The sequence below is a fragment of the Lepisosteus platostomus genome, chromosome 14 (assembly GCF_059453375.1).
Source record: "Lepisosteus platostomus isolate fLepPlt1 chromosome 14, fLepPlt1.hap1, whole genome shotgun sequence".
Lineage (NCBI taxonomy): Eukaryota > Metazoa > Chordata > Actinopteri > Semionotiformes > Lepisosteidae > Lepisosteus > Lepisosteus platostomus.
The window spans coordinates 7273968-7389475 of NC_142624.1; the positions used below are offsets into that span (position 1 = coordinate 7273968).

Here is a 115508-nt window from a genome sequence, read left to right on the forward strand (position 1 = left end):
GGTACGCCCCGGATGGGACACCAGTCCACGGCAAGGGTAGACAGACACGAACACCGAGAAGCACACACTCACACTCACCATTTTCCCAGAAGCCAATTAACCTTACCAGTATGTCTAATCCACTTATACCATACAGGGTTGCAGGGGGAGCAAGCAACAGGCACAAAGCAAGATGCCACCATGAACAGGACACCAGTCCAACACAGGGCTCTCACAGACACAGACAGGCACACACACAATTTCCCCTGCAGCCAATTAACCTACCAGTACGTCTTTGGACTGTGCGTTGGTGGTATAGTGGTGAGCATAGCTGCCTTCCAAGCAGCTGACCCGGGTTGGATTCCAGGCCAACGCATCGGCAAATGTTTTCAAATGCTGTCATGAACCTAGGAATGCGACTAGCAAAGCTTTGGACTGTAGTAGGAATCAAGAGCAACGAGAAGAAACCCATACCAAAAAGTGGAGAACAAACTCCACACAGATAGAGCCCAGGGCCCCAGAACTGTGAGGGAGAAATTATAACTACTGCACCATCACACTGCCCTAGCGCAACATATTAGCATGAACACTCAACCCAAGAAATGATGACACGAAAGGAACAGAAGGGGTCGTACCTGTTCCAGACTGTTGTACAGAACTTGACAGCAGCTACAGAAACCCTGTCTAGCCTGCGCTAGACAGGCCTGTGCTGTTGATGGTCCAGGGACTGCAAGATCCAAAGAAGCACTATGACTGTGAGGGGAACAAAAAAAAACCTGCTGAAGATTGACAATGTCATTTTTCCATTTAATTGAACATTTTTAATGTTATATAACCAAAAATGTATCCAAAAATATAGGGACTAGCAAACACCAAGCAGCAGCAAAATAAATTCTTAATTTGGACAGAATTTAAGACTGGAACTGTACATATAAGCAGTGAAAAATAAGTTATAAAAATGGAAGCAATATATGAAAAGACTACTCACATACATATTTGAGACAATAAGAAGAAGTAACAAAAAGGGAAACAGTATATATGGTGGGATATATAGTCCTGAGAAGTGCAGAAATTTAACAAAGGGATGTTGTTTTTCAAGGAAAGTAAGACTAGTAAGACCTCATTTTGCACATTATGTGATTGGCTACCACTTTACAAAAAAAATCCAGTGCTGCTCTGTTCTCAATCCAGAAAATAGCAACCAGATATAAGAACTAAACCTTTTTAGTCATTAAAAAAAAGAGAAAAAAACTAAGACGGTACCAGATGCAGATATTTTTAAGTACCAAGTTTTACATTGAGGAATTTCAAAGACACTGACAAACCCAATCCAATGGATTTCCAACAAGTGAACAGAGTTCAAAAGTGGACGCAAAGCTGAAGTGAATTTAAAACTGACAACAAGAAGCTGGATGCGATCTGGATGATCCAGAGAGTAAAAGGGACAATTGGCCCCTCTTGTTTTTAACCTTACTTAAGTCCGTACATTCGCAACCATTTCAATAGTTTTTCTCCAATTTCTTCATTTTTTTAAATTACTTAATTAAACTTAAATACATAGTGATATTAGCACCTATTCTACTCTGAAATGCACATAGTGCAGGTGAGTAGGATCCAGAACAAGCAAATCTAACTAAACAATGAGTGTGATTCTTGATAAAATGAGACATTTCCACCCATTCAAACAGTAGCTTATATTTGAAAACTTTTCAAATGTGATTCAAAACTTAAAGTGACATATAACACCCACTTTGCTAACTTCAGATTTGTAAGGCTTTTAGGTTTTGGATCGTCTATAGAACTGAGAAGTGAAACTGTTGAAAAAACAAGAAAAAAAGTTCTTGTGTCAAGAAATTTTATCAAGAAGTTTTGACACATCCAGTTCTTGATGTTAGTGACGGTCTACAAAACAGGTACGTAATACTGTCTGGTTTTAAGGAGACGTGCAATTGGGTATAATTAGTAGAGCAGTCAATTGTTATACAATGCTTTTGAATAATTTTACATAAAGGTAACAAAAAGAAAATAAAATTGGATGAAGATCTATATGGGACAACAGAAATTATTTACTGTATAAAAGCTATTTGATAAGCATGATCTAAACAACTTGGGTATATTTTTAGAATGACAGATGATCCAAATGTCACAATTCACTGTATCAAATGTAGGACTGAGGTTCAATACTCAACATCATCACCAAATCATTAGTTACTTTGAAAAGAGCTATAATATATAATATATATATATACAGTGCCTTGCGAAAGTATTCGGCCCCCTTGAACTTTTCAACCTTTTGCCACATTTCAGGCTTCAAACATAAAGATATAAATTTTTTATTTTATGTGAAGAATCACCAACAAGTGGGACACAATTGTGAAGTGGAACGAAATCTATTGGATTTTTGAAACTTTTTTAACTAATAAAAAAATGAAAAGTGGGGCGTGCAAAATTATTCGGCCCCCTTGCGTTAATACTTTGTAGAGCCACCTTTTGCTGCGATTACAGCTGCAAGTCGCTTGGGGTATGTCTCTATCAGTTTTGCACATCGAGAGACTGAAATTCTTGCCCATTCTTCCTTGCAAAACAGCTCGAGCTCAGTGAGGTTGGATGGAGAGCGTTTGTGAACAGCAGTTTTCAGCTCTTTCCACAGATTCTCGATTGGATTCAGGTCTGGACTTTGACTTGGCCATTCAAACACCTGGATACGTTTATTTGTGAACCATTCCTTTGTAGATTTTGCTGTATGTTTGGGATCATTGTCTTGTTGGAAGATAAATCTCCGTCCCAGTTTCAGGTCTTTTGCAGACTCCAACAGGTTTTCATCCAGAATGGTCCTGTATTTGGCTGCATCCATCTTCCCCTCAATTTTAACCATCTTCCCTGTCCCTGCTGAAGAAAAGCAGGCCCAAACCATGATGCTGCCACCACCATGTTTGACAGTGGGGATGGTGTGTTGAGGGTGATGAGCTGTGTTGCTTTTACGCCAAACATATCGTTTTGCATTGTGGCCAAAAAGTTCGATTTTGGTTTCATCTGACCAGAGCACCTTCTTCCACATGTTTGGGGTGTCTCCCAGGTGGCTTGTGGCAAACTTTAGACGAGACTTTTTATGGATATCTTTGAGAAATGGCTTTCTTCTTGCCACTCTTCCATAAAGGCCAGATTTGTGCAGTGTAAGACTGATTGTTGTCCTATGGACAGACTCTCCCACCTCAGCTGTAGTTCTCTGCAGTTCATCCAGAGTGATCATGGGCCTCTTGGCTGCATCTCTGATCAGTCTTCTCCTTGTCTGAGCTGAAAGTTTAGAGGGACGGCCAGGTCTTGGTAGATTTGCAGTGGTCTGATACTCATTCCATTTCAAGATGATCGCTTGCACAGTGCTCCTTGGGATGTTTGAAGCTTGGGAAATCTTTTTGTATCCAAATCCTGCTTTAAACTTCTCCACAACAGTATTACGGACCTGCCTGGTGTGTTCCTTGGTCTTCATGATGCTCTCTGCGCTTTCAACAGAACCTTGAGACTATCACAGAGCAGGTGCATTTATACAGAGACTTGATTACACACAGGTCGATTCTATTTATCACCATCAGTCATTTAGGACAACATTGGATCATTCAGAGATCCTCGCTGAACTTCTGGAGTGAGTTTGCTGTACTGAAAGTAAAGGGGCCAAATAATTTTGCACGCCCCACTTTTCATTTTTTTATTAGTTAAAAAAGTTTCAAAAATCCAATAGATTTTGTTCCACTTCACAATTGTGTCCCACTTGTTGGTGATTCTTCACATAAAATAAAAAATTTATATCTTTATGTTTGAAGCCTGAAATGTGGCAAAAGGTTGAAAAGTTCAAGGGGGCCGAATACTTTCGCAAGGCACTGTATATATTGCTTATAATTGCAATGGATCTATATTGAAATTTTTCAAGGCAATTACTAGCAGTCAGGAACTCGTTTACCTTTGTTTTAACAAAACCTGTGAGAGGACCTTGCTATAAAGGAAGATTTGAATTAGTAATAACATAAAAATGAAGGAAATAGTAAATTAGTGTGGTTTAAAAAGAATATAGAAACACTCCTGTTTTCAGAAAATCGTATCAATGCGAGAATGTCACCTCTATGTTGAAAAACACCATCCGTCAAAAGACTTCATGAAATGGGATCACAAATGATAGTTATAGATGATTCATCTATGGCAGTTGCTGACATTTTTCAATTAACATTTGGATGTTATATTTGACTCACTGATGTTTTGAGTCACAAATTGCAGAAAATATTAAAATGTCCTTTCATCATCACAGAAATGCTATAGGTTATTCTTATCACTCTGATTCTGAGAGAGTAGCCCCAGTTTTCTACAGTTTTCATTTAGATCAGCGGTCTCCAGTCCTGATTCTGTCTTATGGGTCATTTGTTTTATAAGATTGGAAATAAATATAAGCTATTGATGAATCAAGTATTTGCTCAATTAAGAAAACTCTTTTCTTTGAAAGCAGGAGGACAGAAGATATTAGTCCTAAATGATTTCTAAATTCTTTAATTTAACAAAACTGTCATGTATTTGACCACAACGGAATTGGTTTCCTATCTTTAACAACTAGTGGTTTAATGGGGTGACCTATAAAACCTTCTGCGTTATTATCGGGCAGGTTTGGAGATCCCCGATTTAAATAATATACATACAAATACAGCATTATAAAACCTGCTTATCTAGAGCAAACAAACAAAAAAGAAAAAATTATTAAGAAAAATAATTAATAATCTTGGCTGGCATCAATGCCATAAATCACAAACTGCAAAGTTCCTTGGTAACAATGATAAATACATTTGGTATTAAGAAGAATCATGTTTATGAGGTAGCAATCATTATTGTCATGTAGCAGTTTTATGCTTCATTTCAGGACACACTGAAGAAAGGAGACATCTTCACATACAGTATGAGAGACAGTCCATATTAAAAGGTTAACACAGTAACACTTTACATTATGCATTGCAAATTCCAATTTCCAATTCTTCATATACTGTAATAGAACACACATATTATTATTAGTTCCAATAACTAAGTTATAACTGATCCCTACTTATAACGAATAACAGATTTAGTAGTCTTCAGAATTCTCCTATGGTGTCCGATTTTGTGAAATGACAAAATGAAGCTTACACATTTTTTAAACCTTTTATTCAAAACAGGGATGCTTAAACTGAAGGCTTCCAAGGTTAAGACAAGTTACAGTAAATGTCAGCCAAAACTAAAGAGTGAAAAAATATGTTGAAATATGTTGATTGCACAAGTATTCAGTCCTGTTAAGTCAATATTTGGTGGAACCACCTTTGGCAGCAATTTGTTTTTGAGGAAGTCACTACCAACTACACCAAATTCACTGTGGTTTAAAATTTTAGTTTATTTGGTTTAGTTATAAAATTGATTACGTCTTATACCTTTCAGAGAGTGTACAATATTTCACTGAATTATGGATTATGGGGACAGTTTATTTTTAGAGATCAGTTCATACAGAATTTTTCTCCACAGATTCAGAAGGAAAATTAAAATACTATACTCACCCACTGATTCGATCTGCTTTTGCTAACGGTTCAACTTGTGTCCGATCTACTTCTAACAAGAGATCAAAAAGTTTATTAAATATAGTCATGAACGCACTGGTAAACTAAAGATATTTAAAACACCAACTAACAATATTGTAAATACACTTCTGATTCTGGGATTTTATTAAATTGCTTTATTGTGCTTGCCCTGTTCTAAACTAGAAATTAAAAGTTCCAGATACCTGAGCTTCACAATGTGTTTCTATATTTTAATTGGGATCTTCCATTTTAAATAATTATTTATTAAACAAAGACAATGGCAGTAGAAACCTGTGCTATGTTGAATACTTGAGACAGAAAAGATAGAAAAAGATTGATGCCAGATGAGGATTTACTCAAGCATGCAAGCTGTTGTGACATGAAAACCAAACCTATTTTGAAAATAGCAGTCTTCTCCTGAAAACTACTTCATCGAGTGTAACATCACATACTTCCTGAACATGGTCTTTTTGGCTTCCTGAACATTTTTGCCTTCTGCCACAAACCTATTTAAGGGCATTTCAACAACTGCCTGAACTTTTCCACAGTTCACGCATACAAGGTGCAGCTGTATTTTTCTAAGCCCATGTCTCTCCTTCGAAAGATTTCCAAATGATAATTTATTTTTATAAAGCTCAAGTCTCTCTAAAGATTCCTCAAGACAAGGAAAAGTAAATTCAGCACTTAAAACATCAAGCGGATTTATCTACCATACGTACAGCATTAACCTTTCACAATATCGGAGATAGCCCAGGACATTTCGCTTTCGGCATTATTGTAATTAAAACAGGGAGAAAGATGGAGACAAATTGCAGATGTCAGCCTGGGATATTCCACTGGTAGAACCTAAAGTGTCAAGAGAACTAAATACCCTCAAGAGATGCACAGACCGTGTAATTATCTGGAGTGTGAAGGACAGATATGCCAAATGTCTGCGGTATTTGTAAGTAATGGGACAACTAAAAGGAAACTCCACAAAAAAAAAGTTTTCAGTGCAACGGTTCATTATTCACCCCTCAAATCACTCCAAAAGCTTTTTGTTGCTTTTACAGCCAACAGCCTGAAAGCAATGCTTGCCTCATTATGGAACACATTTGATCACATACTGTATGAACGCGCTGCTGTTTGCTTGCTTGGCCTAATATTGAACAGCCTGCGCTGAGCAGATGGGCATGCGATTTTTGTGGGACATCTCACAATGCACCAAAGTACATAGGAACAGAATAAACAGCAGCACCCCAGCACTGGTTGGGAAATACACCAGGAACATTATCTGCAGTTTACTTCAAGTGATAAATATATCAAGTGTGTTAATAATCCTCTTCTTCCTCCTCACACATGACTCAGAAATTAAAGTAGTGACAAGAATAATTAATCACTGTAAATTACAATGCCTAACAATATTGGGTATATAAACAGAAAAGTGTTTATTTAAAGCAAATTAAGCACTAAAAATTAATATTATTTTTCTAATTCATGTAAAAATTGAATGCTTTCCCAAACTTTTATTTTGTACAAATATATGCTACAATGTCATTGGTTGTCAGGAAGGACAACACCTCTTCAAGGCACACTACTGTAGAGATTTAAATATGCTATGAAAACTGAGGCTGCTGGGAAGCAATTCCTATGTGTCAGGTGTACAGAAATCAAACTATTAGTTAACAAACAGAAAGCAGCTCAGCCTTGGATTCCACTTGGCATTGGTAGTGAGGGAGGTTTATGAGGCCCAACTATTCAAATCACACATCGGGTTCCTCAGAATAAATCTTCCGACGGAACAGGTGACAACGCAACACAGACCTTAGAGATACCCCCTAATGCAGGTACAGACGTTAACGTTTCTTAGAACAGGGAGTTGCGCATCGGCACAAACCAGTCTCTGTGGCCGTGCATCTGCTCAGAAACCTTAACTGAGAAGGAGAGAGGAAAACAAAGCCAAAAGAATGAAGCAAAGATTTCCCTGGTCGGGGTGCTATTGTGTTCACCACATATTTAAAATTCTACAGCATTGTCACTGCCGATCCGGACACAGGCCTAGGGGGTTATGTGGCACTTTCTGACATGCTGCCAGACAACCAAGCATGCTAACGTAACACCGTCTTAGGTAACATAGCATTCATCCGTCATCAGAAAGCAGCTCATTCCTGGAAAAGGCTGCGGCACGACAGCCTGGATGGGACTCCGATTGAGAGCAACCGGAAAATTCCTTTAGCTGAGTGTTGCATGAAACAGGAAGAGCTCTTACCTTGCGCAGATGGAGCTGACTGCTCTTCGGCCGGCATGGTCTTATCGCACATCTAAAAATATACATATCCGATCACGTTCATTTTCAGGAATACTAAGCTGGGCAAACACACCATGTCGAGCTTTAGCAATCAGCAGGAGGAGCTACAGGTGGTGAACGTTCTTTGTCCTGTGAAACATGAACAAGAAAAAGAGCAGTCACAGATGGAGACCTTTTCAAATATCGCAGATTTATAACCTAGAAATATTCTTTGCGTTTAGAAAGGGGGACGCTAACAAGTCAAGAGACAATTTACAGGGGTAAATAAAAAAACTTTAATATTTTAAGTCAATAATTCTCCCACTTAGGCAGTTTGGAGTGTTTAGGTTTTATGATGGCAGGTACTTACATATAACTTAAGTCTAAACCTTTTTACCATTGGCCCTTACCAATCATGGCCTCCTAATAATCCCCATTTATGAACTGTCTTCATTACTCTTCTCTCCTCCCCACTAATAGCTAATGTGTGGTGAGTGTACTGACACACCATGGCTGCTGTCACATCATCCAGGTGGATGCTGCACATTGGTGGTGGTGGAGGGGAGTCCCTATTACCTGTAAAGCACTTTGAGTGGAGTGTCCAGAAAGGCACTTTATAAGTGTAAGAAATTATTAATTTTTATTATTATTATAAACCTAGTTCTTTGTATTTCATATTTCAATTCAGTACTCACTGTTCCTCAACTCTTTTCACTTACTTTAGTCAACCACACATTAACACATTCAGCACCAGTACTAACAGCTTGGATAGGCTTAGTAAGTTGTATTATCCTGTGGACCTCAGCTCTGCCTTGTTAAAAATAATCTATTTTCCTCACTTTCCACGGCTTTCCCAGAAATTTTAACTTTCCTTCTTTTTTAGTTATTTTTCCATTTTAGCTACTGAGATTTTCTTTGCAGGTTCTGGACATGCAATTAACCCCTTACAGGATGACAAACCTCATTTTTTACAATATAATAATAATAATTGCTTACACTTATATAGCGCTTTTTCTGGACACTCCACTCAAAGCGCTTTACAGGTAATGGGGACTCCCCTCCACCACCACCAATGTGCAGCATCCACCTGGATGAGCGCCAGAACGCTCACCACACATCAGCTATCAGTGGGGAGGAGAGCAGAGTAATGTAGCCAATTCATAGATGGGGATTATTACCAGGCCATGATTGGTAAAGGCCAATGGGGAAATTTGGCCAGGATGCCGGGGTTACACCCCTACTCTTTTCAAGAAACGCCCTGGGATTTTTAATGACAACAGAGTCAGGACCTCGGTTTTACGTCTCATCCGAAGGACGGCGCCTGTTTACAGTATAGTATCCCCGTCACTATACTGGGGCATTAGGACTCACATGGACCGCAGGGTGAGCGCCCCCTGCTGGCCCCACTAACACCTCTTCCAGCAGCAACCTTAGTTTTTCCTAGGAGGTCTCCCATCCAGGTACTGACCAGGCTCACACCTGCTTAGCTTCAGTGGGTTACCAGTTGTGAGTTGCAGGGTGATATGGCTGCTGGCTAACAATATGAAGCAGCTTCAAAAGCACACAGTTGCTAGCATCTCTCTGCGCAAGTCAAATGATTCAATTTGAAATATCCACAAATCCTGTTTTTTCCCCCCAATGTGCTTGGAGGTTATCATTGGCAGAACAAAGCTCTTTGAAGCGCCTGTACAACTGTGTAATTATGATGCAGCAAATCTGTGCGGTTAAAACATAAACTGGTATTTGTCTCTTTGATTACCAAAAATTCTTGTCCTGTGAACCAAGACAAGTATGAAAAACAACAAATAAACAACACACAATGTGGAGAATGAGGATGAACTCAAAAACCACAATGCTGCACCAACCTTATCTACTGGTATAGCACGAGGCAAAGCACCAGTTTTGGAGAAAAACAAGTCAACTCTGCTTCTTGGTTTACATGTCACTCAAACATCCATGTTTTATGGCATTTTGAGAGTCTTCGAAGTTGGAACTACCATCTGAAAATAAGAACAGACACCTGAATGGAAGCAAACTTACTGTAGGTTATAGCATACCCAGCTAGAACCTGATGCACTGTATAAGTATTTTATCACCCCCAGAGTAGACTTACACATACAGTGAGATTTTTTTTATTAGTGTTGACATTAATTTAAGTCCAATTTCCCCAGCTCCAAGTAGTAACTTGAATTACTTGTACTGTAGATGGTTTCACACATGATCAATGCTTGCACCCTGTCCCTTGCCCATTATAAGATAGAATTTATAACGTTAACCACAGGTCCTGACAATAACTAAATGCCTACACAGGTTTTGCATACTGCTGATTGAGGGCAGAATTACCTATGCTATTCATCAAACTTAAGTTAATTGCAAGCAAGAGAAAATGTGGAATTGTGGATGGGCTAAGAGTTAAACACATGTAGTTTACATAAGGTGAGCATGCAGCCTGATATTACAATATCAGCAGTCAGCTTGGTTATTCTAGCTATACTGTAATATCTCAACTTAGATGCAAACTCTTTTTAACTCTAGACACTTTTAAAAAAAATAGTGGGTCATTTTAGGACCAAAAACCCTACTTCATGAAGCCTTTAATAACTACCACTAGCCTAGTACCATAACAATAGACTATTTTCATAAATGAACAAGTAATAGGTTTATTCCGTGCTGAAAAAAAGAAGAAAGAGAACACAACGTTTCGGCCGTGGAGCCTTCTTCAGGTGACACCTGAAGAAGGCTCCACGGCCGAAACGTTGTGTTCTCTTTCTTCTTTTTTTCAGCATGGAATAAACCTATTACTTGTTCCTTTGCAGCCTACGCATGCTGACGCAGCTACCCACCTGAACTATTTTCATAAATAGCTATTATAAGTATACTAGCACTGAAAAAGTGCATTTTTACGTGGAACATTTCAAAATTTCACAAAAATTGGAAACCATCTCAGGTAAAGCTAGATATCGTGAATATATTCTAGCTAACAATGATACGCACATTGCAGATTGTATAAATACAAGACAAAAATCATGAAGATGAAATTCACACCGATTACAAACCTCAAGCAGGGTTAGAGCAGTAAACTAACATGTTTAGAGAAAGATGTATATTAAATCTAAAGCTATATTGTGCGTTGGAAATGCTTTGAGAACCACTTTGCTGATGCATTCAGACCGTGATTTCCTGTCCCTCCGTGCGAGTCATCACCGCCAGGCCGCCCGGCTCGCAGGTTGATGAAGGGAGAGACGTGTGTCCCCCTGCACTCACTTGTGCTCAACACCCGGCCTCTGAAACCAGGGGGATGCTAACCTCCTTTTACACTTCAGTGTAAAACCATTTCCCGCCAGATGTTTTATAACTGCGACGGCTGCTAACTATCCGGAACCCCCGAATAATTTCTTGTCTGTTTGGAGACCCACAAGTACCTGGGGACACCGCCAATTTTACCATGACTTTCTCATCGCTTGGTCGTCTGGTGTTTTTCGTGTACCGTCAAACTCTTTCACAGAAATGAAACTTGCATTAAAAAAAATGATCCCCGGAATGTTTTCTAGCATTTATTAGAATATCTCAGCTACCACTATATACATTAACAGCTAAATAACCTTGTTTCAAAAACCTGCCATACGAATACTCTCCCTCCAAGCTAGTTGCAGAAAATGTCTTTCCTATATTTACCTTTCACTAGTACAATTAAAGGCACTACAACTCATAGTTTACTCTGCTGTTAGGGATGCACCAGTAAAGTTTAATTTTAAATGCGATACGCTTTACCGCTCAGACGTGTAATACCGCAATCTAAGTGCACCGGAATTCCCAAAAAGGTATATGGAAACAAATGGTTTTATGACTGAACTTCGCTTATTTTTTTATTTCTAGCAGCTACCTTATCAAGCAGAAACTCTACATACGGCATGAACCTCTGACACATTTTACGAAAACTCAAACAAAATATAGCAACAGTCCACGAACGCTTTTCCTCCTGTATAAATGAACTGCTCATGTTTCAATCGAGTGTATACCGTAGATACCCGTTCATCGATATATATATATGTAAAACTCCTGAGGTAATGGGTTGAGATACTCATATTTAAAAAGAGTTTAATGGGTAATAGATAACACGAACCATCGTGTTATAGCACCGAAGAAAACAGGACAAGAAGCAGAAACAGGGAAGTTTAGACTAGACTGGTGTGTATCAACGAAAACAAACGTCAAAAAGCTTTCAAGCTTTCCCCCTAGACGTGGTTATTCTGTGTATGAATTCTCAGAAATACCCCCCGAAGCAGATAGCTAAATAGTCTGCGTTCATCGCTAAACCGTAACATAGGCGTGAATTAAAGCCTTTCCAGTAAAAATATTTAAAGAGCCTGAATGACTTGGACGTGTTTACAGTCAAACTGTTTGTAACCTGATTGGTCGCGATACTGACAGCCGACTTCCTGTCTGCGGCCCAGGCCCGCTGGAGTAGAGAAGCATAAATCCAAAGCACTTTTCTGCAGTTCACAAAGCACGCCTTCAGCTGCGGCCCCTGCACAAAGCAGCCCCAATCCTCTCTGAAAAGGTCGGCCTTTCTTATTTCTTGCCCAGCCCGCGGGCCAGTAAACAACAGGCAGGCCCGTGTCCCTTAAAACTAATTCATCGTGAAAACATGAACTGCATGCAGAACAACAGAGACACTTCAATCGTGTTATCGAGCCGTGAAAATGTAGCAGCCATCTAAGCCAAACGCTGATGGTAGGAAAATGGCACAATGACTTGACGAAAAAAAAAAGGGATTTTATATTCTTGCACTGATTTTCACCTTATTTTGGTTGTGATTCCACTACAGATCCTAGCACCATCCGAATTCAAGTTTCCCCATTTTCTCTTCCCGCAGTGATACAGTGACGCCGTACAACCCAGGAACACGCCCACTTTCAAGAGTCAAACAATTAAAGGGGAAACAGTTTTTATTTTGCTTTAAGCGCGTCTGCTTTTGCCAGTTCACAAGAGCTTGAGAGCATTGTGATTGTAAGGATGACCGAATTCATACTCATAGGTACAATGAGCCGATTACAGCCCAATAAGGTTGCATACAGCTAAAATCACAGGGAGAAACAATCACAGGGATATTAGAACATTTCAAGACAAGGATCCGTCCGTTCAGTCTGTGCGATGGCCACATCTATGGCACGCTAGAGTTTTTGCTTCTTCAGTCGACCTTCAACCATAAACTCTACAAAGTACATAATATAGATTTTAAGGAACAAGTAATAGGTTTATTCCATGCTGAAAAAAAAGAAGAAAGAAAACACAACGTTTCGGCCGTGGAGCCAAGAAGGCCGAAACGTTGTTTTCTTTCTTCTTTTTTTCAGCATGGAATAAACCTATTACCTGTTCCTTTGCAGCCTACGCATGCTGACGTAGCTACCCACCTGAACTATATAGATTTTTAGACCACTTATAAATGTACTATAGACATTCGTTGTAGGGCCGGATTTTAGTGTTTGTAGGCCCTAGGTACTTTCACTTCGAAATGTGCAAAAAGAGGGGTAAACGCCAGTTGAATTACGTCGATTGACATGATGCACTTGAAACTGTTCTAATGCTAAACCACGTGATTGATGGAGCGATATCACTTCGGTACTTCAAGTTTCTAGAACAGCCGCTAGATAGCGTATGATTATTGATTTGGAGTCGATCGCAGGCATGTTGTTTCAGCTCGTTTTTCATTAGTCACTAGTGTTTCCCTCCTTCATAGGCCCTAGGCACCGTGCCTACAGTGTCTAATGGGAAATCCGACACTGATCCGTTGTTATAGCATTATTTGTATAGACAATCGCATATTATAAAATGATCGGTTCTAAACTTTGTTTAACGTTTTTTTCTTCAGTTGTCGAAATGAGCATTTTTTCAGGATTAGGCCCTCCTGTCGAGCGTTGGCCCGATACAGGAGATCCATAAAATGATGGTGGTATAAAATGAACAAAATTGTTGCTACTTTGACCATCACAGCTGTGTCCTCTAATCTGAAGCACCTGCTATGGTAAGGTGTAGCAAGTGAGGCTCTTGACATTGCAGTGAAGCCACAAATCCATAAATGACTCCCATCCTTGTTTGCTCTGGCAGAAACTACTGCTTTCGAGTCAAACATCCTGAACTAATTCTAAAACACTTTGGCAGTGTCAAATATTTCTGTGGGCCTAAAATCTCCAAGAATTCCATGTATTCTATTCATTTTAAAGTCTTTCATGTAACCGTGATGGAAGAGGCACCGCTGGTGTTATGAGATCCGTCAAAATCTATCCCGATGCTTCACTTGAATTAAATGCGCTAAAAAAACTGACTGGTCCGCCTGCCATGTTTTTAACTGAAATGCTGATTCTGCTGGACTGCAAATGTCTGTTCCAGAGAATTACTTTTGAGTTTTGAAACTCCCCAGAAACACCCATCTCTGGAGAGTCAATAAAGCACAGTTTAATTCATTGTATTTCCAAAAATGGCTTTGTTGTACAGAACCAATCAATGCAGTACATCCCTTTTAACCACAAGCATAGTAAGCTACCTAATGGGTCTACAAGATCTTGAAGGAAAGGCAGGACATAGCAGTTCTATTATCAGGTGCATTGCAATACATTTGAAAATAAGGTTAAAGGTTTTTAGTCAATTTGCTTGTGTTCATTACCATGAATAGGATTTAAAACTATAAACAGGAGTCATATCCTTATACAAAAGGAAGGATTGTGGGGGTCTGAAACAAGCTGCCCAGCTATGTAGTCTAAGCCAATAACTTGACTTTTTTTCAAGACATGGGTGAACGTGGTTTTCTTGGTTCGATTCACTATTCGTAGCTAAAAGCACTACATGGGCACAACTCATATCATTTTGTAGCCGGTTTCTGTCTTATGCTCGTCATCAGTCTTTGACATTTGAACTCCACTTCTTTGAGAAACAGGCTTGGCTTTCCTTTATGCTTTTCATGTTGCAAACAAGGTTGGAGATCGTAATTGCATGACAAGTGTCTTCAGCTAAACTAGCGGTCACGAATGAGCTCAGCAGTACCTAATAGATCCAGCAGCACCTAAAAGATGATTCTTTACTGAGGTTTTCATTTGTAATTAAATCACAAGTTTCATTCAATTGTAAAAGCTGCAGGATTTCGGTCCTTAGGAACTAGAGCTGGTGGGATGGTTGTCACAGGACATGATGATATTGAATAAAATACCATAGTTAAGAAGCCACAATAAATAATGTGAATTAGGAAAGTGAATTTACAGAGGACAGTCAGTTTACATCAATATACTGTATGAGGACAACCAGCATTCTCCTGAACCTGGGTGAGCACAAAACAATGTTTTGAGAAGATGATTATAGGAAAACCGCCAATATTTTGTATGCTGGAATACTTCTTAAGAAATCCTGTGATTTATATTGTTTGAATAAATGGGCGCAGCTGAGGTTCAGATGTGACAAGTTTGTTTGTAATTCCCATCTTGACTATTCTGACGGTTTGGCTAAATATTTGTGCACTTTTAAACAGCAGTGAAATGACCCTTGAGAAAAGTGAGCAGGGCAGATGGTTCCTAAAGAGAATTCCCAATGGATGCCTCATAATTTATTCAGGTTAATTCGCTTGGCTGTTAGATCATTGAATCTAACGTTTTTTTCCCAGAAGCCAATTAACCTACCAGTATGTCTTTGGACTGTGGGAGGAAAGCTGAACATCTGGCAGAAACCCACACAAATGTGGGGAGAACTTATCAACTCCACACAGATAGCACCCCAGGAATCCGCTGTCAGTCAACAATGCTAGCCACCACACCACCGTGCCACTATGAGAAAAACAATGTAAAAAAAAAACGTTTTTATAAAAACACAAACTCTATTATCAAACACATTATCACAGCCACGTCTCTGAAGAGTCGATATCTATTTTTAGCATATCCCTAACGATATACCTAACGGCACCTGCCGGAATTTATCTTTTATTAAGTTTATAGATTTTCAGTTACTTAAGAAACGCAGCAGAAAAAAGAGCAAATGTTGAAATGGCTAGGAACTAAAAACAAAAACTTTCGAAGTCTATTAAGTCTATTAAGGGTTCAGTAATTTAAATTCAGTGCTCGGATGGCCCCAAACCCAACAGGTCTGTTGTTCCAGGACCTGGAACCACAGATCGAACTTTTTACAGTTTTCATTGGTCACTTGCCACGATAATTTATCTGCATTCTTTAAGAAACCGCCAAGCTGGGCTGAGCGACACTATCACGGCAGAGACGTGGAAATACTCGCACACGCCGGAAACCACACGGAAACAATCCAGAGAAACTCATGCCAAAGCCCACACACGACGCCTATGGCGCACCGACAACTCATTTTAACAAAATTACCAATAACTGCTCTTACGTCACTTTATTACATAATCGGGAGAAGAAGATGATGTAATATCACGATTGACTGGTTCGTCTTGGAATACACCAATCTACCAATAAACTATTAACTACACCTCCGGTCAACCAATGCTACTTATATTTCATGATCTTGACTCGTTGTCACGTACTGTATGTAAAATGTAAAAATGTAAAAAAGAGTGTCAACATTTGAGGGAATCGGTTGTGTTGTTGAGGTGTGTTATTATAACCTTTCTTTCCTTTTGTTAGTTGCTTTCGAGTATAGTAAACGCATAGACTTTTTCTATTTAACCCACGATAGAAAGTAGAACGTAGAACAGAGTCAACATTTGAAGACTAAAACGTGCGAGGAAAACCCATGGAAAATCGGACTACATCTGGTTTGGAAGCCAGTACATCGCATGAGAAACAGACATACACCACAAGGGAAAGGACAACTATTATTCAAATTATTCAGACACCAGAGCCGATGGTCTCAGAAGCCAAATAGCCTACCAGTGTGTCTTTGGACTATGGGACGAAACCGGAGCACCTGCAGGAAACCCACGCGAACCCGGGGAGAACATGCAAACTCCACACAGACAGTCACCCCAGGTCCGGAACTGAACCCCGGGCTCCAGCGCTACCTTGACCTAAATTATTGTCTCATTGATGGCGTCCGGTATGGCTGCATCTCAAACCACTTCGGCTGCTGATTAACAGTGAACAGAACTCAACGCCCTTTCAAGTGCACACCAGCACACACAAAATCAGCTTCAGAGGTGCTTTCAAAAGGGAGACGACGGTATTTGCTAGCTTCTTTCAAATCGTTTGACAGTCGTTAAGATGGGTCATTTCATTAAAACGCTCGTGCGAAGACGAGCAGGTGTTATTTATTCTTTAATCTACCAATGCCTGTGAGTTACTAGCTATTAATTTACTTAATGCTGTTTTATCCAAAGCTACTTGACTTTGTACTTATTTATACAGCTGGTATTTTACTGAAGAAATCTCAAGTACTATGTGTTGCTCACACAGTACTTGAGAACACCTGTTCAACCTAACCTAAAAATTCAACTTCAAGTCCAGAGTCTGAACTCCTCACCGTTTTGCCTCAGTTGGAAATCTGGTTTACACTAATAAACCCCGAATAATTTCCAACCTGCACGGAGATGTTGATAGTACCTGTTTGGCCTCTCTCTGAAAATTGTAGGAGCGTAATACAAAAGAAAAAAAATCACAAATATATAATTCGCATGTAAATTGAGGTGTGCTGTTAGTTTGATGTCAGATGTTCTTTTTTCCCTCTAGTTTATTTATTACACCCTCATGCATAAATTATGAACAGGATTCACAGGAAAAGGTGGGCTGTATTGAAAGGTGCCCGCCCTGTCACACTACAATATGGACACAGTCTGAAAGCGCCACTCGCAAAGATCCACCTAAAAAGTCTATCATAGAGGGAACTTGAGTGGGAATTTATTTTTTTACAGTTGGTATATTATTTCAAAAGACGTACAGACCCAGGACTCACTTTTGTTTTGCAACTGTAAAAAGTTAACTCTTCAGACTAAAAACGTCGGCTCCCGGGTAAGTTCACGTGTATAAATTAAACAGTTTAGAACGATTTTTTTTTTTTGCAGAAAACGTTTCATCCAGATTGGAGATGTTTTTTTTTTGACAAGTTGCCAAATATTTTCAGACGGTTGTTAAGTACACCCAGGGTTGTGTAACCTACTCGTTTATCATGTGCGGTCAGCGAAGACGATCGTGATTTTATTATTTCACCTTGTATAATTAAAAACTAGTTCTGATTTTTTTTTAAAGCACAGAGTGACAGATTTCCTATGCTTGCCGTAACCAAGAAAAGTATACAGACTTTTGTATACAACATGTGGCGAACCAGTGTTATGATAAATTCACATCTGTGACAAATAGCAAAACACGCGAAGGGCACAGATTTCTGAAATCCAAGATCAGGAATCGGAACAGGCTCGGATACTCAGACACCAGATGCAGCAGGCAAAAATAGGACTAGGGGCTCTTACAAAGTAGATTCACATTTTGAACACGTGGAGAAAGAAATTTTTAGTTTGACAAAAACGTGAAAGTGGAACACAATGGGGAATGGGACGGCTGAAAAAAATCACCAAGCAACAGCTAACTAAAAATATTGATTTCCAAATAAGCTCCGATATTCACGCTTGTCCTGTCAAATGTCAAATACAAATAGTCCCTAGGCATCTTTCTCCCTGAAGCATGAATGATCTTTCTGTGCTTTTAATCAGGCCATAGGGTCTTTAGCCTATACTCGAGCGGTACAGTCTTAACCACCCTCGCAAGAAAACATCTCGCTTGCTGATCATAGACGTCTCTGCTAGGACACGTTGTAAGAAAGGTAATTGTAATTGGCTGTAATTACAAATTGCGGTTGTTGATGATGATGCAGATGTCAACGTTCGCGTGAGGTTGGAGGACTTTACCGACAGCTGATTACTATCCTTTTCCCATCGCTAAGTCACGTAAGAAACGTTGATTGAGCACCAACTTCAACAGTTCCAGCGAATTCACAAATGCCCTGCATTTAGAGCGCATCCGAGTCTTAACAAACCGTGTTCCCCGCTGTGTTAAATGTGCTCCTGATTGCTAGAATGCGTGGTTGAGTATTAATTTTTGGACTCCTTCCAGATGCAGGGGGAAGGTTCGCATTGGTGAAATGCAGAGGCTGAGAACTTCGGCAGAAGTTGAAATTTAATTGAAAACTTTAAAGCTAGAGAATTTAATTGATATAATTAAATCAGGAAATAGGCTACAAATCAGCTAACTCCCCAGCCCCCTCCATTTTATCATTACGTTATCAGAATAAACTTATTAGCTTTTGCATGTATGTTTCAAGAAAGAAATACAGAGTTTAGATATTGTAACGCATACGGCCGACGTTGCAGGTTGTGCGAGCCGGCTTACCAGCGCGGTGACGCCACCTTCCCTGTGAATAGTAGACACTTCCGCCGCCGGGCTGGGGAAAGTTCTCCCTTTAGCTCAGCTGGCTGGGTGCTGGGTGGGGGGCCGACCTGAGGCGACAGCGGCGAGGGCGCATACCTACGTGAACCCGATAGCGCTACAATATTTAGTTAAATGTCTCTGGCATCTTTCCAGTTGATTCCTGACTGATTTTATTATACTCAAGTGACAATAAATGTTGCCTAAGCAAGCGATGAGCTCATTATTTGTGATGAAGTCATTTAACCAGTGGTCAGCAGTGACGCCTCTCAGTGCTGGGGCTCGGGGTTCAGTTCTGAAAATGCGGTGCTCTCTGCGTGGAGTTTGTATGTTCTCCCTGTGTTTGCTTGGGTGTCCTCCCACGTCGTCTGGGACAATTGGCCCTGGAGTCAGAGTGTGCTTGTCTGCGTTTGTGTCTGCGTTTGCCCAGCGACGGAGTGGCGTCCCATCCAGGATGTACCCTGTCTCGTGCTCGTTGCTTGCCGGGACAGGGTCCGTCTCCCCAGTGACCCTGAATTGGATGAAGCGGTCCACTTTCTAACCACAGACACAAACACAGACATGCACACACGCACACCAGGGCCAGTTTTCCCAGAAGCCAATTAACCTACCAGTATGTCTTTAGACTGTGGGAGGAAACCAGGCCATCTGGTAGAAACCCACTTGAACGTGGGAAGAACATAAACTCCATGCAGAAAACAATAGGAATTCCCACTACTGCGAGTCAGCAATGCTAACCACTGTGCCAACCATGAGCTATACAACGTAAGGCAAACTTTACTTGCTGCTTTGTAAACACCCTGGGCACATCAGATTGAGAATATAATGGGGATCACATTAAGACGTTTATTATCAATAGGACGTATCAGAGGGTGCTTGTGCGTGAAAACCATTTTAACAAAACAATGAAGGTGGGTGTTGGTCTGATGAACAGACATTCTCAGAGCGACGTCAGGTGAAATGTACTCAGTCACACATTGGCTTTTAAATCTTGAGAAATCTACCAGTAGGTTATGAGAGTCTATGTGCTGTTCTGGAACATGCTGTGAAAAAAAAACCGTGACCACAGCTGTATCATTTCTCAAGTTTCTGAGTGTCTAGCAAAAACGCTTAAGCAGAAACCATGCCGGTATGTCCTGAATTAATTGTCTGAAGTACCGCAGGTCAGAACCACTGATGTTAAAACAGCACAGATGTGCTTTAAACGAGGGGAAGTGGCTTCAACAAAACAGTTTGGTTCTCAACAAGTCCCTGAAGCAGTATCTTATATATAAAGGAACAAGGAATAGGTTTATTCCATGCTGAAAAAAAGAAGAAAGAGAATACAATGTTTCAGCCGTGGAGCCTTCTTCAGGTGTCTGAAGAAGGCTCCATGGCCGAAACGTTGTGTTCTCTTTCTTCTTTTTTTCAGCATGGAATAAACCTATTACTTGTTCCTTTGCAGCCTATGCATGCTGACGCAGCTACCCACCTGTACTCTTATATATTAATATAACTTTAGCAATCAAGTTAACAGAACACTGCACCATACGTCTCAATTGTTATCCTGTGCTTTATAAATAGTTATCTTTATGAAATAAGATGATAGTATTTATTTACTGTATTGGCCACATCTCTGAAAATGCCACTTGAAATAAAAATTGTTCATCATAATACTTTTGAAGTAAAAAAAAAACAACAACACTGAATTCAAACCACAAAATCTCCCCAAAAGTCTTATGGACTTATTTTTCTAAGTGAAATAAGACTTCGAAGGACTATTCCATGTCGAAATGTTCTGAGTCCTAATCTGTGTATCAGACTGTAGATTGATGGTTGTACCCTTTGGAAAACCACACATAGCCTGTACAAAGCATATAATCTCTAGTACAAGGTATCCATTTGTAGATGCTATTCCAGGAATGTAATAAATACTCATTTTCCAGTCTGTCAATTTAAAACAGCTTTTACGCCATTATTGAACTTTATAGTATTTCTTGTATACTTTATTGAAAATCATAGTGGACACAGATAAAGCAAATGCACTTTGTACAGTTACAAAGTCCATTTTTACTGCAGTAACTCATCCTGGATAAGCAAACTATTACTGTTAGACATGCCTTGGAAACATGTGAATAATATTGTTCTAATTGCATTCCAAACAATTCTCCCACATCTATTTTTCAGTAAGAAAAAGCATAGCAACGAAAGTGAGAGGTTTTTATTACATAACAACATTATGTTTTGCCTAACTTATGTCTTGCCGACGCCCAAGAGTGAGTCAGGTTCTCCAAGATAGACTTCTCTTTAAAACAAGAAGGAACATTTCACCGAGTTTATTATTGGACTTCGCCTCTGGGAGAATAGTGGAGAAAGCCCTTGTCTGTAAGTACAGAGACATAGAACCCGGGTTAAAATATTGAGAAAACTGTGTTTATCATAATGTGATTTCAGAAAGTGTAGCAGAGACTACATGCTTGCTAGCTAGCTAGGTGTCACAGTGTAGGACCAGAAACATGGAAAAACAATGAAAGCTCTTGTGGAAAACACAGTGAGAAAACTGTATTATCTGTTGTGCACACGCTACTGTGCTGTCAATCTCATTCAGCCTCAATGGAATTTATTTTTGCAATGGCTATTTGAGATTGCATTGAGAAATTGTATGCAAAGAGCAGCCATTGTGGTTGTCAAAGTCTTTGAATTGCTGCTATTGTTATTAATTTGGCCTCGTGAGGGGCTGTTTGAGCCAGGATGTCACTCTCTGCAGACGTCCACTGGCTGGAAGGAGAGTTATAGTAGGACTAAGTGGAGTTTTCACTGGGGGGACTGGTGATATTATAGGTGGGCACAGCAGCCCACCCCCAGAAGAATTGGGAGGCCAGGTGATGTGAGCACAGTTTTCCCAACAATTCAGAACCGAATTGCATTAAAGAGCATTCCATGACCCAGGAGTGCCATGGGTCTGTGGAGATGGGGCTGGAGATTGGGTCCATGTTTGAGCCCTTGCACCAGGACGAGAGGATTCTTCACTTGCAGGTGGAGGGTGTGCATACACTGTGGAAGGTGTGGACCAACAATTCATGCTCTTAGAGTCTTTGATGTTCAGGGGCCAGACATAGGAGTTTGTGCAGTTCAAAGTCTGACTATCTGAGATGTTCAGGGCACAGATGCAGGCGTTTTTACAATTTAAACTCTGAGAGTCTGTGATGTTCAGGGGCCAGACACAGGACTTTCTACAGTTTAAGCTCTGACTATCTGTGATGTTCAGGGCCCAGATGCAGGCGTTTCTGCAATTTAAACTCTGAGAGTCTGTGATGTTCAGGGGCCAGACATGGGGCTTTTTACAGTTTAAGCTCTGACTATCTGTGATGTTCAGAGGCCAAACATAGGAGTTTCCGTAGTTCAAGCTCTGAGTATCTGTGATGTTCAGGGTATTCAAACGCAGTAGTTTCTACAGCGCCAGCTGACGATGAAGCTAGAGAGTGCCCAAGCCCAAATAGTCTTTGATGTTCAGGGTCCAGAGCCAGGAGTGTCCATAGTTTAATCTCTAAGAGTCTGAGATGTTTAGAGATGTTTTACAGCTCCAGCTGAGGTAGAAGTCAGAGTCTTGGTTAGCCGATCCTGGTGAGGGGGAATCAGCAACAATTGCCTCATGAGCATCTATGTGAAAAGGAAAACCACCTTCACTGGAGAGCCACCAGCAGGATAAGGGCCTCCTCATCCCATATTCTCATGAGGCACTGCAGAGGGATCTTGAAGGAAAGACAAAAAGTAGGGTTATGAGCTTCTGGTGTGCTTGCACCAGACATGGAGACAGACAAAGCACAGGAAGCAGACGATTCCTCACAGGCCAGGAGATTTAGCTCTCCTTTCCTGGACAGAGATCACTTTATTAGCCATAAACAATTTCTTGCATTAGGAATTTGTCTTTTCACATACCCCAGCTTACTCTCCATGAGACACACAGGCACACAGGCAAGAAGAGAGAAGCTTGGGGTTAGAGCGCAGGGTCAACCATTTATACGGCACCCCTGGAGCATCTGGGGTTAAAGGCCTTGCTCAGGGGCCCAACGGAGTAGGATTCCTCTGCCGGCTGTGGGATTTGAACCTCCCAGCCACAGGCGCAGAACCTTAGCCACAGAGCCACCGCTCTGCCCAGATGTGGTTTCCAGATGTGCTGTGTTGGTGCAGGTGAATAGCCCAGATGGACAAGATTGTGCTCAGAGGAGTGGTTCTTGAGCTTGGGCAAGAATGGGCCAGAGTAGACACCTCCCTGCTGATTGAAGTAGCACACCACCTTGTGCTTTTGTCACTCCGGATGAGGATGTGCTCCTTGAGCAGCATGGGGTGGAGGTGGTGTGGTCACAGTGTTTCTGTGGAGTCACCACCATGGCAGTCCATCTGACTGCCCTCCCATTCCATACATTGTCCATTGGCAGGACTACTCTCTGAAGGACTCTGTTGCAAAGCAACATCTGAGGTGAGGTTGCCCGGGTATAAGACCACCTCAGGACGTGCAGATCATGATATTTTGAGGTGCTGTGAGCCTCCAGAGAATGAGAGGAACGAGAGTGTGAGAGTCTAGTGGGAGGTCTTGGGACACTGCTTTCATGAGCCCCAGTTGTCGCTGTGAAGGTCAGACAAGGAAGAAGGAGCCCATAGAGAGATACTGTCCCGCCTATGGTGTCGACCTATAGGCTAAAGACAGTGGTAGATTTGTTGTTACAGCCTTTTATAAGTTGAATCTTTTTCCATTAATTCAGACAGGTGTTGCAGCAAGCAGAAGTGAAATCAGTTATTTATACTGTAATGCCTTTAAGACAGCATTGAAACATTTGCATGAAGCAATGACAGGAAACATCAGCTGAAGACCAAACCAATAAAAGACAAAATTGTCAAGAGAGTCTGAAAAAAGTCCTACCACTACTGTACTACATAGCAGAGCTAAAAATGGTCATCTTAAATTACTGTGCATTGTATTCTCATACTGCATGAATACATTTCCTAAGAACTATTTGCTTTTATTTTGTCCACTGTTACTGTATTTAAAGAAAACCATAAATGTACAAAATACTTCTTATATGAGTGTGTAGACTGTTTCTGAGTCCTATAACCTAGTCCCTATCTTTTATGTCAATCCTTATGGGGAAAATCGGTTCATTGTACTTTTGATTGGAGAAAGACATAAAAAATACAAATTCAAGAATGCATCCCCAATAGATAATCAGAGTATGACTGCATTGATACAGTATATTCCATGAATGCCATACAAAAGCCAGCACAACAGCATCAAGAGGGATAATCTTATAGAGTGTGATCAATGCCGCAGGCAGAAATGTGCAGTTCCAGACCGAGGACTGTTCTTCCCTCCACAACAGAGCCTAGAGCACAAAGGAAGGACCTGTCAAGCTCTCGCCTGCTTCATGTGCCACACAGCAGCTCCTCCTCACACTGGAATGGCTGGAATTTCTGACAGGCACCACAGAGAAAGAATACGCCGTAGTCTGTCTGCCCCCCAGGCAGAACAATGCACCCACGGCACATGCCTTATTGAGTGTTGTGAAGTGTGACTTGGCACATAAAATATGTGTTAAAAGCACCGCAGCAGTGCCCTGTCCCAGAAGATAATCCTAGCCGGGATTCACTCACTATCTGCAAAGTCAAGCTTGAGGGAGCAGTCGGGGATCCATGGGTAACGTGCTCCAGATATCGGAGAGCAGGTGCCAAAAGGAACCAACTCTGAAGATGTTAAGGATGTTAAGTCTCTCACTCCCAGAAAGGGGGAAAAAGAAGGCAGTGCGGAGTGACTCTCTGTGCCACAAAACCCGACCTGTGATAGGCCGAAGCACTCCGACCAGACGAGAGTGGAATCGATGGCCCAGTGGTCAGACCGAGGCCACGCCACTCTGTGCTGTATCTCCCTTCTGGACTTGTACAGTACCAATGAGGGGGGCGTGTTCAGACTTTTGTGTTAGGAGAGCCGGCTCCTCTTTCTTGCCTGGGGTTTGTCACAAACTGGGAGGGTGCCATGGTGGTGCAGGAGTTAGTACATTTGCCTCCCAGTGCTGGGGCCCTGGGTTCAAATGTGGACTTGGGGTTCTATATGCGTGGAGATTGTACAGTATGTTTTCCCTGTGTTCCCCTGGGTTTCCTCTGGGTGCGCTGGTTTCCTCCCACGGTCCAAAGACCTACTGGTAGGCTCATTGGCTTCTGGGAAAACTGGACCAGCCAGGCTGTACCCCACCTTGCACCTGTTGCTGTCTGGGATAGGCTCCGGCTGCCCCTTGACCCTGAATTGGAAGAAGCATTTACAAAATGGATGGAGGTTTTGTTTATATTAATAATTAAGTACTAACACAATCAAGAGCCAGTGAAGCGTGCGTGGAAATGAGGACAGTGCGCTTCACTTTAAAAAAAAATGTTCTGTGGGATTTAAAAGGTTAAGAAACAGTGAGCTAAAAACTTGTATTTATACTTTGAAACGTCTGCGATAGGAAGTGGTCGGGGTCCCTCTCCTGAGCCTGTTATGAACGAAAGTGTAGAATGGTTGAAAAATTCGCTTTTTTCTGGGTCAGTGTGGTTCGCTATTTTTGGAAGCGTATTTAATTACGGGATGAATAGTAGAGGCTATTTTTGTTATTCAACCGAGGCATGTGTAGAAAAAGAAAACCATTTTTCATCCTAGTCCCGTGTGTATTTGCAAATATAGAATCCCGTATACTGTTGGCCACTAAAGTCTGTATTTAATGATCTGAAAACTCCAAATAACTCTAAATAACTCCAAACGTGTAAATTACATTGCTGATTTATTAGAGAAACATTCCTGTAGTTCATACAGTATCTATTCCCTCTCCCTCTGCACTGCCATTTCTTAGAAAAATAAAACTTAGAATCACCAATTACATATCAAGTACATATCTAACACCACTCTCATTCAAGGCCCCTCAGGACAATTCCGGATCACTCCGAACTTGTACCTCCAGCAACCTTATTTACTTTATCTCTTGCAGTAAATGCCCAGCCATCTACATTGGAGAAACAGGAAGGAGACTCAGGGACCGCTTCAGAGAACATGTTAGGGCTGTGAAGATTAAAGATCTCTCCAAGCCCATTGTTTCTCATTTCACCATGATCACACTAATCTCTCCATGTGTGTTTTCAAAGATGGTTTTCCGAACTCCTACATCAGAAAGACTACAGAAACCAAAATTATCCTGCAGCTAGGATCACACCTTCCCCTTTCTCTGAACGACAGACCAATTTTCTTCTAAATTCTCTCTATTCAGTGTAGGTTTCATTTCACACCTCTCTTCACCTATCCTGACTTCACACCTCCTGATTGGCCTCTCTTTCTGTCCCCTGCTCCTGCCTCTCGCTCCTCCTCTCTCCCAGCTTTTGTTCTCCTGCTAAATTACCTTTGCTTACTGCCTTGTCTTTCTCTCGCAGCTCCCCACCTACTACAGAATCACCAATTATTCTTGTTGTACATTCCACACATTATCTAACTGCTTTATCCAATGCAGGATTGGCGTGGGGATCAGAGCTTGTCCCAACAAGCTCTTGTTATTGCCGATTTGGAAAATGAAGACAGATATCACAGACCTTGTGACCGCACACAGGGGAGAATGAGGTGCCTTTTGACTCCTTAAACCCACCCACTCGACTTTTAACTGTGGCTGACTTACCGCATCCTGTCCTGGGCACTCAGATGATGGTGCACCCCCATTTAAGAAGGGTTGATCATAGTCAGACAGTGACATGACTTGGGCTTGAACCCACGCCCACATGCCCAAGAGGAGGCCCCTTATCCAGCATCTTTTGTCTGCTTGTGTTTTTGCCCCAGTAGTGGGCATGCCAGTTGCTGTGTGCTGGTATGGTGTTGCCGTACAGTAGTTGGCATTCCTGCCTCACAGCCCTGGGTTCACTTCCAGACCTGCGGTGCTGTCTGTGTGGAGTTTGCATGTTCTCCCTGGGTTTGTATGGGTTTCCTCCGGGTGCTCTGGTTCTCCCCCACAGTCCAAAGATATACTGCTAGGTTATTTGGCTTCTGTGGAAATTGGCCCAGGTGTGAATGTGTGCATGTTTGTGTCCGTGTGTAGCCTGTGGTGGACTAGCGTCCCATCCAGGGTGTACTCAGCCTTGGGCTAGCTGCTTGCTCCCCTGTGACCCTGAAATCGAAGAAGATGTAAGAAAATGGATGGATGGATTGTGTGCTGGTAGGTGACATTGAAGCACTTTGTGATCCACATCATGTGACTCTCGATTGCTCTTGTCAAAATAAATAATGGAATAACGACACAGCCAACATGTATAGAGTAAGCTTGACTGTATCCCATGCAGTCTTCACCTTGAATGTGCGACTGCTTTTCCAAAGTATTTCAGTATATTTTCCTTTGTTCTGTCCACATTGTCTGCTGTTGGACATAAAAAGTCCGAAACCCCTTGAATCCATCTGTTTGGAGAAGACTGTCATTACTGGCTTCGACATTGGTCTGTCATTATATAATAGTAAGTTCCATCTACATGAGTCATCGGAAACTGTTCAGCTCAGCTCCTTTTGCAATCATGCTTCTAGGAAATCCAAACTGTTTGTGATGCACATTGCCACTTTGCAAGGCAGCAAACAAAAGTAAGATTACATAATAGTATATTTTAAGGAATACGATATTGTATTGAGTTTATTTTATGAAGCCACCCAAACCAGTATTTTGGCATCCCTTGTTGTTAGCTGGCTTGCAAAATTGGCTGCTGTAACAGTTGTCTGTAATAGTGCAGAAACTTTTTTTTTTTGCTCTGGGTAGGTGACATTAAGTTATCCAGTTAACGTTTTTTTTACCCAGTACACCTTGGATACTCTAGTAACTGTTCAACCAACAACCCATTGCCTGATCTGCCCTTATGTGATGTACTGTTCCCCAATAATAAGATCTGGCAATAAATAAGCAAATATGAAAAGATTGTACTGCATTGAGCAGTATACTGTGCTCCTTCCTGATAACAGTCTATGGCAGTATGTCTCTTACAAAAATAATTTTATTAAGGTACTCTGCTGCTCCCCGGAGGCCACAGTAAAAACTGATCATCACTGTTATCTTGTATTCAGTTAACTCACAAGTATTACCACTTAGCTTGAAGTGTTGGGAATATATGGTTCTATTCTTCAAATCTTGAAGATTCAAGCACAACTGTTTATGAATGAAAGATTGATATAGATTCTGGGCTTCTGTGGACTTTTTCCTTATTATTTAAATATTTGTGTTGCAATTAGCACAAATTCAGCTTGGGTGACAGCTGTTGTACCTGCAGAGCTGTGGTGTGCTGAGGTGTTTACAAAGTAAATGGTTTTTCTAGAAGGGGAAAAAGGGTGGGGTGAGGCTCATCACTAAAGGATTGATGGTTTTGTCAAAAAAGGGAGTCATTTCTCCAGGGTGTGCCCCATTACTTGATTTACAAAGCACTCAGACTTATTTTTTGCATCCTTCTCCTTTCCAGGCGCCCTGAAGAAGAAGGAGTCATTTCTCTCAATATTTTTGTTTGGGGGATATTTCGTTTAACTGACCACACTTCTGGATTTGCTGACCAAAATATATATTAGGTCCGGGTTGTATTGTGACTGTTCAAGACATAACACAAATTTGCTGTGCATATTAGTAGATTTCACAACTTGCTATTGCATAAAAAATATTAGTACAGAGGCTGTTTTCAGGCCAGTTTTGGACAACAGCCCTCTTATTTTCAGAGTTATGACCGTTCAAGAATTTCAAGAATTCCTGTGACCTTGGCTCAGTGTTGCCTGTATGAAACCTTTTCCTCAATTTTGAAATGCAGACATTTTCTCAGAATCCTTTATTTGAAAGCGGAGACTTTATCTTTTTTTGGTCTTATTTGGACACAGTAACTTGCTTTAATTTGAAAGTTGAAGCACAACATCTAATCTGACATCAACCCACCTAACCTAGCTGGCGCGTTTTTAAAGAGGGGGAAACCAGAGCGCTCACAGAAAATCCCCACTGGTCTGGCAACATGAAATTCCCCATACAAAACACATCCCAGGCCGAAACCAAACCCAGAACCCCGGACCAGTGAACTATGCTATGTTCTATGTTCTGTCCTCTTCTGTCCCAGGTCTCTCAAATTCACTACATTTAATACAGACCTATAAAACACAAAGCGTTTCATATTCGCCAGGGAAAAGGAGCACAAAACCTTTTACACTATTTTAGTGCAGGATCAAAGACCTACTGACAAAGGTGTTGGCCAACAACCATGAAATCTAGGATTTGACAGGACAGAAGTTAGCAATAGGATCTTTGGTAGTACAGATGAAAATGTTTGACGTGTGTGCTTTCTGATTCTCAACCTCCTTTGCTTTTTTTTCAGGGCCAGGAAACGCCAGTGCAGTCATGGAAAACTACGATTACGATAATTACTCCTACGAATACTATGAAGAGGAGCCCCCACATGGCAGCCAAAAAGAGGTTTCGCACATATTTTCTGTTGTCATCTACAGCATCTCTTTTGTGCTTGGCGTCATTGGGAACGGAGCCGTCATCTGGGTGACCGGTTTCAAGACGAAGAAGACGGTCAACACCATCTGGCTGCTGAACCTCGCCGTGGCCGATTTCGTGTTTGTGCTTTTCCTCCCCTTCTCCATTGACTATGTGGTCAACGACTTCCACTGGAATTTCGGCAAAGCCTTGTGCAAGGTTAATTCTTTCATCTCCATCATGAACCTGTTTGCCAGTGTGCTCTTCCTCACTGTGATCAGCCTGGATCGCTACGTGGCCCTTGTTCACCTTAGCTGGTCACAGAGAAACCGGACCCTGCGGAACAGTGTCATCGTATGTATCAGCGTGTGGATCACAGCGGCGGCGTTGAGCACCCCCAGTCTGATTTTCCGCGACACCCTTACCATTCAGGAAAGAGTGGTCTGCTACAACAACTTCCACGACACGGACCCGCACACAGCTGTTGTCCGGCACACCGTCATAGTGAGCATCCGAACTGTCGTGGGGTTCCTGATACCTTTCTCCACGATCTCGGTCAGCGGCGTCATGCTGGTGGTGAAGATGCGAAGGTCCGCCACCGTTAAATTGACCAACTTCTCCAAAACTGTAGCAGCCATCATCGTTGCCTTCTTCTTCTGCTGGGCCCCTTACCACGTCTTCAGCCTGATGGAAATCACCGTCCACCACAACAGCCGACTCCACGATGTTCTCAGGACCGGTTTCCCCTTGGCCACCAGCCTGGCTTTCTTCAACAGCTGTCTTAACCCCATCCTCTACGTCTTTACGGGCAAGAAGGTGAAGGCCATCCTCCACAGGTCCTGTATGGAGGTCACCAAGCACGTGCTGAGAGACCTCAGCCAGGCAGGGTCGGAGTCCGTCACCCTGTCTGACCAGAATGCCAGGAGCAGGGAAGAAAATGATGGCTAATCCACATTACAAGGAGACTGTTTTCCCTGGAGAATTTCCATGTTCTCCTTTTGGGATATATAGTGCCACTCCAGTATTTGAATCCGCCATGCACAGACAGGCTTAGAGAGAAAGTTATACACTTTCTTTGGCTGTAAGCCTTAGAATCTCTGTTTGCTCTGTTGCACGACAGTGATGCTTAAGTGCAATGGTAGCCTAAATTGTCCTCATTTCAGTACGGACGTTCTCCATGTGGGGGGTATTACACTTTCTTAAAGCTTTAAGGGTGTTTAAGGGTGTTTAAAGGGAAACTGCAGTCCCAATTTCTTAGACAGGCTATTACTGTCTAAGCCGCCATGTCGTTTCAAACTATCAGTCGAGTTCCCATGAATTGCGACCAGATGCAGCGTTTCCTGGTCACTAGTCACTGTAATGACTAAGGTAATGCAATATACGAGCGAATACGAACAGGTTGTGCAGCAGACATTTCACTGCAGAAATGTTTCAACATGATCTGCAGGCAGAGTTAACAAGTCAAGCAAAATGAAGTCGAGAGCAATATTTCTATTGGATTTAAAAGAGATGCATTCACAAGCCTGCTTGTTTACGATGTGAAAAGAACTCTTCACCTCACCAGAAGTTCTGTTGCCTTGTCCTGATTTGCAGAATATGGCGCTACCTGGAAATTTCGCTGTGATGATTTTGTGATGTACTGGAGGTGGTACAAATTACCATGAACTCTTTAATTTTATTGTTGTACGAAATGCATTCATCAATGCTGATTTTTTCTAACCCTGAAATACAAAAATAGCATTGCAGTTCCCCTTTATGGTGCAATCTTTCCTAAAATTGTGTTCACGATTGAAACCTACCCACCTGAACTAATATGTTGTACACACCACACCAAGCTCACTGTCCCCATCTGCAGAGCTTTTCTAGAACAAGAAAGGTTATCTGGCTGCCTCCACACTTCATCAAGATCTGCAGCACAAGATCTGTATTTGGTGTAAAAGGCCTTAATAACTTACCACAAACACACACACTTCCCCAGTTGAATTTCCTGGGAATAGGAGGACAGATTGGGCTGGCATCACATCTGCTCATCATTTAGCGTATGAAGATATATTTATCTGTTTCTATATGTAGTTTCTATTCAGAATTCACTCATTTAGCATGTTTGTTACTGCAATATGAAACCTTCAAACTATTAAACTGTGTTAGTTATTATCAGAAAAAACAGTACCTACTTTATATTGTATTTATTGTGTAGACAGCAACATATTTAAGTTAGATTGTTCCAGCAATGTCTTCAAACCCAATAAATAAGCATATTACAGTATCTCAGCATTACTGTCTGTTCTTACTACTCAATGGTACTGTATTTCTCAATTAAAAATAATGGACGTTTTTAGAAAGCACAAGTCTAGTAATATAGATGGTCATAAACTTTATTATTATGGAATGATTTTAATGGGAGAGGGCTTTGAAACTAAAATTGGTCAGAATCAAACACTTTAGGAAGTTAGATATTTCTAATATATACAATTATGTACTGTGTGAGATATTACACTTTGACAGAGACACATACAATAACACGGAGTATACTAGCTTACATTTGCTTTTACCTCATTGCCTTCTGAACCTGAAGAAACACAACATGGCTGTACGTGTGGTTGGAAATGTGTGCTTCCAATGTTGCACATGTGAAGAAGCCTTGATCAGTTCCCCGTTACACCCTGGTACAACTGCACAGGACACACTCACACCACAGCCACTGTTCCCAAAGCCCAGTTAGCTAACCAGTACGTCTTTGGACTCTGGGAAGAAACCAGGCCACCTGGTGAAAATGGGGAGAACATACAAACTCCACACAGACAGCACTTTGGGGTTTGGACCTAGGGCCCCAGTGCTGCAAGATGGCAACAGGACCACCCTTGAAACCATATTCAATTTAAATGAACTCCACCACAGCTGTTCCCCATCTTTCTTGAAATGTTACCAGCTAAATCAATTGGGAACACCTTCTTTTCCAATATGACAACCTCCTTAATGCACAAGAGTCTCTTCCTAGAAGATCACCTTATTGGCCATATACAATTTCTTGCATTAGGAACTGGTCTTTTCGCATAGCCCAGCTTGCTCTCCGTGAGACACACAGGCAGGGACCGATGCTTGGGGTCAGCCATTTCTACAGCATCCCTGAAGCAGTTGGGGTTAAGGGCCTTGCTCTGGGGCCCAATGGAGTACGATTCCTCTGCCGGCCGCGGGATTTGAACCGGCAACGTCCCAGCCACAGAACCACTACACCCCCGTGAGTGAAGCACCTTGCACAAAAGTATAATAGTAGCATCGCATCTGGGCTTTGAACCTACAGCCCTTTGGTTTCCTAACCCCTCCTTGGCGTTACATCGGTTCACTACACTCACTGGTATTAGTGCAAGTTCCACCAAATTATGGAAAAAAAGCACACAAGTTTCACTCTTTGTAAAACTCCAGTCTTAATTTTACCACAATCCCATTAAGTTTCTAGTACACCTTACTTCCCTTAACTTCCAAACTCTTAGTTGGGTTTAATAGTTTATAAATCATTTGTTCAATTAGATCCTAATTGAAATACCACCATTCTAGGTTCATAATTAAATTGTTAGTGACCCAGCTGTAACAAGTAATTCACTATATTTTCCAAAATCAGTTGTACAAAGATTTGTGAACTTGAAGATCATAATGGGGGTCTGTAAAACATACTGGACTGCGGCTCTCCAGGATCAGAACTCATAGCAATGATAAATTTCCATAGTGACTGTAGCCATGCATTACTTAACCTTCATCACAGGCCCACCCATTAAAAGGTGCTCATCTATCAAGATCCATAGTGTTAACGTCGCCCTTTTGAACCCAGACCTCAATTTCTGAGTGATGAGCAACAGCCACAAAACCGTGGCACAAATTTGGCCGAGTTGCACACGAGCAGAAATGGCTCGAGTTGGGACCCAGCAGGTGTGTACAGGATTGAAATGATAGCACTGGGAAAAATCTACCCTCCTGCCTGTGCCAATTTCCATGTAAGACATAAAAAGAAACTGGCCAGAACTTTGCACTTTACATAGCAAATGTCCAGAGATAAATGAGAAGACCCTCCAATTCCCCACCCATGAGCATTTCAAATCCTATGTTCCAGCTTTTAACCAGAACTAATTAGGGAGTTTAATTGTCTCCTGGTACACAAAAAACTCAGTCTTTTTTTTTTTTTAAGTGCTTTTATTGTCTGAGCCTTCCTGTTTAGATCTTATTGAAAGCAGCCACATCCATGGACTGTACATATTCTTCGAAGGCTGTGATATGTTCTTCTAGCTGGTCTGTTCCCACCTTGTCATCCTCGACTACACACTGGATCTGAAGCTTCTTGATACCATAACCCACTGGAACCAATTTGGCTGGAACAAAAAAAAGTAAACAGCAAAATTAAAAACCAAATCCTAGTCTACTACTGTTGTCTCCACAGTCAATACCAATTTCTCCAAATACCTACATTTTATTTGCTTTAATATATATGAACCCACTATTTCATTGACGACAAAGCAACATATCTTAAAATCATGCCAATTAAAACTTGTCAGAACCTTGTCAAAATGACACTTAAACAAGAGAGAACACCTGAAGTAAACAAAATCAATCCCTTCACTGGACAAAAAACCTGAACATGCAGTAAAATACCAAATATTACTCCAAAGTGTAAAGTATCCTAGAACAAAAAATGTTTCTTGGCTAATCGACATGGAATTAGAAGATGTTCCAGGAATATACTTCAGGAACAGGACGTGGCTGGCTTTAGTCCAGCAGAGAACAGCATTACAAGAATTCTCTTTTTGCTATGAACTAAAATAGAAACCCAAAATCTGAAGGACAGGGGAAGTCGTGTGCTACATTATACAGAATATCTATACAGCACATGGGAAAGACTTGGGATTTATTCACTAGCGGCCCCTGCTGGGGAAAATTACTGATTCAAGCACACTTACAGGATCCCCAGACAAGACCGTCCATCTGGATGCTTCTGACACACTCCTCCAGTTTGGCCATGTCTGTCTCGTCATCCCACGGCTTCACGTCCAGCAGGATGGAGGACTTGGCGATGAGCGCTGGCTCTGGAGGAAAAAAAAAAGACGAGGGTCACCCGCCACACTAAAGCACATTGCACCGCTGCATCAACTCTACTGTAAATATGAACGCTGGCAACCATCAGATCAATAACAGTCCATCAGGGATTCAGTCGAAAGATGGTGAGTTAGATCATCACTGTTCCAGCGAACAAATCACCGCTCTGAAAAATCCCCCCTTCAAAATAATTTGCGATCCCCTCCAAAGAATCGAGCCCCACGAACAAAACACTTTCATCTGCAGCATCTGAAATAAAACCCAGATCACCTATAAATTCACTACTGACATCACTGCAAATCCATGAGCAATACAAATGAGCAGATCCACCATGACCAGTTTTCGTAATCTACAGGTACTCAAGAACTCCCAAGCCTTTCCAGCTGTTTGAAAGCACACCGGAATCAAGCCCGGAAACGCAATCAAAAGGTGTGTTTGGTGCAATACAGGTCAGGGAGGGATATTAGAGGGTTGCTAGATATAGCCTGCTCCCTGCCACGGGGACAGAATATAGGCGGTAAGCTTACTTTTGGCTTTCTTTGCTTCGTAGGCCGCAAGACGCTCCTCCCTCACCCTCTTGGCCTCTTCACTCTCCTAAGGGGGGGGGAGAAATCAAGAAAGTTACCTCCCAAAAAAAAAGAAAATCGGACAGACCAGGAACAAAGCATCAGTTACACGCACAGACAAGCAGGAGACTGCTGGCGGCCATCAGACATCAGAATATGTCCATCACGTCTTCAGCCGAAAGATGGTGAAGAAAAATCACTCTGGCCAGCCACTGGGCGCCACAAAGGGGGAAACACGATCTGGACGAGGAGCTGGCAGAAACCATTTCAGGAGAGCCGCCGAACTTCAGTTAACACTTCAGTTCACGCGCGGCTTGAAATTTGCTTGTAATATGATTATCTATGAACCGGTGCCATTGTGGCATCTCTATATCGAACGATATGCAGCTGCGAAACAAGATTGCGTGAATCGGTTACAAGGGCTCCACGTGGAACTCGGACGTGTTGCAAGGCAGCTCAGTGCTTCACATTACAATCAACAGCAGTGCCTGGCTGCACAAGACCGATAACTCATTGTTAAAAGATGAATTGGGGATTGTCCAACCCCTGGACACCTCACTTTCCACATCCACGTATAATCTGTAACAAATCTACAAAATGATTCTTCCCCCCCGTTGCAAAAGCGACTCTCTCAGCTGGCTTTGTGCAGAATCCACACGCGCTCACCTCTTCCTCATCGGACCCAAACAGGTCGATATCGTCGTCGTCCTCCTCCTTCGACTCGGTACTGGTGACGTCTTCCACTCCAGCTGGGCCATACTTCCCCAGAGGCTTCTTCACTCCAGGAAGGCTGTGGAGATAAGGGACGGGAGTATGAGATGGGAGACAATAGCGTACACCACCCCCTGCAGCCGAAATGAACTGGTTGGGGTCAGAGTCGATAAGCTGTGCATCACAGGCTCAGTCGAAAGATGGTGAAAACGATCATCACTCCACCAGTTAACACGGGCTTCATTTTACAACACAAAGCAGGCTTTTAAATTTCCTCTCTTGCTTTGCCAGCCAGTACCTTGCTTTCTCCTTCTCGTAGGACCTGATGTGATTGTACCAGCGCAGGGCATGGAACAGGTCTGCGGAAGGCGGGCTGGAAAGGGCCTCGAACACAGCGACATCTGCCTGAGACGGAACGTACCTGTTCAGAAAAAAAAGCCCACATTACACGTACGGTACAGACAACGGATTCTTCCTGAAAGGGGCACTTAACATCACTGTTGGACACGGTTATCAACTATATTAATCGATAGACGTACGAGTCAAAACATTCTCCGAGATTCAGTCTTTCACAACTCTTCAATCTTGCGACACATCTTCCAAAATAGTACGCATGAGGCGAATTTCACATTTGAGGAGAATAAATTCATTTCAGCTGGGTGAATGAGTGATGCGTCCGTCTTCCTTTTTAGCACCCCCGCAAAACTAATCGACCCGAGCAACGAAAGGGTAAAAAAAAAAAAATTGTGCCATTTCAAATGAATCCAAATACATCCCGTCCTGTTATTTTTTTTTTTACTGAAGTTGTGCTAAAAGGAGTTTGCACGGCGCAGACAGATGTCGGGGACACTTTCAATGGGCTCCTAACAAGAATATACTGATAACGCAATGCAGTTAAGCCCGGTAAAAATGCCTATGGCCTACAATGTCAGGATATGATTAACATATGAGAATCGAGTACAAAAATCGTTTTACTTTCATTAATGTTTCGTTTTTTTAATATTAAACGTTTAAGATGTATTTTACATATTATCAGCCCATTTTCTCCACAACCGCACTCCCAAGTCCTTAATCACTGAGCAGGCCACAGGCCTTGCCGGGTAAGAGGTACGTGTCAATTTTAACATTTACGTAACAGAATCGCGAACTACACCCGTTTTTAAATAGTAAAAAACTAACATCGGTGATTTTATTAATCCGGTTTTGTAGTTTTTAAACGATAAAATCCCCTTTCGTTTAATCTGGCGCCAACGTGTCACGGCTAACATGACTCGTGAGGCGTGCTCAAAAAAACTTCCAACGTGCAAATTAAAAAAAAACGTATATCGTGTACAGACCCCTCGATATAACTTTTATCAGCCAAAAAGTCGTTGAGGACCTTCAAGCCGGCCGGGGTTTTAAGATCTCCAAAGCCCATTGTATTAGATTTGTTGTGCAGACCTCGTTTCAAAGACCCGGGGGTACGATTTCTTCACACCAGCGGTCCAGCAGGAAGAGAGAAGGAACGAGTTTTTTCTTACGATGACATTTATACCTCTGACGACAACACTGGCTCCACCCTCACCTCCTCGGACAACTAATTTATAAAGAACTACCTATTATATAATATAATGAACGAATCTTATTCGAAGTTTTCAATATGTTCGGGGAAAATTACAAATTATCCAACTTTGAATTTGCATGACGAGAAAGATCCATCCGTCGTGTCTCAAACACACAGCCTTAAGAAATGCACGTCCGAAGCACTTCGGAGAGACTTTAATTGATGTGTGAAAGTTCTCGCAGAATCCCAGTAAAAGTTTAAACTAGAAGCAATGATTTGACAGAGCTTATCGTGTGGAAACGAAGAGAAATTAAACGCGTCAGGCGGGTCTCAAAGAAGAATTCTACATTTTAATCAATATTCAAAAAAATAAAAAGCAATATTTCTTTATCTTCTCACTTTATACTATTTTGATGGGGGTTTTCTGACTTAACATGAAAAAGAAATTAATGCAATACCTAGGTAAATACGTTCATTCATGTAGGAAGTGACGAAACGAAGGTTAAAGGTGAAAGGTTCTTTAATATCAAAATAAAAATAATAATGACATATGCTAGGCAAAATGGATGTATTTGGTATAGAATAAAATAAAATTAGTCTCTTTGGAAAAAAATAAATCTTTTGCGGTATACGTTATTTGATCATTTTCGTTATTTTCTCCGGAGATTGCCGAAGTCGCCATACTGGTAGAGCGCCGCTGTTCTGGTCTAGAAGGCCAAATAGCGACAAGGTAAGATGACCAAAACAGACCTCTAAAGTTGAAGTGATTAGTGTGTGGGCATGCAGATGCTTACTTTTTAAACTGTCGTCAAGCTACAATTAAAAGACGTTGAAGTTTGCTGTTTTTTAGAGTGAAAAGAAGGGGTTTGTTATCTCTTTCTGTGCCCTTGACTCTTCAGTTATGTAGCTTGCAGTGCCCTGCAACAACCTGAGCTCTGTGGTGTAATGGGAGAATTGAAAATTAATTACCTTGTGAGAGATAAAATGTATTTCTTTGTGAGCTGTTGGTCTGCCTCCTGTTTACCAAGTGTCACTTTGAATGTCGGAGGTTCTTATCATTGTACACGCCAACATTTTGTGTTTTAGTCCTAATGCTGTTCTTTTGCACATAAAGTGAGGGGATGCATTAGGTAGCTTTGGGATTTCATTTTCTAAAGAGTCTTAAATATGTAGAGCCGGACCGTGTTGTGTTAAGACATGGGATTTAGAGTCGTGTGACCTTTTTGCCGTTTCTGGGTCGTCTGTGTGTTCATGAAACCCATTCTTCTAGTGTCAATGTCTGATGTGTGTTTTTCTTCCAGCGACATGTTGCGTTTACCTGCGGTGAGACGTGCACTTTCAGGGGCTGCCCGTTCCCCAGCTTGCATAAGTGGGAAGAACAATGGTAAGCCCAAAAAATATCTATCAGTGATCTCTAAAGCTGAGCACACAAATGTAAACAGGGGGAATGTCCATTAGACAAGTGTTGCCTGGGGTCTTTCTGGCTGTTCATCTCTCTTGGTGGATGTTGCCACTTTGTGGTGCTTTAGCAAGACAGTTCTGCCTGGGCTGTTGCTCTGAGTGGTGTTTAGGAGCACCTGTATATACAGCAGGAGCATTGATGTCTTTGGGTATCCCAACCCTGTGTGGCAGCTGTAGTGCTGCTTTGATTTTGCTGTACAAATCCGCATTGGTAGAATAAACTACGCCGCTGAGGATCCGTACTTGTGCTTCTCAAACTCTTCCCCCAGAAAGATCGGCGGTGTGTGGTGGAATCGGAAGAGATCGCGTGTCAGCTCTTTCCAGCACTTCAAGCAAATCAACCGTAGCCTTCGTTGAAACAAGCTCATAGGCTGGTTACGAGCTCACGTTCACAAACAAATTGTAATTGGGGGGAAAAAATTAGTGCTGAATCTTTTCCTGTACCACAAGTCTTGTGAGATCTTAAAATCATGATGCGGGCTGAATACAGTGCTGAGAAGTGTTATTTGAAACGCTTTGCAAAATAAGATAGCAGTGGAACTTGTTTTCAGTCCAGACCCTTAAATTCTTTTGCATTTGTTTCCCATTATGTTTACAACCCCCATCCAATAACATGATCCTCTGTGAGGGGCATGAACAGTTTTTACAGGGCATAGCTTGTAATCCCACTCAGCTGGGGGAATATTCACAGCCCATCCCATCCTTCTTGTTAGCTTGGTTTTGCACACCACTGCCTTCATCACTACCTCGACTGGAGATAATCTTGTTTGTTTAGCTCATTTCACCGGTTTCAATAGAGATTGTTCTTTTAATGGGGCACAGTGGTGCAGCGGCTGGCATTATTGCCTCACAGCGTGGGGGCCCTGGGTTCAATTCTGGACCCGGGGTACTGTCTGTGTGGAGTTCGCATGTTCTCTCATGGTTCTAGTGGGTTTTCTGCAGGTGCTCAGGTTTCCTCCCACAGTCCAAAAACATATTGGCAGGTTAATTGGCTTCTGGGAAACCTGGCCCTGGTGTGAGGGTGTGCGTCTGCGTCTGTGTGTGCCCTGTGATGGACTGGGGTGTCGTCCTGGGTGGATCCTGCTTAGTGTCTTTTGGTCGCCTGGCTCTGGCTCCCCCTCAACCGAATTGGATGAAGTGGTTAGAAAATGGATGGATGGAAATGTGTACTTCTGGTTACTTAACAAAAAGTAACAAGGGAGTAACAAGTAACAAGGGTGGAGCAGTGACACTGTGGCTAAGGATCTGTGCCCGTGGCCGGCAGAGGAATCCTACTCCGTTGGGCCCCTGAGCAAGGCCCTTAACCCCATCTGCTCCAGGGACACCGTATAAATGGCTGACCCTGCGCTCTGACCCCAAGCTTCTCTCCCTGTCTGTGTGTCTCATGGAGAGCAAGCTGGGCAATGTGAAAAGACAAATTCCTAACCCAAGAAATTGTATATGGCCAATTAAATGATCTTATCTTAGTAGGAGGAACTTGCCAAAGCTCTTAGTAAAACCTGAATTGGAAGAGGCAGCTGGAAAATGGTGATCCTCAAGCCAGCCTTGCATTTGCATACTGCTGAAAGACAGGTTACAAAAACGAATGAGGAAGAGTTCATTGCGCTGGGTTTCTCGTTTGTGTCTGCAGTCCGCACCACAGCTACAGCAGCCAGTAACCTTGTTGAGATCTTTGTGGATGGAAAGCCCCTCATGGTTGAACCAGGAACTACAGTGCTTCAGGTGAGTTCGTATTCCGAAATGGTTACCATCTTGAAAATCAGTGTAAACTTTGTGAAACTGCAGGGGTATTGTGGTCCATGTTTGTATGGACAGTTCAGTCCACTTTTGGAGATGTGGGTGATGAGATTTACACGTTTTATTTATCCTTTAAATGGTGAAGTACATTTTGGGGGAAAACAAATAGAAAGTATTAATAGTTACCTGTCATTTAATTCGGACCCAACTGATGTTTTTTTTTCTCTAGGCCTGTGAGAAAGTCGGAGTTCAGATTCCACGCTTCTGTTATCACGACCGACTCTCAATTGCTGGAAACTGTAGAATGTGTCTGGTGGAGATTGAGAAAGCACCCAAGGTACGGGTCTTCCAAATTACATGCTTTCGAACTCAAATGATAAGTGCAAAGGATTTTGAATTTTGATACATGGAGAAAATCACATGGGGTTTTGGTGGTTAAATGTCTGTTGAAAGACCTTTTCATGTGGTTTTGTAAAAGTAGCTGCATATCAAAAGGATTAAAACATTTGTTTTCATTCAGCTGTGATCACGTATGTTGGATGTATGAGCATCAGGTGTTGCAAATACCATTCTTTTCAAAATTGCAAGGTTGCGCGTTTTGATTTGAAATTCTCCAAAATGTTTTCATCACGGCTGTTTAGATGGCTGTGATTCAGAAATGTTTTGTGCTAAATTTCTTATTTTAAGTGTTTGAAATGCTTTCTACATCTTTGTTATTAATGGCATAATTATGCAGGTAAGCATTGTGATAGTATCTGGCAATTAATACTGTTAAGGGAAATGTTGTCAGCTGGAAGATAATTGGTAAATTTGAGGAAACTGAAGAGCTGACTAATTTAATGCACATTCAGAAACGATCACTTAAACTCTTCGTCTTTGTTTCAGTGGAATCTAGGTGGCAGAAATCTAGAAACATGTCTTTCATGGCAGTGTCAGCACGAGTCGTAAAATGAAACCGTTTCTAACGCTTTCTTGCCTTTTCAGCCCGTGGCAGCTTGTGCAATGCCAGTCATGAAAGGTTGGAATATCCTCACAAACTCTGAGAAAACCAAGAAAGCCAGGTGAGGTGGAGAGCAGGTAGTTCTTTCCTGCCCTGCGTTTGTGTTTTCCTGTCATCCCGTTGCGTGTTTTCAGAGAACAGCTGCTTCTTATGGGTGTTATGCCCTGTGGGGCCCAGTGGCCGCTCGCGGTTGGCGGTTTCCCGGGAGACCGGAACATTTCCACGAGGAATTGCGGTCGGGGTCACCTTTTGGGTGGCTCCTTCCTTTGCCATTCGGGCACTCAGCCACTCAGTCATCCTTCGGCTGTTTTGTCCTGAGGCCCCCCCCCCCCCCCACCCCTGTGCTGGAGCTCCGTTTAATGATTACAGATCCCAGAGCCGGTCTGCGATTTGGACATCCGGTGCTTTTCCAGTGTCATCTGCACCAGCCTTCTCTGCGGCTGCATCAGCATCTACCCCCACTGGCAGTCTGCTTTGGCGGTCTCTCTCCGGTTTGCCTTGATCTGACAGCCAGTTCCCGGAACCGACCTGCTGTGGTCTGTCCAGCTTTGCCGCTGCCGTTCCTTTTATTCTCACAGCTCCTACAGCAACAGCGGTTAACGAGCAGCCGGAAGGCCGGTCTACCTGCCTGCCTGCCGCCGTCTCCTCGGTGTGGCCCACTCGGGCAGCCAGTCCCCGCGCTAATAAAAAAATAAAAATAATGTTGCTTTATTAGCCATATACAATTTCTTGCATTAGGAATTTGTCTTTTCACATACCCCAGCTTGCTCTCCATGAGACACACAGACAGGGAGAGAGAAGCTTGGGGTCAGAGCGCAGGGTCAGCCATTGTACGGCGCCCCTGGAGCAGCTGGGGTGAAGGGCCTCGGAGTAGGATTCCTCTGCCGGCTGCGGGATTTGAACCGGCAACCTTCCAGTCACAGCCACAGAGCCACTGCTCCGCCCAGAACATACTGCCCGAACGGAGACTTGAACCCTGGACCCTCAGATTAAAAGTCTGATGCTCTACCGACTGAGCTACCCTGCTGCGGTCTTCGCAGCATCACAGGCTCCGAGCGAGCGGCTCGTCCCAGCATCCCCCTGGTCTACAGCTCCGTTACTCGGCACTACGCCAGCATCCATCCGGTCTCCAGAGCCTGTCTCAGCAAGCAGTGGCCACAGGGCAGGCCCTCACACTGGGGACAGTTTTTCAAGAAGCCGATCAACCTACCGCCATTTCTTTGGATTGCGGGAGGAAACCGGCGCACCTGTCGGAAACCCATGCAAGCATGGAGAGATCATACAAACTCCACACAGACAGCACCCCAGGTCCAGAATTGATCACGGGGCCCCAGTGCTGCGAGGCAGTAATGCTGACCACTGTGTCACCATGACGGCAATTTTCTAACCTGCTTTGTTTAAACTGAAATGATATGTTATGCAGGCAAGCCTGTGGAGAGTTGCAGGAAATTATTGCAATTAAACATGGTAGTATATATTTGTAACAAAGAGCAACGGAGAAGAAGATCACTTTATTAGCTATATACAGTTTCTTGCATTAGGAATTTGTCTTTTTCACATACCCCAGCTTGCTCTCCATGAGACACAGACAGGGAGAGAAGCTTGGGGTCAGAGCGCAGGGTCAGCCATTTATACAGCGCCCCTGGAGCAGTTGGGGTTAAGGGCCTTGCTCAGGGGCCCAACGGAGTAGGATTCCTCTGCCGGTTGCGGGATTTGAACCGGCAACCTTCCAGCCACAGGCGCAGATCCTGTTTTAATTACACTGATTTCATATCGACAGTTAAAATCTGAAGAAATGCGCTATGGAGAGAAAATAATCTTGTTTCATAACTGTATGTGGATTTAGAAGACTTAAATAAAAACATGCAAATATGGCAAATTAGAAAAGGCCGTTGGACCATTGGTTTTAACAACACGGCTGGGTAGCTTGTTCCGGAGATCCACAACTTTTTATGTTCTCGGTTTGAAGTGCACATACCCATGGACTCCACTTGTATCCTCAGTACTGTTCTTTGCTGTGGATTTGGAAGAAATAAGTTGTTGATTTTAGTAATTTAGTAATATTCTGAATGATTTTTTTTTAGGCAACGTATATCATGTACCCTCACAGTCTTTTCTGTTGAAGACTGAAAAAGTTTAATTATTTTATCCTGTCAGTGCAGAGCATTCCTTTAAACCTGGAAATGTATATGATTGCATCTATTCTGGATTTATTCTAGAGCCAACAGTATCTTTATTTGTTAATGTGTTGGCCAATATTGTGCTGTCACTTCAAGTGAGGTATTACTAGTGCTCTGTACAAGTGTAATAAAATTAAATTCTTTAAATTCTGCCCTTTACAACTATATAGCCTAACATCATAACATTCTGTTTGCCTATTGTAATGCTTAGCCGCAGAAAAGGGAATTCTATAAAATGTAGTTGATGTTATTAATTCTTAATAGCTGTTTTACCCTTAGTATTCTTCAACTAAAATTTGTGTTTTTGATGCTTGAGTATAACACCTTGAAGTTTATGTTAAATGTAATCTACCAAGTTTTTGCTTAAGTTCTGTGTCTTTTTGAGTGTTCTTTGCTACTTTGCAGTGTTTGCTTACTCTCCTATTTTGGTATCCTCCATGAACACGTCTAGATAACTTCAGGTACCAGTAAACTCTTCCGTATAAATTAGGAGGAGCAGTGGTCCCTAGTATTGATCCCTTTTAATTTATTTTTTCAGTCTCGTCTGCATTAGCAAATCCTTTGCACAAGGCAACAGTTTCCAAGGTTTTGAAGGAGTCTCGGTTTTTCAGTGGGTTGTGTTGAGGAATAACTTCCAATAACCTTGCTGCCATTCCTGCAGAGTCAACTCAAAGAGTACATGTCAAACTTGATGTGTTGAAGTGTAACACGAATGCCGATTCGTCAGGAGTGCCAAAGAGTTCTCATTGATGGTTGTTGTGGTCTTTCCTCCTCATGCATGTACATGAAATATTGAACAAGGCATGCGAGGTGGCATTACCTGCCAATGTGGGCAGAAGAGCAGTTTGTCCTTTTGTGTTTCAAGCTGCAATATTATTATTTTCTTCTCCTCACAGCTGCGGTTACAATAAGCACCTTGTTTTGCTGTCTCCTCAGAGAGGGAGTTATGGAGTTCCTGTTGGCCAATCATCCCCTTGACTGCCCAATTTGTGATCAGGGTGGAGAATGTGACCTGCAGGTAAAAAAAAAAGGAATACTCTGGATTTTCTGTTCAAACAGTTTAGTCCCATTCTCTCGGTTAACACTATTGCTGAGCTAGATTCAATTCTAGAGTAAACTGTTTTGTTACATCAGTTTTGTTGTTATAATGTAATGTCTGTCAGTTTTTGGGGTTCAGCTGTGATTTCTCCCCTGTTACCAATCACCCACAGCCTCTTTTTAATGTATCGCAGCAAGAGGACTTTCCCAGTCAAATTGTGGTTAAGAATGTCGTTTTCAAGTACCACTGGTTCGTTTCTAACCAAAGTGAAAAGTTAAAATGCAAGGCACTGTGGTCTGTGCTCATTTTTGTGAGCAGTTCCAAAAACAAACAAGAAACATTAATGCGAGTTTGCTTAAAGGACAAAACCTTTCCCTCTACCTAAAGGACATAAGGAAGGTTGGTTTAGGGTTAGAGAGGACACAGTTTGGCACATCTGTCTCATTTGGGTACTAATAGCTACTTGATCTCAAAGTCACTTCTAGCAGTTACTTGTAGGAAGGACAAATGGCACAACTGATATTCTTATTGAAGACAATTGACAGATTTGAAGTTTTTTATTAGAAAGCTTTTATTAGCAGCGCCTGGTATTGTACAAATACGTGATAATTACTATTTCACCCACATATTCAGCCCCCTAACTCCAAACTGTTGTATTGTTGTAAGCTGATCTTTTTTTTTAAGAACTGAGTCAATGAAACTACAAATCAAAGTTTGTCGTTTTGTTGCACTGGAGTAAAGGAAGGCTTGTAGGTTTTTGTTTTCAGAACCTGCAGAGACTGATTGAGTTTTCCTGTGGTGTTAGAATTATTTCAATAAGGAAGTCTCTAAAAGTTTTGTAAAGGAACAAATACAAAGTAAATTATAAAAGAAATGAAAATTTTTATATTTTTAGACTGTGCCACCAGTACTGTTACCTTTTCCATGAATCTTGAAACCCATTTCGATTTACTTAGCTGTACAAGCCAACAAAGACTATATTTATGTAAGGTCTTAACCAAAGGCACTGTAACTGGGTGGATACAGATATATATTTTAGATTTGAATATTCAAATAAACATGTGCATATTCAAGTAAACATTTGCATACCCGATGTCAAATATTTGCATACTCGATGTCAAATATTTGCATATGCAAATATGTATTTGCATGCTTGAATGTTTAATATTCAAATACATTAACTGTCCCATTCCAAAAATACCAGTAGATGGAACATTGTAAAACTGGTTTCTCAGTTTTTAAGTATTGTCTGAACAAATTCAATTCAAATTCCTTTCTTTTGTAACTTTCTGGGTAACTGTAATGATGAAGGCTTAGAGATTAAACCGTTAAACGCACACCTAAATATTTGCCATGCAAATCGGCAACTTTCAGTTATTTAACATTTTTATTTAGAAATAACTTGGGAGGGTGGCTCAAAAAACACAAGTAACATTGCTCACAAATTTAAAATAAAAAAATGAGACTTCATGAGGCTGACGCTGAAAATAGGATGTGTTTCTTTAAGTAGCACTGTGCATTTTCCTTGGCTTTGAAAAGGGAGTCTGTTCAGGTAAGCAAATTGAACTCATCTGCTTTTCTGAGCGCAGATGAGGAGTTGAACTGGTCAGTCGTTGCCGTCTGGGTATGAACTTGTTAGCGTTCAAGGTCATTTTAGAATTGTAAGGCTTAAGGCCAGCTGGTGGTTCTGTTTTACTGTGGTTTTTAAGTAGTATTGTGTTTTTCTCTTCAGGACCAGTCTATGATGTTTGGAAGTGACAGGAGCAGATTCACAGAGGGGAAGAGAGCAGTTGAAGACAAGAACATTGGTCCTCTCATTAAAACCATCATGACTCGTTGCATCCAGTGTACAAGATGTATTCGGTGAGCCATCTGGAGGGTTCAGACCTCTGTAAAGTGTTTGTGAGCACATCATCAGTGTGGTGAAGCATTTGAGTGAAATTCACCGTTGAGTGAAAGAATACACTTTACTTATTTAGGAAACATGCCAGGATGCAGGTCTAAAAAGTACACCTTTGGATGTCCTACACACTAGGCTGCAGTCTGACTAAAACTACCTTTTTTTTTTACCGACAAAAATACATGATGCAAAAGATACTTAAGGTAATATTAAAGAACACACAAATTGTCAGTGCAGTGTCTTATCTGAAAATAATTTCTGAAAAAGAAAACTACAGGCTTTCCCATGTCCCTCCCAAATCTTCCTGGACAGAAAAGGAGTAAAACTATAGGAAAGAGAGACAGAAGACACAGAAAAGAGCAGCGTAAAATACGAACTTCACTTAAACAGTCTCTAGGAAACAAAGAAAAGGTGGAAAGCCAGTCCTATCAATCTGAAAGCTTTTGTATACATTTTAAAAATAAGAACAAGAGAATTTGTGTCGGAGAATGAATACTGTGTCATTTTAATAGATTCCTAGCCAATATTTTAACACTGGAAGGTGAAAGAAGATGCTTTCAGTGCTAAAAGGGACATGCAGGTACTTTTGTAATTATTGCAAGACACTTTAAACATGGCTGGAGAATAATAGAAAAATGTAAATTGAGCATCTGAGCAATTTGAAGCAAACACAGTATGGAGGGGCAAATGTTTTTTTTTTGGTTTTGTTTTTTCACATAGTTTTGCCAGTGAAATAGCAGGAGTGGACGACCTGGGCACCACAGGGAGAGGGAACGAGATGCAGGTGGGCACGTACGTGGAGAAGATGTTCATGTCCGAGTTGTCTGGGAACGTCATTGACATCTGCCCCGTGGGAGCGCTGACGTCGAAGCCCTACGCCTTCACTGCCCGCCCCTGGGAGACCAGGTGAGGCATCGCCCCAGCTGCAGTTAAGAGCCGTGGAAGCTTTCTTAGCCAAATCTGTGCCACATCATGAAGCTTATTCTGGGATGGTGCTTGCAAGGGCAAGAATGAAAGAAATAATAATAATACTAACATCACTTTATTAATCCTTTACAATTTGCATTAGGAATTATCTTTTCGCATACCCCAGCTTGCTCTCCATGAGACACACAGACACACAGATAGGGAGAGAGCCTGGGGTCAGAGCGCAGGGTCAGCCATTGTACGGCGCCCCTGGAGCAGTTGGGGTTAAGGGCCTTGCTCAGGGGCCCAACGGAGTAGGAAATGACTGAGGAAATGAATGAGAAATGACTGTCGCACATCATTGTGTCCACTTAAAAACCTTTAAGCTGGTGCAGTGATCGTATACTGGCATCTTCGATAAGTCCATCCATTTTCTAACCACTTCACACTGTCGCGGGGGCAGGGTGTGTGTGTGTCGGAGACCGTGCTGGCAAGCAGCGGGCGCAGAGGTGGGGTACACCCTGGATGGGACGCCAGTCCATTGCACAACACAGACACGCACCAGAGCCAGTGTTCCCGGAAGCCAATGAACTTACCAGTGTTTCTTTGGACTGTGGGAGGAAACCAGAGCACCCAAAAGAAAACCCACAAGAACACAGGGAGAACATGCAAACTCCACACAGATGGCAACCCAGGAATTAAATCCAGGGTCCCAGTGCTGTGAGGCAGCAATGCTCACCATTGCGTGCCCCCCCACTTCATAAATTTTTAATTAGTAGCCAGTGTGAAAGAGGGATTTGCACTACTGCATCTCAAGACAAAGTTTTACTGATTGTTTTAGAAGAGGGTCAAATTCTGCAAGGAATCTGCGGCTTGTTTTGCTGTTAAACCTGTAGCAGGCACGTGAAGAGCTCGTTAATGGTGAGCTGTCCACATCGACAGGAAAACGGAGTCCATAGACGTGTCGGATGCAGTGGGCAGTAACATCGTCGTCAGCACACGGGGAGGAGAGGTGATGAGGGTCCTGCCGAGACTAAACGAAGATATTAACGAGGAGTGGATCTCCGATAAAACCCGGTAAGGCAGAGCTCTCGTACGTTCCATGTGCGTCTGATCAGCCGGATGTGATGTGCACGTTTCTTTAATAGATTTTAAAAGTGCGCAAGAAGTGAACCTTTCACAATTCCTAAATAACACGCAGGTAACATCTTAGCTGTGATAGTTTAGAAAGTACACTGTTTTTCTCCAAGGCGAAATGTAAATCGCGGCCTTTCAAGAATGCTTTAAGTTAAATCGGTCTTCCCTGGAATTTTAAATGTCACTCCGCTGCCTCCAGAAACACAATAAGTGAATTAGTGCGCACGTGTTAAATGCACTGATGGGAACTGATGCCTGAAATGTGGGTTCCTCTTGCATTGACCTCCGTGCTTCAGGAAGCTGCTGAAGTGAGGGTCCCATGTCTCCGTTCATGCTACAGATTTGCCTATGATGGCCTGAAGCGTCAGCGGCTGACCCAGCCCATGGTGAAGGATTCCTCCGGGCAGCTGGTCCCCACTTCCTGGGAGGACACCCTCGTCCGTGTTGCTGGAGCGGTACGGAACCCACCAGAACCCCTCAAGCCGCTCGGGCTTGGCGTTCCCACCTCAGCTGCCCAGACTTGGAAGAAAGTGGAACTGCACGTTCTGTATTTCAAATTGCCTTCCCTTTCGGAAACAATTTAGTTATAGTTTTTGGCTTAAAACCTCACGCAGTAGGTAAACCAAATAAATCGGAGGACAACCAAGTGAAAAGTTTATTTTAAAAAAACTTCTTCTGTGAACATTTTTTCATTTGACGGTTTTTAAGAGCCGCAAACATTTTTTTTCTTTTTTTTAAACTTATTTTAAGCTTTCTGCTTCAGTCTGTCCTTTCAGAGGTATTTTAAATTCAAAGGTGCCATTTCGATGCCTTTATTTAATTGGTGTTCAGTGTTGGCTGCACACTGAGCAAGAAACACGCGTGTAAATCTTTTTTTTCCCACTTTGCAGCACTAGAGCAGAGACAGTGGAGTTTGTGAGTTTAGACTAGAGGACTGACACTTTTTCTCCATTTGCCTGCAAGGGCCAAGTCAGGAACAGGGGGTTTTTGTTGGCTGGAAAATGCTTAATAAGGAGTTCATATCCTTCAGTGATTCTCCACCTGTCAGTAGTTTCACACTTGTAAGGTCTCCAGAGCGTAGTCAGCCAGGTGAGCAGGCTTGATTTTTACCAGGGATCTGCAGTTGCTCTCTGCTTCCGTGTAAATCATTTCTCAACTAGTCAACCAGCCAGCAGCCCGTGACGAAAATAAATAAATAATTTCACGCCCTTTAAATGTCCTAACCGCTGAAAATCTGTTTAAATGCAGTGGCTATGGAACTTCTCCGTTTTCACTGCTGGATTAGCTTAAAGCACCGCAGAGCAGCTCTGCGAGCTACATTGGTTTTAGGAAAGAGACCAAGGATTTAATGGGCATGCAGACTTTCTCATGCTTACTTTCTCATGCTCATACTTTCTTGAACTCAGCGTTAATGTTGAGGCGTATTGCCAAAGGGGAGAGCTGTATCTCGAACGTTCACTTGGGATTTTCGTGCTCAGTCGGTGTTAGGACGGCTACTGACAGAATATGTTCATTTCCTGTGGGCTATAAAACAGACTCTGTGAGAGGATTTGGTTTCTGCCTTATAGCTGCAGGGAGCCCAGGGGAAGGATGTAGCAGCCATCGCAGGGGGGCTGGTAGATGCAGAGGCCCTGGTCGCCCTGAAGGATTTGCTGAACAGGCTGAACAGTGAGACTCTGTGCACAGAAGAGGTGTTCCCCATGGCTGGCGCCGGGTAAGACGCACTGCTTAACCGCGAGAAAACGGATGAACGGAAAAGTCCGGGAACGTCCCGTTTTCCCACCCAGCTTTTCCTGCAGTTTGTGAAAGCAAGCTTGCGGTATTTTGTTGTTTTTTTCCCCGTTCAGTTAGCCGTTGTGCGCCGTGCGCGTTGACATCTCTCCTGGCCGTTGTTTCTCCTGCTGGTTCGCTCTGGTGTTCAGTTAAAAAAAACAAAAACAAACGAAAGACCTCCCCCCTTTTTATTTTTGTTACTGTTGGTTTGTTTCAGCACCGACCTGCGATCCACCTACCTGCTGAACACCCGTATCGCGGGGGTGGAGGAGGCCGACCTCTTGCTGCTGGTGGGCACCAACCCGCGCTTTGAGGCCCCACTCTTCAACGCCCGAGTGAGGAAGAGGTTGGTAGTGTTCAGAGTCGAGGGAGATGCCGTGCTCGGCAGAATGCGTCTGTTGATACGAGGCGACATAGCTCTGGGAGGCCTTCGCCGAGAGATTTTTAAAAATGTGATATCGTGGAGTGTTTTTTATATCATTTGAGCGCTTTTCAGGTTGCCAGAGCATAGTCCGCAAGATGAGCAGGCTTGAGTTTTTTACTAATAAAGCAAAACGAGGGGCTTGAGAACCCAAATTTTGAAGCCGAGGCCACCATTATTTTCTCCACGTGAAACGCACTTAATTCAACCCAGGTTGTGTCAGATTTCAGTTGAATTCAAGATTTAGATTTAATCGGTGGTCACGCCTAAACATTTTAACGTTTTAAGTGCGTGGTACACATTTATGTAACTTAACAGAATGTATTTCTTTTTGAACAAATTTCTGTTGAGAAATGAGCACACTTGGGAATGTGTAATCTTGAAAGGGCACTTGTCTGGAGCACAGGTGGAGCCAGACCTTGCTGTGTCTGGCATCTGTGAACCTGCAGAGTTGTTTTTGAGGCCAGCTTCTGCTTTTCCTCTGGTGTGGGCACAGTGTGCCAGCAGAGTGAGAAAAAGAGGCGTCTAAGAGGACACAAGCGACCCCCATTGTAGCACAATAGATGCAACATTTGAGCTCCATTAAGAATGATAAGTCCAAGCTGGGAGGGGGGTATAAACTTATCCAGAGAGGTCGAGCCACAGACAAAATGCTTTCCGTCAGATTAAAAATATTCTGCTTTTGCCCCCGTTTCTTCTTTTACTGCAGAGAAGGTAATTTCTTGAACACTACTTGAAGCAATAGGGGAGAAAAAAAGTAGTTTAAGCTGAGCATTTCTACAGGGATACAGGTACGCTACAGGCTTTACAAAGTAGTTTATTTCACCCACAGTGGCGAACGTTGTGTAGGTATTGTTGTTGCAGTCTGTCAGAACAGTTTTGCTTCTCCACGTGGGATAGATAGCTGTATAGCATACTTGATGTGTTATATGGTAATGGTATCTGACAACAACAGTTCTCATTGTTTTGGGGATTACCTGTTTTGTACCGTTTGTTCTTGATGTGGGGGTACCTTTTATAAACCTAGGGTGAAGCAGTTTCTCTACCTGATCTGTTTCTGTGGCAATGCTGCTGACATAATGGGTGACTGTATTCATCACTACATGTAGCCAGCTTATCCATTCATAAGGTATGAAACAAGAATGGCAATGATAATTAGAGGTGATGTGGGCGAAAGACGTCTGTGGGCAGTTGTGCTTTAAGCTTACACTTTTTTTTGTCTTGCTAGCTGGCTTCATAATGAGCTCCAAGTTGCTGTTGTGGGCACCAGTGTGGACTTGAGGTACACCTATGATCATCTTGGGGATTCTACTCAAGTGCTGCAGGATATAGCCTCAGGAAAGCACCCTTTCAGCAAGGTAATCTATGTGCTGTAAAAGTATTTTATAGAGTAATGGTGTGTAGATAGTTGTTTAGGATAAACCTTGTTAGCAGTCTTTTAAACTGATCTTCTCAAATCTCAGAAGTTAAGAAAGGCTGAGCCTGGTGAGTACTGAGATGGAAGATCTCTGAGAAATAGCTGGTCACTGCTGGTGGTGTTGTAGGTGGTACTCTTGTATCTGGATTTGAATTTCCAGATCCTTGTTTCTTGATCTGGGACACTGCTGTCCTTCAGATGAAATGTTAAACTGAGATCTTGAGTGCTTGGTCATCGAAGATCCTATTTGAAAGGTGGTGGGGTGGTGAGCCCAGTGTCCTGGCTACATTATACTCTGGACTTGACTAAGCAAGCCTAACTCAACCTCCCCCTTAATGCAAGCAGTTTCCCTGCCTGATCTGTTCTATGGCAATACTGCTGACATAATGGCTGCCTACATCACCCGGGTGAGCGCAGTTAATTCTTAAATCTCAAATAAACGTGTGCGGTGGTTGTTGCTAATCAAAAGTATTGGGTTTTTTTGGTAATGAATGTCATATAAAGCTATTACGAATTTTGGAACCTTCCAATATAGCACTTGTGTTCTCTCCATACAAAATGTCCTTTGCATGCTAAAACTGGTTGCAGAAAGGAGACCCAAGATTTTCTTACACCTTTTTTGTAAAAATGCATCCTCAGCTGATACATCTTTAGCATAGGCACCATGCAGGACAGCTTCTTTATGAATGTAACTTGCATGATTTGCCAGTATCCCGGATGTTCACCCAGCTGTGCTGGATAGGAATTTTTGGCAGCTGTTGCATCTGCAACAAGTAGACTAACAGACAGCTGAGAAGTGTCGCTGAGCAGAAATGCTTTGCTGTAGTTCGTTTCCAGGACATATAAAATGGCTGCTGGTTGCACTGTAGGAATTGGAAGCCATTTTCATCTGGAACTATCGATGTATGATGTTGCGAATATTGTTTGTACAAGTTTAAAATCAATTTGTTTGGTATGATAAGTTTTTTTTTTTTACATTATATCTTCCCGGGCCATGTCCCAGTCCCTAACTTTTTAAGTACTTTATTCCAAAGACCAGGGTACAAAGCTAATGCGTTTTATGCTGTATGTTTCCACAGACCTTCGAAAACAGCGTTGGGGAATTTTCCTGGATGATTGTGGGAGGCGCATGTTCCGTAAATGAAGAGAAACTGATTAACTGCCTGGGGTGTCTCGTTTTGTAAAAACAAGAAAAGACCTCTGGCAGCGTCTGTTATGGGCGGATTTAATTAACCACCGGAGGGATGGGAGGGCATGGCAGTCTGTGGGCTTGGAGGACAGAGCAGAGCCGGAGAGACCCAAAATGAGAAACCCCAGGCGGTAAATCGTTTTCCCTAAAGATCCAGAACATGCACGTGCCATGATCATCCAAGATTTATTCCCCAGTGCTGTTTTCCCAAGTTCAGCGGAAACATGCAGTATAAAATGAATGAGTTTGGTATGATAATTTTTTGGGGGGCATTATATTTTCCCAGACCACGTCCCAGTCAGGACTAACTTTTCTAGTGCCTTATTCCATAGAAGGGTGATCTGCAACTCAGATGTTGGTAGAAAGGCGGTGTATGGTACCTGTGTTAACATGCTAACAGGCGGTTTGGAAGAAAGCTCAGAGCAAAGCCCGTGTCTGTGTAGGTTCTGAGCCAAGCAAAGAAACCCATGGTCGTGGTGGGCAGCGCCGCCCTGCAGAGGGGAGACGGGGCCGCCATCCACGCTGCCGTCTCCGCTATTGCTGAAAACGCCCGGGCCAGCAGCGGGGTCCAGGACAGCTGGAAGGTCCTGAACGTCCTCCACAGGTGGGTCGCTCATCCCTGCGGCTCTTGCTCTGTCGCACACGGAGCCCATATTGAGAACTGTGACTAGTTGTGTGCAGCTGAGGGGTAGGTGAGTTCGTATTCCGGAGGAGAATTGCGGGGATTACGGCGGTGGAGCTGGAGTGTTTTTTCAGCTTTTGTAGAGTTTTAATCGGCCAGGCACAACAAAGTAATTTGCTTTTTTTTTTCCAATGACCTCTGTTGGATCCGGATTTTTTTACAAATTGTGATCAGAAGAAATGCGTTTTCCATGCACGTTCATTGAATATCTATGTTTATGGTTAAATATCGCACACATGGGAACATCGGTGTGCAGTATTTGCAAAAAAACCTGTACTGGGAAAGCCCCCAAAAAAGCCTGATCCAGTTACGGATTTAGATGTTTTTACGGAAGAACGACTTTTCCTGAGGTTCCTGGGAAACCTGCCTCACGCAAATCTGTCTGTATTCTGGCGCCAGGGTTGCTAGTCAGGTGGCAGCCCTGGACCTTGGCTACAAGCCTGGAGTGGAGGTCATCAGGAAGAACCCTCCCAAAGTGCTGTTCTTGTTGGGCGCCGATGCCGGCTGCGTCACCAGGCAGGACTTGCCCCAAGACTGCTTCGTCATCTACCAGGGTAAGAGCAGCAGAGAAATGACAAGCCAATCGGCCATCTGGTAAACACGCCACTATCTCCCACCAGTCTGTTTTCATTGGAGCTCGTTTCTTTAGTGGGGTCGAGTGCTCTTGAAATTCGTGCTTGCGAGTCCAGTGAGGACCACGCCAGAGAGGAAAGAGCTTCCCCATTTCTCCGTCTGTGTTACGGCAGTTAACGTCCTGCGGACAGAGCAGTGCTATATTTTTTTTCCATTTACCGTATAAAGCGACCGTTGCCGCACATTAGAAAGGCCTCTCATCCCCAGTTGTCATCTGTCCTGTTTCGCGCTGTACTGTCCTCCTTTAGGCCATCACGGGGATGTGGGTGCCCCAATGGCGGATGTCATCCTCCCGGGAGCTGCCTACACGGAGAAATGCGGCACCTATGTGAACACCGAAGGCCGAGCGCAGCAGACCAGAGCGGCAGTGACCCCACCCGGCGTGGCCAGGGAGGACTGGAAGATCATTCGGGCCATTTCAGAGGTACCCTGTCAACACCAAGTTGAAGACTTATCCAGCAATATCAGAGTGAACACAAAAAATCTGGGAAAGATCCATGCCTGTTTTTGTAGTTATGCGAGGATACCATTTTTTACGATACGAGTGACTAAATGGGTAGAGTACAGCAGTATAGTTTGTCCTCCAAGGGAAATAAGGCCCACTGAACTTTTCACCCAGCATTCCAGATCAGAACATCAACATGGTGAAACAATCCATCTCACCTGCAGAGCTAAAGTAAAGGTTGTTTAAAAAAAAAAAATGCACTTTTACTTTTAAAGACTTGTCATTTACCAGACCACATATTTGAGTAAGCACAAAAATGTGGGAAAGATGCTTTTATCCTTGCATAAACTATAAAAACCCTTTTTATTATACAAGCGATTAAATGGGTAGAGTACAGTAGTATCGCGTGTGCTCCAGCAGAATTAAGGCCCATGGGATCTGGAATGCTATGTGAAAAGTTCAAACATGCTAAGAGCTGGAGTCTTCTGGGGACGAATGTAACATTGTCTTAAGTCAGAGCTGGAGTACTGCAATTCACTGGGATGTTATCTTAGTTTAATAATTTAGGAAAATCAGTACACTAGTTTTTTAGCAGTAAATGCTTATTCCATATCTGAGTGCATGCAGTAAGTCTCTTTATGGTGCAATGATCAATCTCACCTGCAGAGCTAAAGTAGTTTTTTTTTTTAAATGCACTTTTACTTTTGTCATACTAAAATACAAATAGGTTATACCCTATTATATAATTAAAGATAAAATTCCTTCAGATCAGTCCCATAATAGTAGTATGAATGGATGCCTTTCACGTTAAAATTGCAACTTTTGCCAAATAGTTCAAACAGGGTCAAAATTAAGTACTTAATGCGCTTGATAAATGCTATGTTAATGGAGGGGTATGGCTATTTTTTTTGACTGTATTATTAACAGCTGGAGCAAAGAAATGGATTTGAAGAGCTTGAAAGATGTGACGTTGCCCCAAGAAACTAGGGTCATATGTAGTTTTGAGGGGGCATTCTGAAAACAAGCAAATACAAGCTTTACACGTCTAAAGATTTAGAGATTGTCTTCATGACTGAGGTTATCACCATCAGTTGATTATTGAATGTTTTCTTTGTAACTTGTATGAACTAACCATCCGGCTCGTTTGAAAATGCAGTGTGTCTGTTTTGTACAATCAGTCCTGTAACAGTGTGGTTTTTAACATGTAATTGATTCCAGTTAAGTGCAACCAATTTACACATAAGAATTAAGCTGACTACAAGGTTTAAAGCAGTTCGCCTGGTTCTTGGTTTTGTAGTTCACTGGTGTGACTCTGCCATACGACACCCTGGATGAAGTACGCGTCAGGCTCTCCGAGGTGTCTCCCAACCTGGTGCGCTATGACGATATCGAGGGGGCCAACTACTTCAAGCAGGCTCACGAACTGTCCAAGGTCAGTACCGTTTCTTTTGCCTGAACCTTATAATAATAATAATAATAATAATAATAATTGCTTACACTTATATAGCGCTTTTCTGGCCATGATTGGTAAAGGCCAGGGGGAAATTTGGCTAGGACACCTGGTAACACCCCTCTTTTCGAGAGACACCCTGGGATTTTTAATGACCACAGAGAGTCAGGACCTCGGTTTTACGTCTCATCCGAAAGGACGGCGCCTGTTTTTTTACAGTATAGTGTCCCCGTCACTATACTGGGGCATTAAGACCCACATGGATCGCAGGGTGAGCGCCCCCTGCTGGCCCCACTAACACCTCTTCCAGCAGCAACCTTAGTTTTTCCCAGGAGGTCTCCCATCCAGGTATTGACCAGGCTCACACCTGCTGAGCTTCAGTGGGCTGCCAGTTGTGAGCTGAAGGTCGATATGGCTGCCAAAAGTTTAAAATACAACAAATATTCTGCCATTGAGCAACTACAGCTGCTCCGAGCATTTGTGTGGTTCACACAATTTTAACTGAATTAAGCCTTTGTGAAACCTTTGTGAAAATACTGCATAGTTGCCACATTGTCGCAAGCTACTGGTCTTGCCATGGGTGAGAGCAAGACTGGCATGAATTGCGTTCCTTCCTGCTCACTAGTCTCGGTAATGACTAATGTCATGTGATGTACATTCGAATAAGTACAGCAGACATCTCACCGCAGAAATGTTCCAACATGATCTGCAGGCAGAGTTAACAAGTAAGTAGTGTTTGTCGGGAAAACCACCACGAAATTGAGAGCAATATTTTTTTGGGTTTAAAGAGATGTATTCACAGGCCTGCTTGGTTACACTGTAACAGGGCCGCCACACGTCATCAGAAGTTTGGTTGCCTTGTTCTGAATCGCAGAGTATGATTCTGTGCATACCTCGAAATTTAGTCTATTTTGTTTTATAAATTGGAGGTTTTACATGTTACTGTGAACATTTTACTTTCATTATGGTTTGAAATGCACTCATCAATGCCGATTCCTTTTAACTCCAAAATATAAAAATAGCATTGTGCCCTTTAAGGCCATGCCCATATGAAAATGAAATACTGATACATACCTTTATTTCATCGAGATAAGACTCTCATAACACTTCAAGATGTACTTTGAGAAGCATTTCCTTCCTCTGCACATTGCACTGGCTAACTGTGAGAAATAGTGGACATTCAGGTTCTCCTGTTCACATACAGTATAAATGGCCTCATCGCACGAGTATAGTTCAATTATATGATGACCGGGTTCCACACTACGTATAACATGTGCGACACAGTGTCTTTGGAAATTAATGGATCTATCACAGAGTCTGCCGCTGTCAACCCTACTGAATCTTAAACACTGATCTTTACACTGAAGCATGTAATTTATAATTAAGTTTTACATGCACAGATTTTGCTTTCTTCTTGTAAATACACTCGGTGCTTCGTTGTACTTTGCAGAGTTTCAGATTGGTTTTAAGAGGAAAGGCTGCAGACTGACTATTTTTGGCTTGGTCCATTTTGTTTTTTCACACGGAAAGACTCCTGAGGGCTAATCTTTTCCAGGAGGTTACTGGGTGGTAGGCAGAGTTGCAGTTACAGCGTGTTTTGTGCAGTGTTGTCTGCCCAGTCCACACTGTTCATATACTACCTAGTCAACTGCCACTTTTTATTTTTTTGCTTTTTCAGGCAGTCAATCAGACACTCCTCGCAGATCCTCTGGCTCCACCCATGCTAACAGTTAAGGACTTCTATATGACAGGTATGAGGCCCATAAATGTACATTATTCACATGCTGTGGTGGAAATGCACCACATTTCAGTTCTTTTGAATGATAAACATCACTGTTGTTTTTGTAAAACCCAATTCTTTTTTTAACGGTTTAAAAGGGAGGTTTGGTGTTGTTTTAAAAAATGGCACTGGGGAAACACTAACACTTTGATTAAGACATGTATTACTATAGAGTTGTTTTATTGTTTAAGTTAAAGTACGTTCCGCTGAAAAGCTGGGTAACATTTTCTGACATCAGAAATTAATGGGGGGAAAAAACAGCTGCATTTGGACACTTATTTTGGAGGCCAGCAGTGTTTAAACAAGTAGAAAAAATATATAATGGGAATTTGTTGAAATAGTGTGATCAGCATGAATTAAACATCCCACTTTAAATGCTGCAATTATTTTTATTGATCAATACCAGAGATATTAGAAGTACAGGTTACAGGTTAAGTTTGAATCACCTTTAATGAGATTAAGATAAAAATTATGCTGGACTTTCATGGAACATTTTTTTTCTAATGGACGAGTGCAACACTGTATGTAAATGAACTAAGAATAATTTAATCTCATGTTTTAAGCGTGATAAATAGTTTTGATTTTAGTCCGGTAAAACACTGTAGTGTTTTGCCCCAAAATGCTCAAGGTACACTTTGAAATATCACAAAATAGTGTAATAAACATTGCTAACGTGTTGAAGCCATTCAGTAATACCAGTGTATCATTGTGCATGGTTAACATCAGAGAGCTCTCCAGGGACTGCAAGAAAAAGGTATTGATCTCTATACATTGTGTGATGGCTATAAAACAATCCATAAAAAGCTGAATCTCCCTATTCGCACTGTAGTGCTCAATACTAAGAATATTTAAGGCAACTGGAAAGGTGCCAACCCAACCAGAAAGAGAACACTTGACACTCACAGTGGCTGTGAGTCGAATGGTTTATGTCGCGCTGGTAACTAGAAGGGCAGCAGTTTGCAATATCCACCTTACACTAGCATCAAGATACAAAGGTGGAGTCTTTAAAAAAACACGTGTTCAAACTCAAACTGAAATGTATATAATAATAAACTTTATTTTATACAGCGCCTTTAAAGTTGGCTTCTCAAAGCGCTTTACAGAATGACAACAACAATAAATAAAAAGAATACACAAGATAAAACACAATTACTATATACAGAGGAGACCGTGGATGGTGGTACTAAGAAAAGTAGAAGCAGAGGGGTAAAGAATGGAACCAGTTAACTAAAGGCTCTTCTAAAGAAGAAGGTTTTGAGTCTGGATTTGAAGGAGTTTAGAGAAGGTGACTCTCTGATATCCTTGGGGAGAGAGTTCCAGTGCTTGGGGGCATAACAGGAGAAGGGCCTGTCACCCATACAATGTAGACGGACAGTTAGGAGACCAGAATTAGAAGAGCGAAGGTTGCGAGGTGGGGAGTAGGGCAGTAATAGTTCAGACAGGTACTGAGGTGCCAAGCCATGCAGAGGCTTATAGGTGAGCATGAGGATTTTAAAGTCCACATGGAATTTGACAGGAAGCCAGTGCAAGGACTCCAGGATAGGAGTAATGTGATCAGTTGCACTAGACCTGGTCAGGATTCTGGCTGCCGAATTTTGGACATCCTGCAGTTTGTTCAAAGCAGATTTAGATACCCCAGCGAGTACAGCATTACAGTAGCCAATTTGAGAGAACACAAATGTGATGATCAGCTTTTCAGCCAGTTAGTAATAACATAGGGCGTAGTCTAGCGATATTTCTGAGGTGAAAAAAATATGTTTTGACAATGGGTCAAATGTTAAGCCAGAATCGAATATCGCCCCAAGGTTTTTCAATTTAGACTGAAGCTCAAGTACAGAACCATCTACAGATAGGGTTACAGGATTGGCTTTTACGAAGTTGATGGGGGGGGGGTGCCAATAAGCATGACTTCAGTCTTGTTAAGATGAAGGAAATTTTGAGTCATCCAAGTTTGTATGTCAGGGGACCAATTGAAATGTGTCAGGAAGTTGATTGTTTTAGGGAATATTTAGCATCTATGGGTCCCGGAGCCCTGTTTAAGATAAAAGGAATCCTGAACTTATTATGCACCAGTACATTTTGGCCAAACACTGGCTCCTTCTGTCAAGAAGCCGAAGCTTTTTTGGCCATTGGACAGCGCTCCACAGCATGCATCCCCATCGGCAAAATAAATATTCTCACCCGGCCATCTCGATTCTCCTGGGATAAATGTGATTGATCGTTTCTGGATCAAACTCACTATATTATGGATGTGAGGAACCTAGCGCAATCTGGAGGAACAGTCAAAATCCCCCCTCAGAAGTCCTGGAACCTCATAGAACACTACAAAGATGTAAACGAAGGTGACCATCAGGAACTTAAACCATTATAGGAGCCTGTTCTTTCCCCCAAAGGACTGTGGGAGAATCGAGCAGGCTGCCCAGCCATGTGGTTGAAGCCGATCCTTAGATTATTTAGCTGCTAAACAAGCTAGACAGGCCAATAGCTCGCCTCCCATTTTGAACCTTTTTTTATGTTCTCTACGGCATAAGGGTCATTGTGTAGTGCTGCTAAAAGTGACACTTTCACATTTTTTATTTGTTTAAGCAATGCCAGTGAGGCAGTCTGTAAATCTTTGTTAAATGATGTTTTTCCCCCGTTTTTTTCCCCCTCAGATCCCATCAGCAGAGCCTCGCAGACCATGGCAAAGTGTGTCAAAGCTGTAACAGAGGGAGCACAGGCAGTTGAAGAGCCATCCATCTGCTAAAAGCTAAATGTTTAGAGACTTGCACTTGTCTCTTGCACCAATTTTAGGCCATGCAGAACTTGTAGCTCAAAACTGAAGTTTGATTTCATCAATGCATCGTGTGTGAACGACTGTGTGACATTTCTTTATATGTTGTGGCAGTCTGCTGGTGGCACTGTAAATTAAAGTTGAAGTTACATATTCAAGATTGGGAGAGTGCTTAATCCTTCACTTTTAACTGGTGTAAAGAAATGTAATAAAGAATAAATACTTCAGCCTAAATACTTTTTTCTTTTTCTTCAATTGATAAGGTGGGTTATCAGTATTTTGCTTAGTTATATTGCACATACACCCATAAACCTCTAGTTTGACAAAACACATAAAATGTAATGCTAATTTAAAAAATTGCTTGGAATTTTCAGTGACTTCAGTGCTTTTGTTTCTCTCTGATTTTGTAAGTCTTTATCTTGTTGAATTTAAAAGTGATGTTTTTCAATGATATGCTCTAATTATAGCATAAATTAAATTCTGAGTTCCAAAATAAGATTAAGAATACTGCTGACCTCTTATGTCAATAAAATCAGACTTAAAAACGTGACCTATCTGCTCTGGTCAAGGATTCTTTCAATTAAAAGCTTAAATTAAAGTTAATCTAAATTTTTATGTTTGACATCACAAACCACTGTGTTAAGCTACTATATTAATACCAGATGTTGCAGTATGTGTTTCTGGGCTTCTGCTTGTTTTATAATTGAATGTTTGAGGTTACAAAGCAGTAATGCAATCCAAAACAAATTCTGAAAATACACGATTTTAGTTTTGACCACATACAAAATAAGTTCAATAAAGTTCCTACATTCACAAAAAGCAAGAGAGTGAAAATCATAGTTGTGCAAAGATGTGTAGGTCTAAAACACAGGAATAATTATCTTTTTCTGAAGAAACAAAAGCTTCAAATTTATTGACCATGTTGTGTTTTATCTTTTTTTGTGTGTTATCCATGGAATGTGCCACTAATTGTAGAATTAATTTTAGTTGTTTGAGTACCTCTTGGCTACTTCAAGGTTTCATTTAAGATGCGACATGAAATCCTTCAAATTGAAACCCCACAGTGTATTATGATGTAACTCTCCATAGTGTCGTGGCTGGAAAAACAAGGGTAATTATTTAGTATATATAATTAATTATTCTTTTTTATCAAAGTCCAGAAGTATGGTTTTATTTAAATTTGATTAGATTTTAATTTTGGAAATGACAACCATAGATTTAATTTAAGAAAGGTTAAAGTATTGTTTTACATACAAAACGTCTTGTGGAAGATTACAGACAATATACAATTTGGGGGACTGAATTGTGTTGATAAACCTTTTTTCTACCTGGGTGTGATTAATTCTGAAAGTATATTAGCAAAGATTCTTAGCTGCTGATATCTATATTGTATAGTGTGTGCATTAAAAACCAAACAGTTCAATGTTCAATTTATAAGCCTTGTTCTGTATCAGTCAAAATAAATAAGCTCTTACTGAAACAATACTGGGGAATGAGAAGCAGCAGTTACCCTAGTCTAATAGATAGATGTATCAACTTTTTATCATTTAAATACATTGCTAATGTAAATGAAACATTTTAAAAAATCCATTAGTAATACATTGATGTCATCATTGTGTCCAGATGTCTGTTAAGAATATATATCAACATAATTATAAAAATGTCACTAATATACATGTATATTTAATAAACAAATATCAGAGTAACACATCACAATTACATAAAATATGATGGGAGAGACTTCATTCCTACACTTGGCTACAACTACACCAATCCTGCAAACTCTTCTAACATACTATAAAGGTTTCAGTGTCTGTAATCCCAGAAGCCTTTTAACGGTATATCTGACGACCAAACAGGAACTTAACAATATGACACAGCGGTTTTCAAATTCATAGAAATATCTTGTTTTCACTATAATAAAAACTTAAATTTCCAATATGGTAGCAGAGGTTGTTGTTGTGCAGCCGGTTGTTGTCATGTCCCCCAAGTGCCTGTAGTGGTGCTGTAAGGAGAGTCTGCAGATGATTAAACTAAAAACCCCAGCAGCTCTTTACTGCTATTTTTTGCTGTAGATAAACTACATTTATATTTATCAGGGATTCATACAAAATTATATACGGATACAAATCAGACAGTTCCGTAAAAAATACCGAAAAAAACAGTTCGTAAAGAGCCCAATAGACTGAAATCTACATTTGCAGACTCTCTATCCGGAGTGAATATCAGATACAGCAAGCAGCAACTGAAGGTAAGCGGATATGCTGTGAAGCATCGAGCTCGACTGGGAGAGGAACACCGGATAGTGCGTCAGACAAGGCCGTCGCCGCTGCAACTTGAGGTCGGGGGATTACAAGGTCTGGCAGGCCGGTATTAGCTGTTTATATTTAATCAGAAGTTCAGTTAACGTGAGAGCTTGTTTGATTTACGCTCGTTTTCGTATTTTTCGTGTCATTTATTTAGATTTCAAGGTGATTGCCATACCTTAAAGTGGTTTTAAGATGTGTTTTCTGTAATGTTTTCCTTTGAAGGCCAGACGACGTGGGCCTAGCAGCGCCTCCCTTTGTTTGAAACGATATTTTAAGTGCATTTATATTCATATTTCAAAATGTAAGAATGTATTTAAATAAGTTGTAAACGTGTTATTTTGTAGAAATGGTTATTTTGGTGTTTTTTGTATTTTTTATATTACTCATTTATTTCAGTGTATTTATTTCCGTTTCCTGGGGGAGCTCTAGCGCTGCTTTGTGTATTATTCAGTTTCTTCCTTGGTGCTCAATTTTTAATTTTAATTTTAATATTTCCTTTTTGTTTGCAATGTTCTGAAGGTTGTTTCATGTAGGGAAAAACAACTTATCCGCAACTGTACTTTCATTTTTTAAGTTTCATTTTCGGAACTGTAGCTAACTTTAAAATTCCTGCTCAGTTTGTGCGGGGCGAAATCGTTCTACAATGTCAATCGTACATTTTCTAAGTTAAATTTCGTTTTTACGTATGCATTTCACAAAGTAAAAACTTTAAGCCGCTGCTATACTAGGTTTTCTGTGATTTTTAGGAGCTAGCTAAATAACTCGAATTTGCAAAACCGGAGAAATTTGGATCAGGACCTGCAGCTTGCACCTTTGCAACGTATCTAGTTACTTGATCAACTTCGCTGTCCGCAGTTCGTATTCTGTCCTGGAAGTTTTTATACAAAACCTTGCACAATTACAATACAAATATACAAAGAGTTTTAAAACTGCATAGCTTTCTGCCAGAAGGAACAGTTTAAATAAAGCACGTAGATTTCATATATTACTATTAAGTGTATTAGTGGTGTGTATTCTTCCAGTGTTCCCACAATGTCAGTTGTGTGCCCACGTTGCGACTGGAGTGACAGTGTAGTTTCTCTGCATTTTAGTTTGTATGAATAGAGTCCAGATTACACCAGGTAAATCCGAGGGACGTTAAGATTAATGCATAGTTTGAAACGCAGGTGGAGATGACTGCTTCATGACACTACTCCTGAAGAACAGATTATTTTACAAAGATCATGGAAAGATAAATCGCTTTATCAGAAGCAAAACGAAATGAAAAAAAAATCTAATAAATCTGGAGAGATCGATCCCTCCAATCTACTCTTCCGCGGTACCTACAGTCTGCTTAGACGCAATTCGTTAAATATGAACACAACTGTTAACGGCATTTAATTGATATTTCTGTTTAGATTTTTACCAGTGTTAAGATCAAGGAAAGAACAGAGCAGTTTAGTTTCATTCTTTCATTTTCAACTCTGTTGAATTTGGTTTAACTATTGGAGAGTTCCCTTTTGGAATTTCATCAGTTCTATGAATTCGAGTGACCTGAGGTTTTTTTTTTGGTGAGAACAAGCCGTTCAGCCCATCGGCGTTTGTCCTTTTTCTGTACAGTACTGATCGTCTCACATCAAGCCTGGACTTGAAAGTGTCTGATGTCCAAACTGCTAATCCGTCCCATTTATACTGCTAGCGAAACGAAAATCTTCTCTGCAGTAACAGAGAAATTAAATGAACAAAGGTCTTTACTTGCGCTTAATGTTTGTTTTTTGTCTGTAGTTAAAGCAAAAGGAGAAATAACTGGGGGGATCTAAGCATTATAGTTTAAAAGCTTTCTGCTTTGATATTATGGGAGAATGTTAATAGGGTTACCTAGTCACTCATAAAAGAGCATGGATAGAAAGGGAAGGGGCTTCACTAAGTATTATCGACTTGCTTAATAGAGTTATTTTCTGTCTGAACGTAAACCGCAGATGGGGAGTTTTCCTGTCATTTTACAGCCAATATTTCCCTTTAAATATCCCCTTGTTAACTGACACAGACTTTGGGCCATCTGTCACATCTTTAGTCATACTGCACCATTTAGTATCATCTTTGTACTTCATTTTGGAGTGTTTTTGCTGGTTGTAAATACAGGTGGTTGTATTTTCAGAGTTTTCATCACGTTGCAAATCAGAGTTTACCTGAAAGGGGCTTTTCTGAGGATATGACAGGGTTGAGGCTATAACTGTACGTTTCATAACTTGTGTTTATAATGTCTCATCATTGTGCCTAGCAAAATAGCTCCAAATCATAATTTAATGGAGCAGTGGTTAGGGTTCTGGACTGTAACTGGCAAAGTTGTGGGTTTTAATCCTGGGTGAGAGACAGCTGTTGAATCCTCTAGTGCATTTTACCCAGATTGCTCATGCAAAATGCCCATCTCCATGAATAAGTGCATGCGATTAAGTCGATTTTGCTAAAGATATAAGTCAGCTATATTAATAATTAGTAATTATGAATAAAAACCATCCTCAGTTGTTTTCTGAAGAAGTTTAAAACCAGTCATTTATACCATCTTTCCTTTTCTTATCGTGTGAGATTTACCAAGCCTTCTTAGCACGTTATTTAGTAGATGTGTTTATTTTTGTATTTTTTATATTCATTCTTTCAGTGTATTTATTTCCATTTCCTGGGGGAGCTCCTCTGTGAGCATCTAGCAGTGTCCACATTAATGAGGTTATCCGCAATAAGCAGTTATCGTATTCATCAAAGATTTTCATGGGAGAGATGGAAAAATGTGCCGGATAACAGAGTACCTCAGCCTCATTTGCAGCCGGCCAACAGGAAGTCAAATAGAAACAATTGGAGGAGCAGGACACAATCTCTCAATGTTTTTGGCCCAGGTAAGCTTTATTTGGGTCAAAATGGCAAATTTGACTGGTTGCTCCAAAGTTCAGTCCTTGGATTTGTCTGTTAAAATAGAAGAAATTAACCTTGTCGATTAAACGATAAACGAGGTTGCTTTGTATGTTTACATTTATGTTCAAAATGAGTGCAGATGTAGTGCAGCGCTTCTGCAGACAGTGCAAGAGATCACCTCAGCATACAGTAAAAAATGAGGATCCCTTATAAATGACCACATATCTGTTCTGATGAAAGTTTTTATCAAGTTTAAGGGTCTTGTCCATCTTCAAGTCTCTGTCAAAACAGGAAAAAACGATATTGTAATCTTCACAACAATTTATTGTTGAAGTCTTAGATATCTCTTCAGTTACAGTTTTCTATTTCTCCAAAGATGTTACTTTAACTGTCAGTGACAGATCAGCTTTTTTTGGACAAATATTTAGAATCAAACTATTATGCGGAAGTGTACAATATGCTAGTTCACAGTGTCACATGTCCTTAAAATGAGCATATCCAGTATAGTTTTATAACTAAAAAAAGGACAGCGGCACTCTACACCTTTAAAGCTTTAAATGAACCGTGCTAGTTTTTGAAAATTGTTACAAGACCCATGGAAATAATGAACCCGTATGGTTTTGAGTACAGTACACAGGCCACACGTAGTCAGTATCCAATTTGTCTTGTAACATACAAAAACCTACCTAAAAACCAGTAATCATGAAAATCTAGCACGCAGTTGCCTTGCCTCTAATATTACAAATCTTAAATGAGTGAGTTTAACTTAGTTTAAAGAAAGGTTTGTAGGACTCTGCCGATAACCAATAGATTGGGCGCTTTGTGGGAGACTAACAGGAATATCTGAGGCAGTGCTGAGTCACACAGAAGAAAAGTGATGAGTACAAGAAAGGAGATCTCTAGGTTAAGAACAGTTAGAGCTAAAGGTAAAGACGTGGCTCCCGGTTTGTCAAACCCTGTTATTAACGTACAGGCAAATATGAACTGTCCTGCATGAGTAGTTCTGTTTGGATAGCAGAGCTTGTTAGTGAATACAAAATGTGCATTTGATGGGCATGTTTTATACCTGAACATTACTGAACAGACATTAATTGTGCAGAATATGCTAATTTGAACAAAATGTCAAAAGGGTTGTAAAGGGATAATTATATTTGCAAATAGCGTTCAAACATTTGTTAACAGGTGTCTCAATTTGAATTTTCCATCGTTTGCTGTATAGTGTAGTACCATATATCTTCTTTTAAAACATATACATTTTTTGAAGTAAATGGCAGAAAGTAAAGTACTTTTTGAAGTAAATCCTCAGATACACTCCTGTACCTTCGTAATGCACATTGTGATTGTTTTATGTCTTTTGTGTACATACTGATTCTGGGTTTTCAATAGACTGTTCTATTTTTCTCAGAGCTTATTTTCGTTAGAAAGAGAGGAATCTTTCCATAAATCTGATTGTTTAAGCCCTCTGTGGCAGAGAGTATTTTTACTCATTTGGGCTGAAGAGTTGTGAAAGGCAGTGCCCGTTTCAACCTCAAGTAATGTTCTGCTACAGTGTGCGGGTGAAAATAACTGTGATTCATTTCTATCACCAGGACTCGAATGCAAAAAAGGAATTTGTGTAACCATGCGATTCAGACATTAGTGCCAAATGTCAGTGCAAATTAAAACACTGGTGTGGATACTTATAGGGAGCATGCTTCAGGTTACTTGTGGATTGCATGGACTAGTAGGTTACAATTTACTGTCTTGATTTCCTTCTTACCTCAGCTCTTGACTGAATGTGAGAGTACATTCCAGCCAGATTAAAACAACCACTGCTAGGAGCATTTATTTCTGATTTCCCACAGCATTTAATTTTCTGTCGTACAAAATATAAAGATCAGTTTACCTCATATTCATGTCCGGCCCCTGCACAAGGCCAAACTACCGTCCATCGTTTTTCCAATTGCTTCGTCCGGGTCAGGGTTGGAGGGGAACCTATCCCAGCATGCAACGGGCCCAAAGCAGGCTACAGCCTGGCATGACGTCCAACACACTCACACCAGGCTCAGTTTTCCCAGATTGAAAGCCGGTTAACCAGCCAGTTTGTCTACGGACTGTGGGAGGAAATTGGAGCACTTGGAAGAAACCCATGTAGATGCATGGAGAACACGCAGACTCCACACAAACAGCACCCCAGGTCTGTAGTTGAACTCGGGGTCCCAGCTTTGTGAGGCAGCAATGCTTACCACTGCGTCACTATGCGCAGTTTCTATCATTGGTTTCTGATGTTTTTTCGTGCTCAATTTTTTCATATATGTATAAAAAAAGATAGTTAAGCAAAGATTCAGTGTAAATGATGGAAGACAAAATTATTCCATCGCCCTTTTTTAGATAAATGTCAAGCCATTAAACTTTCAGAAAATTGTAAATGCTTTATACTATACAGTGTTGTGTGTTAAGAACCCCATCATTTGCATCTGTCTGGCATTTCATGACAAAACACCCAAAAAAGGAAATATTAATGAAGGCAATAAGTGTTTTGTGGATCAAGGAATAACAACTCTTTCTAAAAGCGTGATACACCCATGCCATCAAAAAGGTTATATTTGCAAACAGTGTTCAAATATTTGTGAACAGGTGTCTTAATTTGAATTTTCCACCATTTGCTGTATAGTGTAGTATCATACGTCCTCTTTCAAACATATCAGTGGGTGGATGTTCAAGTAAATCCTCCGAAAATGCCATCTGGAGAAGGCAGTCTGTGTCCAGATGCGGCGACTCTTTGTAATTCGTAGTCAAGAATTTGGTTAAATTTATGCAACCATCGGTTATGAAATATTGAAGGCATGATTTTATTTGTAGTTGCATGTTCTCACTGTGAGCACAGGGGTTTTCTGGGGTGCTTCCTGACAGCTCCCGTGGGTATGCTGCAGAGGTTGGGTTGGGTACTCTGAACCAGAGGTGTCCAGAGCCAGTTCAGCTCTCCCTAAATCAATGAGTATTTAAAGATTAGGAATACTTGTTTAGGCAGGCGATCGGTTAAAGCCAGTAATCTTTTTTTTTTTAGTGAAGGGAAAATGAGTCCTTCAGGGCTGCATAATCTCATTTTTGTTCCCAATGATCTCTGCAATTAAACACACCATCTGTTTAATTGATTATCGTTAAATCGTTCCAGGCCTTTAGAAATTGACGATTTAAAGATGACCTATTAAAACAATAGCTGGATCAGACCTCTTCAGAGCCAGGCTGGAGACTCCTGCTCTAAATTGTCCTTAGTCCTGTCCAGAGTGAGGGTGCACAGGATGACTTTTATCCTCCATGCTTTCAAGATAGGACAAGACTCCGGTCTGCCACTGTTATCATCAGGAAAAGTAGCTTTTGGTGATGGGTGGATATTTTCAGGTGGAATAAGATCACTTTATTAGCCATATACAATTTCTTGCATTAGGAATCTGTCTTTTCTCATACCCCAGCTTGCTCTCCATGAGACACACAGTTAAAATATAATATAATATAATGGTATTACTTTTGTTGCACAGTTAAATACAATAGTGTGCAATCCAGGGAGATGTTTCATCGAGGGGCTCTGCGTCATCATAAACCACTGGAGCAAAGGCTGAAGTATTTAATTAAATGGCCCTGACCCCTTGAATGACGTTCTCCTTGTAATTCACAACACTCACTGTTAATGTAAATATAGGCTGTAGTGTATTAAAAAAACAGTACAGAATTATTACTATATTTGTTTTTTGCTTGAGCAGTTTTAAATGTGTCAGGTTATCTTTTAAATGTAAAGGCTGATCGCAAGACCTTTCTGACATTTGCATGCAATAAATGTGCTGAAAACAAACATGCGTTCTCCATGTCGGCACAAGGTCCCACATTGTTCATTTCACTGATAAATTATTTATTTTCCAGAGAGGCCTGCCTATCTAAAGACTAAACAAAAGTCCTTACTACGGTAATGACTTCACTGGAAGATTAGCTAATATGTGCTTCCTGTGTCAGGCGGGAAAAGACCAGTTGGTTTTTCTGATTCTTTCTCAGCTTCTTCTCCCATAAAAAGTAGCACATTTTAAAGATATCTTCTAAAGATATCTTACAGTATTAGAAACAGTGCAGATATTCTTTGATGCATAAAGGATTCATAATATTAACAGCGCTACAGCATGTGCTATTTAGATATAATTTACATTTTTAGTTTAGCAGACGTTCAGTTTTAGATTTGTCTTTCGTATGAGAGAAAATACTAACTTTATTCGCAGTAATGCTTGACTTAATATTGAATTTTTGGTTTAGTACTTGAAGAACATGATTTAACTGCCCATTGTTTTATTTAAATTACTAGTGGTGACCAATTTCGCATGCTGCTCATATGCACTTTTATTAGACCCAAAATGGATCTGCTTTCCCTTTTGTGTTTGATAAAGGATGTTTCTATATAAATCTAAATTCTAGCAGCAACGTGTGACATTGTCTTTTTGAATACTGGTTCATGTACACGTATGTGACAGTTATTCACTATTTCGACGTGTAATGGCTCGTTTTGTAACTATTACATTTCAAAATAGTGAATGCACATGTGAAATAGAAATGGTGATGAGTTATTCCTAATTCAAATGTGTTGTTAAGCTGCATTGAGAACACACGTTAGCACAAGATGATTTCAAATGGTTCACTATTTCTATTTGACGTGTTTACTGTGATCTGGGTGAATTGGTCTTGCGTGATGCTGTGCAGATTATTTACATGTGTAGTTTTCACAAGCACAATTGGTGAGTGCCTTGTAAATCGCCACAGAATATGTAGGCGTAATGACGGCAATGATTACTTGTTTTCTGCTGTAGAGACGCTGCGAGTTCCAACTCTTTTTCTACGAGAGCAGACCCCGAATCTAGTCCTTTCGGCGCATGACTCCTCAGTTGTTGTTTACAAAACAGAGGCAGGTGTGTTGATGTTTTCTGTGACCGGTGAGAGAGAAAACCACAAAAATACAGGTATTGACCAGTTTTCTTCAGGCTTCATAGTGGGGTGCTGAGTGTCGCCCATACAGTTGTTTGAAAAGACCACACGGCCTTAATCTTTGTCCGTCTTTGTTTTAAATAGTTTTTTAATGCTATCATCCTTGGACAAAAATAAAGTAGCCTACTCTTTCACATGGTTTTCAGACTCAACAGATTATTTTTGAGGTTTGTTTTAGTCCTTCTTTATACTCAGTGAGTAATGGCAAATTGTTCCTTAGTAAAGCAAATTCATAAGTCAGTCCTCTTTACAGATTGCTTTCCTGCTGTTTTTGTTTTTAAAAAAACTACCTGATAAGAACTTAGTAAGAACGAAATAGCCATGTCTGGCTTTGAACTCTTACGAAAATAATGCCCACTGAAAGGATAAAATAAGACGTCAGTGTCAGCTCCATAAGTCCTAGGCAAATGGTAACTGTGCTACACAATACAATTTAAAATTATAATGCATTTAATAATTTCGTATCTCGCAATGAAAAACAATACATGTTAAGTCTTTTAAGCCAGCAAGGCCCTTTTCTGCTGATGAAGCATAATTGTTCTTGACAAACGTACACGTTGACACCTTATTATAAGCAGCCTTCATTCATACTTCTACTTCAGGAGCAGTTCCATTTGGATTTCCTTTCTGTTGTTCAGTGAAGTATAGTTACTTTTGTCTGAAACATAACTGCTCTGAAGAATGATGATTCCGTAGCGAGCTGGCTAAAGAAAATTGGGTATTGATCAAAGCCATATTGATTTTCAGACTTGCATAAGTGGTGCTGCTCGATTTTCCTTCCACATATAACACAGTGCAAGTAAAATGCTTTGTTAATGTTCTACAAGTTATGCACATCATATATACAGTATATAGAATCAACTACCAGACTATGTTAAGTAAGAAACCCCCTCAGATCTAAATGTTGATATACTGTAGGTGCTGTACTCCCAGACTTGCATAAGTGTTGCATTCAGCACAACCTTTTGTAAGTTGGAGCACACTCTTATATGGAATATTTACACTTACATCTGTTATCATTATCATTTTTGTTACACTGCAGTCAAAATACAAAATGTCACTATTCCAGCATTATTATTGCAGTACGCTGCACTGTACTTAAATAATCAATCTGTGCTCCTCAGAGGAGTTGTATGGCATTATTTTCACATCCTTATAACATATTTCAGCAGAAGAGTAACACTATGAAAACACAGCGGAAATTATTCCAGACACCACACCCACAAACAGAATGTACACCCCCAAGGTGTACACAACTTTTTATGTAAAGTAGGGTTTATGTGAGTTGGCAGCTACTTGTGTTTCCAGACTAATAGTGAAGAGTCCACGGACATTTTCACAAGTTTCAGAGCCAGCTCATGGTGTTTTTTGTAGTTTACGTATAAGTATTATCATGTGCCCATTCATAATGGCACAGACACACTCTAACATAGAGGATATTGCAAGGTTACACAACAGATGCATAATTGATATAGACAGGTATCTTAAAGGGGTAGGTGATTTAATCTAAGTTCAGTTTATACACTTTTAAAAAGTTATACACTTTTTAAACTTTAAGTTAGAAAATAATCTGTCTGACACAAAGGGAGAAACTGAGTAAAGGTCCTGAGGACGGTCTTTTTTTAGTCACCAACTAAAAATCTTAGTGTAGACAGAAACTAATCTGTGTAAATTTTCACCCTACTCGTGTTTTTGGATGTTTTCTTAGAATCAGCAGTTTGGAATGGTGGTTTCAAGTCCATGTGGATCTGCGAGTGTTAGCATATAATTCACCCCCCCACACATGGTGTTCTGTAGTTACTGTAACTGCTGTAATTTCTGGATGGATAGCTGCTTTTCTGTTTTGAGGTATTGGTTCCACAGTGGTTGTTGAAAACTATATAGAAATGAATACAGCATTAAAAGCTGTGGATACATGTTTCAAACAAAGGCTGAGGCCAGACTCATTGTGAATGCTGTCTCTTATGGTAACCCTTTTTCACATTATTTTAAACAAGGTAATAGCTGATTATTAGAGCCCTGTGTGTATTATTTCTGACTGTTTAGACAATTAAACGAAGAATTCCTTTGGTAGAAAAGGCAAGTAATTTTTCAATTAGGGATCCTAACTGCAGAAAGAAAAGGATTATGTGCCAAACAAATAATCATTTTTACAAACAATTGGATGGGGGAAGATTATGTTTTTTTTATACTTAACCTGTCTTAACATAGTTAATTTCAAAAAGTAAATGTTGATTATTATTATTTACCCCTGTGGGGGTCAGATTAGAGTCACTTGATCTGTAGGTTAACAGCATGGAGACATGGTCAGGGATTCAAGCTCACAGCTGGAAGGGCTGTGGTTTCAAGTCCAGGCTGGAGCTATGTTGTGTCTCACTGTAGAAGGCTGGTTTAATGCCCTGCTGAGTAAATGTCTTTCTCTTCAATGAGAATGTCTTCATAATTTGCCTACATGGTTTATTAAGGATTAGTCTTATCATTGTATTGGATTTAATGCCATCTGTGTGTGGTAAATGAAGTTTCATTGTATTGATATCTTGCAGCTCTGTTTTGTACTTGAACCTTTCTCCTCTGTATGCTTACATTTGGGGAACATTAGAAAGGTCTGTAAGTGGCCAGCCACCATATCACCATGCAGTTCACAGCTGGCAACCCATTGAAGCTCAGCAGGTGTGAGCCTGGTCAGTACCTGGATAGGAGACCTCCTGGGAAAGCTGAGTTTTCTGCTGGAAGTGGTGTTAGTGGGGCCAGCAGGGGGCGCTCACCAAATAATCTATGTGGGTCTATGTAATAATCTATGTATGTCTATGTGGGTCCTAATAACCTAGTGCAGTGACGGGGACACTGTACTGTAAAAAGGCGCCGTCCTTCGGATGAGACGTAAAACCAAGGTCCAGACTCTCTGTGGTCATTAAAAATCCCAGGACGTTTCTCGAAAAAAGTTGGGAGTGTTTCCCCAGCATCCTGGACCAATTTCCCCCTTGCCTTTACCAATCATGGCCTCCTAATAATCACCATCTATGAATTGACTTCATTACTCCGTTTTCCTCCTGATGTGTGGTGAGCGTTCTGGCGCACTATAGCTGGCGTCGCATCATCCAGGTGGGGCTGCACACTGGTGGTGGAGGGGAGTCCCCATTACCTGTAAAGCGCTTTGAGTGGAGTGTCCAAAAAAGCGCTATATGAGTGTAAGCAATTATTATTAAGTGAGAATCGACCGACTGATTTAAGAGGAGTGACATAAAGATAGTCTTCACTCTATTGAATATTTCCCTTTAGATTTAGTCTCCATACTACAAGCATTGTGCTTTGGATCCACAAGTCGGTTGTTTTGTTTTTCAATATGAACAAGAGATGCCTTTCAGAAGTCATTGGTACAGCACTTCCAACAGTTGCTTAAGTGGTAGTACCCAGGGCCTGGGAAATCACTGATGTTGTACTCATCCATAAGGGTGTGAAATGTGAATCGAATGATAAAACCAAGGAGTCTGTTTCTTTTACCTTGCATGTAATTGAAGTAAATTAAAAGAACTAAACCGGAGGATTACCCATATGGATGTAATGTCCTAAGAAATAATCAACATGGGTTTAGGATAAGAACTCGCCTGCCCAACATTTTATGACCCTTTTAACAAGCAATAACAGCGAATTTCGATTTTTAGGCTTTTGTTGGAGTTCTTTGTAAGCAGTTCATTCTCAAATTGCATGCAATACGCATTCAGACAAGCACAAGTGTTCGGATTTGGAAGTGTGAGTTAAATATATTGTTATCCCCTTCTTGTTCTGTTTTATAAGAGGGGAAAACTGGAATGAGGGTAATGTAATTAGTGGAGTACCAGAAGGATGTTCCTAGGACCACTTTCTTCATAGATTTATTTCAGTGATCCAGATTCTGGTCTTGATAATGTACTAGTCCAGTTTGTGGATGATGCGAAATTAGCAAACGCTATAGACAACTTTGATCAAATTCAAGATTGGGCCAAAACCTGGCAGGTGAAGTTTAATGTAGACTTTTGCATGCAGGTACTAAAAACATAAACTAGACAAAATACAAAACTGGAAATCTAGAGCTTTAGGAGGCTACTTCTGAAGAAGACATAGGTGTTTATATTGACATCTACATCTAAGAAATGTGGAGAAGCAGTTAAAAGGGAATAAAACTTATAATTCAAAATATTGGAGGTAGCATTAAAGTTCTATAAGTCATTAGTATGGTCTCATTTACAATACTGTGTGCAATTTTGGTTACCAGATGATAGAAAAGATGTTCATTGACATCCATTGTCCATTGACAGTCCTTGCAAAAGTCTTCAGTTATTTTTCTTAAGAATATTTTCTGGCATAAAACAATGTTACATCAAAATGATTGATTTTGAGTTTCAGTGTTTAGAAATAAAAATATCACAGAGAACTCAATTTCAATGTAAGATTTGTAATTCAGTGAAATGAGAGAATGTGTCAAGGGTCTGAATACTTTTGCAAGGCACTGTATATTCTGGCCTGTCAGCTAAAGACCGGATAAAGGAACTCAAGTTTTGAAAGCAGAAGATTGTGAGGGGACCCAATAGAAGTTTTCAAAAATCTCTAAGGTATTGACAGTGTTAACCCATAACCCATCAGATATCTTCAGAATAAACCGTGAAACAGGAGGCACAGGGCACAGGTGGAAACTATGTGGAGTTGCGTTTAAAACCGAGATCAGGAGACGCTTCTTTACCCAAAGGGTTGTGGGAGTATGGAACAAGCTGCCCTGCCATGTTGTTGAGGTTAATACCCAGGCTTCTTTTAAGAAGTTGCTGGATGAGGTCCAGGGATTAACTAGCTGATGGGTTAGATGGACTGAATGCCCGACCTCTTGTTTGAAATCTATCCTGTGTTCTTAAGGTTGAACTAGATTTTTATAACAATAGGAGTGTTAAACATGAGGTCCTATCTAATGATCTAATGAAACAGTGGTTTCAGTGGATAAAGTATGTCCCCTTCTAGATGTTAAATATGATTTTTCTCTGTGCTAAGCTATTGCAGTTACAGTTTAAAATTTTTATAATGTAAGGAAGAGACATTATCTAAGAACCTCAATCTGTTACATGTTTTTTGTTCCTGTTTTCTTGGGGGTTTGGATAATTGAGAGGACACTGCAATACTCAAGCCAACTATCTTAACTGCAGATCAAAAAGTGTCTGGTAACCCTTGCGTGAATGAGTTTAGACAGGCCTTATTGTACTTATAGTGAGTGCAATAACTGTCAAAAATAAGTGTAAGTACTGTATTTGTTGTTAGAATCATTAATGAAACCTTCAAACGTGACTCCAATTTAGAGGTGGACAAATTACACAGGATTGTGAAAAAAGTAATGCCTTATTGATATTTACAAAGCCAATGTTTTTGATGAGTGAAATCTGTGGAATCTTCAACTTGTACTTCTGAGTGATTCCCTTAAAGGCTTATTCAGAACTGAACGTTTTTGTTTGCTGCATGGTTGATGAAATTAATTAACCAAATCATATCAAATAAATTGTTTTAATTTTCTTACTGTGTGGGTTTTTGGGTGGAAGGTTGGGGGCATCATTTTCCCCCCTCAGTATTCAATGATCAGTATCTAGTGCTCATGAAAGGAGAAGATTTTTAGCTGCATACGTACTGTATGTAGTTGTCTCCTTTTACTTGCATTATTATCCATGAAGATTCAGTGCTTTATCGAAAAGAGTATTTGTTATGAAATGTAATATCATATCATTTTAGAGAATAGCTATAGTTGTGTAGGTTACAATGGAAATAACTTGGCTTATGTATAGAAAGTGTTTCTTTTCAGCTTTGTACATTTTCTATTAGTTGTGTGAGCCTGTGGAGAAAGGTTCATGATTTGAAGTCTTTATCTTAATAAGTGCCCATGTGTTTTTGTAGATTTGTACAAAGCTATTTTCTTTAGAGATCAGTGTTCCCTTTGGGAGGCGTTGGGGGACACTGAGGGGCAGTTGTCTGAATACTTTTCACCGCAGAAGAGGGTGAAACATTGAGAACTTTGGAGCCTGGAGAACCTTCCTCTTCCAGGCCAACTCAGGCTCGTTTCAAAAACAAGTTAATCACCGAGACAGTTCAAGGCTTCCGAGTTTTGTATAAAAACATAAACTTGCTTAAAAAGGGGGGAAATCAGTTTATCTCTGGTCTATCCCCCTGGAAGAGCTTCCTCTTATATTGACCTGGTGTTCTGTCATCAACCAGCTGTTCCCAAGACAAAAGAGTCTTATCCCCAGTGTTGTGCGCTGCTGGAGTGTGAAATGAACTTGCCTTAAAACGCCACCTGTGTAATCGACAGCCTGCCTCATGTCTCTTCATGCCATTAGAAAGCTGGAGCTGTTTTCTCCTCTGTTATTTACGAAACCCATTCCAAATTTTTTTTTTCGCTCTTATGGATAAATGTTTATGCTTAAAAACGGCGAGGGGCAGGCGACATGATTTGCTCCTGGTGTGATGTCCGAGCTCCACCAAATCAAAATGAATGATTGAAAACATGTTGCTCTGTTGAAAGAATCGTCGGTCTAACCGAAACTTGTGTTTTAATGAAAAGCAGTTCATTGCTTATGTATCAATGGTTTTCACGTAGATTCAAATGATCTCCTAAAAAGATGAAATATTTTATTATTTTTAGCATATGCTTCTCATTTATCACTGTAGAATTTTAGAATATTTGATCTTTTACTTTATCACTGCTCTGATTCAGTCCACAAATGTCCTTTTTTTTTTCACCACCCAACAGATGAAGTGCAGGAGAGCTGTGTTCGCTCAGTCTGACAAGCTTATTCTTTGCCTTTCTTTACCCTTTAATCAAACTGTACTAGGCGATCAGGACAGGTGCAGTAGTGAATGAAATTACAATGACTGCCCGCCTTCATAACAATAACAATTAAAAGCTTTGGAGTGCTGTTTCACTCAGGAGGGCTTCTCTTTAGCTCTCACAGTGTAGCTGAAGCCCCCTGGTCTTCTACAGTATGTGCAGCTCCTAGCACGTGACATGACTTGCAAATGACAGTGCATACATAGCAACGAAAACAAAACAGAGTAATGAATTGTCTGTATCCTATTGAATCTCCAGTCAGAATCGATGTAGCAGCCCTTTAAACTGTATTTCCATCAGTCCCTCAAAGATGCATAACTAAAACCACAAATAATACCTTTCCCCTTTACAGTCACCCTAACCCAGTCCTTACCTTGACCTTAGCCCTGTTTTTAAAGGGGAACTGCAGTCTTACGTTTCTCAGACCGGTTAAAATAAATTCATTGACGTTGTAGAAAAGAATTGACAAATTTCAAAGTAAGCATAGTGAACTTTGTGAAAGTACTGGGAGCCATCATGTTGACGCAACTCGCATGAGAGTTGCCACAGATTGTGACGTGATGCGGCCCTTCCTGCTCACTAGTCCCCCATAATGACTAAAGTCATGTGATGTAAGAACGGAGGAGTACAGGTTGTGCAGCAGAGATTTCACTGCAGAATGTTCCATTATGATCTGCGTGCATGAGTTAACAAGTAGGTAGTTGTCGGCAAAACTGTCTTGAAATCTAAAGCAATATTTCCTTTGTATTAAAAGAGATGTATTCACAAGTCTGCTTGTTTACAGTGTCATACAGCCACACACGTCACTGGACGTTTTGTTGCCTCGTTCTGAATCTCGGAACATGACGCTACGCAGACCTGGAAATTTTGTGATGTCAATTGGAGGTTTTACACATTACTGTGTATAATGTACTGTTCCTGTAGTTTGAAAAGCACTCATCAGTGCTGGTTCTTTCTCACCCTGGAATATGAAAACAGCATTGCAGTTGCCTCACCCTTCCTCAAACGTTAACTTTAACATTAGCCTCAATCCCGAAACTCTTAATTTGAAATCTACCCTTAGGCTAATGCCCACTCACACATTTGCCCTTAAATCCTCATTGATCAGGACTGCATCCCTGACTGGAATGGTGTGGCTGGAGTTGTATGACTAAGGCTACTGACCTTCAGGTATGCGCTGTCAGCTCCACCCAGTGTAATTTGTCAAAACAGTGGTGTGGTGGCTTTAAAACCAGAATAGAGATAGAACGTACCTCCAGTTAGCTAATAATAAACTACATTTGTTATTCCTATCATTGTTGTAGTCATGGGCTTTTTGGTTGGTCTTTTTCAGTTCTATAGGGGGGATGGGAGGGAGGGTAGGAGAGGGTGTGTTCTTCTGCTCGCATTTCTGATAGCTGTTTTTTATTAATTGCTTATAAATGTAAATAGTGCAAATGTTTTTTTTTTAAATACATTTGCTAGACATCTGTTGTAAACGAGGGGGCAGAGAAAATATCCTGTTTTACAGACGATTATTGTGCAGTATCTTTCCAAAAGTATCCAGATCCCTGTGCAGTTTTCATACTTTGTTCTGAGGTTTGCAGTCCTGTCACTTTAAAGAAGCAAACCTGTTACATATACAATCTACTCCACTCAAAGCAAAAAGCAACATGTACTGTTACTATATAATCAATATAAAGAATAATGAATAAAAATTAAATTAAATTATGTGCTCGAAATTACCTTAACGAGCCATGTAGCTAGTAGAGAGTCCTTTGTGTGTTATAATTGCTCACAAACAGTCTCTCAACTAATTGTGTGACTCAGAGGTGCGTGGTTTCAGAACAAATAGCGCACATAGTACAAGTAAAATGAAAATCTGGATTTAACACCTATCTCTGCAAGGTCTCTCTGTCAGGTAGTGAAGTTCAAGCAAAGATTTGACCAAGAAGGCATTAAAACCACGTGAGTGATAAAGTTGTATAAAAGTACAAATCAGAAGGGTATAAAATCACTCCTAAGACCCTTACTATCTCTTTGAAGTTGGTTTAATTCGTCATTGAACAGCATTAACCAATTCTGTAGTCAAATAGTGGCACGCCTCGCTGTTGCTCTCCCATGAAAATACAGTGGAAGGCACTGTCTCACAGAGAGTAAGTAATACCCTCCCAGTAGTCGTTTCTTCTTAAGCAGTGAGCTCGTTAGGAGATTCTCCAAATCCAAAAGCATTTCAAACTTCTCTGGTGTTCCCGGTAAAGCCAGGCCTGATTCTCGAAGAAAAATGGAGCCAGATGACTTTCATATGCAGGTTGACCATCCTCCTCCTATGCGTTACCTTTTCGATTCTGATTGAAAACCATTTAGTCTGTGTACAGGAACATGTTTAAAGTATCAGTATGCGATACTATACCAATCGATTGTGAAAGGAAAGTCGGCTTAGCCACAGTTTTAAGGTAATTTGGATTATGCAGCTGTCCTGTTTCAGCTGAAGAATTCCTCCAAACATGCCTTGTGACTTTTGCCCCCCATTTTCAGGTACCCCAACCTGGAGGCCTTCTGCTCTAGATAAGAGAACTGAACACTTGTGATGGGTTGTAGTGTAAACTGTTTTTTTTGCTTCAAAATTAACGGACACTTGACATGAACTTGCTATATCTTCCCATGTTTTTTTATGGATAAACATGGATTTGCTTGTTTCCATATTTAGTTTCTTTGTATGAAAGGTCCGTACCATTATTCAGTTTTTTTGTTTTTTTTCTGTTGATAGAAAGAGAAACAGTTCAGGTAGACATATCCTATCCCAGGAGGCAATCTGCTTTAACTTTGCTTTAGACTTGCAACAGATTTTAATAAGTGTGAGATTTTAGACATGCTGATAATTGAGAAACAACTAACTGTACTGCACCCCATAAGAAAATAATGCATGTATGTTGTTAGAAAAGTGAAGCATACGGATTTGGAATCGTAAATGTTTTTTATGATTAATCATTCATGCCGGACAATAATACACTCGGAGGACTTTAAATATTGCATAAGCATTAAATCACCTCATTAGAGTGATAGTTGATTCAGCACAGCTGCTGAGGTCAATTAACCTCTTTAATGTGAAGCTTAGCGAAAGAAAAACCGTTAAGAAATCATCCCCACTCATCAAGAGAATGATTCCCATGTGCCCTCAGTATGTGGAAGCTAGATCACAGGTGGGCTCACCAGCAGTGGTTCTTAGTAATGATTCAAGGTTATGTGTAAACTACCTTGATAGATGACACAGCGAGTATGATACAGGCTTGCGGAATATTACATGAATCGTTATACACTGGCTACACAACGGTGGATCCAAGTGTAATTTAATTTTTGATAACAAAAATTCCACATGTACGGATTGACAGTAACCTAATTGCATAGCAAAACCCTGACCCAAGTCCTAGTACTCCAGTGGCTACCCTCTCTGTAGGACAATCTTAGCATCGTGTCCATGTTATGGCTTTCTTGTAAGATGAGAATGGGACAGTTATGCCATAGATGCTCTACCGATTGTCCATTTATGGGCTGAGCTGGGATAACGTGTGGCATCTCGGGTTTAGAGACCAGTGAACAGGTACAAGACAGAGCATGCATCACAGGAGCACGGCTTGTACTGCTTTCAGCCGGCAACCCCTTATACAAACATTGGTAGTGTCAGTGAAATGGCCTTACCTGTGTCATGTCCGTCAAATTAAACATCAGCGCATCAGCTACAAAAATTGATACTTTGTGAATCTGTTGTAGTTATATTCTTATATTTTGTCCCCCATGTATAATAATTCCATTGATGTTTTTACAGAACGGTGTGTGTATATATGCATAGTGAAGAGTTTAAGAGCAGAACAGAATGCGTACTTTTCCAAGTAATGCTGAGAACATTGCATTAACCTTCTTAGGATATACTTTGTATTGTTTGTTTAACACTGTAGCAGCATTTTGAAATATTCTTAACATTAAATTTGTAGACTTGCGAAACAGCAGTTGAAATTTAAGTAACACGTATCGGACAATGGGAGCTGTACACCTCTCGCCGAACTGTTTACCCTCGCCCGTGTTTTTTTAAACGCGTGCTCCCTCTCAGGATTCAGCCAGTCGGCCAGCTGGGTGGTGAAGTAACCTTTTCCTTTTTTTTTGTCTTTTTTTTTTTTTATCCTGCTTTACCTCATCAGCTGATGTTCACAAGGACAAGAGTCACGTGATGTATGAAGGCAAACACATACACTTCTCGGAGGTGGACAATAAGCCATTGTGCTCGTACAGCCCCAAGCTCTGCAAGCAGCGGCGGCTCAACGGCTACGCTTTCTGCATCCGCCACGTCCTCGAAGACAAGACCGCGCCCTTCAAGCAGTGTGAATATGTGGCCAAGTACAACAGCCAGCGCTGCACCAATCCCATCCCCAAGTCGGAGGATCGCAGGTGGGTCAGCTGCCCAGGTGATGGACATGGTAGTAGTACTAGTTTGTCCCAGCTTGAATACTTAAATGTAGATAGAAACACTTTATTCTGCTGAAGACAAAGAGGCTGTTTGCACACAGGCTTTGATGAACCAGCCAGTGACAGTGTGTGTGGACAAGGGGAGGCCTATTGAATGGAGGCTGACGAGCAGTAATTATTCTCATGCAATACATCCCAGACTAAACAAGGGTGGCTGGGCTGAGGTGTCAGATGCAAGTCATTCATCCAGCCATGGCAGCTGTCTCCCTCCCAGGTGGGCTGACCCAGCCTGCTGCGATCTCATCTCCAGGGTACTGCTAGGCCATCCCTGCACCTGGTGGAGGAGCTGCTGAGGCCATGCGTGTGTTGATGTGTTACTGCTGATTAACCCCCGTGGGCTGCTTTGGGGAAACCGTTGTAATTTTCGCAAGGAGGGGTTAGGTGCCTTGCAGGGCCGGGCCGTTCAGTTCAATGCTGGACCTGGGGTGCCTGTCTGGGTGGAGTTTGTATGTTCTCCCCGTGTTTGCATGAGGGTCCCTTCAGGAAAACTGGCCCTGGTGTGTATGTGTGTTTGTGTCTGTGTCCCCACCTGGGTGAACCCTGCCTTGCGCCAGGCTCCAGCTCCCCTGTGACCCTGAATGGGAAGAAGTGATTCGAAAAGGGATGGGTGTTTTTTTTTAGCATCTTTCAATTTGAAGACCTTGTTGTTCAGGTCAGCCGAAAGAACTGCACTTTTCTTCATAGACCACAAAGTAGCGATCAGAGCTCTCACCCGTGCAGTTGTAAGTTTGAGTTGTTTTCGAGGCAGCCCAAAATATTTCTGATTGAGTAGTTTTGTGCACAAGATGTATATGGATGTCTTTCTCACTTGCTTTTATTTATTGCTCTCATTCATAATCTCTCCTACGAGAATAAAATAATTCGAAGACTTTGTCTTGGTGTTCCGCACAAGTCTATGGATAGTTTCTCTGCCTTACTTATAGAATAAAAATGCAATCTTAAATGTAAAATGTAACAGTGCATAAATCATGTAGGATGCATGTTTCTGTATGGTGTAAGCTTCTAAGTTAGAAGTAAACAGTAGAAATTGCAAATTGCATTAAAGAATACCTATTTTCTAATTACCATCACTATTCTCCAGTAAGTTTATTGAGTCAGAACATATTCTGAAATTCTGTTTCTTTTTCCAGTTTATAAAGTTTTTATTTTTCTGATGAGTAGAAAATGTATTGGTCTGCTCTTTAGTGTTTACATAGTACTCATATTTTACACAGTTAAGGTACTCAGCGGTAGCCTACCTAGGTAAAAGTGATGTTTATTTTTCATATAAACATCCATGATGCAGCTTTTCTTAAACACCTTAACTGCCTTTTCACACCTTAACTTAGGGTTAACATGAACAGAAAGGATGCATTAAGACGAAAACAAATTATTTCTCTTGAAGGACATTCGTTTCACGAGTAGCTAACATTTTCTTACTGAAGTATATACGGCATGAGACACACAGATGGACCGTAAGAGTGTTTGGTTCCCAAAAATTGCTTTTAAAAACTTTGACAAAAAATATTCAGTTTCCAGGGACATAAACTCTTCTTTTGGCGTAGGTTAATAGTTTCATAATGAAACTGATAATGATGTAAAAAATGCATTGCTTTAGAAAAGATGTATTTGACAGTTAGTTGGGTCCCTGCTGTGTGTGAATATAAGTGAAATGCTTATTATTGGTACATTTGTATAGCGTTTTTATCCCAAGAACTCCCAAAGCACTTTGCACATTGGAATGAAGTCACATCACCCACAGCCCTGCTCTATGTGAATACACGTGAAATGCTTATTATTGATGCATTTTTATCCCAAATTCCCGAAGCACTTTGCACATAGGAATGAAGTCACATCACCCACCAGTGCAGCACCCACCTGAGTGACATGAGTCAGCCTTCATTTTTCAGCAGCCCCGTTACACAATAGAGAAGGTTGTTCACCAATTGAATTGAGGGGGAATTCAGTATTGTTTAAGTCTAAAAGCAGTTTTATCTTTTATCAGAAGCAGATATCTGGTCCTCATTCCAAACAGTGGTATCTCCTGCAACACAGTGTCCGTGTTGGAACATAGGACTGGAAATTTTGGACAAGTCAGAAGTGCATTATCTCCAAGAACAGTGGCAGTAGCAACCTATTTGGCTCTGTGGCTAAGGATCTGCGCCTGTGGCTGGAAGGTTGCCGGTTCAAATCCCGGAGCCGGCAGAGGAATCCTACTCCGCTGGGCTCCTGAGCAAGGCCCTTAACCCCAGCTGCTCCAGGGGCGCTGTACAATGGCTGACCCTGCGCTCTGACCCCAAGCTTCTCTCTCCGTCTGTGTGTCTCATGGAGAGCAAGCTGGGGTATGCGAAAAGACAAATTCCTAATGCAAGAAATTGTATATGGCTATTAAAGTGATCTTATCTTATTTGACTGCAGGGACCTTCCCTCCCAATACAGACCAGGCCCGTATTTGTTCAGCTTATGAGATCAGACCAGATCAGTTGGCAAGGTTTTAATGCATTTAATCATTGGGCTTGGCGACTCACTGATGTTGTACAAATGAGCAAATACATATGAACTTTCTATTCCAAATGCTAATGGCATTTGGAACCATAACAAGTTGCTGGAGTGAATAGTTTCTCACACTATGCCAGACCTATAGCGAAATAAATGTCAGAGGCTAATGGTGCATTGGTATCGTTTAAGAGACAAATGTGTTTTGTTTTAAAATTAAATTAATTCATATTAATTCCACATCCTTCCACACCCCGAAACTGCCGATCGGAAACACAACGCGGTTCTTATTTCCGTTCCTCCTGGCAGGTACTGCAACAGCCATCTGCAGGTGCTGGGCTTCATCCCGAAGAAGGAGCGGAAGAAGAAGAATGACCCCATGGAGGAGATGCGCTCGCGGCCGCAGCTGGAGTCGGTGGCGCTCAACATCACGGTGCCTTCCCTGGCTCTGAAGACCCCCAACGGGCTGGAGGAGCCCCTGCTCTCGCCGCCCAGGTCCCGGCTGCTGCCGCCTCCGCCGCCGTTCCCCGACGAGCTGCTCGACCCTTTCGCCTTCCACGAAGACGACGCGGACGGGGACGAGGCGGCCCCCCGGCGGGGCTCGGCCGTCAAGAAGAAGCTGCAGAGCCGGCTGGCGCTCAACCAGCGGCTGCGGCTGCGGGAGGCCGAGGCCGCCGCCGCCGCCACCACCACCCCCCCTGCCGCGGCCGCCGAGCACTTTAGCCCCCCTCCCCCAGCCTCCGGCCCCGCGCTTCAGCAGCCCCTGCGGCCGCCCCCGCCGCCGCGGAACTCCCCCCCGCCCGGCCCGCTTCTGCCCCCCGCCCAGCAGCCGCCCGCCCCGCCCCCCGCGCAGCACCCGTACCCCCTCCCCCTGCCCGCACCCCCGCCGTGCCTCCCGGGACTGCCGCCGGGGTTAATATGCAAGCCGCCGCCGCCTCAGCCGGGCGGCCTGTCCGCGCAGACCGCGGCGCCGCTCCCGCCACTGCCGCTGCCGGCCGGTCAGGCCCCCGGCGGGAAACCTGTGGGGGGGCCGTTCCTCCCGCCCGCCGCACTGCCTCCGGCCGCGGACTCGCCAAGGCCCCACGCGGTGGTCATCAAGCCCGCCGTCTTCACTCCGCCGCCCGCCTGCCTGGCCAGGCTGCAGAGGCTGGTCAAGCTGTGCACCCAGCGCCAGCAGCAAGACGGGGACCTGTTCCCCCACTTAGGTAGGTCTTCTGTGCCGCCTCTTCCCGCCTTCGGTTCTCAGGTACCGCTCAGCACACCTTTGTTTTTCCTCACAAAAATCCCAGGAGCAGCTTGATCGGACCCCACATCCAGGGAACTGTAATACAGTTAACCCTCGGTTTCACGGACTAAGGGGGGAAAGGGGTGTCCCTTATTGCCTGATGTCCGTTAAATCGCACTCCGTTAAAACGTAGTTAGCATAAGTTTCAGCCCTGAAATGTGCAATCGCATGAGAAAAAAAAAAATTGATGCATTATGTTTGTGTTTTCGGGATCTTTTGACTTCTTGCTAAAAATTGCAATCGGCACAGTCCGTGACGATTGTTCCTGTGCCTTGTTTTATAATATAAAAAACGAATTTTTATGTATAAAATCCACTAAAGCAGTGGTTCTCAAACTTTTTGGACAAAGTACCACCCCTAATCCAACCAAAGCATCCAAGTACCACCGACAAGTCATCATCTCATAGAAACCCCAGAAATTATCAATGACCAACATGAGCGCGAGTGCACACACACTCACACATACATATAATAAATATTATAATAATAAACTTTGTTTGATATATTAAAATGTGGCTTCTCAAAGTGTTTTACAGAAAAAAAAACAACACATAAAAATAAAAAAGCACCATTTCAGTGAGAGGGGTGAGTCTGTTTAGTTGAGCAAAGCAGATGTGAATTAATTTTTCGAGCCTTGATACAATTCACAACAGTCTAACAGATTTTAAATTGTCAGGCATTTTCTTGACGGCAAAGGTCTCGCGGTGGATGTTGCAATGAAACCATTAATTTCTGGAGCAACCTCTCTGATTCGTGCAACTACACCGCTGTGTTGGCTTGTCATTGCTCTAGCACCGTCTGTACAAACTCCGACACATTTTATCCAGTCAATGCCATTCTCTGCGATAAATTCATTCAGAAGCTGAAATACGTGCTCTCCTGTAGTTCCTGTTGGTAGCGGCTTACAGAACAGAAAGTCCTCACGGGACGTACCCTCAAACTCGTATCTAACGTAAACGAGCAAATGGGCCAAATCGACTACAGACTCATCTAATTGCAGTGAAAAACATCTGCTCATCTTAACGCGCGCTGTCAGCGTACTTTTGATATAATTTCATTTCAATAATTCTATGAATGACTGTGTCTTTCGGGGGGGGCAGCAGGTCGATCTGTTCAGCAGCTTTTTCTCCACACATAATAGTGTGGGGCTTACCTGCTTTAGCAATCCGTGCAAGCGTGCATTTTTCCACGTTTCCGTTTTTATTTCAGTGTTTATTTTAAGTATTTATTTCATGCGCATGGGAGAGAAACACAGAGACGCTCGGTATATTTTTCTCAAATTAACTTAGAACAGTTCTTAAATATTTTTCTGTTATTTTTCACGCTTTCCTGTGCTCACAAGATTACCAGCGTTCGAAGCACGCATTTCTATGCATTCCTGTGTTTACAACGTTGGCATTGTTCCAAAATCACGCACATTCTCATTTCTCCCTATTTGCTGGAGATACAGTAGCTTTTTTTAAATACAATTGGTCACTTGCGTCCGTAGCACGCATTCCCTATAGAGTGGTATAGAATTACAGAGTATCTCTTGTGTCCACTGAAGTATTAGCGCGCACTGTATCGTAGTACGTAGGCTGCGTATTCGACACGTATAAAAATACAAAATATGAAAACCCGTCTCAGTTTTTTCAGCGCACACAACACAGTTCCAGGGTCATTTGGCGTAAGACCTGGCGGCACGCCACGTACCACTGCAGGTACGCGTACCACAGTTTGAGAACCACTGCACTAAAGGATACAAAACGCAAACAGCTCCCATCGTAAGCAGTTGCCTGTAGGGAACCACTCATATTCTTGAATTTTCGTGGTTGTTTTAGTATTTATGCATTTTACAGAGTTTTTTTTACTTTGTTTGCATTTTAGTCTATATTTTAAAATGGCTGTTTTTGTAAAAAGAAAATGCTGAAGTATGCAAAGCACAAAAAGTACCCATTCTAAGCAATTCACCAAAGCAGGGCTGTTTCCACAGTAGTAACCACCTCATTTCATAAAGTTAATTTTCTTTACTTGAACTGTGTCTGTGGTACAACAGATGACCAGTGACACTATGACAGACACACTCAGCACTGGCATGGCCCGTAAGGAAACAAAACAATCAACATACATTCTGCCTACACCCAAAGAAAGCTCCACGGCCGAAACTTTGTTTTTTTTCTTCTCTATTCAGCATGAAATAAACCTATTACTTGTTCCTTTGCTACACCCTATACCAACTGCCCTGCTCTTCATTCCTTTCAGGCTTACTTAATTATATTGTACAAAATATTATTTTTTCATTTTTACTGTCTCCGTTATTACAGGGAAAGAATGGTATTTCTGATTTTACTGACAAAATTCCCTTGTAGATGATTTTGTCCATTAAATAATAATAATAATAATAATAATAATAATAATAATAATTGCTTACACTTATATAGTGGTTTTCTGGACACTCCACTCAAAGCGCTTTACAGGTAATGGGAACTCCCCTCCACCACCAATGTGCAGCCCCACCTGGATGATGCGACGGCAGCCATAGTGCGCCAGAACGCTCACCACACATCAGCTATCAGTGGGGAGGAGAGCAGAGTAATGTAGCCAATTCATAGATGGGGATTATTAGGAGGCCATGATTGGTAAAGGCCAATGGGAAATTTGGCCAGGACGCCGGGGTTACACCCCTACTCTTTTTGAGAAACACCCTGCGATTTTTAATGACCACAGAGAGTCAGGACCTTGGTTTTACGTCTCATCCGAAGGACGGCGCCTGTTTACAGTATAGTGCCCCCGTCACTATACTGGGGCATTAGGACCCACATGGACCCCAGGGTAGGCACCCCCTACTGGCCCCACTAACACCTCTTCCAGCAGCAACCTTAGTTTTTCCCAGGAGGTCTCCCATCCAGGTACTGACCAGGCTCACACCTGCTGAGCTTCAGTGGGTTGCCAGTTGTAAGTTGCAGGGTGATATGGCTGCTGGCATAGCCAGCAATCCCAAGACCATGAAAGCGAAGTCCAGTAACTTTACTGTAAAACCTCTGTTTTTGAACTTACCACGGGAACTGTTCCCCATTTACCAGAATCCATTTGAACAAGAGGCATTTTTTCATGGTAAATTACTTGAATGTTTATGGATTGCGTTTCAGCTTTACATTAAAAGTGAGTCACTTTCAAAATCTTTCATCTCACCTTTACGTTAAGGGTTTTCCTGTTTCAAAGGTTTTATTGGCTTTAAATGAACTCTTTGTTAACCACAGTCGGTTGACTGTTTGATTTCGTGGAAGAGCAAGGAATTGGCATAATTATAATCCCTTAAGTTATGTTATGTAATTCTTACCGTGGCCTCTTTGGTGGTTACAGCATATTGTGTGCTAAAGGAAGTAAGAATATAACTGTTAGACACTTTCACAGAGGCATTTTGAATATATAGTTAAACAACGGAGTCTGTTAACCGACATTATGTTAACTGTAATGTAATCTTATGGCAATGAAAACATAAAATGTTTCCAAACTTAAAAAATCCAACATAGTGACTTCCCCAGCTTTCATGCAAAATGTTTTCCATTTCTCTTGATGCACATCTGTATGACTTGTATTGGGCTGGTGGCCCCCTGCAGTGTTAGGAGCACTAGTCTGGACTATTTTATATTTTGTTCAAATGTAGAATCGTAGAAAGTCAAAGGTGCTCCATGCTTGTGTGTCTTTAAGTTTGAGCCCGGTCAGTACCTTAATGGGAGCCCTCCTGGGAAAAGCTAAGATTACTGCTGGAAGAGGTGTTAGTGGGGCCAGTAGGGGGCATGCACTCCGCTGTCTGTGTGGGTCCTAATGCCCCAGTATAGTGACGGGGACACTACACTGTATAAAGGCGCCGTCCTTCGGATGAGACGTAAAACCAAGGTCCTGACTCACTGTGTTCATTAAAAATCCCAGGGCATTTCTCAAAAAGAGTAGGGGTGTTACCCCGGTGTCCTGGCCAAATTTCTCCCTGGCCTTTACCAATCGTGGCCTCCTAATAATCCCCATCTATGAACTGGCTTCATCACTCTGCTCTCCTCCCCACTGATAGCTGGTGTGTTTTGAGTGTACTGGTGCACTATGGCTGCTGTCTCATCATCCAGGTGGATGCTACACATTGGTGGTGGTGGAGGGGAGTCCCCATTACCTGTAAAGCGCTTTGAGTGGGGTGTCCAGAAAAGCTCTGTATAAGTGTAAGGATTATTGTTATTATAAGCTCCATGTGCTGCTAATATGAGCTTTCATCTAGATATTGTTCTCCCTCCCATTGTCTGTGTCAAGTGGAGCATTGTGGTTTCCTCCTAGGTGACACACAAGTTCTTCCTTTTACTTTGAATATGATAATGTTAGAGCTTCAGTTTAACAGAACTAGCCAAAGAGGAACAGAGGAATTGAGGAATCCCTAATTAGTAGAGAACATGTGTAATTATGAAGGTACTGCTTCCCTGTCTGTAATATTACCCTGGCTGTTGTGATGTTAAAGGTGTAGCTTAGGTAGTCTGCCTCAAAGTTTTAGTGTAAAATAACTTTAACTGAGAGACATTAATTGTCCCAGAAAAAACTGAGGGTAGTATAGGTGATAAAAGTGATGAAGTCTTCACTTCATGTAAGCCCTTGCAATAATTATGTAGCTCACTACTTGTCTCTGTGTGGCAGACCCATAGAGTAAAAGACAGATTTCATGTTTGAATTTTAAACATGTTTGAATTTTTAGTTGGAAATAGTAATAGAAAACATTAAGAAGGCCTCTTCCTGGGATGTAACCTTTGAGCAGTCTTGGAGTGTGATGCTCATTTCATATTCCTGTGTTGCATATGAACTCTGAGGTGCAGAGCTAAAGTAAAGGGATAGTGACTGATTAATTATTTTCATGATCTAGTCACGTTCAAAACGGGTGTTGGGAGAGGGAGTTGGAAACTAGGACTGGTTGTGGTACAAAAGGTTGCTATTAGAGCTGCTAAAACAAATGGAATAGTTCTAAAACCTGTCCCACTGTGGGTTGGGTACTACTTTTTGTAAACAATGTTTTTAGGTTTTAAAGCAGAATTGCCTGTTTTGTACTTCAGAGTGATGATAAGACCTCCTTACTTGTCATGGGGTGACAGCAAATGCACGAACTGAACATCGACATTCCGGAGAAGTAAAAAAAGTCAGAAGCTGTTAAAAATTTAAGAGGAACATAATCAGACCTCAGTCAATTGTTAGCCAACTCAAGGGCTGAAAGAACACTCCACAGTTGTCGCTTGGGGAAGTCACATAGTCTTCACACTGTTTAAAAAAACTTCAAAATTCAGAGAAATTTCATGATGATAAATAGCTGTATAGCATAAACTATTGTTCTCAAATATCCATGTTTTTTGTTTCATATGAGAAGAAATTTGACGTTAACTTTAAGATGGAGCTGGCTTGTAAATAGTGTAAAATGGACTGCTGTGTGTTTACTGCCCCTCCCACATGCTGTGGTGTTAAAAATAAGTTTTAAAAAGCAAGCATTGTTAAACACAGGAAGCAGAAGACTGGCAGAAGCCAGTGTTCGTTGCACCCACTCAGTGAAACTCAGAAAAACAGGAAATGATGATTCAGGCGTGTGTATTTGAGTTATTTGTAGAATTATGCAGAAGCACAGTGATGCAATGTTTTTTGTTTGTTAAAAACTTTTTAGAAGTCACGAATAAAGGCAGCTCATGTTGAGCTGATTCTGTTCAACTGAGTATATGGCACAGATGTCGAATTTAATTTTTTTTTGCATAAACTTTTTGTAGATACAAATTAGAGTTATTATACTATTAACTGCCTTCTTTATATTTGTGTACACGTAGCAGAACAAGCTAGAGTTTAAACTGTAGCACTGGGATTACCTGAATTTAAGAGTTTATTAACCCTAATCGCTTATGCAGATGCACATTTATGTAAATGAAGTTAAAGCGGTCTTAGAAAAGATCCTCTACGCTCCTTCTTAGTTTTGTGTTAGTTTAGAGTTTTTCAAAGACTTTCAATGTGTTGCAACAATCCCATTGCTACAGCTGACTCTCAGCAGCCGAAGACTGGAGGTTACAGAGTAAAGAGGTAGTTTTCTAACCGTGTGCCTATGAACATCTTCCCACAGGACTGGACTGGTCTGAAGACAGTGCGGAGGATGATGAGGAGGTGGAGAGGTTACTGCCGTATCAGTATGCTTGGAGATTACGGGAAAGGTATTCACAGGACAAGTAAGTGTTTCTTATCGCCATTCCCGATCGTGAAGTTTCTCATGTTTGTTTAAAACAAAGCTGTGTAGTCTAGATTTCAACTTCCAGACTAAACAGAATAAATTAACCCATAGATACAGCCCTGACATCTAAAGTTGAACAGTACAGTCCACAGATCACATCGCTGTCAGAGCCATGTCCATTGCAGATAGCCTTTGTGAGTGAAACATTGACACTGAGCTATAGTATTTGATGGGAAAAATCTTAAGCAGTTTTTGTACCATGCTTGTGTACTTAAAGAGCCTGTGTTTATTTATTATACAATATCTGTTGTTTTAATTGTTTTGCATCAAGATCACAAAGGTATTGTGCCTTTTCACCTACGTAGTCATATGTTCAACTAAAATAATGTGGCACTAGAGGGAGCCGGTAGCCATAGTAGTAATATTTTTATAGATGGATATCTGACACATGTACACAGCTGTAAGGTAAAGAACAGTGCTGTTTATTCAACGAGGTAAACACTAAACAAAACCCAGGCTCGTCTTTGAGCTCTGAGAAATCTACTTCACTAAACTATGTCCATAAATAACCAGGTAGCTAAGATGCTTATCAGTACCACAACCCAATATCCCAGAACCCTGAACCCCAGAAAAAATCACGATATGTCTCCAATCTGTTTTGGTAGGTTACTGCCATACTCCACTCTCCCTCTGGTGCAGATCACAATGAAGGCTCAGCCCTCTTTTTGGATAGCAGAGGTTGACGGCTGACTTATGCTTCTTGGTCTTTACTTGTCGCCTGTTCAGTTATCTTCTTCCAAGTGGTCAGATGACTCAGGAGGGCAGATCATTCCTCACTGCTTCTTGGCAAATGTAGTTCAGGCTAGAGCTCTAGTTGGAAGCTATTGCCCTCTTAGCTTGGTTGGAGCACCGGAGTCAGACCTGTAAGGATACTGCTGTTGTGCTTTAGTAAAAGACGGAGCTATATGAAGGCATATGTGTGTATGGTGCTTATGACACAAGCTTCAGCAAAATGATATAGTATTAATAGTATGTCTGTAATATACATGATGTATTTGTATAATCGATAATAAATGTGTATTGTGAGATTATTTTAATCACATCAGTGGCCCCTTGCTGTTGAACAGAACAAGTGCAAGGTAGAGTGATGATGGGGATGGAACATTTTTTTGGTAACTGTTGTATAAATTTTTGAGCAAACAACATTTAAGCAATACTTATTTAAAACTAGATTTTGGCTGTTTGAAACACCTGATTTCTGTTAGTCCAATTCCCTTTGGTCATGAGTTCATATCCACCTGCAAATCCCATGTTAATCCATTGATCTCATCTGACTGTTTTTTATCAGAGAACGTTTCGGCCCAGAATTTTTTTGTTTTTGCAAAGGAGATCTTTTTGTCTGCCGCGGCCGTCCGCTGTGTTGTCTAACTACCGTCTTGGCTTTGATGACCCGCAGCTCTGATGATATCGGGGCTTCGAGAAACAACAGGCTGGCCCGCCTTTGCACTTACCTGCAGCAGAAGTACAAGCACCTGTGTCGCCTGGAGAGGGCGGCGACGCGCCAGAAGAGATGCCGCTATGCTTTCCAGAAGGCCCTGCTCCACGCTGCTAGCAAAGACCCTGACTGCGCAGGACAGCTGATTCAGGAGCTGCGCATGGCCACTCACACACAGAACAGGTAGACTTCCGCTCCCCCCAGGTCGTAGAATTAACAACTCCGAGAAAGCATCAGACTCTGGCCCTTCACAGCCGCCATGCCATCTGAGTTTCTGTTTGAGTTGTATTCTAAATAGCCGGCTTAATTCGAAACTATTGGCCATTTTTTTCCCCCTAGAGATCTAATGATTGTTTCACACTTTTAAAGCACTCCATCTGTAAGTTATTTCTGGTGCAGAGAGAAGGGTTCGATTTGTCCATTTAAGTCGAGGCTTGGGTTTATGGCAGCTCAGGTGAAATATGTGACCTATATGCTTTTAAGGGACACAGTCCACAGAAATTGCATGTTTGCTTACCAGACCTATAACTAAATACAGTTTGTAGTTCTACTAAAATAAAATCATTTGTTCTTGAAGAAAGGTGTGAGGGAAAAATAATACCACCTTCCCTTACTTAGGCAATAAAATAATCTGGCCTTTTTTTACTCTTACTGTGATTTTCCTTGTATATTAATTTACTCTGCTTTCCTGAAACATGGCCAGACATTCAAGTGAATTGTATTTCCCTTGATTGATCATTTCAAAATGTATCAGTCTTTTTCTAGAAAATGACTCTGGATTGAAACAAAGCTTCAGCACTATAGCAAAAGTATTTGCGAAAATTCAAAATGGCGGCATGCAACATTTCCGCCAAAAATCACAGCAAAACACGTAACAGCAGCTTTGAGACTTCCCCCAATATTTCACACACATTTTAGTGTAGTGATGTCATACAATTTAGCATCTGTTTGTAAACAGTTTGTCTGCTACACATTATAATAACGAGATGGGGCGATAATCTAAAGAATTGACCACCAAGATTAAAAAGCTTATAAAAAGCCCTTCAATGCTTCAAAAGCATTTCAAGATGATAACGCACCTGTCCACAGAACCTTCGTCGTAACTGACTTTATATGAGACAATAATATTCCGTGTATCGCATGGCCTGCACAGTCTCTGGGACTAAATGTTATGAAAATTTGTGGCTAAAAATCAAAAGAACTCAAAATCAAACCCAAAATGTCACTACATCTGCTGAACTGTTGGCCATTATGAAGTTATGAACTAGTAATAGTGGAGTTTACAGCTGCCTGTAACTCAGCTCTTTTGTACTCTGCAGTGACATAAAGCTAAAAGATGGTATCTTTCCACTGACACTACTTGACCTCCCACGGCAGCACTGAATCCTTGTGCTACAGTATTATTTCTGGCAGGTTTCTATAGTAAGGTTCCATGGTGCTATGGGGGCAGTTGTGGGAGATTTGGTGTTTTGCTTACTTGTAAGCGTTTGCCCCACACTAGATATTTCTGCCAGGTGGGTTGCAGTTTTCTTTGAAGGAGGGTACTGTACCTGTCTATATCACAGTCATTATTTTATTGTCTTGCTCCGTTAATAAAACATCTATACAGGGATCTCTCAAGAAACGTACATTGGATTGTACAGCTGAAAAAAGGATTTAGCCTCCTTAAAAAATAAACTTGTATTTTTAAGAAGGGTGAAGTTCTATCTGCTAGAAGCACAATTTGGTGGTGCTACTCCAAATTTCTATCCTAAATAAAAAGTTTAAGATAACATTTTAAAAAGCTTACAAAAACACAACTTTATTCTCATCATAAAAAAGGGAAAGTTTAAAATACATACAGACGCTTGTAAAAGTACTCACCCCCCTGAAATATTTATTATTTTACTGTTTGTGCTTGAGCTTTTAATCTAGACTATTCTAAACTGATAAAGGTAGAAAATGCTGACAGTATGGAAGTAATAGGCAATTAGATTTAGATTTCCCATCGCAGTATTATCCAATTGCTTTGCTAAGGCAGCCTTTAGCTCAGTTCAGATGCAAAAGCATATTTGATGTGTCATTCAGTTGGTGTAACGGTCTGATTATAGTTAACAAAACTTGACTTTAGAGTAGATTCACCTGTTCCCTCTGAAAGATATTGAGTAATTGTCAAAAATGTTCATAGGGTGACAATATCCTGGTGCTTACAGAGAGCTGATGTGACACAAGACTTTGGATGCGATACACTGTAGATATGTATGTGTAGCATACATCCAATCCTCTATGCAAAGCTGGTACAGATCTTCCAAAAAATATTGACAGCAGTAATTGATGCTTCCAATAAGTACTGACTTAGGGGGATGAATATATATGAAGTAAGTACATTTCCCTTTGTTTGTCATTGCATGTATTTAACATATAACACAACTCCAGTTTGATCATTATAGCTTTGCATAAAAAGCAAAGGAACACTTGTAATTCAGTCAAAAAGTAATATTGTTGACATGGGGTGAATACCTTTGCAAGGTAATTTCAAATTTGTCCCAGTATTGCGTGGAATAATCTCTGTGTGGGAGCATTTACACCCACTGACTCAGTCTCGTAGTGTCAGGAAAAAATGCAAGTGTTCTTTTTTTTTTTTTAAACCAAAGAGAAACTGACCCACCACTGATAGCTACTTCAGGCAGGCGGTTTTAAAAACAAAAATGGGGCGAGTGTCTTGGCTTGAAGCGCTGATTGTTTTCCGGTTTTCTCTCGTCAGTGTCAGGCCACCCGAACGAGGGGACGCAGACGCGGGGATCTGCACAGGAAACACTAAGGGCCAGCCGTGTACCAGTGGAGCGCTGCCCTTCACCAGGCACTGTTTCCAGCGTATCCTTCCATTTCTTCTACCCGAAACACTGCCCGCATGTCCAGCTGCGCCCTGGACACTCTGTCCGTTTGCCAGCTGCTTTCTCCAGTACAGAGTTGCGGCGGGGGGGGGGGGGGAGGCCTGAGCCTATCCCAGCATGCAGGGGGCACAAGGCGGGGCACACACTGGGCGGGACACCAGTCCATCGCAGGGGAAGGACACAAGCACACCAGGGCCAGTTTTCCCAGGAGCCAATTAGACTCTATTCCCTCCACTGCAGAAAGGAGGGTGTTGTGCCGTTTTCTGTGTGTTTGTGTGTGTGGGGGGAGGGATTCTGATTTAGAGGTGGTCAGAATCTAATCCCACAGATGGGAGCTTCGCACCATTGGCACCTCGGCCAAGGACAGACACCAAACGTCTGAACCTGTGGTTCCTCTCGTACAGAGCAGGAACACTATTGCAGCATAACCTCATCAGCAGAGTAAAACCTGCTACCAGTAATAAGCTTGGAAAATAAAAGACTAGTGTGTCTTTGGACTGCGTGAAGAAACCAGAGCACCCAGAGGAAACCCACATGAACATGCAGACAGCACCCCAGCTCTGGAACTGAACGTGTGGCCCCTTCGCTAACCACTCCGATATTGTGTCTCCCATTGACACGTCATCGTGCTGAAAAATGCAGAATGTCCGTTTTCAAATTGTTGTATCAATATATCAGCGAGCCAAGGATAGTAAGATGCAGATTAGGGAAGGAGCAAACTAAAAGAAATTAAAAAGTGGCATTACAAACATGATCTGTAGAAGCATTATCAGCAAAGGAAATGTCTTAAAATCAGTACATTGACCATGACTTGATGTTGGAAGGAAAGTCAGACTTTTAACTGTCTTTTATAGATTGTTTTGGTTAATTGCATGACAAAAATTATATGCACTGAAAAGTAAACTTATAACTGTCCCATCAATGGTGTATTTATATAAATTGAATTGCATATAAACTAATCACCTATAAAACTTAATTTTTTAATTCAGATAGTTGAAGATCTTCCTTTCGATTTTTTGTATATAAAATGAAACCCAGGAAGTAGCACTGCATTAATTAACTTCCTTAACGAAAATAAGAGACTGAAATTTCACACCAGTTGTAGTTTTATGCATAACTGAAAAACCACTGGTTTGCATGATGTGTTAACTTGCACTACATTACTTGAATTACTTCCATTTTCAGGGTTCTAAGGTATTGTCCTCATAGGGACATTTGCTACCCTTTCTCTCAATTAGAACTGTAATTTGTAGGTATTTCATCACAGTTTTGTGTCGGGCCCTTGGATCCAGGGAAGTGTTTTCATCGAATTCATCTGGTTTGCACCGCAGCCTCAGGGGATTGGGAAGCCCCAAGCCTGATTCCGGTGGCTCTTGGGAGTCTTTCCTTCACTATTTCTCTGCAGACATCTTGCTGAACCGGTCTCAGCAGCTGTTCTCCAGCTGCACCGCCAAGTTTGCCGATGGCCAGCAGTGCTCCATTCCAGTCTTCGACATCACACACCAGACGCCGCTCTGCGAGGAACACGCGAAGAAGATGGTAAAGGAATGATGCCGTTCGGCAGCATTTTCATGGTGGTTTTCATTCATGGTGCCTGTACGGATGTTTTCTAATCCTCGAATTTTGGTATTGAATACAAACCTGACTGGTTTACTAATCACCACACATCAGCTGTCAGTGGGGAGGAGAGCAGAGAGTAATGAAGCCAATTCATAGATGTACCAGTACCTGGTACTAACTGTACCAGAACCTAGACCATTGAAATAAACTAGGAAGAACCATGGTCTTAGAATAGATCAATGTTGTGTCCATTACTGTCGTTGCTTATTCCAGGAACTCTAGCAAATTAGTTGAGGAAGACCTTCCTTTTCTAACTCCATGTTGATTATTCCTGAGGGCCTAGTTGAGTTCAGATTAACTTCACCAACTTTACCTTTCCGAGATACGCGGTCTCCTTGGTGGCCCGCATGCTTTTACTCATAAATAAAACAATTACAGTTCAGCGTTAAATAATGCCGGGGTTTTTTTTTCCCTCCTGGGCACAGGATAATTTCCTGCGGGGGGACGGCAACCGCAGAGTCCAGCACCAGCAGCCGCGCAAACCCAGGAAGAAGACGAAGCCTCCAGCCCTCACCAAAAAACACAAGAAGAAGAGGAGGAGAGGACCCCGTAGGCCACAGAAGCCCATTCCCCCCGCCGTGCCACAGGGCAACCTGGGCATGCCCTCCAGCCTTGCACTGCCAGCACAGGCCTCCAGCATCAGGTCAGCACTGGCGCTCCAACCTCCCAGCGCTGGGTGAGCTCTCACAGAGACGCCAGCAAAGTCTGGAGAGGAGGATGCATACCGTACGTCTGGGTTTCTTACAGAATTTGCCTGGCATCCTTGTGAGAGAATTTGAGTTGCTCCCAAATAAGATAAGATCACTTTATTAGCCATATACAGTTTCTTGCATTAGGAATTGGTCTTTTTGCATACCCCAGCTTGCTCTCCATGAGACACACAGGCACACAGACGGGGAGAGAGAAGCTTGGGGTCAGAGCTCCCATTTATACAGCACCCCTGGAGTTAAGGGCCTTGCTCAGGGGCCCAACGGAGTAGGATTCCTCTGCTGGTTTGAACCGGCAGCCTTCCAGCCACAGGCGCAGATCCTTAGCCGCAGAGCTGTATCTGCCTCTCAGCTGTGTGCTTTTGAAACCTAAAACTAAGCACAGAAGTGTTTTTTTTCGAACTTATACCGTTTCTTCAGCACTGCTGACCAGTAGAAAAGGGGTCCTTCAGTCTCACCCTCTGATCTCGCCACCTAGGGACATGTTTTAACTCGCCAAACCGAAACAGCACCTGGAACTGAGCTGCTGAATCCAGGCAGCTGAGTTCAATCCAAGACTTCACAACAGGCCATCCAAGATATCTGCTCAGCTTCAGCAATACATACAGTCCTCTGCCTAACAGTACCTGGGAGAATGATGTGCTTGATCAGTGGTAATGTAGTTTGGCAAGCAATCGTGTTGGGGAGGATGTTGTAAACTCGCGGTACAGCACACTTTAATTGGCTTGAGTAGATGAGAATTTAGATTTTGAATTTTAATTAATTTTAACACATTACAAAAAGTGTTATGAATTCATTAAGAAAATAACTTAATTAACTTTGTTCATTTTGACACTTAAAAAAGCTGAGTTATAACAGACCATCCTTAATATACTGCTACTGTCTCTGTAGATACTATTTACTTGACTATCTTCTGCGGGATGTTTAAATACCATCTCAATCAGGGCACTGATTGCTCAATTAGAATTGTCACAGATGTTGGGCATTGAGAAGCAGTTACTCAAAATAACAGTAGAATGGCAATGAACTGGCACAAAAGATTGCAGATGTTTCAGAGTTGTTTGTGTCAGGGCTGATGAAAGAGTTTAAAGTGGAGTAAACCAGCCTCCATGATTCTCCAAGACCTGAGGTGCCTGGGTTTGGCGTTTGACTAGATCATGCATACATACAGATTTTTTAAATAATAATAATAATTGCTTACACTTATATAGCGCTTTTCTGGACACTCCACTCAAAGCGCTTTACAGGTAATGGGGACTCCCCTCCACCACCACCAATATGCAGCCCCACCTGGATGATGCGAATAATCAGGATGCCCTGATTGAGATGGTATTTAAACATCCCGCAGAAGATAGTCAAGTAAATAGTATCTACAGAGACAGTAGCAGTATATTAAGGATGGTCTGTTAGTGCGCCATAGTGCGCCAGAACGCTCACCACACGTCAGCTATCAGTGAGGAGGAGAGCAGAGTAATGAAGCCAATTCATAGATGGGGATTATTAGGAGGCCATGATTGGTAAGAGCCAATGGGAAATTTGGCCAGGACGCCGGGGTTACACCCCTACTCTTTTCGAGAAATGCCCTGATATTTTGACCACAGAGAGTCAGGACCTCGGTTTTACGTCTCATCCGAAGGACAGCTCCTGTTTACGGTATAGTGTCCCCATCACTATACTGGGGAATTAGGACCCTCTAACACCTCTTCCAGCAGCAACCTTAGTTTTTCCCAGGAGGTCTCTCATCCAGGTACTGACCAGGCTCACACCTGCTGAGCTTCAGTGGGTTGCCAGTTGTGAGTTGCAGGGTGACATGGCTGCTTTTTGGTTCAGGGATTGGAAAACACAGATTAGCAAAAGGTTTTGTTCATTTTTCTTCATCCCACTCATATTAGCCCTACTCATTTCTTGCAACTGCTATGTATTCTTCTAAATTAAACTGGTATGCTGTGAAAATTTGCTAGTTTGCAAATGTCTACTCTGTCAAAAAAAAAACTAATTTAATAGCGAACATGGAAACTGATATTAAAGTACCCAAGTCGTGACTGCAGACATCCAAGAAAGTTAACAAATAGCAGAGCAAATAGCATAAACTCATAATTCTTCTCTTGGTCTTCCTTATTGTTTTATACCATGAATTATGAAGTGTGATGAACTGTGATGACATTTATTGTGCACCTAATATTATTCAGAAACAAATGTTGGGCAGCTTTTTTTTTTAAATGCTTTGTCTAAAGCATTGTTTTTCCCCATGCCTTTAATGATAGGAGCCCCTCAACCCCAGACCTGAGTACAGATGAGCTTCCTGATGACATCACCAATGACATCACAGACATTCCAAATGACCTTGAGCTCAATCAGGAGGATTTTTCTGACGTTTTGCCAAGGTTGCCTGACGACCTGCAGGATTTTGATTTGTTTGAAGGTATTTGATCATTTAAAAGATAACATTGAAGGACACAGGAAGAAGTACATAGCTGCTGGTAGGCAAGTGTTGAGTTTGGCTTATGAGTTACAATTTTTCAGTGAGTTAAAAGTGAATCTGAATTCAAGTCGACTATTCCATCAGATCTAGCCATACATGGATTTCACTCACTCTTTGTAGAACATTGTGAAGAAAGAAACAAGAGGTGAAGAAGGGGTTAATTAAGTCCTTTTCTGCATGAAGATTAGACTTCTAAGGCTGGAGTTTATGGCAGGAAGGGGATAACAGAGTAGGAAACCCCCTGGGGACGTAATCTAACTGACCATTTGGCCAGGGTCTGTTAACTGGCCAAACACCGTGACCCCCCCCCCCTTACCATAGTACTGAGGGACGTCAGAAGCGGCAGGAAAATGCTATATAAACTAGACATTTGTACCGGTACTTGGAACAATACTTCGGTTTTGTTGTTTCTTGCGGGAAACAAGACTTCAGTTCTGTTGTTCCTTGCATGCAGTAAAGTCATCTGTTTAACTTCATCTCGGGATCCAGAACCTTATTCTTTCTGTTACAACAATTGTGTGAAGCCAAGTAATTCTGACAATGACCAGTTTAGTTGTAGTCTTTTCTCCTTTCCTTATTTCATTATTTATATTAACTATTGAGTCGACAAGACCACATTATTCTCCTGTCAGTATTTTGTTTTGGGGGAAGACGCAAGCAGCATGGGCCATAAAATATTAAATGTTCATTTATGACTATCCTTAGATGTGAGGGATGAAAGTAACTGATATGTGGATGCAGTGGTCGTGTATGCAAACCTATTCTGAGTGATTTGTGTTGGGATTTTCAATAGTTTTGTTGAACAGCAAACTTGTTGACTTGTGGAACTTGAGGGGGGGTGTAGACCGTCGTGAGACAGGTTGTTTTTTTCCCTCCAAGCGATGGGTTGTTGCCATAGGGATCCTGCTCGGTTCGAGAGGAGCGGCAAGTTCGGACCTCCGGTGTCTGGGCTTGGCCAAAGAGCCAATGGTGCGAAGCTCCCATCTGTGGGATTGTGACCGAACTCCTCCGAGTCAGAATCCCCTCCCGACCCTTTGCTGTCTTTAAACGCAGCGTGTTGTTCCCCCTGCAGGTAAGAACGGAGAGCTGTTGCCTACCACGGAGGAGGCAGAGGAGCTGGAACGGGCGCTGCAGGCTATGACCTCCTACACGGCCTCGCTCGAGTGCCTGAGCTCCATGGGTGAGCTGACCCAGCCGGACACTGTGGTTGTCCAGGACCTTGCTGACCACCGGGCCATGGGGGTCTTCTCCGCCTCTTCCGTCCCGGGCGCCGGCATCGCCTCCCTGGGGCGGGCGGTGGCCAACAGCGAGCTGGGGGACCTGCTGAACGGGCGCATCCCTCCCGAGAACTTCTCCAGCCTGGAGCTGGACGAGAACCTGCTTCACTCTGCGGGCGGGCAGTTCCCCGCCCCGCCGTCCTCTCAGCCCCCGCACCCTCCCTCCGCCACCAGCGTCGGCCTTACCTCCGCTGCCCCCCCTCCCTCGTCCAACCCGCTGCTCACCCAGAGCCCCCTGACGGAGAGGACGTTCCCGCCACCTTTCCCCGGGCTCCACGAGGGCGGTCACCCCTCGCCACGGACCCACGCTCCCCACCTGCTGGCCAAGCCAGAGGAGCTCCTCCCCCCCCGACAGCAATACGCCGGCGAGCACTCGCACTCTTCCCCTCACGGCAGCCACTACAGCAGTGAACACGTGCCATCCCCCTACAGCGACCACATCACCTCCCCTCACCCGGGCACCTACCCCTCCGGGGACGGCGGCAGCGGTGGCAGCGCACTGGCAGCTAGTTTTCAGGCAGAGGCACCTCTCCTACCCACGCCTATCCTCCAGGGTCAGCTGGAGGTGCCCATGAGCGTGGTCCCGGGCAACCCCCGTCCTTCGTGGAACAACATGCCCCTCCCCTTGGCTGACCCCAGCCAGTTCGGTAACCTCATCGGCCCCGAGGGCCACCTGATCTCCACCTCCCTCTCCACGCCCCCCTCCACCTCGCACTCGGTCACCCTCCAGCCCTCGGCCGCCCTTTCGGCGCTGCCCCAGACAAACTTCGCCGGCCTGGCCGCCGCCGTGGGCTCCTCGGCCGGCCCCCTGTCCTCCTCCTCCCCTTCCTCGTCCTCTTCCTCCTCCTCCTCCTCCTCCACTGCCTCTCCGCACGACCTCCTGACCTCTAACCCCCCGAAGCAGCAGCTTCCGCAGTTCAGCGCCGCCTTCGGCCACCAGCTGGCCTCGCACAGCGGCATCCCCAAGGACGTCCAGCCCAGCCACAGCTCCACCGCGCCCCCCACCGGCTTCAGCGTCGCGGGCGCCAGCACCGCAAGTGCCAGCAGCGTGACGTCGCCCTTCCCCACGCAGTAGCGGGAGTGAGTGTGAGTGCTGCGATCAGTACGCTCCGGAGAGAGCAGGCCAGGGGTTTCAAACAAGTCAAACTCACAAGGTGGACTCACTGTTCGATACGGGGTAGTGCAGGTTTAGTCGCACGTGTGCAGTGAAAAACGTTACGCATAACACCAATGGAAAGACTGTGGAAAGTCACTAGTCTTGTAGTGTTGTAGTTGTTTTAAGTATATCTACTGTATTCCTTCAACACAAAACTATTAAAAAGAAACTGCATTCCTTGCATTTGGAGGCATCTGGTGTCTTCTGAATAAAGAATTGATCATTGGTATTTAAAGAGAGACTCTTACAGCAATGTGAACTTGGCATTGTATGTACCTGCTTCTCAGCTATGCACTTTTGAAACCTAAAACTAAGCACAGAAGTTTTTTTTTTCCGAGCTTCTCATCATAGCTGATCAGAATAGACGAAGCGCCAAAAAATATCTGTAGGACTCGATTGGTTCAATTACAAGAAAAGAGAAGTTTATCTTTATCTGAAGCTAGGATTGTTTGGTGTTTTAAATGATTTTAATAATGTGAAAGGGTGTCGTATTGAAATTATACATTTTCTGAGCATATTTATCTAAATGGGGGTATTCTTCTCGGTTAAAGATCTTTTAAATAAATCATTTTAAATAATTCAGTTTTTTTTTCTTTCTACAGTAATTGAAATTGCTTTGCCAGAACCACTTTGTGCTGCAAACCAACATAGACACACTGAATGCGTGTATCACTTCTTTAAGTTTGCACTCCCTCTTGGGAACCTCTTGCTGCAGTTGCTGAGGAACGTAGTCTGAATTTAAACCTGCAAACTCTCGTATCAAGGATCACCCTGCACTGTAGACTGGTACGTTCATACCACAGACACTCAGGGGCCCTGTTCTACTGCAAATCCCAGTTTATTAATCAGAAAGGGTGGGCATCCCTGCTTCTGGAGTGCTGCGTTGATTTCTGGGTTTCATTTCATCTCAGACCTTCATGACTTAATTGAATATCAACATATAATGTACATTTAGTTGATAAGAAGTCAGATCAGCTGTGTTTTCCAGAAATTAATCAGGTGCTGATTGAAAGGTGCCCTCTGAAACCTGCAGGACCTCAGCACTCAAAGACCAGGGTTACCCACCCCTGAGTTATAGTAACACCTCTTTCTTCCTCTCTACCAAAGCCATATTTTTGCTATTTGTCAGTAGCTGCTTCCTATTCATTTATTGCTGAAGTTTCATCTTTTACAATGTGTAATTGTTTAGTGTAGGGTCGCAGAAGGTTACAGCACAGTTTTAATGAATTTTGAGTTTTAATTGTTGCGAAAGGAGTTTTAATTTGTTCTAAAATAAGGCTTTTTTCCAGAGAACACACCCAAATGCACACACAGTGCATCTTCCCATAATGTTCGGCTCTGAACCCTGCTAAAGGGTTTTTATCATCTTGAGTTCAGCCCTACTCAGTATCTAATATTACCATTAATAGGAGTTTAGAAGGGATCGTTGCATTTGTATTTAAATTAAATTTGTATTAAAACTAAAAGATATAGGTGCAATGGCTATTTTTGATCCTGCTTATCCCTGCCTTTCAGTCTTTTTCTGAAATGCCACATACAGCAGGTGTCTCTTTGCCCGCAAAAGCAAATTTAGAATCAGCCCTTTCCACACAAGGGGAATCATATTAATGAGATCAGATTCTACATTGGCTATGCATTGATCCTCACATCCACATTTTAATTCTGATTCATTTAATTGCACCTAAATATTAACATGAAGGATCTTTTATAAATGTTTTAAAAAGTCTGATTGAAAGAATTGATTTCAGGAGTTTTCTATCAACATGCTAGATTTTGCAATCAAGGGTTTGCATTGGCTCACATGATTGACAGGGAATAATATACCTGCAACACTGGTGCTACTGCTTTCATCTTCCCCATCTCAGTAACTCAGTAACTTCGAAGAATTCAAATAATAACTTCAGAATTATTATTTGAGATCTGCTCCCCCAAGCTCAGGGTCCGTGTAGAATTTTGTTATAGCCTATCTTGTAGATGAAATCAACATTTTGAGGTTTAATTTTGTTCATACGGTTTTATAAAGTGGTGTTATATATTTTAAAGAAGAAACACCTTTAGAATGGATGAAAAACAAAGCTTCAGGAGGGCAGGTTATATTGTCATCGGGTTTTGGGGATTTCCAGAATGTAGTAGAAAATATCATCTGAATCCTGTGAGTTAGATCTATAAGTGACCTAAAATATAAAACCATTTTAGCACATATTACCCTTTTATTATAGATATTATAGATGATGATAAACTATTACTTATTGAAGCAGAGTGTAAAAAGACTAATTATAAGAATGCTTAAAGTGTTTATCAGTTTTGATTTGAGCTGAATTGCATTCCAAAATTGAAAAGCCATTTAAGGTAGTGTACCTATTGTGCACTTTTTTTGGGAATGTATTTGGGGTTTTTTTTGTTGCAATTCTTGTTATGTGTGTTCTTCATTATTTATTTTTTTCCACTTAGACCAGTGGTCCTCTATTCAAATCCTGGAGTGCTGGTCATTTCAGCTGGGCTCTTGACGACCTGAATTAGCCGACTGGTGGCTTAGCTGTTTAACTGCTTCTCCCAGCTTTTTAAGGGACTGGTGCCTTAGAGAGTCCTGGAAAAACCCCAGACACCCAGAACCTCCAGGACCAGAATAACGGACCTCTGACCTGGTCTTATCATTCGTCGAGATGAAGGACTGTCCCACAGACAGCTCCTGAAAAAATCTACCAAAGCCTGCAGCATACAAAGAAGCTGATTAGTTTTGCACAAGGCTGATAAACAGAATAAAAAAATTGGGAAATGTATTGCTATATTAGCTGAAAAATTTATTCTCAGTGGGTTTTTCCTATCAGACAGACTCCTTTTCAGTGTTCTTTAGCAAAGAGCTTTGACTCTGTGGCAGAGAGAATATTTGAAACAGTTAAAAAAAACAACTAATAATAGGAAAGTGCAAGTACATCCAACTCCTTTAATAGATTGATTCTCACTCATACGCACAAAGTCGGCACTGTAGGATCAAAATGAAGTTTATTGGAATTAAGCAGTTAAGTGACTTACGAACCAGTCTGACATCAAGTCTCCTGAAAGTAATTAGAATCAGGTGAATTTAACACATGGGCAAATGAAATTTTCTTTGCCAGTTTTACAGTTCGCTTTTGGCTTAACTGTTAAAACGTTTTACTTGCAGTCAGCTGAGCCAAACTGCTTCAGCCGCCCTGAATCAAATTTGATTTGATTGTCTGAAGACCAGGCTAAACACAGCCTTTTTCAGCAGTGTGATAAAGCCAGGAATGGATGAATCTGACTCATTTAGATATTAAAACTGCTTGGTGCTGCACACTAGGGCATAGTTCTTTTTTTCCTTCGTTTTAACATGTTTCTTGATCGCTCTTGAGAGAGAAAATGGCTCACCGGCATGCTCTTTGAAAGCGCGTTCAAGTCATGCACTTCTGTGGTTCCAATACGCTACTTCGCAAGTCTGATCAGAAATGCACCTAGAAAGGCCAAGATCACAGGAGAGGAGAGACTATCCTGGAAGATACAAAAATCCTACTTTTCGAATTAATTTCTCCCCTAAGTACTGTCTCAAACTGGTACATTGTTGTTTTCTGCACTGCCTACTTAATATTTTATTTTCTGACTACAGCGCTGTGAATTTAACGGTCACCTCAGAAGGTAATTTGTACATCACAGGAACACGACGCATAACCTCAGCGTTGAATGTCCTCGTGGTTTTTTTTCATTGTAACACATGGATTTCGTGGAATGTTCCTCAACGTGAGAGCTCCCTGCCTTTTCACTGGAGTGGTTTTTATTAGGTTTGTGTCTGTTAGCGTGATGAAATAACAGTAATTCACCGGCTGGCTGTACACCTACACTTTGTGACACAATATTGTCCTGTAGCCATCAGTTGGCATTGAAGTGCCAAAAAACACCCTTTTTTTTCTCTCTTCAAATGTAACCAAAACTCCACTTTTGCAATTGTCACAAAGTGAACCTCTGGGTATGAAGAGAATTGAAGAGTTTCAATTGTCTCTGTGAAGCGCTCTCTGTGCAAGAGCTTAGTCACAGAAGGAGTTAAGTAACCCTATACACTTACACCAGGGACTTCCAATCAGACCTATATTTTACTTCATCGGCACTAAAATCACAAAGAAATTTTGTACATTTCATCTGTAGAAATTTTTACTTGAGTATGCACATTTTTAAATTATTTTTAGGAAATGTAGGAAAGACTAAAGAGGGGAAAATCAGTTTGAATTTTCCTGCACGCAGTAATAATGGTCTAAATATTTGAAGAAACAGACCAATTTAAGGCCTGTTTTGTGGGGGTAAGATTCAGGCAGTGCAGCTCATGATAAAGGCAATATTTCCGTGTACTTGGCCATTTTTCTGTGTAGCACTTGACCGTGAAATCCATGTACATGTATCGGTCTTGCAACCCATAAACAAGACGTATTAAATGTGTTGCTTTCACGTTCCCATGCGTAAACTTACTGTACCCAAATGTGAGTCCACCTGTTTGATTTGTTTGCAACCAGAGCAGCAGTCTAGTTCTGCAGAAGTAAAGCTGACAGAGGGTTGTCACGGTGCAAAAATAAGAAGCACACAGCTGGAAGTCTCTGGGGAGCAATATGTGGTGGTTGTCCTGAAAAAAGGGCAGCCCGTATTTATCAAGAAACAGTCAGTTAACATGAACATTAGCATTTCAATAAAGAACCAGGTTAGTTTTTATTACAGTTAATTTATTGCACGTGCAACACCCCTCTCAATGATGGAGGCCTCAAACAATTTGTCATCTAAGCGTAGATATTGTCAAACCATTTTAACAGTAGTTTTCATAGTATAGATTTATCAGTTTGATTTATTGATTTGCAAGCTAAACAAACCATAGACCCTGGCAGAGTGCATTAAACTTGTTCTGTGCAATGCTGCTGATATATCAGGAAAGGTGTTTGGCCCTAATTTAAAAAAAGGTTTTTAAGGTAAATCTGGTTCCTTGAAGCAATAAACTTTAATGGGTAGTTTTCTTGCATACGATTTCGAACATTTCTCTTAAGCTCCACGTTTTATATTGTGGTCCATTTAAAATAAACTCTGTATCAGGCCTATTCAAAAACACAGACTGTTTTCTGATAAATAGAAGGGGTGGAATAGATTTGGGCTGTCGGATTAGCTATGAACTGCGGATTTGTTCAGGATAGGATCATACAATTCAGGATCGGTATAACATACTCTTGACATTTCAATACCGTAGCACATTGGTCTGAAGAACTGCAGTTTGTAATATTTGCAAAGATATTCCAAAAATGCTACTAACGTTAAACATCCCAGTAAAACCTAATAGCCAAATAAAAAAAATTCAGAATTGTGTACAGTCCTCTCAATGGTGCTTTCTGGTATCTACACAACAAGTGACCTTAAAGGGAACATAAAGCAAAAGTAGCGTTTGTTTGTTGGTGCGGGTATTGAGAGAGGAATAAAGGAATGGGATCAGGTTTGTGAAAGAATATATTTTCACTGTGTATGAGGTTGAGGAGGTCAACCTTAAAAAGTGGGGAAAGTTGATTTCTGCCTCATATAACAGCCAAACATTTTTGAAGGAAGACCGAGTATTCATGTATTAAACACTTCTAAGAAAATGCCAGATGCAGCTTTCATTTGACCAATACATCTGGTCGCCCTGTAATATCCCTTTCCTTTTGTTCCTTCCTTGAAATTTCCTTCAGAAAAATGTTAGAATGCCACTGGAAATCTTATTTGTCCCAAACCGTTCAGAACAGGGAGAATTGCAGCATACTGTTCTTGCTAAAAAAAGCAATCGCATTGATATGCTAGTACTCATGCTAGTAGATCATTCTTGCACGGGGGTTGAGATCTGATCTAGATGGTTCATTTGTGTTTCAGTGTCAAGATATTCTGGACATTTAAGCAGTGGAATTTAAAGCAGTCTCAAAGTATGCCATTTGAAATAAACTTGAATAACATTTCGCCATGCCCTTGATAACTTTCAATGTCAGCTTAGACTTTATGTTCCCTTTAACTGACCTGAAACAGACAAAGACGACTACCTGACATAACTACTCCCTTTTCTGCTTTGAATATTTTTTTCAGAATTATTATCACAGTAAAACATGGGGTTTTGGTAGTATTTTTAGAAACGGGAAAATTATCAATTCTAATAGTATAAGTATTTAATATATTTATAGAGTAGCAGTCTCTAAATATTGGGTTTTAATGGTGAGTTGACATGAGTGGTAATGGTTAAAAATAAAAGTTTGAAAAAAATTAATAAAAATTTAAAAATCCCAAAAAAAAAGACATAAAATCAGATCTATTTTTTATCAATTGCAAAATGTACTTAATGGAGCCAATGTTTTTGTGGAAGATCTTTTTCACCAATTTTAATAGCTATCAAAACCCTGTCCCGAGGTAATAGAAGTTATCTTCTTTTAACAACTTAAATGGATGCCATAGATTGTGTATGTTTTTTTTTTTACCATTTTGTCCAACCAGCGCGTTCACAAAATGGCTGTGATTATGTATGAATGTGTTCTGTATTTTTGATAGCTATTAAACTCTACCAAATCGAGGCTTAATAACAGGCTGGAAGAGGAGGATCCCATTGGGCCACAGTGAAATCTCCCTTCCTTGGAGAGCCCTTGCTTAGCTTGACTAGTTGGTCTGTGCTGCCATGCCACCCCTCTCTTAATTGGAATAAACAGGCTCCCATCCTGCAGTGTAATAAGCCACCAACCCAAGAGTAGCCTGAATAGGGCAGAGAGTGCAGTACGTTTTCCCTTTTTGCTAATTAAAACAAAATGGGGGAAGAAGAATCAAAATATTTCTTCACCTTATGGGTCCTTTCCAATTTTCGAAGGGTTTTGATCGCCATCCGTCTTGTCGTTATTGCCCCAGCGGGAGAAGAGGTTCATACAGAGACACGCACCGGTACATTTGTTCTGCCTGGATGTCAGTCACTTCTGTGGCAGTTGGATATTTCCAGCAAGTCTGATCACTGGTCCAGTATATGGGCACATGATTAAAGTTGCACTATTTCATTTTGGATATGAAACTAATTGGTGCAGAATATTTTTAATTATGTTGGATTGCTGAGAAATACTACTTCTAAGTTCATGCTGTGTTGTTGATTGCTGCAGCACCTAAAGGCTATACTCTTGTGCCTTTTGTTAGCCTCTATACGATTCACACTGCACCTTACTTACTTATAGTGCTCCAATATACCTTTTTTACACTTCACGTTAGGATGAAGGGACTCCTATAGGCAGAGACGCGGCGTTTTTACAGGAGCAGCAGACTTGCATCTTGCAATATAACCGAGGTTTTGATTGGATGACATCTACCCCTCTCAGTCCAGCCTCTTTCTGGAATTTTGTTTTCAACTTTGTTTTCAATAACTTAAGTGGAGTTGGCGTAGTTCAGAATCGGGCGAGACGGAAACTCTCTGGAATGGAATGAACAAAGCAGAATAAGTTGGAATCGTGCATGGAGAATTCTGCCTGTGCAAAAATGGGGAAAAAGTGAGAATCTATCCCAGTCTCAACATACGACTGTCAATTGAAAGGATAGGAGGAGGGCTGGGAATGTGCCTCTTCATCTCGTCTTCAGAAAAAAAACCCCATTAAGGACGTGATTTGAAATCATATTTGTAACTGTAGGTTGATTTACGGATTGCTGAAATGTACACACATTTCAAGCATTAAAATAGATTTTGGGGGAATATTTTTGTGTGTTTGTGATTATGCCAGGTCTGACCACAGCTTTCCCTTTATACAGATCATAAAATACCTCTTGAGATTCTGCAGGAGCTCTGGTTATATCTGCTCCTGCTTTTCCAGGTTGGGCACTCTTGCGTCAATTCTTTGTCTCCTGTTGTCCGCAGAACACAAGCATGGAAGCACAGATTCACTACTATCGATTTAATCCCACAACCATGACCCTCCAGATATATTTTAAACATGTAGCAGGGAAAGAAGCTTTGTAAGCACTTGTAACTGCTTAGAATATGACAAAGGTGGCTTACAAATTCCTATACTCATTGAATGTACTGTATTACTGTTTTTAAAAATAATAGGATGAGCTAATAATGATCTAGTCACCTTTTGTTATTGGTCCTTGTTTAATTTGTTTAAGGTATTTTTTGTATACAAAAGTTTACATTTTTATGTATATTTTTCTTGTGTACAAATTATGTAATATGTGTATAAACACTGTATGTAATATCTGTATATAGTGTGACAAAAATTGATCTTTGTTTTTGGATGTACAAATAAAACTTGCTGTGAGGTATTCGCTGACATAGTTTCGGGGGTGCTTTTTACACTTTGCACTAGACTGAAAGTTTTTGTTTTGAAGGTGTTGCCTGGTGTGAAATGTTTTGACTCTGTTGTGCCTTCACGGAGCAGGGAAAAGGAGCTGTGAAAAAAAAGAAAGTGTGAATCTGTGACTCAGTCCCATCTGAGTGGGCAAGAGAGTTGCCGAACAGGTTTTAGAGACACAGAACACGTTAGGTTTGATGGCAAAGCAGCATTCATCAGCTGAGTTGACCAGAATATACAGGTATTTCTGTGATCATTTAATATTGTTACTTTGAAATTTGATTTGAAAGCTCCACAAATAAACTGTTCTTCCAACCACGTTTGATGAGGTTTAGTTCACAATAGTAGATAAATAATTATCTGATTTTGAGAATATGATAGTTCCTTATGCTCATAGCTCTTTTCTGCACACTCCACTCAAAGTGCCTTACGGGACTCCCCTCCACCATCACCAGTGTGCAGCCCACACCTGGATGATGGGACAGCAGCCAAAGTGCGCCAGTACACTCACCACACACCAGGTCTCAGTAGGGAGGAGAGCAGAGCGATGAAGCCCGTTCATAGATGGGGATTATTAGCAGCTCACGACTGGTAAAGATCAGGGGGGAATTTGGCCAGGATGCTGGGGTAACACCCCGTCGGATTTATTTCGAAGTCCAGTTGTCTCACTCTTTGTATGGATGGGTGCTATATTAGCAATTCTCCAGTCCCCGGGTACAATGCCATCTTAAGTGACAGCTGGAAGAGTTACAGCAATGGCTACTGAATAACATCTCTCATTTCCCTGAGACCAGTTAGTAAGATACCATCAGGCTCTGGGGAACTATTGACTCGAGTGCTTCTACTGTCTGATCTTGTGCTGCCTGAGGCATATTGCTGACTTCTATCCCCGTGAATACCAGTTAAATACTTGGTTAGTACATCAGCTATTTCCCTATCATTGTCTACAGGTTGGATGGGACAATGGGGCAGTGGTTAGCAATGCTGTCTTGCAGAGCTGGGGCCCTGAATTCAATTCTGGAATGGGTGTGCTGTCTGTGTTTGAGTGGGTTTCCTCTAGCTGTAAAGCATACTGGTTAATTGGCTTCTGTAGAAACTGGGCCTGACGTGAGTATGAGTGTGGCTGCCCTGCGATGGACTTGTGTCCCATCGGGGGTGTATCCCACATTGTGCCCACTGCTTGCCAATCTGGGCTCCGGTTCAACCCCAACCCTGAATCAGGAGAATTGGATAGAAGATGGATGGATGACTAGACGTTTGAAAGGGAAATGATGTGTCTTCGAGTAATATCTTGAAGCGAAAGGCTGGTCAGGGCTTGTAACATCTACTGTACTGTATAGGTTTCCACTGGCTTGCTCCATGAATGTATGAGACACGTATTATTATTGTTGAATTAGGGGACATAAATGCAATTTCCAGAGACTCTCACCCACATAAAGCCTTGGCAACTGCAAAAGAATGCGAGTCCACTTCTGTTTTAATCAGGCGGCTGCAGCGCGTATATTAATGTTACAAGTCACAACGATGACGTACCTGATCCTTGTGCGCGTGCACACGCACTTTAAATATGTCTTAAAGGCATCAAAGGTGCTCAGTAAGGCTACGCGAATTACTTTCGATGGCAGTTTATTTTTTGTGTTTTTTAGCATGGATTATGTAGTATATTTACGACCCTTGAAATAAAGAGCTTGTATGTTCATGAAAAAAGTGCATATGAAGTATTTTCACTTATGGCGTTCCCTCTGTTAGTCCGTTAAAGCGAAGGTTTACTATACATTTAGTATAATTAAACGGAATGCAGGCAGCAACTGAACAGGTTTAAGAACTTTATACCTTTCAATACTGTTTCCCTAAAAAAGCAGTAATTTCCTGTCGGAGTTACACAGATTTCAATGATAATATCCACTTCATTTCTAAAGCGCATTTCATGACGGTGCGCTTCACATGCACTCAGTGCAATAAAAGACCGATCATACAAATGGGCAACACAGGGCAGACAGGAAAGGTTATACAACGGGGAAAAGCCGAGAAAGTGATCATAAAAAATATTATTTTCCAAAATAAATCAAAGCCAGAATTAGAACAGCTATCAGCTCTGCGGGGGAAGAGTAAATTCAACACAGCTGGCACAGTCAGGTGTGTGATTCTCTCACAGCCTGAGTGACAGACAGCCACTGAAATATTCGTGTGGTTTATTGTAATGCTTGAGATTGAAATTAATTGAAGGATTTTTGTTGTCCAACACAGCCAGTACCTCTTCACTGACATTCTGCAGAGTCGTAGTAAGGAACTGCAATGGTTTCGGGTTCTGGGGCTACAGAAATAAATATGTCGGAGAAGCTGCTGTTTGCTCATTGATAATTGCTGGTTGCTAATTGATCTTGTTTTTTCCAAGCTCTTGGACTTTGCGAGGGCTGGGGCATGGTGCAGCTACAGGCGCTGCAGGTACTGTACAATGCACAGGCACCCTTGAGAAAGCACCAGGAGACGACACAGCACCCAGGGGATAATACAGTGGGGACCTCTATGTGGGTATGTATGTCTGCATGTTCAATTCCAAAATGTTTGTTTTGGCATAACTTAAATATAACTTGTTTTAG

The 115508-nt window shown here is 41.6% G+C and overlaps 5 protein-coding genes across 11 annotated transcripts in view; 3 read left to right on the forward strand and 2 right to left on the reverse strand.

Annotated features, from left to right (window-relative positions):
• zdbf2 (zinc finger, DBF-type containing 2) overlaps window positions 1-12730 on the reverse strand; it is a 20235-nt gene extending 7505 nt beyond the window's left edge. Inside the window, exons 1-5 of one of the 2 annotated variants that reach the window (XM_088606811.1) lie at window positions 12626-12730; window positions 9690-9824; window positions 7807-7974; window positions 5538-5589; window positions 615-732 (exon numbers count right to left, since the gene is read on the reverse strand). In XM_088606811.1, coding sequence (XP_088462937.1) covers window positions 615-732; window positions 5538-5589; window positions 7807-7858 — 222 coding nt within the window. In that variant the 5' untranslated portion in view covers window positions 7859-7974; window positions 9690-9824; window positions 12626-12730. Of the gene's footprint in view, window positions 1-614; window positions 733-5537; window positions 5590-7806; window positions 7975-9689; window positions 9825-12625 lie in introns of those variants that run through there. The other variant, XM_088606812.1, reaches the window with a different exon arrangement.
• Window positions 12731-17580: 4850 nt separating this feature from the next.
• On the forward strand, window positions 17581-31925 carry LOC148648822 (chemerin-like receptor 2). 3 transcript variants are annotated; one of them, XM_088606814.1, is made up of 3 exons: window positions 17581-17783; window positions 21448-21557; window positions 29553-31925. In XM_088606814.1, exon 3 carries the CDS (start codon window positions 29576-29578, stop codon window positions 30605-30607), a length of 1032 nt encoding a protein of 343 aa, XP_088462940.1. In that variant the 5' UTR covers window positions 17581-17783; window positions 21448-21557; window positions 29553-29575; the 3' UTR covers window positions 30608-31925. The 3 variants fall into 3 exon arrangements, with proteins under 3 accessions (XP_088462940.1, XP_088462939.1, XP_088462941.1); XM_088606813.1 differs by lacking the exon at window positions 21448-21557; XM_088606815.1 differs by lacking the exons at window positions 17581-17783; window positions 21448-21557 and adding an exon at window positions 17818-18591.
• Window positions 31926-33823: 1898 nt separating this feature from the next.
• eef1b2 (eukaryotic translation elongation factor 1 beta 2) lies at window positions 33824-37525 on the reverse strand. The gene is made up of 6 exons (XM_088606817.1): window positions 37356-37525; window positions 36317-36439; window positions 35974-36097; window positions 35269-35335; window positions 34606-34731; window positions 33824-34020 (listed from the first exon to the last, which is right to left on the reverse strand). The coding sequence occupies exons 1-6, from the start codon at window positions 37433-37435 to the stop codon at window positions 33866-33868; spliced, it is 675 nt and encodes a 224-aa protein (XP_088462943.1). The 5' UTR covers window positions 37436-37525; the 3' UTR covers window positions 33824-33865.
• Window positions 37526-38226: 701 nt separating this feature from the next.
• Window positions 38227-61718, forward strand: ndufs1 (NADH:ubiquinone oxidoreductase core subunit S1). Its single transcript, XM_088606816.1, has 19 exons — window positions 38227-38291; window positions 38863-38945; window positions 40653-40744; window positions 40989-41096; window positions 41744-41820; window positions 44876-44957; window positions 46711-46841; window positions 47599-47784; window positions 48727-48861; window positions 49262-49376; window positions 50490-50635; window positions 50912-51040; window positions 52344-52473; window positions 54165-54325; window positions 54803-54957; window positions 55285-55460; window positions 56779-56913; window positions 58610-58682; window positions 61366-61718. Exons 2-19 carry the CDS (start codon window positions 38867-38869, stop codon window positions 61455-61457), a joined length of 2202 nt encoding a protein of 733 aa, XP_088462942.1. The 5' UTR covers window positions 38227-38291; window positions 38863-38866; the 3' UTR covers window positions 61458-61718.
• Window positions 61719-63472: 1754 nt separating this feature from the next.
• ino80db (INO80 complex subunit Db) lies at window positions 63473-112887 on the forward strand. Of its 4 annotated transcripts, none has more exons than XM_088606820.1 (10): window positions 63473-63854; window positions 82691-82937; window positions 85800-86695; window positions 92879-92981; window positions 94440-94661; window positions 97222-97331; window positions 98757-98890; window positions 99397-99614; window positions 101943-102100; window positions 103233-112887. In XM_088606820.1, the coding sequence occupies exons 2-10, from the start codon at window positions 82720-82722 to the stop codon at window positions 104510-104512; spliced, it is 3339 nt and encodes a 1112-aa protein (XP_088462946.1). In that variant the 5' UTR covers window positions 63473-63854; window positions 82691-82719; the 3' UTR covers window positions 104513-112887. The 4 variants fall into 4 exon arrangements, with proteins under 4 accessions (XP_088462946.1, XP_088462945.1, XP_088462947.1 ...); XM_088606819.1 differs by having other exon boundaries at window positions 63473-63841; XM_088606821.1 differs by having other exon boundaries at window positions 63473-63825.
• The last annotated feature ends 2621 nt before the right edge of the window (window positions 112888-115508 follow it).

Bases quoted from the DNA above. Each gene is read 5' to 3' on its own strand.
- LOC148648822 (XM_088606814.1), top strand. From the start codon at position 29,576: ATGGAAAACTACGATTACGATAATTACTCCTACGAATACTATGAAGAG.
- eef1b2 (XM_088606817.1), bottom strand. From the start codon at position 37,435: ATGGGCTTTGGAGATCTTAAAACCCCGGCCGGCTTGAAGGTCCTCAAC. The intron at 36,098-36,316 runs GTACTGGCTGGC...TTATCTCCACAG, and splicing joins TACGAGAAGGAGAAAGCAAG to CCTTCCTGGAGTGAAGAAGC. The intron at 34,021-34,605 runs GTAAGTGTGCTT...TTTTTGTTCCAG, and splicing joins CGGTCTTGTCTGGGGATCCT to CCAAATTGGTTCCAGTGGGT.
- ndufs1 (XM_088606816.1), top strand. From the start codon at position 38,867: ATGTTGCGTTTACCTGCGGTGAGACGTGCACTTTCAGGGGCTGCCCGT. The intron at 48,862-49,261 runs GTAAGGCAGAGC...TTCATGCTACAG, and splicing joins TGGATCTCCGATAAAACCCG to ATTTGCCTATGATGGCCTGA. The intron at 51,041-52,343 runs GTTGGTAGTGTT...TTGTCTTGCTAG, and splicing joins AACGCCCGAGTGAGGAAGAG to CTGGCTTCATAATGAGCTCC.
- ino80db (XM_088606820.1), top strand. From the start codon at position 82,720: ATGTATGAAGGCAAACACATACACTTCTCGGAGGTGGACAATAAGCCA. The intron at 82,938-85,799 runs GTGGGTCAGCTG...TCCTCCTGGCAG, and splicing joins CCCAAGTCGGAGGATCGCAG to GTACTGCAACAGCCATCTGC. The intron at 92,982-94,439 runs GTAAGTGTTTCT...GATGACCCGCAG, and splicing joins GAAAGGTATTCACAGGACAA to CTCTGATGATATCGGGGCTT.